The sequence below is a fragment of the Mesocricetus auratus genome, unplaced genomic scaffold (assembly GCF_017639785.1).
Source record: "Mesocricetus auratus isolate SY011 unplaced genomic scaffold, BCM_Maur_2.0 Super-Scaffold_100011, whole genome shotgun sequence".
NCBI classification, from domain to species: domain Eukaryota; kingdom Metazoa; phylum Chordata; class Mammalia; order Rodentia; family Cricetidae; genus Mesocricetus; species Mesocricetus auratus.
The window spans coordinates 77,941,321-78,085,499 of NW_024429195.1; the positions used below are offsets into that span (position 1 = coordinate 77,941,321).

Genomic DNA, 144,179 nt, shown 5'->3' on the forward strand with positions numbered 1-144,179 from the left:
GGAAAGATACTGACTTAACTCTTTGGAGAAGAAAGATGGGGATTTGAGTGTGTTCTTGAAGCTTATGTGTTGGAATGCAATCCCGGAACAAGTGCTCCTGGGAAGTGGGGTCTTCAGCAGATGATTAGGTTATGGGGAGGGTCTGCCCCCATGAAAGGATTAACGCTGTGTTTGCTGAGGACATTAATAATCATAAAAGTGGGTCTCAGACAAAAAATAAATAAATTTGGCCCCTTCCTCTGTGTACATGAAGCTTCTTTTGACTTTCTACCTTCTGCTAGAGATGGGCCTTTGAACCTATCTCTTGGCCTTCAGAACTCCAAGACATGAATGTGTATTTGCTGTAATCACCCAGCCATTCCGATGTAGCAGCACACAGCAGAGCAAGTGGATAGAATTGTTCTGGAGGAAAGAGGATTCTAAATCCTTTAAATTGCAGAAGACGAGCCCACAGTGGTCAGAAACACCTGAGACATGATGGAGGATGAGAATCTGGACCAAACGCCGAGAGGGGGCCTTCTTGCTAAACTGACCTAGCAGGATTATCTGCTACAATGGGATTTGATAAGGAAGTACAAAGATAGGCCTGGGAGGAAGTTTAGAAGTCTCAACTTTGACCAAGCAAAGAATCTTTGTCATACCCCAACCTGTGAATCACAGTTTAAACATCGCTCAAGCGTTACAAATCAGAATAAATCCTTGCGGAAATTTATTTAATATTCTACGACAAGGTAAACACTTATTTGTTGGGGAATATTATTTTAAGGTGTGTGACTTTTGTTTATGATACATTTGTTAAACTCTGTGAAGCTGTGTTGCTGTGCCTGTCTAAAACACCTGGTGATCCTAATAAAGAGCTCCCAATAACAAGGTAGGAGCAAGGATAGGCGGGGCTGGCAGGAAGAATGGATAAATAGAAGGAGAAACGAGGCAGAGGAGAGCAAGAGAACAAGGAGAGGAAGACATCAGGGGCCAGTCATCCACCCACCCAGACACCCAGACACCCAGCCAGCCACAAGTAAGAAAGACATACAGAAGAAAGATAAGCCGGGCGTTGGTGGCACACGCCTTTAATCCCAGCACTCAGGAGGCAGAGGCAGGTGGATGTCTGTGAGTTTGAGGCCAGCCTGGTCTACAGAATAAATTCCAGGACAGCTTCCAAAAACAATACAGAGAAACCCTGTCTCAAAAAAAAAAAAAAAGGGAAAAAAAAGATAGATAAAAGCCCAGAAGGAGTCTGATAAGTTTGTGTCTGTATGACTGTTCATGTGTATGTACCTGTGCACACACAGAGGCCAGGAGACACTGTTGGGAGTCTTATCTCTCTTCATTTATTCTTTGAGGCAGGGTCTCTCCTTGAGCTGGGATTCATGTTTTCTCAGCTAGGTTGGAAGCCCCATTGATCCATTTATCTCCATTCCGTTTGAAACTGGCGTTATAGTGTGTACAGGATACCTGTCTTATTATGTGGGTGCTGGGATTCAAATTTCCTTCGTCTTGATTGTGCAGACACCCCCAATCACTTCTCCAGTCCCATCGTGACTATTTTTTATTTTAATGAATGAATTAATTAATTAATTAAAATTCTGAGACAGGGTCTCTCTGTAGCCCTGACTGTCATAGAACTCATATGTAGAGCAGTCTGGCCTTAAACTCATAGAGATCCAACTGCCTTTACCTTACAAATGTTGGAACTAAAGGTGTGTGGCCATGTTTTTATTTTTTGTTAGTTTTACTCTTTACAAACTTTTTTTTCAGAAATGATAGATCAAATTTGGGATAACATTAATTTAGAAATTGAAAATACAAAACTGAGGCTCAAAGAGAAGATATTTGCCTAAAGCTTTTATATTCTAAGTAGTGGATCCAGTGACAGGTTGATACCATTAGGGTATTGGTCAAAGTGTCTGTCAGTCATAGTGATGTCTAGCAATTTTCTATCAGTTCATGTTGAAATTCCTGCTCCTTACTTAGGGGTAGGGTGGGGGCAGTGGCTGCATATTTACAATGTTCTCCCAGTTTCTCATGAACTAGCCTCTCAGTTGACGATTGGAAGTTTATTAATAGCCTTCCTAATTCTGAAAAGAACCACACACACATAGGGAGGGTTAATCTTTTACTGTCAAAGTATCATTATACTTTGTTCTCTGATTTTTCAAGTTGGAAGAAACACAGAAATTCTATAGCTTAATGTTCTTGTTGTTGTAATAGAACATCTGGTATTAGATTAATAATTTATCCATGAATTAAAAAGTTTGAAAATACACATTTGTCAATTCAGACCTTTGTTGTATTTCTGAAGCGACCACAATGTCGACTGTAGTCCAATCCCAGTTTCCACTACAATCCGGGTGATAGCATGAATCTTTCACTAGAAAAATGCATGTGCACAGATATGCATGGTATTTCACAAATACACCATGGGATGGTTTTCTGAGATCTCTTCCTTCAGAAACTCAGTTTTTGCCAGACCTTGTAACCAAGTTAAAAAGAAGCTTTGAAACCATTTAAAACTATGTATTCAGTCTCCCCACTGTGGATTTAACTTGTTTAACTGGCCTTTCAGAAAGAAACCTTGTTTGGACATACCAAGTTTTACAACTTAACAGCTTTTACCACCTAAGCCAAACACTTAGCTTAACTATGTATTTATTCTGACATGCCAGGACTCAGAATAGAGGGGTGTGTGTGTGTGTGTGTGTGTGTGTGTGTGTGTGTGTGTGTGTGTGTGCGCGTGTGGTGTATGTGTATGTCTTGAAAACAATCTGAAAGTAATTTTAAAGCATCTTTATAGCTGTGGATTGATAACATTTGTTTAAGTTTTGAGTGCTATTCTGGGTCAGTGGGAGTCAGTCTCTTGGAAAACTGTTAAAATTTTCCTGCAAGAAATTCCTCATTCTTTCCTCATACTGTTTTCTGGGTTGTTAAATAAATACAGAAAAAATTCTTTGTTAGAACCTGACAGCAAGGCAGGCAGACATCACACACACATCCACCTATACCCCCTCACACCACACACAGATAGACAGCAGACAACAAATAGACAGCTTCATATACAATAAATAGACAAGAAAGACACAGACAACAGAGACAGGAAGAATTGGAGAATTTGTGTTCACTCTTGTCCTAAACTACTCCAAGACAGAGTCTTTTTGTTCTCTAATGTGGCATCAATACAGTACACTATATTTTGGCTATTTGGAATCCCATCACAGCTATTCCTTTGAGACAGGGTCTCTCACTGAACCTGGAGCTGGGCTGGCAGCTAGCAGCCCCAGTGATCATCTGTTCTCTGCCCCTTATAGTGCTGGTATTACAGGTATATATAGCCATGTTTCGCTTTTTACATGGAAGCTGAGGATTCATGTCTGTGTAACAAGCATCCTTCTCTGCTGAACCTTCTCTCATCCCCATATTAACTTTAAAATTAGCATACAATGTAATGGGGTTTCATTATGGCATTTTCATAGATATTCTGTATACCTTTAATTAAGAGCTTGAATCTAAACACTCAACTCAAGACAAATGAAACAGCTTTTGTATAAAAAGATGAAACTGATACCAACCCAGTGTATTTTTAAGCATTTACATTTTAAACTCCATTTTCCTCATGACTAATGACAAAAAATGTGGTTACTAATGCTGTCTCTTTCTGTGTAGCCTTCAGAAGAAACGCAGTCTGTAACCTATGCCATAAGAGAATGATGCCAGAGAGTGAAGGAGCCAGTGTGATACAGAGCAAGAAAACAGGGAGAGTAAAAAGCAGTGAAAAGGAGAAAAGCTGAAATGCTGAGGAAGAGAAACAAAACCTGGGTACCAAAAAGGGGCCAGGGAGGATGGGCACACATGTGGCTTTTAGATACTTACGATTTTTAGATATTTACTTTTTAAAAACTACTTCAAAACTCTTAAAAACGTGTATTTAGTTTATTGAATAAGTGTGTTGCCTGCATGTGCGTATGTGCACCACATGCCTGCATGAGTGTACTGGCGGCTGGAATCCAAAGAGGCCATAGGAGGCATCAGATCTGTGGAATCTTCCTTTACACTGTGCGAATATATGTTGCTGTGGTTGGTTAAATAAAGAAGCTGACCGGCCAATAGCTGAACAGGACAAGGTTAGGGAGAGAGCCAAACTGAGAATTCTGGGAGAGAGAAGAGCAGAGTCGGAGTCTGGAGCAGACACAGAGAGAAGCAAGGCGGGCATGCCGCACTGAGAAAAGGTACCCAAGCTGTGTTGCAAAGCGCAGATAAGAAATAGGACTTAATTTAAATGTAAGAGAAAGCTAGTAGCAAGCCTGAGCTATTGGCGGAGCATTTATAATTAATACTAAGCCTCTGTGTGGTTACCTGGGAGCTGCTTATGTGACAGAGACTTCTTCCTACACAGATACTCTGAAGCTGGAGTACGGATGACTGTAAGCCATCATGTGGATGCTAACACTACACCTATTGTGGCATTTAGTTTTCCCACAGGAAAGTGTTGTTGAAAAATAGGATGGAAACTAGAGATCTGGGTCAGTGAGTGAGTATGAGCATGTACTAGTCTTACAGAGAGGACCGGAGCGAGCGCCGACAGTGACTCACAGCTGTTTGTAACTCCAGCCCCAGAGATTCTGATGCCTATGGATGCATTACACATACATACATACATGCATACATGCATACATGCATACATACATACATACATATATACCCACAAAACAAATAATAAAAATCACACAGGGAAAAGTATCTTAGAAACAACAATAAAAAAAACCCTTAACACTTCTAGCTTTATTAACGTGTTTTCTTATACCAGGTTTTACATGGGGGCTGAGGACGAAACTCAGGTCCTGACACTATGACTGAGCCACCTCCCTAGCTCCCATAATCATTTTTGACAACTAACATACTTGACTGCAGTAATCACTTAAAAATAAATGAAAAGGACATGGTAGCATACAAATGTCATCCTAGAACCTAAAAGGTAGACAGAGGCAGGAGGATCAGGGATTCAAGACTACCCTTGGCTGCACAACAAGCTCAAGGCATTCCTGGGCTACATGAAACTACGTCTCAAAAATGTTAATACTAACACCCCCACTACTAGTCATAATAATAAAGGAGGATGTTGGATTCAATACCTGACATCTGGATCTTCCCCATGTGAAACTTTTTTATTTTCATATTAACCAGATCCAATAAGGTAACCCGTCTCTTCAGAAAAACAGGGTTCTCAAATACTTAGTATGATTTTTTTCTTTTTTTTTTTTTTGAGACCCTTTCTCTGTGTAGCTTTGTAGACCAGGCTGGCCTGGAACTCACAGATATCTGCCTGCTTTTGCCTCCTGAGTGCTGGGATTAAAGGTATGCACAACCTGCCCTGCTTAATACGATTTTTTTTTGCCATGAATTCAACATAGGAAAAAAATAATCTATTTTTGGCTAAACGGTAGAGAAAGATTACAGATGAGGGGTTGGGTGGTAGAAGGCCTGGTAATATAAAGAATAGGAAATATTCTTAATATTCTTAAACTCAGCTTTCTGCCTTTGTCCATGTACTCCGTTTGAACTTAGGTTAATGACTTACTAGAGAAATACCTGTCTGGAATAATAATGTTTACTTATACTTTGATGATGCTATTTGCCTGGAGAGCTTTCATAGTCATCACAGGATCTACTTGTACATGGTGGCTCTAAAACACATTGAAACCTTCTCTTAAATTGGGTCAATACCCCTTTTCCAATTTTAGTTGTACCAAAGGTAATTCTAGACAGCAATGCTAGTCTGTGAGCCATACTTCCTCTGCTCAAATGGTCACAGAGGCAACCCTTTAGTCACCAGGGCCAAAGCTCATGTTTAGGCAGTGCCTTCACTCTGAATCTCGGGCTACCTTTCAATTGTACTTTATACTTTATTTTTCCCCTTTCTTTTAAAAATTTTGTTGCGGGGGGGGAGGTGGTCAGGTCCAGGGACTCATGTATGCTAAGCAACTGCTGTACCCTTTCCATGGCTACTTTTAGCTTTCCAGCTTTCCACTTTGATCAGTCATAAAAACTGCATGATTATTTCTTGCTAGGTTCTGTTCTGTTCTAGGTGATGAATACGCAGATTACTGAAATGACAGTCTCGGAGAACAGAAAAACAATGAAAAATACACCTGCAAATACATAATTTTAGGTACGGATTTATGTGTCAATAGAAAACGTAAAGCAGGATGGAGGTTAGAGTACAGAAAGCAGCCATCTTGCTGAAGGGTGACATTGGAGCAGAGGTCCAAACTGCCGTGGAGAAGTGGGTTCCAGGTATGTTTGGAAGAAAATAGCTCTGGACAGTAGAAAACATGGGTAAGATGTCCTGCAACAGAAGCATGTGTGTACCTATTATAAAGACTCCCGACTCAGGCTCCCTGAAATACCAGTCTAATCTCTAGGGACCCTGCTTCCTGGATCCTACACCCCAACTTCCTCCAGCTAGCGTCAAGCTCCCTTTCTCTCATTGTGGCGTACTGCAAAAAGTGAATTAATACGTGTCTTCACGATACTGCCACTTGGGATGGAAGCAACAGAAGGAGAAAGAAAACAAAAGGAGCCAAACCAATAACCACGCCCTTTTAAAGCACTCCCGTCATATATATGAAGAGGCAAATTCATCTACACCTCTTGCCTGTGTCATTTCAATGCCTCCTAAAATGTGTTCTTGCTGCTGTCCCCTCTCCTCTGCCATCTGCCCTCTACATAAATGCCAGAGCTGTCTTCATCGATGCCAGTCAAGACAGGCTCGGTGTGGCTCAGACTCCAGTGATTCTCATGTGACGGCCTCACGGGTCCTTGGGTACCCACTGGCATCTTTCTGATCTTATCTTACACCATTCGTTTTGCTTTTCACTACTTACTGTTTCCAGTACCCAGGCAAACATCACGCTGAGGACATCTGTTCTGGACACCAGCCTCTCATCCTAACTCCGCCCCCAGCCACCCCCGCCCCACCCCCAGCAGCTTGGTGGACTCTCTCCCCTTCCAGGAGCTGCTCAGACTTTGTCCCTTCTTGAGCTCAACCTTGGCCACACCAGTTAAACTGTAAGCGTCTGGCTACCCCTTCCCCAATACCAAGAAATCCTCGTAAATTGCTTTTTCTTTTTTCTATGGCATTCATCACTTTTTATCTACTATTGGCACTTGATTATCTGCCTTTCTCCTTTTAGGTATAAATTCCCTGAGTGCTTTTATCATTGCATTTATTCACTGATACATTATATTCTAAGCCAGTAGAACAATGCTTAGCTATGCATTATAAACTGATTGAATAGAGTAATCAATATACTTATAAATACCAAGATTGCTTTAAGTCTTCTTAAAGGAGACATTATTTATTTCTTAAAGCTTTGCACATTTTAAGTACTTGCTTCACATGAATAGTTTAGAAGTAAATGTACCCAGGTAAAATATTGAGATACACTAAAAAGCTCAAAGGGGTACTCCAGTAGAAGCCAGAGAGGTTGTTCAGCCTGCACTTTCAATAACCATTTGGTTTGCAAGACTGCTTTGGCAAGAGTTTTCAGGACCACTGTTCTGGTATCACACTGTAAGAAGAAAAAATAGTATTAGTTTGAGTAGTTTCTAAAGGAGAGGTCTAGTGCAAGATTGTAAAAATGCTCTTTCAAGCCGAGCATTGGTGGCGCATGTCTTTAATCCCAGCACTCCTGAGGCAGAGGCAGGCAGATCTCTGTGAGTTCGAGGCCAGCCTGGTCTATAAGAGCTAGTTCCAGGACAGGCTCCAAAACAATACAGAGAAACCCTGCCTTGAAAAACCAAAAAAAAAAAAAAAAAAAAAAAGCTCTTTGAATTTTTTTGAGCTGTGCTTGCAACTTGTGGGTGTCAGGTCCTGATGCAACAGTCATAAAATTAAGTCGCTGTCATAATTCTTCTCAGTTGTTGTAGCAGCAATCCTAGGTACAGTTTTGCTGCTTCAGGTACCTCTGTTGTCTCCCTATTTTCTGTTACATGAGTTATAAATATGAACAATAAGAATAAAAAATTTTAAAGAACAATAAAACGTGGGTCTGGGGAGATGGCTTAGTGGGTCAAGGTGCTTGCTGTGCCAGCCGGGGTGACCTGTGCTTGATCCCTGGAACTCGTGTAAATGTGGACAGATACCTGAAAGTTGTCCCATGATCTGCTCTCCACATGTGTGACATAGCACGTGCATCTCCTCAATAACAATAAAACAAAATTTCAAAAGTGATGAGTTTCTAATTTAAATTAAATTAAAAAAAAATAAGGTAAAAAAAAAACGATGATAGCATGTGCCATCTATCTACTTGGTCAGTTGCAATGTTGCTGTGGGGGTGGCATAGATTTGCATCCTCCCCCCTCCTCTTTTTTTTTTTAGATTTAACTGCTGGATGTGGTGGCACATGCCTTTGATCCCAGCAAAGGCAGAGGTAGGCAGTTCTCAATGAACTGGAGACCCAGCCTGATCTACATAGTGAGCTCCACAGTGAGACCCTGTCTCAAAAATAAAGTTTATTTTATGTGTATGAGTACTTTTTCTGCACGTATGTATGTGACTAGGGTCTGCATCCATGTGCGTGCCTAGTGCTCACAAAGGAATTGGATACCCTGGGACTGAAGTTAGAGATGGTTGTGAACTGCCATGTGGGTGCTGAGAATCAAACCCTGGAACTCTCTAAGAGCAACAAGTGGTCTTAACTGTGGAGCCAACTCTCTAACCTCAAAAAGTTTCATTATAGCCAGGCAGTGGTGGTGCACACCTTTAGTCTCAGGACTCGGGAGTCAGATGCAGGCAGATCTCTGTGAGTTCAAGATCAGCCTGGTCTACAAGAGTTAGTGCCAGGACAGCCTCCAAAGCCACAGAGAAACCCTGTCTCGAAAAACAAAAAAAAAAGTTTTATTATGAAACAGATAAAAATGTAGACAGCCTTGGGGCTAGAGAGATGACTTAGGAGTTAAGGAATGCCCATTGCTCTTTCAGAGGACCTGGGTTTGGTTCCCAGCATCCTCTCTGCTGTCTCACAGCTGCCTGTTAATTCCAGCTCCAGGGGGTCCCATTCCCTTTTCTGGCCTTACAGGGCATGTGCACTCAGGCACACACCCCCCCACATATACACAAAAATAAATCTCTAAAAACTATTTTTAAAAATTCCAATTACGCTGCCTTAAAAGTTCAATGATTCTTAAATGAATGTTTTGTTCTTACTGCTAAGGATAACTATGAAGTGGTCAGGAAGATATTCCATTCAATTTATATATTAAGCCAGTTATTGGTCCTGGAGGAAAAATGCACAACAAAATAAATCCATAGTTAGCATTTGATTTGCACTTAGGCACTGTTTGCTGAAACACAACAAAATCAAACCTATCCAAGGAAGAAACTATTTTCTGAGGGCATCTCGCTAGTACAATGGTTCTCAACCAGTGACTCACAACCTTGCAGGGGTCGGACCACCCTTTCATGGGAGTCTCCTCAGACCATTGGAAAACACAGATACTTACATTAAAATTAAAAAACAATAGCAAAATTACAGTTATGAGGTACCAATGAAAATAATTTCAAGGTCGGGGGTCATCACAACATGAGGAACTGTATTAAAGGGCTGCCCCATTGGGAAGGCTGAGAACCGCTTCTCTGGTACATTTTACTGAACAAATGACAGAGTGAATGAGAGAAAATGGCTATTTTCCTCACCAAATAAGCAATATACATCTGCACATCTGCTCTTTTAGAAGTGAAAGCACTCTTTGGTCACTCTTTATTATTTATTTCCAATTTTGTTAGATTGTGTTAATGTTTTTTCTTCCATTCCTTCCGTGCTCCTCCACCCCTCTCCTGGACATGAATGTAGTTCTGTTATTATCTGAAAATAAGAGACAGGTTCACTCCCTTTTATTTGTGATGCTTGGAACTGGAGATATTTCAGATTTTGGAGTTTTTCAAGTTTGGGAATATTTGCACAGATTGCAAGCATCGTGGCAGTCTCTAAGTTTTAATGCATTTCAGATTCCTAGATCATAGATGTCCAACATGCATCAAACTTTCCCATAAACCCAAACCTACTGCTTAGCCTAATATTCTCTCTTTGCCTACCTATCCCCAAAACATGAGAACTCAGGAGCCAGCCACTGCCCAGTTGCCTATCACTCAAGACTCTATTGGCCTTCCAGCCCAGAGATACCATATAGATCATAGGTTGAGATGGTTTGGTATTTATTGTTTGTCTTAAGAGTGGCTTCTTAGCTGAGCGTTGGTTCCACACACCTTTAATCTCAGGTAGGCGGATCTCTGTTTGAGGTCAGACTGGTTTACGAAGTGAGTTCCAGGACAGCCTCCAAAACAATACAGAGAAATCCTGTCTCGGAAAAAAAAGAGTGGCTACCTTTTTAAGCTTATTAGCATGTAGTTATTGTAAGCATTTTGACAGATTGGATGTGATGGACAGGGATGGATTATGGCACTCGGGAGCCAAAGAATACTGAGTGTTACAGCTCAGATGGAAAGGTATTCTGGTAATCAGGAGCCAAGGACTACCATAGCAGTTTACAGCCTTGCTTCAGGGAAAAGCTTCCCTAGTGTATCAGCTCTGCTCTGGCAGGTTTCCTAGGCAAAGTTGTTAAGAGTTCAGCTCTATTCTCCCAGAGAGTTTAACAACTTCAGTTTGACAGGGGAAGGTTTACCCCAGCGAAAAGTGTTACACCCCTGCTCTGCTCTGCTCTACCAAGGGTATGTTGTTCCGTAGAAAGGTCTCACCCAAACCTCATTCAAGAGATTTGTTGGGAGGGAAGAATCCAGGTAATCTGAACAACCACAAGCTGAACAGACACAAGGTTTATATAGGGATTCTTAGGGGACAGAGTTTTCCAGGGTGGGGATTGTTCAGATTTCAATCCCTGAGCTTAGGATGGCTAGATCTTCTGCTCAGGGATTGGTTGGTTTTCTGAACAGGTTTAGGGTCTGATTTGGCTTTAGTTTCAGGGCCAAAGTGTGTTTCTTTCTCTGGTCCTTTTTAGCCTTTTGGCTCTAGTTTTAGGGCCAGGGTGTATTTCTTTTACTGGCTCTGATTCCAGGGCCACAGTGTGTTTCTTTGGCACTGGTTTCAGGGTCAGGGTGAATTTCTTTGGTTCTGGCTGCAGGGCCAAAGTGTGTTTCTTTGGCTGGACCCTTTCCCCTACAGTTATTATATAACACCTGTATTATTCTTTAATTTTTTTACATTCCCATAGTCTTAACCATATGTACTTGGAATTTATGTGCAGATACACAGTGGGCAAGAAGGGAAAACAAATAGATCAAAGACCAAAGTACATCGCCTACTGGATTCCTTCTCGTCTTTCCCTATCTCAGGGTTCCAGTTTGTACTCTGATTAAAGTATTTTCCCAAACATTTTCTTTGGAGTCCTGAATGATATATAATTCTCTTTCCTGAGCTGGGATCAAACCCAGGGGCTCGTGCACACTACACACACACTCTTACCTCTGAACTATGCCCCCAACCCTCTATGAATTTGTATCCTTGAGTATTTATCCCTGGCTTCCTAGTCTCCTCACCGATGAAAACAGTGTATTCTCATGATCTGTGGGATTCACTATTCTGGGTTTTGGGATCATAGATGAGGATTGTAAGAGCAGTTTGATTGTCTTCTCTTTCTGATAACCTTCCCTTCCTAACTAGATGCCAGTGAAAACTGACTTCAGAGGCACCCGAACCCCTCTCTTTTAGGCACCCTATGCTGTCCCTGACTCAGGCATTGGAGACCCAGGGCTTTGTTTGGGGGCTTTCTTCTCCTGTTCTGAAATAGAGAAACCTGCCATATGTGAGCAGGATGGCTGATAACTGTGGATTTACGAGTCTTCAGCCACCACACCCTTTCCAAACCTGAAACTTACTGGTTCCTCAGCTTTGGAGGGTTATTTCTCATTTGGTTCATATGGGAAAATGTTGTTGTTAGCGTTCTGCTAGAATCCCAACCAAAGCCGAGGGTCTCCTATGTCCCAGCTACTGGTTTACTAGAAGCAACAAATTTCTTGGAAGTGGGAGCAAAATGGAAGATAGCCTCATTCAGATTACAGGGCCCCCAGGACTCTTGTCAATGAAGGAGGCCACTAGACTGCATTGTTCTCTCTGCCATGTCTACCTCTTCTACTAGAGTATGAATTATTGTGAGGAGAGAATAACCTGGTAGAAACCTCATCACATTATTTTCGCATTATAAAGGGAACACGATAAGTTTGGATGGTATGGGAAAGGATGGAACTACATACATGAGTTCACTCTGATTTCTAATGATCTCATAATTCATAACCAGTGTTGGCTTTGTTAGAATGAAAATTCAGATTTCCTCTTTTTGATTTTTGTCTATCCTTTTTCTTCTTCTCTTTTTTCTCTTCCTCCTCCTTTTTTGTTGATAAGGTCTTGCTTTGTAGGCTAGGCTGGCTTCAAACTCATAGAGATCTGCCTGCCTTTGCCTACTGAGCACTGGATTAAAGGTGTGTGCCCAGCTGAAAGTCAGTTATTAATTCATAAGCTGCAGATGAGATTAACTTTAAGATATGAGAACATATCTTAAAGTACCAAGAACAATACATGGAAGGTCATTTTAGTTATATATTATTTGACAATGTATAATTTTGGCTACTCAGTCAGGTAGACTTAAGTTTGGAGTCACCTCTCTCTCTGGAAGTGACAGAAATGACAAGATCTTCCTCTTGGCTTAGTTGGGAAGTTTGCACTTTACCTGGAGGCTGCAAAGTATTTTCAAAGAATGGAAAATGCATACATTGAACAAGATGCATCAATATTTGCTGTTTCCAGAACTCCTTTACAGCTGAGAAAGAATCAAGATTAACAAATAAAATAATCAAGATTAACAAGTCAAAACATGTGTCCAACAAGCATAGTAAAATTATTCCATTTTTAAACTACTGATTAGAAAAATGACTTTAGGAGTAATATAATGAATTAATCATAATAGAGGAAAATTTAAATTTATTGATAGATACATTGAAGAAAAAGGTCTAATCCATGTGTCTTACTTAGGGTTTCTATTGGTGTAAAGAGATACCATGACCATGGCAGCTCTTATAAAGGAAAACATTTAATTGGGGCTGGTTTACAGTTCAGAAGTTTAGTTCATTATTGCCATGATGGGAAGCATGGTGGTGTGCAGGCAGACATGATGCTATAGAAGAATCTGAGAGTTCTATACCTTCACATGCAGACAGCAGGAAGTGACTGAGACACATTTCCTCCATCAAGGCTACACCTACTCCAACAAGTCCACACCTCCTAATAGTGCCACTCTCCATGAGCCTATGGGGCCATTTCCTTTCAAACCATCACACCATGTTTTACATTGTCGAAGATATATTCCCCAAACTGAAAACTCATAGACAGCAATATAAACATGTTACTCACACTTGAGTGCAAAACGCTACCTCTGAGAAAAGAGGATGGGTGAGGGGAAAAGCATAGAGAATTGTTCTAAAAAAAAAAACCCAAAACTGTAGGGCTATTTGAATGCTTTAGATCATGTGCATGTATAGCAAAGATAAGACAAAATAATTTCATAAACCATACCAACACTGTAATTTTCCTTTCCTCTTCTGTCTTCTTTCCTTCTGTTCCCCCCTTTTCAATGCAATACTTTTGATCCCTACTTTCCCCAAATAAGAGTTTTGTCTTTCATCTTATGGGTCTATTGTAAAATTATAAATATAAAATATATAAGACATTGTTTAATACAGAGAATGGGTCAACAAGTAGAAATTATTAACATCTTTTCTAAGAAATAATACACAACTTTAGTTAGGCATTGCTAGAGGTACCCCATGCCCTCAAGAGGAAACCATGGGAAAAGTTATTTAATGTTTTGGTTGTGTTCAGGTCATGCTAGGTAACTGCTCTATCTTTAGTTAAAATAAACAAGAATTTACATTTCACTAGTAAGCAAATTTGCTTTCATCTTTAATAAATGGTAAAATCATGGTATAGCAAATAACTTTAAATATATCTCTTTAACAGTAAAAACTTGATTTGTATACTATATTTTGTGTTCTTGTGTGATACTTTGAATGTATTTGATCCCTATAAGCTCATAGGGAGTGACAATATTGGGAGGTGTGGTTTTGTTGGAGTAGGTGTGGCCTTGTTGGAGGAAATGTTTCACTGGGCTTTGAGATTTTCCATGCTCAGGATACCACCCACTGAGTCAGTGGACTTCCTGCTGATTTCTGGCCCAGATGTAGCAAGCAGTATGATTGCCCACCGGCTGCCATGCTCCCTGTCAGGATGATAATGGGTGAACCTCTGAAACTATAAGCTGCCACCTCAATTAAATGTTTCCTTTATAAGAGTTGCCATGGCCATGGCGTCTCTTCACAGAACAAAAACCCAAACCAAGACACCTTATATATCCAGGGTAGTGTAAAACTTTCTCTGATGAAGAGAGGTTGTGGATGCAAAACCTTTAAGAATCTATGCTCTAAACATTAGTCTTCTTTCGAGTCTCTTCCAGTCCCTCTTCCTTCCCTACATACCTTCTTTGGGCACCCGGCATGTTGTTGATTGTGTGACGATTTGGCAAAAATGCAATGAAGATTGTAACCATTAACAAAACATGGGTGGCTGTATCCTTCCTGACTGCTTGTGTTGGTCTGAATGAAAATGGCCCCCATAGGTTCACATGGAGTGGCACTGTTAGGAGGTGGCCTTGTTGGAATAGATGTGGCCTTGTTAGAGGAAGTGTGTCACCAGGGGGTGGAGCTTAGAGGTTTCAGAAGCTCAACTTTTCCCTCCTGGCCCACTCTTCGTTCTTGCTGCCTGAGGATTCAGATGGAGAACTCATAACCCCTCTCCAGAACCATGTTTGCATGCACTCCACCATGCTTCTGCCATGACCACAATGGACTAATCCTCTGAACTGTAAGCCCGGCCACAATGAAATGTTTTCTTTTATAAGAGCTGCGGTGGTCATGGTGTCTCTTCACAGCAACAGAATTGCTAACTACAACACTGCCCCAGTGATCGTGTGCTTCTTTTCATGATCAGCAGCGATACAGGGACTGACACATTAGTAGATAAAGAGAAAACATGAGTGAAACAACAGATAGCCTGGATACATTGCTCTGAGAAGGGGAAAGAGCAATGAATTTTTTTGTAGGCGTTTATATATGGACAATGGATATATACACAAGGATGGTCTTAGATCACAAGTATGAAGATATATGGTATTGAGTTTGTTTGTTTCTTTTGGAAGTACAGACAACTACACTTCCAGTTTAACCGGTTATATATTTTTTAAAGTAAACAGTGCACTGGAGCTATGTTGTTTCACCTGTGTTGCCTGATGTACAGAGGGCACAGAAGCAGAATCAACACATCACACACTACTTTTAGCAATCTAAAAAGTCAGTTTTGCTAAACAGTAAAATATTAGTGGTTGCTAGTGTTAAGCAAAGAGAGACATGAGTGTGTGGAGCACAGAGGACTGTGATAACGTAATAATGGCTACACATCGTCATTTTATATTGGTTCACATCTATACAACATAAAATACCAATCACGGACTCTTACGTGAACTATGGGCTCTGAGTGATGATGGTGTGCCGCGTAGTTCGTTATTGTTGACAAATGTGCCACTCTGCTACAGTATAGGGTATTGACAGCAGGTATTGTAGTTTGAATGAGACTCACGTTGACTGCTTGTTGCTCAGGTGAGGAGACTATATTGGGAGATGCCGGGAACTTCTGAACGTACAGCCTAGCTGGAAGCAGTGGGTCACTGAGGAATGCCTTTGAAGGTTATGCCCTGCCTTTGGTCACAGGTGCAGAATCAATGTAGCCGAGCACCAAGACTGGAATCTTTCAAGCCATGGTTGCGAACAAATATTCTCTGCTTTAAGTTATTCTTTTGGGTATTTTGTTCACAGCAATAACAAGGCTAACTAATACAGTGAGGAGAGGGGCTAGCAATAAATGTGAAAATTCCACTTGATTTGGCTGTGAACCTAAAGTGATTGTAAAACTCCATTTTAAAATTAATTGACATGTGAAACAAGATTGTTTCTAACCTAAATAAAAAATAACAATCATTTTAAATGTTTTTTGCTTTCCATGACAGGCTTTCTCTATGTAGTTATTTGATATAAAATTTAAAAAGTGTATGTAATATGTCCCCCATGATACCACTAGAAGGGATATGGGAGAAAGTATATTTGATATGTCCTCCATGGTAGTGTTAGAAAAAATACTGGGGAAAGTGTGTGTGATATGTCCCCCATGATAGTGTTAGAGGGAATACAGAAGTGTGTGTGTGTGTGTGTGTGTGTGTGTGTGTGAGATAGCATTAGAACAAATATAGAAGTCTATTAGTTCTTAACACTGAAGTTTAATTTTATCAACTTCTGAGAATATGTGCAAGTATACATTTATATTTAGCTCAATGAAGACAGTTTTGCTAGGGTCTCACCACAATGTTTTATAATACTCAGTTAACAACAACCTTAGAGGTTCTCTTGTTTGTATTTCATCAACAAATCCATTTTGAGCATCATTCAGTATTTTGCTAAAACTGTGAGATGATTCACTGTCTAGAAACCTGTGGGGACTACTGTTAGAATCTTCAAATTGCAAATGCTTTTCTCTTTTGAATACTTTCATTCCTACCAGTTTGAATGTTTTATGACTCATTAAAGTTTGCAAATATAAACTCCTTTGGATTGAGAGATGTAACTGCTCCCACACGTTTTTCATAAGATGACAACATTAACAGCATCAAAATCAGAGAAATGGTCTTCAGATATTTGTAAATGATGCCTCCTTTGTTTCATTTCCATAATGCCACCCCTTAGTTGTGTAGCATGAAAAGGACCTGAGCATTCTGAACGAAGAAAGAAAACACATTTATTGGTTTCTCTGTGAAATAGTCCTGGCTGTCCTGAAATTCACTCTGTAGACCAGGCTGGCCTTGAATTCACAGAGATCTGCCTGCCTCTGCCTCCTGAGTGCTGGGATTAAAAGTATGTGCCACCACTGCCTGGCTGAGGCATTTTTAACAAAATCACATCCTTATAAAGCATCACTCATGCTTCTCAGTTCTGAAAGTCTTTTTTAAGTTTTGATACATACTTCTGAAATGAAAACATAATTGAATCATTTTGCCTCTTTCCTCTTCTCCCCCAATGCCTCTATACACCCCTCTTGCTCTCTCTCAAATTCATGGCCTTTTTTATTTTTACATTTTAATTAAAATCAATTTTTGAAGTAAGATTTTGCAATTTAGCAGGCTAGTCTAAACCTTGAATTCCTCTTGCCCTAGCCTCGTGAGCACAGCAGAGCTGTGTTACATGATACCAAATCAAACAACTGTGTTTTTTTGTTTTGTTTTGTTTTGTTTTGGTTTTTCAAGACAGGGTTTCTCTGTGGCTTTGGAGGCTGTCCTGGAACTAGCTCTTATAGACCAGGCTGGTCTCGAACTCACAGATATCCGCCTGTCTCTGCCTCCCGAGTGCTGGGATTAAAGGCATGCGCCACCAACGCCCGGCTCAGACAACTGTGTTTTTGATGGCATAGGCAGTGCTAATTTCTTAAATTTCATCTCCCATTCTATATAAGCCATAATATAATCATTGAAATTGCATAACATCTTTTTCTGTCAATAAAAAGAATAAACCCAGAAACTTCCTCTACTGTGTGCCTATAGACCTTCAGACAAGACATTTACAAGCTATATTTAATCATTTTAAAAATTTAATCTCAAAGATTACTTCAGAACACATATGGAAAGAAAATAAATTTGAGTCCTTGCTATTACAGAGCTGTGGCTTCATCAGAATTTATTTTTTTCTCTTTATTTCCATTGCGATTTCCTTCCTTTCTTCCTCTTTCTCTTTCTTTCTTTCTTTCCTCTGTATCCTTCTTCCTTCCTTTGAGGCAAGTTCTTACTATGTGGCTTTGAGTGGACTGGAACTCACAGAGATCCAACTACCTTGGTTTTCTACCTCTGCTGGAAGTTAAGGGATGTGCCAGCATATCCAGGTGTTTTGTTTTGTGCTGTGTTTTTTTTTTTTTTTTTTTGGCTTCTTTCGCTCAGTGGCTAGAGAGGTGGCTCAGTAGTTTAAAGTACTTACTGCTCTTCCAGAGGACTCAGGTTCTTTTCCCACCCTGTAACTTCAGTTTCAGGGAACCTGACATTCTCTGGCCTTTGTAGGTACCTGCTTGCACACGGTACACATAAGCTCATGCAGACACATGCACATATACATAAACATAAATAAATAAATTCTTAAAATCTAGCAAACTCTATTTAAGAGATCTGAGCAAGTTAGTAAAGGCAATCAACACGGGCTGGAGAGATGGCCTGGCAGTTAAGAGCATCAACTGCTTTTCCAGCATTCACATCAGGCAGCTCACAACCGCCTGTAACTTCAGCTCCAGGGGATCTGTATTAGTGAGGATTCTCTAGAGTAACAAAACTTATACAACCCCCTCCCCCTCTCTCATTCTCTCTCCCTCCCTCCCTCCCTCTCTCCCTCTCCCTCCCTCCCTCCCTCCCTCCCTCTCTCTCTCTCATCTCTCTCTCTCTCATTCTCTCTCTCTCTCTCTCTCTCTCTCTCTCTCTCTCTCTCTCTCTCTCTCTCTCTCTCTCTCTCTCTCGGTCTCTCTGTGTGTGTGTAAAGGGGATTTATTAGAATAACTTACAGGCTGTGGTCCAGCTAATTCAACACTGACTGGCTATGAATGAAAAGTCCCAGAATCAAGCAGTTGCTCAGTTCATGAAGCTGGATGTCCCAGCTGGTCCTCAGTATACACTGGAATCCCGAAGAGTTAGGCTCTAATATGTATGAAGGGATGGACTTTCTATCAAGGAGAGAGCAAGCAGACAAAAAGCAAAAGCTTCCTTCTTCAATGTCCTTTATAAATGAAACTGCTTTTAACAGAAACTGTGTCTCAGATTAGATCTGGGTTAAAGGTCAGTCTTCCTACCTCAAAGACCCGCATTGGAAGTAGATCTTCCCACTTCAAATTATGCAGAAATCCGTCACAGTTGTGCCCTCCATTTTTGGGCTTTAGATACAGTCACGTTGACAACCAAGAATAGCCATCGCAGGGATCCAACACTTCTGGCCTCTGTAAGCACCTACACTCAGGTGCACATATCTACATTCAGCGCTCCCGGGCACACACACACACAGTAAAATACATTTTAAAAACTATAAGCATGTGTGTGTGCGTGTTGCTTGAAGGGGCTGAAGGGGCTGGAGAGATGGCTTTAATGGTTAAGAGAAGTAGCTGTTCTTCTAGAGTATCTGAGTTTGGTTTCCAGCATCAACATCAGACTACTCACAACTGCCTGTAACTCCAGCTCCAGGTGAACCGACACCCTCTTCTGGCTTCTGTGTGTAACCCCACACACATATGGCAGAGGCACAGACATGCTCTATCCCTGTGCAGAGAAGTACGACCAAAGCAATCCTTATAAAGGAAACCACTTAATTGGGGCTGGCTTACAGTTCAGAGATTTGGCCCATTATCATGGCAGGAAGCATGGTGGCATGTCTGCATGAGGGTGGCAGGCCTACGGAGGGGCTACCTGGAGCCTGAGAGGCTGTGAGCACTGGAGCCTAGGCATATTTCCTGGAACAGCGGCACTGGGGTGGTCCGAGAACTTCGTAGAAACGCACAATGTCCGATCCCACTTGTGCGTTTCAACACGGCGCCGTGTGAGAAGCACGGCTTTCCTAAAGTTCTGAGGGCACTCAACGAAAGTAAGGGAGAGGGCTGAGTCCCGAGTGCCCAGTCCCTCCGCCTGCAAGGACAGGTGACCTGGGAAACAGGAAAGGGGCGGGGCCCCAGAATCAGAGCTGCCGAGTCCAACCAACCAGCCGCTTCTGTCGCTCATCTCCTTTACACGTTTGGCTACCTGTTCTCGTTTTCTCGGCGAATCCCCTTCTATGGCCCCGGAAACTCGGCGTGCCCAGCCTGTGCCGGGGAAGCTCGTCCTGCCTGCGAAATCGTCCAACCATAGAGTCAAGACTAACGCGGTCGGCGGACGCCCGGGAGACCACCGCCGGCCCACGAGCCCCGCCCCCACCGCCTCGCCGGGGCGGGGAAAAGTCAGCCCCGCCCCTTCCGAATCACCCGGAAGTGACGTCATGTCGGACCGGGCAGGCTTTTAAGTGCTCTACCCTCTCCCGTGCTCTTCTTCCCCGGTCCCTTCCCTCCCTTCCCCCTTTACTCCTGGGTCTTGGGGTTCTGCGGCCTCGGGAGTGGCGGAGGAGATGAAGTAAGCGTTCGGGGGCGGTCAGGCGCGCGGCCCGAGCAGCCACAGCCCGGAGGCATTAAGGGAGCCGGCGGGGGACGGGCCCCAGCACCGCCCCTCCAGGTAGCCGGCTGCGAGGTGAGTGACGACCGGTCGCGGGCACCGGGCGACCTGGGTCTGGACCAGCAAGTGGGCTGCGGCCTCCCCGAGCCTCGCGGCTGGCGACTGTTGCCTAGTGACGGGCCGGGCCGAGCTGGCCGGCGGTGGGTGGCCCGGGAGGACGGACCCCAGGTAGCGACGAGCGGGAGGAAGCGGATCTCAGAGGTCGGAGACTCCCGGAGAGGCCTTGGGGCGACGGGTGGCTCGCTGCCGGGTCGTCTGCTGCTGGCAGAGCTCCCCGAGTCGGAGCAGGAGCTCGGGTTTCCGCGGTGGAGATCTCGGTATCCTTTTGGGAAATTGTACACGGCATCGGGACTGGTGAGACAGCCCCTCTTGTTTCTGAGGCTCGGTTCCGGTAACCTGGTAACCTGGGTCACCACCAGCTATGGCCCCCGCACTCCGGTCGCCCTTCTCTGACTGTAGTTGTCTTTCTGGACTGGACGGTTATTGTGTGTGAGGTGGGTGGGGCAGATAAGATAAAATCCCCATTGGGGGCTCCAGTGCTCTTGTTTAGGCTACGGAGAAAGGATAAAGGTTTTGACAGATAAAGCGTGCAGAAACTTGGGATTCAACTGCACACATTGCTTGTGTTCGGTAATTAAGGACACCACTGTTACCAAATCTACCTCTATAACAGGACTGGTGATACTCCGGTGCAGCGACTTAAAAACTGATTTGATTTATAAGTCCCAGCTGGAGTATTTGCACATCAAATCCAGGGATCGTGTCGTGACTCTTTAAAAAAGCTGTATTTAAGTTTTCTAGGTAGTATGCCTCTGTGTGGGAAAACTAATTTAGCAAAAATACTGCAAGTCAGTCAGTCATTTGGTGATTACTTCAAAGATTCCTTTTCGACTTTGGAGCTCCCCTCCCCTTTAGTAAAAGGTAGGGGAGGGTGTAAAGGAAAGGAACCTAATTGAAGATATGGTGCTTTATTCTGTTGAGATAAATCTACACATGGGAAAATTATTCATTTTGTCTGTAAGAGCCATAAACAACTAATACAGCTGTGTTGTAATTCCATACACCAGGACATTGCCATACAAGTTCATTCTTTACTTGGGAATTATATCATGTTGACATAGTTGAAATTTATGACCTATCTTCTCAAGAAAAAAAAAATAGGGTCCCTTACTGTGTTTCTGTCTCCTTCTGTAGGAGTTGAAATTTGTCAAGCTTCTGTCATGCCTCATTCTCCATTTCTTATGAAAGCCTATTGGTTTTGCCTTTTAAACATTTCTTGAGTTCTCATTTTCTTCATCTTCAGCATTACCTTCTAGTTCGGCCACCTTCATTTTCTCTGCCACTTCATTAAGTCTCTGACACCTAGAGTTGCCAGCTCCTGGAGTTTCTATGCTAGAATTGATGTTTTCAGAGTATAGGTCCAATCACAGTTGCTTCTTCTCATGGCTTAGGGGTAACTGAGGTTTGGACATGCTCTGTACTGCCCTGCGCAATTGTCCCCTCTGTGTGCTCCTCAACTTTGTCTCCACAGTGCCTTTGGCCTTCTTTTCCTCCCCTTGTCACTGTGCCCATGGTCTGTCTGTCTGTCCCTCCTCTCAGGTACACGGCTGTGGTTATAGTTCCTGGAAGTGTTCTTCATTCCCTGTGCTTCCAGCTGTTGCCTGTTTATCATACAGTTCACTTGAGGGAGGCTTCAGTATGAGTCCTCCTCAGGTGTTCTCAGGTCAGCACTGCAGGCTTCCTATAGTTGTGTCTCCCATCTCCTGATACTGCGTAAATGTTTGTTAAATGAGTGAATTACTGAATGCTTGCTAAGTGCACCAGAGATGTACCAAGTATCCTAGATGTATATCCTAGATCTTTAATTCCTACAGTGACTAGGAAGTATGGGTGACTTTCCCTTTTCATAGATTAGGAATTATGTTAAGTAGACTAATGTGTTAGTTGGGGTTCTCTAAAATCTATATATTAAAGAGGAATGAATATTAGGTTGGTTTCCACAATACGAGTGGCGCAGTCTAACATTGGCCATCTGCATGCTGGAGTGGCTAACCTGGTTGCTGTTCAGTCCCTGAGGCTGCATGCCTCTGTAAGCCCAGTCTGGCGTAGAAGGTTTGGACTATCTGGGGAGTCTACATTGGGAGCTGAAGACACTGGGTTCCGCTGTCAGTAAGGATGCAGCAGCAGCAGCAGTGCTGCACCAGGGAGCTGCAGTCACCTGTAAGGAGTGAGAGCAGGCAGGTGAAGGTCCGACTGCTCTAGGGGGCAGTCTTCATCCCCTCAGTCAGTTCTTCCAAGAGTCCCCCACACACCCACCAGAGGTATGTCCCTTAGTTCCTTAGTTGGTCCCAGGTCCAGTCACACTGAGAAGCAATAGTGACCAGCATAGAGCATTGGAATTGGTATTGGACTGCAGTGTCCTTGGTTTTGGATATAGTATACATAAAGCACTCAGTTCTCATACATTGCTGTGGGTCAGAGTCACCTAGGGAGTTTGATCAAGCCCCAGGTGCTCTAACTGCAGCTTACACATTGCTGTTGACAGATTCTTCTAGAGCCTGCACAATCCATAGGGCATGCCGTTACCCAGGTATTTAGATGTTTCCAGGTTGAAACCTTTGTCTTGTGGAATTCTTAAGTGCTTCACAGTTCATTTTCACACTACACTTAGGTTTTCCCTTTCCTTCCTTCTGTTTCCTTCCCTGCCACCCTTCCACCCTCCCTCCCTGCCAGCCTCCATTTATCCCTCCCTCTCTTCCTCCCTCTCTCTCTCCCTCTTTTCTATTTATTTCTCTCCTTCCCCTTCCTTTCCTCCTTTCCTTTCCCTCCCTTTGTCCCCTTTCTCTTAAGTTCATGCATACTTTTGTAAAAATTGCATGTATTTGGTGTGTGCGCTTGTGTGGGCACTTGTACTGTGGTGTACTTGTTGAGGTCAGAGGACAAATCACCACATTAGGTTCTTTTCTCCTACCATGTGGGTGAAGAGATGGAACTTGGCTCACCAAGTTTGGCAGTTAAGTACCTTTACTTGTTTTGCCATCATAGCAGCCTTAGGTTTTAGGTAAGGACTCATGGAGGCCAGGCTGGCCCCAAACTCAATAATTGTTTAGCTGAGACAGGCCCTGAATTCCCGATCTTTCTGCCACTGGACATGGGTTGCTTTATCTCTTCCTCCCTTCCCCTTTCCTTCCTTCTTTCATCTGTCCCGCCTCGCCTCTCCCTTTCTTTTATCTTCTGATACTGTGTAACTATAAGTATTTTAATTGTCAAATGTATTTTAAGTACCATTTTATCGTAATACAGTGAATAAAAATGCAAGCTAATGCTAGTTTTTAAAATTCTTGTGCTATAAAGGACTCCAGTTATTTGAAATTTAAGAGTTACTGTAGCCTAGATGTAATTTTACATATCACATTTTTTGGTTGTATCTAGTGTTTGTGATAATTAATTACAAGCTACCCACTTTTGCCAGGAGTATATGCAATCTAGTATCACAGCAGATTCACCTGTTGGCTCCATTCAAAGTCATATGAATGCTGAGCCAGATGGTAGAGTGAAAGAAGTTACTTTCATTCATATTCATTGAGGTATTTTTGTTTGTTTGTTTGGTTTTGGTTTTTCGAGACAGGGTTTCTCTGTATTGTTTTGGAGGCTGTCCTGGAACTTGCTCTGTAGACCAGGATGACCTTGAACTAACAGAAATCTGCCTGCCTCTGCCTCCCAAGTGCTGGGATTAAAGGCATGTGCCTCCAACGCCCGGCTTCATTCATATTCATTTAAGTTTTAAGCAGGGAAAGATGGTTGAGTCTCAGGTGAGTCTTAGTGGGTGAGAAGAAATAGCTTGTATACAAACAAACATTCCTGTCATTTATAATTTTGTCTTTTAGGAAAAAAACTCAGCTCATTTCTCTCTTCATTAGTCAAGTGAAGATTGAAAAGCTATCGTTTTTAGAAAAGATACAGCCTACCTGGGTTTTGTACATGTTGAGTTTCTACCAGGCTAGCATTGCACACTTTCAATCCCAGCATTCTGGAAGCAGAGACAGGTGGATCTGTGAGTTTGGGGCCAGCCTGGACCACAGAGTGAGTTCTTGGCCAGGACTAAACGGTGAGACTTCGTTTCAAGCAAACAAACCAAAATCCACCCACCCAAATCTCATTTAAGTTTAGATTGTATCCTACTGTGCTGTGTTTGTTTCAGGCTGCAGTTCATAGACTCACGGAAAACCGTCCTGTCCTTGGCCTCCTGTTGCACTTACAGTGTGCTTTTCCCTGAGTTTCTTTGGATGACCCTTCCCAAGGCCACAGTCTTCTGTACTTACTCATGGAGCCTAAAGTTTTCCTTTCAGTGCAGACCTCTATCAAAAACCTGAATTTCCTTATATTGTCATTTGCATGTACCCAGTATTGAGTTTTTCCTCTCCTGAAAACAACTACTATGCACATGTCCCGGCTTGGTCAATGGCTTCTTGTACACTTGGATTTTGAAACTGGGCATGAAGGTGAGGAGTGGGAGTCCTGGCTGTGTCTCATCCCTTTGTGAAGTCACTAAGCTCCTGCCGCTGTAAGGAGAGCTTGTTTCTCTTTTCTTTGTTCTCCTTCCTCGTTGCTGTTCCCTTAGTTCAAGGTTTGAAATGTGAAGTGCAGCAACATTGCATAATGTAGTTATTTCATAATTATGAGACACATTTCTATGTAGCCAGCCATCTGTGTCTATTTCCATGTGTACTTTGGTTTCCTTGTTATTTTGCTTTCTAAACTGTTTATCATGTCTTAATACATGCTTACGTTCTCTCCATGCTCCCAGCCTCCCCCCAAGTATCTCCTCCACTCTGTTTGATGAATTGATTAGTCATCTACTCAATGCCAGCTTTCTGTGACTTCTTATAGCCTGCTTTGTTCATACTCATTGCTCTGGGTAATCTAGATTTCCTGATATCTTTTATCATGTTTTCTTCCTGCTTTTGTCTGATGGTTTTGTTTTTACTCCTGCATCCTTCTCATTCTCTAGTCCTTGTCACATGCCTTAAAAACAAGTCTTGAACACTGTCCTGTGGGGAAACATTCTTCTGTCCCTATTGCTTTGCTGGTGGAGCACTGCATATCAAGTTTGTAACATTTTATCAATTGTCTGAAGAATAAATCCTTCATAGTTTGTTTTCCCTTATTTTCCTTCCCTCAGTTCCTTATAATGATGTTAGGCACATAGGGAGTTTTCAATAATAACTAATTGATTAGTTTCTATGCCTCCTTCCTGTGTAATTAGTGTTGATTCTGTTTGGATGCTTGATAGGTACCTTCGATTTGAACACCAATTCTGAAACTGTCTTTTGTTTTCTTCATAATTTTTTTAATCATTTTCAGTGTACATCATAATCTTCTGTTTCATGGCACATAGTAGTCCTTCCTACTATTCCGTCCCTTTTTTGTTCCCACTTGAAAACATTTTTGAGCTCATCTTTTTTATGTTTTAGTTTTAGATTTACTTTTATGTTTAGGAGTATTTTACCCTCATGTTTGTATATGTATCATGTGTCTGGTGTCCATGGAGGAGAGAAGAGGATCGATCTTTGAAATTATAGATGGTTGTGAGCTACCACGTGGGTGCTGAGAACCAAAGTGGGGTTCCCTATAAGAGCAACAAGTGTTCTTAACCGCTAAGCCATCTCTCTAGCCCTTTTGAGCTCATTTAATGTTTCTATAACATGGCACATTCAGTCTCTGATTCACTGCTGGGTCTGGGTCTGCTGCACCTAAAGAACAGAAATATTACCGTTTATCTCTGTCTGTATCCTTCCGTAGAATGATGGGCAGAATACGCAGTGTGGAGCTGGTCTTGCAGAGCTAGAAAAGTAGGTAGGTTGGTTTTAGATAAGATTTTGTATCTTTATACCTTCTCAAAGTCAGCAGCCAATGTTCAGAGAGCAGCTGGGCACAGCAAATGAGTGTTTTCATCATGCCGATAGCAACATTTTCTAACTGCTTACAAAGTGCAGCATTACATTAAAAAGGAAAGCAAATCTATTTCCACTTACATAGTTCAAATCTTTAATAGCAGAAAGGTTATATTTGCATAAATATAACTAACAGAGCAAGCAGAGCACAGGTTAATGCTGCTTTAGTTCACTAGTCTTCAAATATTTTGCTTATGTATCCAGTAAATACATTTCGTGTGTTTTTAGGTTGATGGCATCTGAAGGTTTTAAGAGCTGAAATAGTTGCAAAGATCTAATTTCTAGATTGCTGTATAGTGTGGTGTGCTTTATTTAATCCAAGCCATGGAGTTTAGGTAAATATCATCACAGACATGTCTAGGACATGCAGTTTTTGTTGTTTTGTGGAACTCAAGACCTTGAACATAAGTATGATTATTACATGTGTTAAACAGTTTAGTGTGTCGTTTCACTTTGTTTGGTCTGTTATCACTGTGTGTGTGTGTGTGTGTGTGTGTGTGTGTGTGTGTGTGTGTGTGTGTGTGTGTGTTTTGGCTTTTGGGCTGTATCTGTAACCCTCTTTTTTACTTTTTAATTTGAGATAGGGTCTCACTATGTTTCCAGGCTAGCTTTGAACTGTGGTCCCCTCTTTCAGCCTTCTAGGTAGCTGTGATTACAGGTCTATGCCTCAAGGCCAGGTTTAAGAACTCTTGATGTCTTCAACAAAATTGCTGGTTTTTTTTCCTTTTAATTCTATTTTTGCTGCATTTATTTCAAAGCTGTCTTGTTGGGTATATAGACACTCATAATTGATGATAAATTGATTGCTTTGTTACTATAAAATGTTCTATTTTATGGTCTGTTGTGCCTGTATTATTATATCCCTGCCATTTTGTTAGACTTTCACATACCATTGTATTTTTAAGCAGCTTATAGTTGAATCTTTCTTTTTAAGTAGTTTGATGTTGTACCTCTTTTTTTTTTTTTTTTTTTTTTCCTGAGACAGGGTTTCTCTGTTGTTTTGGAGGCTGTCCTGGAACTCACTCTGTAGACCAGGCTGGCCTCAAACTCACAGAGATCTGCCTACCTCTGCCGCCCAAGTCCTGGGATTAAAGGCGTGCGCCACCAACGCCCGGCTAGATGTTGTACCTTTTCATTGCAATTTAAAATTTATTTTTCCTGGATGTCTTTATTTTACTTTGAATTTTGAAAGTTTTTCTCCTAACTTTGTAGTTTTTGGTAAGCTGTTACTTTTTTTTGTAAATAAGATTTATTTTGTTTTACATTTGTGTTTTGCCTAAATATATGTATGTACATCATAAGTGTGCAGGTGGCCACAGAATGAGAAGAGGGCATTGGACTCCTGGAACTGGAGTTAAGGATAGACGTGAGCCACCAAGTGGGTGCTGGAGCCTGAACCAGGTCCTCTGCAAGAGCAGCAGCTGTCCGAGCGGTCTCTGGCCGCGGTAAACTGCTTACCAGGCCTCTTTCGGTTCTGTACATCCATGGTCTATGATGTGAAGTCTGTCTATAATTTACCTGTTTTCTGTGGTACTTCAATTACTGAATTTGAGTTACTCGGTGTGATAGCTGTAGGCATTGTGTGTGTCTTTCCTTTTCTGTGGTTCACTGAATTCCTTGTATGACACCTGCCTTACCCACTCACCCCTCTCCCTAGCTTTTGTACATTTTAGTTTTCATTTTAGTTTGTCCCCGTTGCTATCAGTGTTTGCTGTTCTGGCTCCTCATCAGTGTTGTCTTCTTTTTCTCCTCTTCCGAGACATGTATCACTCTGAGAGCCGGATTGACTTCAGCTTGCTACAGCTCTCCTACCTCAGCTTTCCAAGAGCTTGTTTTAGGAGCAGAAGGCACAGCTCCTGTTTTTTACGATTTCAGACTAATGCTGCCAAGTTGATTTTGAACTTGTGGAATACAGGGATCCTTCTGACTCAGTGTCATGAATAACTGGGACTGTGGGTACACATCACTGTACCAAGCACTACTTCTTTTTAGAAAATGTTCTCAGATTATCTCAGGGTTCAGTAACCGTTAACTTTAGTTGTATGTATGCATGCATGCATGCATGTATGTGTATAAAGTAAATGTATAGAAGTAAAAATTAGTGTTTATTGTTGAATAAGACACTGGGCCCTTTAAACTTTTTATTTTGTTCTTACTGGGAAGAGTGTTTTAGGGTAAAATTTCTACTTGTGGTTACATCTTTCCTTCTTTTTTTTTTTTTTTCCAAGAAAGGGTTTCTCTGTGGCTTTGGAGCTGTCCTAGAACTAGCTCTGTAGACCAGGCTGGTCTTGAACTTGCAGAGATCCGCCTGCCTCTGCCTCCCGAGTGCTGCAATTAAAGGTTTGCGCCACCACCGCCTGGCTGTGGTTACATTTTTCAGAAGACAAAAAAACCAACTTACAACTTTTTATGGTGTTGTATTGGTCTTTTGGGGGAAGGGTAGATTTTTAAAATGTGTGCCTAAGACAAGTAAAAACTATTCAGTTTTTCCATATCCTTTTGTGTTTCTAGGAAACTTGAACTACCAAGTACTGCAGCCATGGAGTCCATGCTTAATAAATTGAAGAGTACTGTTACAAAAGTAACAGCTGATGTCACTAGTGCTGTTATGGGAAATCCTGTCACTAGAGAATTTGATGTTGGTCGACATATTGCCAGTGGTGGCAATGGGCTGGCATGGAAGATTTTTAATGGCACAAAGAAGTCAACTAAACAGGTTAGTTATTAAAGTAATGTGACAGAGTGACTTCATTTTTCCATTAAGAAATGCCAAAAGTTCTCAGGTGGGTTTCCCCCTGAGACAGTTCAGGCTGTCCTCATACTCCACCTGACTGAAGTTGGGGCTGCCCTTGAACTTGAGTGTCCTGTCTGTACTCATCACACGTGGGGATTATAATAAGGAGTGCCAGTGTCTTTGAACACATTCTTTGTGTGTGGTTTTGGTGTGTCTAGGTTTGGGTGATTGTGTGGGTGGGAGCTGGAGGTCTCCATTGGGATGTTGTCCTCAGTCATTCTCCTTGTTCTCTTTTGAGACAGGATCTCTCACTGAGTCAGAGCTCACTGGTTGTCTAGCCTCACTGGCCAGTGATCTCTGGGCATCAGTCCACTTGTCTCCTCCTGGCAGGCACACGTTGCTGTGCCTGCTTTTATGTGGCTGCTGGGGAAGTAAACTTGAATCCTCACGTTTGCACAGCAAGCACTTTACCGGGCCCCCCCCATCCCCCCCCCATCATTCCAGCCTCTAATGGCATCTTAAATGGACTCTTTAGGTCTCATTTTGTTTTACGAAATCAAAGCAAATGCTTTTAAATATCTACTGTATCTCCTGGTTGCAGATTCATCATTTTTTTAAAAATTAATTTATTTTTTACATACCAATCCTAGTTGCCCCTCTTCTCCTGTTCCCCCCACTCTGCCCTGCCCCCCCCATCTGCTTCTCGGAGAGGGTAAGGCCTCCCCTAGGAAGTCTACTAAGTCTGTCCCATCTGTCCCATCATCTTGTTGAGGCAAGACCAAGGCACCTCCCCACCCATCGCCCCCCACAGCTCTGTGTCTAGGCTGGGCAAGGTATCTCTCCATATAGAATGGGCTCCACTAAGTCAGGGTGTTCATTAGTGTTAGATTTTGGACCCAGTGCCAGTGGCCTCATATATTGTCCCAGTCGCAGCATTGTCACCTATATTAAGGGAGTCTAGTTCAGTCTTATTCAGGTTCCCCATTTGAAAGACCTGAGTTAGTGATCTCTTACTAGCTGGGGTCAAGCTGATTCTGTGGGTTTCCCCATCATGGTCTTGACTCCTTTGTTCATATCGATCCTCCCTCACTTTGATTTTACTCCAGAAGCTTATGGTTAGTTGTGGATTTCTGCACCTGCATCCATCTGTTTCTGGAAGAAGTTTTTAGCTTCTCTGGGGTTGTAGACTGTAGGCTGGGTATCCTTTGCTTTATGTCTGTTATCCACTTATGAGTGAGTATATAGTATATTTGTCTTTCTGGGTCCGGGTTACCTTACTCAAGGATGTTTTTTTTCTAGTTCTGTCCATTTGCCTGCAAATTTTAGGATGTCATTGTTTCTTACTGCTGAGTAGTACTCCATTGTGTAAATGTACCACATTGTCTTTATCCATTCTTCAGTTGAGGGGCATCTAGGTTGTTTCCAAGATCTGGTTATTACAGATAATGTTGCTATGAACATTGCTGAGAAATGTCCTTGTGGTGTGAATGTGCCTTCTTTGGGTATATGCCCAACAGTGGTATTGCAGGGTCTTGAGGTAGGTTAATCCCTAATTTTATGAGAAATCACCGTACTGATTTTCATAGCGGCTGTACAAATGGAGGAGTGTTCCCCTTTCTCCACATCCTCTCCAGCATAAGCTGTGCATATTCATCATTTTACATATCATCTTGGCAATTTACTTCTGCTTTAGTAATTAAAAAAAAAGTCATGACTGGGCTGTGGTGGCACATGCCTTTAATCCCAGTACTCAGGAGGCAGAGGCATGTGGATCTCTGTAAGTTCCAGACCAGACTGGTCTACAAGAGGTAGTTCAGGACAGCCTCTACAGCCACAGAGAAACCCTGTCTGGAAAAACAAAAAACAAAATAACAACAACAATAAAAAGACTTGTTAGCATATTAGATGGTAATATTCAATGAGGTATATGTTTTAGGATAAAAATTCTCAGTTTGTAAATTTGTTTTAATATTTGTCAATTGTTACTGGCGAAATAGTGTGTTAAATTTTCGCCAGCATTAAGTATCCCTTATTTAGTATTTTGTTCTTGTATAATAGCACTAGAGAATTGGACGTGGGTTTCAAATGAGCTACGTAAGGACTTTACCAGTGAGTTGTACCTCAGTCCAATTCTGTGTTATTTGGTCTTTTAGTCTATAGAATGATAGAAAATAGGTTTCTCAATTTTTTATTTTGTTAATTAATTATTCATTTGGAGTAGTTTGAATGAGTTATATTGAAAAAAATGGCTTAAGACACCAGGGGTGGCGGGGCGTTGGTGGGTCATGTCTTTAATCCCAGCACTCAGGAGGCAGAGGCAGGTGGATCTCTGTGAGTTTGAGGCCAGCCTGGTCTACAGAGCGAGTTCCAGGACAACCTCCAAAGCAATACAGAGAGACCCTGTCTCAAAAAACAAAAACAAAAAGAAACAAAACAAGACACCAGGGGATGTTTTTAGAAATATAAAGGATGATTATTTAATTAACTGATTATGTGTATTTGTGGAGTGGGGACTATGCACATGAATGTATAGACCTTTAGAGGCCAGAGGCAACAGATCCCCTGGAGCTGGAGTTATAGGTGCTTGTTGTAAGCCACCTTGCATGGGTGCTGGAACCGAATTTGGGTCCTGTGAAAGAGCAAGCAGTGCTGCTAAACACTGCCATCTCTCCAGCTCCTGTTAAAATTTAAAAATATGGATAACTTTGTTTTTTACATATACAACCGAGTAGCTGTGGTAGAGACAACATGATGGCTTTTTCTTTTTACCTTGTGGGTCCTGGGGTTGGAAGTCAGGTTGTCAGGCTTGTTGGCAAGTGCCTTTACCCACATCTCACTAGCCTAATTAGTGTTGCAGTTTATTAGCAGTTTCTATTGGAATTGTAAGGTTAGAAATATCCAGGCTTAGCTGGACAGTGGTGGAGCATGCCTTTAATCCCAGCACTCTGAGAAGCAGAGGCAAGCAGATCTTTGAGTTCGAGGTCAGCCTGGTCTACAGAGCGAGTTCCAGGACAGCCTCCAAAGCCACAGAGAAACCCTGTCTTGAAAAATAACAACAACAACAACAGAAAAACAAACAAAAAGAAATTCAGGTTTCAGTTTCTGTAGAAATATGATTTTCTGTTTTTTATTGCCATTTGGTTGGAAATCTATTGAAATTCAAAGTTGATATTTCTCTTAAATGATAGTTGATTTAAATTGTCAGTTTTGAACATAATTTTTTTCTTTCAGCTCATTAACTCATTCTAAAAAGTGAGTGGTTACTAAGTGTGGACTAGCTGAGAAATCATTAATGTAGTTGTAAAGGATAGTCTTCTACAGCAATAATATAGGTTGCTTTTGTAGTATTTTCTGCTATATATTGCTGAATGTCTAAGATAAATCTGATTTCTTCATTATAGGAGTATCATAGTAAGTTGCTAATAAACTATGACAACTTTGATATTAGCAGGCAGTATTATTTTGGGGGCACTGTCATGTACTTTGATGACTAATACATTGTTACGCAGTGACTATGAATAATATGAAAACTCATGCCAGATATACAGAATGCATTCTTATTAAGGACCTGGAAATCAACTAGTGCCTTTATGCAGAGTTTTAGGGGCTGACACTCACTTGTTAAGTGTGGTTCACATCTTAAAATACCATGGTAAGTAAAGTGGGAGCTTGTATTGCTTCTCAGACAACAGGAGAGCCAGGCCAAATGCTTGAGCCACAGCTATTGTCAGCTGCTGCCTGAACGTGTGACCTGGCTTCTCCCAGGAGGCTTTGTTCTACTCCATCCTTCCTTAAATGTACTGATTTGGGGAATGGAAGTACCTGGATAAACCAGTGTGCTTGGTGGACATAGTTTTTGCTCTTTTAAATTTTTTATAAAATATATTCTGATCATGTTTACCCCCCTCAACTCTTTCCAGATCCTTTCTACCCACCTAGTGTATGTTCTCTGTCTTAACAACAACAATAACAAAACCCAACAAAAATCAGAACAAAGCAAGCAAAAGACCAGTAAAACCAACCAACCAAACAAACAAACCAGAAATACAGTTTTGAATTTTTTCTTTGGTGCCTGCAACCCATAGTACTTCTCCCTTGGCCTTCCTAGTGCTGGAATTATTGGAGTATGCTGTCATATGAGGCCTGACAGTTTTTCTTAAGAACTGCTAGAATAGCTCTTGGATGTTGTCTTAGTTGGGGTGTCACAACAACTCTTAGAAAGGAAAGCATTTAATTGGGATGGCTCACTTAACAAACAGTTCAGAGGTTTAGTCCATTATTGTCATGGCAGGAAGCATGCCAGCATGCATGCAGTCAGACTTGGTGCTGGAGAAGGAGCTGAGAGTTCTTACAAAGGCAACAGGAAGTGAACAGAGACACTGGGTGTGGCTTGAGCATATGTGAGACTTCAAAGCCTGCCTCCACAGTGACACACTTTCTCCAACAAGATCACACCTACTCCAACAAGTACACACCTCGTAATAGTGCCATTCCTTTGGGTGCCTTTTTCTTTCAAACCACTGTAGATGTGCTTGACATATTACTGTGGAATCCCACACTGCCCTGTGTTCTGCACCAGCTTTTCAGTGGTTGGATCCAGGCAGACTCTCACCAGCTGTTAGTTTGTCTACATCCTACCGGCCTTGCCACAGTTACTCTTTTTAGTTTCAGATGTTTGGGTGGAGTATCTGTCTATTAAGTTTTGAAATTTCAGTGAAATAATTGTTTCTCACCTCTTAAACTTTTAGGCATAGGGTTTATCTTATTGAGTCTCTGTATAGTTCTTCTGTAACTGAGTCTCTAGAGTTTCATGTTTAGGTTTAAAATGATTATCCGAACATATGTATTCTTTCCAGACATGTTATGCACTCTAAAAAAAATATTTGAGAGGTTTTCTGGAGCAATTATTCTTTTTTTTATTTCATTGGCTTTTTTGATCTTTGAATTGTACTTAAAAAAAAAAACAATTATGAATGAGAATTTTTGGGCCAAACTGTACAAATGAAAAAGTTTACCATACCTACATCCTTTAAAATTGGTATACTGCCTTTATGTGTTAGGGTTATTATAATTTTAAGACTCCCAATTTAAATAATTAAAACATGATAGTTTTTTCTTTATATACCTAGTCTCTACTTAACATTTTTTAAATTACATCCAGTGTGTATGTGGTGTGTGTCTGTTGTGTGTCTGTGGTGTGTGTGTGTAAGTCAGGGCATCTTGAGGGAATTGGTTTTCTCCTTTTACCACGTGGGACTTAGGTCATAAATAAGTCTTGGCAGCAAATGCCGTTACTCACCGAGGCATCTCTCTTACCCCACCTCTACATACTTTTTAGGAGGCACATACTGGCAGATCTCTGTGAGTTCGAGGCAATTTAGTCTATAGAGCAAGTTCCAGGACAACCAGGGCTACACAGAAAAAACTTGTCTCAAAAAAACAAAAAAAAGAACATTTGAGTTTGAACAGCTATCTCTGGTGACTCAGAAGGTTGCACACTTCATTGTATAATTTAGATTTACTTCTTGAACTATATTGTTTTTGGCAGACTTCAACTTTATACTAAGCAAGTAGCTTTAAAAATTGTAAATCAGGTCATCCTGCCTCAACTTCTATTGTGCTCGTATTATGGTATATTTGCACCCCTGCCATGTTTTTTTCAGTAATTTTATAGTCTTTTCTTTAAAGTTAGGTTAATAAGAAAGTAGTATTTTACAAAAGACTTTATTCTATGAGCATTTCGTACAATGTATCTTGAGCATATTCATTCCCTGGATTCCTCCCATAAGCATCCTCTCCCCCTTTACATCACTTCTTCCCAGTTTTGAGATTTCTAGTTTGTGTTCCCAGCTGGTCTGGGGTGGGGCCTGCTCTGTGGTGTGGCTGACCTACCAGGTGTTACACTGTTAAAGGAAACTGCTGTTGGTGAAGGTGTGTGAATCCATGAGAGGACATCAAAGACTTTTTAGGAAACACGAACAACAGCGACGACGTAGAGAGCCACCTCAGTCTCCCTTCCTTCTGTTCTGCCCTGGTGTCAGTGGAAGCCACCATACAAGAGAGCGACTGACCCTTCCTCTTTCCTTGTGAGAGGTCACATCTGTAGACAAGAAGCCACGCCCTAAGGCCGGTACCCCACAACACCCTGCAGCTATCCAGTGCCACTGGCTCCTCAGCTAGTGGTAGGATTTGATCCCCACTCTCCCTCTTATACTAGGATTTTGCCTGGCTGGAGCATCCATAGGTCTTGTGCACTGTCACGGTGGCTGTGCGTTCATGTGTGCAACTAGCTGCCCTGTTGTGTTTGGTGTTATCAACTTCTGGCTCTTACAGTCTTTCCACCTATAGTGGCTATTCTTGGTTGTCAACTTGATTCTAACTGGAATGAACTATAATCCAGAACTGGAGGGCACACTTGTGATCCAGACCTTGAGGCTGGAAGGCCACACCTTCTACTGGCATTCAATATAAGCACAGTGGAAGAAGGCAGGGTTTGCTCTTCGCTGCTTGCTTTCTCCTTGTCGGACTATCCTTTCCTTTTTGGGACCCAGCAGACCCATCCAACCTCAGGGAACTGAACACTGAATAGCTACTAGATTCTTGGACTTTCCATTCATAAGTAGCCATTGTTGGACTGCAGCCTGTAATTCATTCCAAAAAATTCACCCCCCACACACATTCTCTCTCTCTCCCTCTCTCTCCCTCTCTCTCCCTCTCTCTCCCTCTCTCTCCCTCTCTCTCCCTCTCTCTCCCTCTCTCTCTCTCTCCCTCTCTCTCCCTCTCTCTCCCTCTCTCTCCCTCTCTCTCCCTCTCCCCCCCCTCTCTTTCCTTAAGTTCTGTGACTTCTTGAGAACCCTAACTAGACCAGAGTGGTTCTAGAGAAACAGAAGTATAAGAATGAATCTTTTAAGCCGAGCAGTGGTGGCGCTGGGATTCTTTTAAGCCGGGCGTTGGTGGTGCATGCCTTTAATCCCAGCACTCGGGAGGCAGAGGCAGGCGGATCTCTGTGAGTTCAAGGCCGGGCTGGACTGACAGCCTCCAAAACAATACAGAGAAACCCTGTCTTGTAAAAACAAACAAACAAAACAAACAAACAAACAAAAAAAGAATGAATCTTTTAAGTATCGGGAATAGGCTCTTTAATGCCCCCGCCCCCCTCAAATTCACCAGCACCTTCAGATACTGAAACCTTTCCAGTCACTCTCTCGTGGAAGCTCGGAAAAAACTGGAAGTCCACAGTGTAAACTACATTTCAGACTTAGAGATAAATGCCTTTGATTATCTTGATTCATCACTAGTGAGTAGCAATGGATTCAGTGATGTTATGTTTGAAACTTTTGACAGTTTGGGGGAAATAAGGAAAATTAGGTTGCTGGTTGGTTGCTCTTAATATCGCTGGATAAATTACTAAAGGATAAAAACAAGTTCAGTAATAAAAGTTAACCAACTTCAGAATATGGTGAAGGACAATGAACTTAGTGACAAAATTGACCATCACCAGATGCGAATAAACAGTCTAAAGGTTTCTAAGTGTGTTCTGGAAGAGAATCTGCTCTCCAGCAGCCACAGAGCTTGAGTTGTGGAAAATCAAGCCGAAACCTTTTAAAAGTGCAAAGTTTTAATTTGCAGAGTCATCAAGAGGCCTGAAGTGGTTACCAGTACAATTTTGTTGAAATTGATGAGTTGTCATTAGCTGACTGAAGAAGGCAAGTTTGAAAGACGGTTAATAACCTCTTGTGATCTATGGGGGAAGAGTCTGTCATCTTCAACTTTGAGCAGTAAATTTAGGATCTCCTGGTAGAATTTCTTTTTCCTCATGAACTGGAGAGTTTCTCTTTAAGAGCAGTGAAATGGCAAGAGTACCAGAGCCATTGCATGTGATATATTTTAAAAAGGCACTGTGAAAAACACATTTAAATTAGATACATTTATAAAATGTGTTATAGAAGAGCACTTATTAAAATAAATTTTTTTCACATGAGTGTAAGTGAACAGTGAGGTAGAAACCTAGACTCCGGGGTCACTTGTTTTTAGATTTAATTAGTATGATAGGAGACTTTTTCCTTCTGGTTATAATTTTTTAATAGTCAAAAGAGGTACGATGTTGTGTATACACAGTGAGCATTCTTTGTCTAAAAACCTACACTGAATATGCTCCACTTCTAACAATTTGAGTGACAATATGTGTTAGAAAATTCTACACCTGATTCCATGTATCAGATGCATTCAAAATACAAGTGCCTAAATACTGTTCAAAAATTACCCTCAGGCTGTGTGTAAAGTGTATGTGAAACATAGTAGAATTCATGCCTAGACTTGAATCCCGTCTGCAAGAGAGCTCATGCATTTGTAAAATCCTGTGTCTGTGTCAGAAACAATCCTGATCCCAATCAGTTTTCTTTGTATAAGGGTTATGCAATCTGTGTATGAAATTTAAAGCTGTCACTCAACTTCATTGGCACCTACCCCAAAAGTATATAGCATGAACTCTCCTTATTTGTCCTGTGTTATTTCTGAGCTGACAGAATGGTGTATTTGGTCTAGGATTAAAGACTAGATGCTTTGAGTCTTGACTCTTCATCTTTCTTGTGGAGTCGTTTACAACATTCATTGTCCAGTCATTTTTAAAATGGGATAACTATAAAAATATGTCTGATGGGATACCCTTGAAGAATTGGATAATCCCTAAAAAGGACTCAGCCAAGTACTTGACACATAACTGCAAATATTACCTGTTTCTGTAATTAATTAGCTGACTTGAGAAAATAACAAGAACAAGGATTTGAGTTCAAGGTCAGTGTAAGAGTAAGTGGAGGAGTGGTATTGCAGTTTGGACTTGTATGCTTTTGGACTGGATTTTTTAAAAAATATTTTATTTATTTATTATGTATACAACATTCTGCCTGCATGTACACCTGTACATCAGAAGAGGGTACCAGATCTCATTACAGATGGTTGTGAGCCACCATGTGGTTGCCGGGAATTGAATTTAGGACCTCTGGAAGAGCAGCCAGGGCTCTTAACCTCTGAGCCATCTCTCCAGGCCAAGAAATTGGATTCTTTGAAACATTAAAAAGATACATATTTGCTTAGAGGGAGGGGTGACAGTGAATGTGGGCACACTTGCCATTGCACACGTGCAGGTCAGGACGTGTTGTGATAATTCTGTCCCTCCACCGTTGCTCCCAGGGATTGAACTCAGATTGACAGGTTTGGAGACAGGCGTCCTTAACCACAGAGCCATCTTACTGGCCCTGGAAATTGGACCTATAAGCGTTGTTAGTTACATTCTTGGGTGTTAACTGTCTCTGACATTGGTGTGGCATTAAATTTACATCACAACATTTTTCACAATCCTAATGCATTAATGTCTCCTACTAAATTGACAGTATGAGGCTTGTATTTTTCACAGATGCTATTGATCTTGAATGTGCAGACCATTGATCAGGTGTATAGCATTGATCAGATGGGTATTAGCAGAAAACTGATGCTTACAGTAGAAAAGAAACAAAGTATGGGTGTTGGCGTTAAGTCAATGGTATCCTAAGATGCCTAAAATTTAATGTTTATAGTGTATAAGGGATTGTAGTTTTTTTATAGTGTGTTATTTGATCTTCAGTTATCAAATCTTCCATTTTCCTGTTTGAAAACTTCTTTGGTGGCAGCTGGCTGTTTGGGGGAAAATTTTCTCAAAACTCTGGTCTGAACTTGTGTAAATATGTTGGTTGAATACTGTGTCCTATTATGGTACATGTCACGATTTCCAAGTCCTTGGAGTTTCTGGGTTGTCATTTCTCTCTGTGTCACCTCTCTTTAAGGCCTCCATGCTCTAAAATCCTTAACCTACTTCTTTATGTATTAAGAGCATCCAATTTATTATGTTTGAGGAAACTATTGATTTGAAAATTTTCAATAAAGTCTTGAGATAAATAAGTTCCCAGACTAACTGTAAAAACATCAATTCTGATATCTAAACAAAAACCAAAAACCCAGAACATAATTAGAAGAGACAAATGAGTGTAATGGGAGGCATGCTAACAGTTTCATTTGAGACTTTTGAGAGGGACTTTAAAGACTTAGTCTTTGTTCAGAGTGTCTTGGCAAGTACCTGCTGTTCTGTGCCAATTTGTTCTCAGGTTTCTGGAGTACCTGTCACCTGAAGATGGTGCTGTTACAGGACCACCTAGAAAGATAGAGTAAATATAGGACGATTTCCCTTGTGAAACTGAGAAAATAAAAAGAATATGGCAAAGAGGATTATGCTTTGGGGTGTGTGTGTGTGTGTAACCAAGATAGTCTTAGAGAAGTGAGGGGACAGACAGCTCCTGGACTGGTGACTCTCCAGTGACTGCTATAGAGAACAGGGAGAAGGAAGGAGGATAGGTCATTCGTGCATAAAAGCTCCTTACAAGCGGGGTGTTTGGGCAGATGATCACTCCTGTTTTTGGGAAGGTCTTTTCAAGATTTTGTTGCAGGGCTGGTGAACCTAAAGACCTGAAGAACCAGTGCTCTTTAGGCAGAGGCATCCTTAGCCTGCATAGCCTGGGTTATATGAGGCTTTAATAAATTTAATACTACAAAGTTATTATGAACAGCATTTTGAATCTTTAAGCACTTTAAAATGTTTTCTGTTTAGGAGTGCTACGTAGAGGAAATGAGTGGTACATAGTGTGTGTGTGTGTGTGTGTCTTATAACACAATTTCAAGATGGGTATTTTCCTATATCTCCTTGTATAAGGACCTGGGGTCTTATACTTCTAAATTTATTTAGATTTATTTGTATTTACTTAATTAGCTTTTTATTGGTTTATTATTGCAATATTGCTAAAATTTCCATGAAACTAGTTATTTGTTTATAGACGGTTAGGGCACTTAGATATGATTTTACCACTTTCAAATATTTCCTAATAAAATTAGCTACATATTTTGTTTTTAATTAGGAAGTGGCTGTTTTTGTCTTTGATAAAAAGCTGATTGACAAATATCAAAAATTTGAAAAGGATCAAATCATCGATTCTTTAAAACGAGGAGTCCAACAGCTCACCCGGCTACGCCACCCTCGACTTCTTACAGTCCAGCATCCTTTAGAAGAGTCAAGGTAAAACTTTGAAAATTCCTACGGGCAAGGTCCTGAGTAAATAGTTGAAAGTAACTATTTGATCTATTGCAAATATTATCAACAAAATTTCTTGAAAAGTAAGTGTTGCAATCTTATGGATCATTTATTTGTGTGTCTATTTTTATGTATTTGTGTTTGCTTGTGAGTTTGTGTTCACTGTGTGCGGGCACCCCACACAGGCCAGAAGAGGTGTCACTCTGAAGTGGACTTATGGTGGTTGTGTGCCACCATGTGATGCTGGGAACAGCGTCTGGTCTTCTGTGGCAGCAGCCAGTGAGCTCTCTAACTCGGAGGCACTTTTCACATTGTCGTGAGTCTATATTTAATTGCCTGTAGTAGTCACAACCAATCCAAGGGAACCGTGGAAACAGTCACTGCCTGAAAGTAGATGGTCTTACTGCTTGGTGAGAATTTACGGTCTCCTTTTCATTAGTTATTTGGCAATGACTTTTGCATGTGTGTCAAGTGCTGTAGACTTTAAGCCTTTTATGCCCAGTATGTCAGTCTGTAGTAGCTCTCAGTTATTTTACCAACACTGATTTTACTTAAAGATAAGCTTGGGAAATGTTTCTGAGATAATCAGAAAATAAGATTTATGCATCTTTACTGGACCAATCTTTTAGATACCCTAGCATTGCAATTTTTTTCTACATTATCCATAACTGGTTATTTAAACTTGTTTCTTCCTTCCTCTTTAGCCCATTGTTCACGTCTTAATTTAGAAAGACTTAAGTTGTTGGCCAGTTGTGTTCTGTGTCCTTTAGGATGTTCAGGATAAGGTAGGAGGAGGCAAATAGAGGATTCCAAGCTTCCCATCTCCCTTCAGCTGGGGCACCTTTGCTTTTGTCTGTTTTATATATTATGCTTCTGAAAGTTCCTTGTTTGAAATCCTCAGTAACTCTCTCTACTCACGACTCCCAAACAAAGGCACAGACATTTACCATGTGCAGAATTGTGCTAGATGCTTTTCATTCCTTAATTTCTGTAAGCTTCATAATTACACAGAGCAGGGTTGAGATACTGTTTAAACTCTGGCTTGGATGGCAAACCTGGGAGTTGACAGCTTGGTTTCTGAGCCTATGCTCTATGTCTATGTCTATATCTGTATATCTATAACTATATATCTGTGTTGTGCCTACCAAGAAGTATGCTCATATCTCTTATTATAAAAATGTCTTTGTTATATTAATTTGATCCATTTGTCTTATATCTTATAACACATTTGAAGCTTCTTGAGTGAGAAGGGCAATGTACTTTACTGTTCTCTATCCCCATAGCTTCTGATACAGTGACACATCTAGATTTAGGAACTTAAATATTTTTTATATTAACTTGGGTGTGTGTGTGAAGTGTATGTATGAACACGTGTCATGGTGTGTGTGTGTGTAGGTCAGAGGGCAGTTTTGTGGAATCAGTTCTCTCCATCCCCATATGTGGGTTCTGGGAACTGAACTCAGGTCAAAGTGAAATCAGGTTCCACCTGTTGAGTCATCTTGCTGGCCTTAAACTTAGGAATTTATTTGCCATTAGGAAGAGACACAATTCAGAGCTTACTTCATGACCTTTAGTTGTAATTGTAAGGCTTATTATTAAATTTGCAGTAAGCATTAAGTATTAATGATAGGAGGGAGGAACTCTTTAAGGACTAGAAAAATAACTTCATTTTAAATATATTATTAAGATTGAGATGATAAATTTAGATTCTGCATTTCTTAGGTTTAGGGCAGAAGAAGTTGAGCAGTATATTGCAGACACATGAAATAAGACTTCATAGCTGCTGTTAAGTAACTGGCATGTTGGAACTGAAGCTTGGTTTAGTCTTGGTACTTTGTAGGTTTTCATTGCTAAGCCCTAAAATGATGGGGCTTAGGCCCCGAAAGCTTGGTAATTATGATGGCAGTGCTAAATTTATTGAACGTGCACACCAGACAGTGGTGCTCTGCCTTGTGTTTTGCATGGTTATCTCATTTACTTCTTACCGTAACCCGCCAGGGTGCATCTCTTAGCACAATTTCACAAATGGACAAAGAGAGGCTTAGAGAGATGGCGTGCAGCATCACCAAGATAAGAAAGAGGAAAGCTAGGGCTTGGCCAGATCTTACCTGTCTTCCGAGCTTGAGGTGATCATTATGTCATGGGTGCTGACTGTCGGTATCCATGGTAACATTCTCTGACATGGCACAGACTGTTGGTATCCCTGGGAACATTCTCTGAACATTAAAATCTTATAAATCAAGAAAACAGTATTTGAAACTTAAAAACTGTTGAATCCTTTCAAAATGATTTGGAAAATAGATAAAATGAAGCTTTTGGGTTGAAGAAAGATCAGGGGAGCTGTCTCCCCTGACTTATTCCTGTGGCATATATGAGAAACATTCTGAAAATTACAGTCTTACACATAAGTGTATGATGGCTTTAATGAAACAGTTTTTGAGTCAGTTTTTTATTTCTTTTTGGTTTCAGGCAATCATTTAAAAAGCAAAATTGAAATAGTTTATCTCCTGACTTTTAAATTTTAAAATAAAATATATCATAGTTGTCACAGAACTTGTTTTAAAAGATTGAATAATTTATCCAGCAAGATTTGTGTGTAAGCATGACTTTGTTGGTTAAAGGGTGTCATAATCATTTTGACTTATAAACCACAAAGTTTCTTACTTATGTTTGATAGATTATCTGCTGTTTCATATGTATTTAATTTTTATAATGTGTAAAAATGATAGTAACTCTCTTTCTTTTTTGAAACAGGGATTGCTTGGCATTTTGTACAGAACCAGTTTTTGCAAGTTTAGCCAATGTTCTTGGTAACTGGGAAAATCTACCCTCTTCAATATCTCCAGACATTAAGGATTATAAACTTTATGATGTAGAAACTAAGTATGGTTTGCTTCAGGTATGTAGGTTTATTTAATGAGAAAAGTTTTTTTCCTTTAAAAACCATTTTTAGCTATTTCAGACTTATATACTATGTAACTATCTTATGTAGTTTTGGTCCTTGACAATAATTAGAAAATTATTTCCATGACTTAGAATTGTCGTTTTTATTGTTAGTCTTAAGTTATATTTTATGTACTCCTCCCACCCCCCACCCCCGCCCCAAACAAACAAACCAACCAACCAACCAGCGTCTCACTGTATTACCGGGATGGTCCTGGTACTTGGTGTATAAGCCAGAGTAGCCTTGAACCACAACGCCTTGCTAAGTTATTTTAAATACATGAAACTGGTAACATTGGTAACCTTTGAGGAGGGTTACTTAATGGCTGTTGGATAAGTTCTTTTTAATTCTTTTGAGTCATATAAATTCATTTCATAAACAAAACTTTAAAAATGAAAATAAAGGTATTTAGTAAGAATAAAATAGCTTTAAGGAAATTTAGAATATATTGAGAGGTATTATTAGTCTTTTCATATATGCCTCAATTTTACAATCTTTCTCGGGTAAATCTTGAGCACCATGACGTAGATTCACTAGGAAATTCTGAGTTCCTTTGAAAGAAAGATTATATTATTAAAAATTTAAAAACAACTTCTAATTTATCATTGTGAGTTGAGTGGGGAGGGCATGTGTGCGTAGATCAGAAGACACCTTGTGGGAGTGGGTTCTTCTACCTCATGTGTTCCCGGGGTGGAACTCAGGTCATCATGTTTGGCAGCAAATGCCTTTGCCTGATGAGCCATCCCATCCCATCAGCCTTCTGTACCTCTCTCTTTCTTGCTTGTGCTTTTGATGTTACATCCAGGATGTGAGAACTAATGTCATGAAAAGTCTCCATTGTCCTTCTAAGAGTTCTGTAGTCTTGGTCCTTAATACATTTTGAGATGGTTGATTTTGTTTTGTTTCCTTGTTTGTGTAGGGCCTTTCACATGTTCAATATGTACCACTGAGCTACATCCCTCGATTGGGTTAAGTTTTGTAAATGGAATAAAGGTCCAGCTTCATTTTCCCAGCATCACTTATTCAGAAGTCTGACCACTGACCCCCCCCCATGGTTTTGACGCCAACAAAAAAAATTATTTGACCATATACATAAGGCTATTTGTATGTTTTTCATTCTCATTGGTCTGTCTTTATGCCAGCGCCAACATCATTTTCATTGCTGTTTTGTGGCAAGCAGCTGGACTGTTCCCAAGCTATATTTAATATAGTCCCAAAGATTAATAGATAGTTAAAATAAAAATGAAAAAGTAGAAGCTGGGGAGAAGGCTTAGGATCAGAGCACTTGCTATGCAAAGCATGAGGACCTAAATTTGAATTCCTTACACTCATTTAAAACTGGATTTTGCATGCCTGGAATCCAAGCTCTGTGGGATGGAGTTAGGAGGCTTACGCCAGCCTAGCTCTGGGCTCGGTGAACGACCCTGCTCAAAAGGGTGGGACTGAGAAGGATACAACAGAGCAGTATACTGATGTCACCTCTGAACCTACGCACACATGCCTGCACACATCCCCCCATGCAGTACTCTCACATGCACAAAATAACCCGCATGTATATCTCTGTATGTAGCACTGATGTGTGTTTTAGAGTTAATGTGCTAAAATACTGGCATTTTAGCCAAAGCATATAATATAGGACACCATCCCTGTATATAAATATAAAAATACTGTCCGTTTTCTAAATATACAATAAGCATGCAGCTTGTTTTTTTTGTGAAGTTAAGGAAACTTCTAGGTTTGGAAAACTTTGTATTCTTTCAAGTTACTGAACTAGGTTTGAAAACTGTATTCTTTCAAGTTATATTTTGAAGTAACTGTTTATGAAAATGTAGAATTTTTACAGTTTATTAGCACATGTTAACTATATTACAATGAACTTCATTGTGACATTTTCACATACATGTGTAATGTGTTTTGATCCTGTTTTTCCAGAACTCTCTCGTGTTACCCTCTTGCTGCTGATCCTCCTCGTTTTAACATGTCTGTATAAATGTGTACACCACACATAGGCCAGAGGAGGGCATCAGAGTCCCTGTAACTTGGGTTACAGATGGTTGTGACCTACTATGTAAGGTGCTGAGAATTGAATCCAGGGGCAGCATTGCTCTTAACTGCAGTCATCTCTCCAGATCTTTCTTCATCTTTTTAACTAGTCTGTCTTCTGCTTTATCATCTTTTAAACCTAGTGAGTTTAAGTAGGGTTGCTTACAGCAGCCTGGGAACCTTACCAATGAAGGAAATGTCCCTCCTACTCTCAGGAATCATTAAACTGTCTGTAAATCCTCAGGGAGGATTGGGGACTCAGAAGTCGCCATCCACCCTATGATGAATGTTGACAGGTCCAGTCTTAAGCAGGTAATCATAGCTGCTGTAGGTCTCTGCAGTCAGCACAGCCGACTGTAAAAACCAACCTTCTGACCAAAGCTGACATCTGCATTCATCAGTGGACATAGACACAGTGGTTTAGAAGGCAGTTTGACAGGTCTATCCTGTCTGTTTAACAAAACAGCGGCATTGTCTTTCCCGCTAGGGACTACAACCTCTTCAGCCATAGACTTTTGACCAGATTTCTAGTATTGTAAGTGAATTTCTTCCAGTCAGAAAGTGGTTGGTTACCCCCCACAGCAGACTTGTTACTGTTGCACACCTTCCTGCAGGTTGGTAGTCCACAACTAAGACCATGGGTAAATTGTTTTCCTCTGGCAACTTCCATGGTGACTTTGGGAACTTCCGTGAGGTAGCCAGCAGGTAGAAAGTGTCCAGTTCAGTACCAGCTTCCTTTCTCTCTTACCTTCTACAGTAAGTAAGTTCTTAACCATCGAGTGCTGGTGGGCACTCACAGTAGCAATCACTTATATTTGGGGGCCTCCTTGACCAGTGGCTCATAGGAAGATAGTCTACTCCTGGCAGTGTGACTTTCATTTAATTACCCGTGGCTTCCAGGAATCGTTATAAATGCTAACCATCCATGACCTTTGAGTTCAGTTGTAAAGCGGGAAGGTCTTGGAAGCCAAAGCAGTGTTTCAGATTTTACTCTGCGAGAAAACAGGTTTGAACCCAGTGACTGATCTGGGTTGTGTTCTAACAGAGTGCTCAGGTGACTGCACAGACAAACTGTAGATGACAGGTAAGAGCAGGAAGCCACGAGACGTGATAGGTGGGGCTGCTACGGTTACCCTGGCCAGAGACAGCGGTGAGCCGGGATTGGGAAGGTGGTAAACCTGCGTCATAGCCTAAGTATATTTTGAAGTGAAAATAAGGTGATTTGCATATATATGTACAAATATATTTATTTTTGAGACAGGGTCTTAGTGTGTAATGCTGGTTGACCTGGAACTTGCTGTGCAGACCAAGCTGGCCTTTAACTCAACAGAGATCCACCTGCCTCTGCTTCCATAGTACTGGGGTTGTGGGGTTGAAGGCATGTACCACCATGGCTGGTTAATTGGCCAAATTAAAAAAACAAAACAAAAACGAAACAAAACAGAAAGACCAGGATAACTCAAAGATTTTTGTCTTTCGCAGATAGAAGCACAAAGTGATCATTAACTAGTATGGAAAGCATTATGGGAGAAATGAGCCAGATTCTGGGTAGAAACTTGGATTTGGATTGCTCTGAGACTCAGGTGCTTACAGGAGAGTGGAGGGGAGAGGAAATGTCAGGTGATGGAGTCTGGACTTGGAGCAGAGGCCCAGCTCCGCAGTGGAAGCAGACAGCCTCTGAGTGATGGAAATGGGGCAGCCTTAAGGCAGTGAGAGCAGAGACCCAGACCTAACTGGTTGTCAGGAAAACAAACAGACAAGTAAAGCGGTGACCAGTAGCATTTGAAGAAAGTTGGGGACAGGGGTTTCCTGGAAGCCAGAGAACACTCACTTGGCAGACCCACTTCTTCCTGTACAGACAGCCTCCTGTATAGGACTCCATAGTCACCTTCACACAGGCATGAATGCTACTCAGTGTGACAGTGAATGTGTATTAAACATTTAAAAACTAAGCACAGTACTTGCTACTTACTACTTAGTACTTACTTAGCAACCACACCTGTTTTGTTGCAAGATTTCCCTCACTAGTTTGATTGCTTGCTGACTTGTAAAAGCTTCCTAGCTGAACCAGCAGGTGTTGTATTCAGTATAAAAAGTCATTTATGTCAAAAGTAGTTTTTTTTTTCCACTTCCAGGTTTCTGAAGGATTGTCATTTTTGCATAGCAGTGTGAAAATGGTTCATGGAAATGTTACTCCTGAAAATATAATTTTGAATAAAAGTGGAGCTTGGAAAATAATGGGTTTTGATTTTTGTGTGTCATCAAGCAATCCTTCTGAACAAGAGGTAATAATAGTTTCATGTTTGGATTTTTTTAAATTATGAAATCTATGATCGCATCTGCAGTGGTAGTTTGGTAAAGTGTGAGACTTGGAGATGTGTACCGGGATGTCTACTGTAGAGAAAACTCCTGGTGTTGGTTGTGCCCAAGAGTTTTCTCCAGATGATTAATTCTGTAGATGTCTCGAGCAAAGGGCCGACTTAGTTAAACAGAAATTGCTTCCAAATATACAAACTGATGGTGTGATTCTTAACACCATGTGCCTGCTGTGCTGACATTAAGGGATTTTATTTTAAAAATTGGTTGATTTGTTCTTTGACGAACACACACACACACACACACACACACACACACACACACACACACACTGATCTATTTAGTCTCACTCTTATTTTCTAAGGTCTTCCATGCATTTGCTTAATTAATTCCTACAACAACTCAGTGTGGTGTGGGAACGGTGAGTTTAGGTGGGTGCTGAGTGTTCTTCTAGGATGTGAGCTCCATTTTTCTGCTCCTAAGCACTTGTTTCCCAGTGATTCAGTATACCTGCATTCATTCTTAGAAACACCACTTTAGGTCAGCCATGCTTTGTGTTGATTGGTACCTTATGACAGAATGGTCATAGGGTACCTATAACTACTCAGGCATTCGTTGCATACATTTTCTGGATCTGATGATTTGGGAATTTTAGAGTTAAAGGTGGGGATAGCGTTTTTTACTTGCTTGACTATATACAAATTGTTGTTCCTTATTTATTTATTTATCTATTTATTTATTTTTGAGGCGGGGTCTCTACATAATCCTAATGGTCTTTGAACTCTGTAGATCAGGCTGGTCTGAACTTAGAGATATCTACCTGCCTCTGCCTCCTGAGTGCTGACTGGATCACTGCAAATTTAAGATAGCTATACCCTGTAGTGGTTTGCTGTTACTTGACATTCTAACCTTGTCATCTTGTTTCTGTCTTCTTATAGCCTAAATTTCCTTGTAAAGAGTGGGACCCAAACTTACCATCATTGTGTCTTCCAAATCCTGAATACTTGGCTCCTGAATACATCCTCTCCGTGAGCTGTGAAACAGCCAGTGATATGTATTCTTTAGGAACTGTTATATATGCTGTCTTTAATAAAGGGAAACCTATATTTGAAGTCAACAAGCAAGATATTTACAAGAGTTTCAGTAGACAGTTGGATCAGGTATTTGCCTGTCAGTACTTGTTTAAATGTCTCTTTGGCTTTTTTCTAAAATATAGACAGAAAATTATTCTTAAAAATAAATAGCTTTATTAATTCTTTAAGCATTTCATATACACATGTATTTTTATCGCATTCATCCCTTTCCTTCCCCTGTATCTTCCTGGATCTATCCCATTTTCCCAACTGCTCTCCCAGCTCATGCTTCTGTTTAATAACCCATCAAGTTTAGTTTTGTGCTGTCAAGGGTGTGTGCTCATCCGGGGGCATGTTCTAAACACGTCACAGACCACATCCTTAGGACAGAACTCCCTTTCCCAGCAGCCATCAGCTATCAGTAGCTCCTCAACAAGGGGTGATGTCTTATGAGTCCTTTGCCCATGTCCTGGGCTGTTGACAGGCTTGAGCTTGTGGATTTTTTTTTTGTAGGCCATCACAACTGCAGACATTTACTAATAGAAATGAGTACTTCATTTCAAGTTTGTGTAAAACCAGTTTAGTAAAACTAACTTCTATAAAGATTTCTGAAAGGTAGTTATTACAACTTTCATCATGGCATTTACTAGAGTATCTAAAATACTGCCCATCTTACTTTAGAAATGGAAATACTTTCGAGTATTAAAGATGTTTTAGTTATGTTGGAAGAATAGTTGGTATATTTGTACCATCACCAGAGTCACTATGTAGAAAGGGTTTGTAACCTTTCTGAATGTTTTATACTCATATATTTTTGCTCTTTTGAATAGCTGAGTCGTTTAGGATCTAGTTCACTTACAAGTATACCTGAAGAAGTTCGTGAACATGTGAAACTGTTGTTGAATGTAACTCCAACTGTAAGGCCTGATGCAGACCAAATGACAAAAGTGAGTATATCTAGGCTTTTTTTTTATTGGATTGGAACAAAAACTGAAATAGAAAAAAGGCAAAATAGAAGAAACTTACAGTGTGTAATTTTGTTCTTAGATGCTGTCTGTGTTCTTGAATGTATTAAAACTTCAACTTTTAAGCTGGGTGTTGGTGGTGCACGCCTTTAATCCCAGTACTCGGAAGGCAGAGGCAGGAGTATCTCTGTGAGTTCGAGACCAGCCTGGTCTACAGAGAGGGTTCCAGGACAGGCTCCAAAACAACACAGAGAAACCCTGTTTCAAAAAAACAAAAAACAAAACAAAACAAAACTTCAACTTTTAAAATTAAATAGCTAAATAATTTATATGCATAGTTGTGAAGAAAATTAAGATTTCAGATTAACAGAGATCCTGATAGTCACAGTTAGGGAGGCAGGTACTTTGGATGCCCAGAAAAGTAAAGCATTACCTTTAAATTAGTAGGTAGCTGGTGTTCATCATGCTTCCAAAGTATTTTATCTTTAAACATTTTATTTATTTATTTTTAATGGTGTATTTGTGTGTGCGCATGTGAAGATACATGTCTATGAATGCAGAAGTTGCCTGATGTTTATGCTGGGAATTTAGCTCATGTCCTCGGGAAGGCAATACATGCTCTTAACCACTGAGCTGGCCTTCCAGCCCCAACTTTGAAGCTTTCAAGTTCCAGTATTTTATGCATAATGTCACTGCCCAGCTGGCTCACAGGCACTGCAGATTTGAATTTGAAAAGTTAATTTCTTATTTGGAGTTTTCTAATTAGATTTTTGTTTTTAGTGTAATGTTTTGAATATTATCGAATGTTTTTGAATATTTTAGATATGAGTAATTTTAACTGAATTTCTATCAAAATAATTGCTTCCCATACTGTTAGATTCCCTTCTTTGATGATGTTGGTGCAGTCACGCTTCAATATTTTGATACCTTATTCCAAAGAGATAATCTTCAGAAATCACAATTCTTCAAAGGATTGCCAAAGGTTCTACCAAAGCTGCCCAAGGTTTGTTATCAGTTTTTTTTAATATAGTCAAGAGATTTTTATTATAAACCGCTCTTCCAAAGACGTAAAACAACTTTACTTGAGGTACGTAGATGACAGTAACATATTGAAAAGTAAAGCTAAAGCTTAGTTATGGTGCAAAAATAAATAGGATTTAAAAAATAGGATGCTGCCTGTGTTAACACTACCTGTGGTAGACATTACGTGTCCAGAAAGATGTCTGAGAACAGCTGTGATGGAGCTCACTGCCTCATCAGCAGTTAAGGGACACGTTGGTGTTGGCACAAACCTTTGTAGTTCCTTTACTCTTTCACTGACTTGCTAAACAATGAATACAGACTATTAAAGATGGTAATGAGGCCAGGTCTGGAAGCACATGCCTTTATCTGTACTCCCAGCATTTGGGAGGCAGGGCAGTGGGCCTCTGAGTCCTAGCCTAGGCAGACTATGTAGTGAGAACCCCTTCTTAAGAACTAAAACAAGAATAGTCAGTGAATGCCAAAGAAGATATTATTTGTAAAACTGTTAATTCTTGACTCTACAGTCATTTCCAAAGCTTCAGCAATCACAGCCAATGTCTGTCTACCGCTTTCCTTAGGTGGTTTGGAGAATGAACAGAAAACAGAAATAGTGTCATTTCTCCCAAGGCCATTACACTAAACATAGACATGGTTGCTGTCTATGAATTACCAGTTAGAAAGTCAGAATGATGCTTTAGCTAGGTGATAGGAATCGTAAGTAATGACAGGCGTAAGAGGAGAAACACTGTCAGTGAACACTAGTTAGAGATTTGCTAGGTGGAATGATCGTGTATCCTGTAATGGAGTCTTTTATTTTTCTCTAAAAAACATTTCCGTTTCACCCATGAACTTGATTGTCACTTTAAAGTTCTGAAATACTCTTTATTTTTCATTTTCCCTTTCAGCGTGTCATCGTGCAGAGAATTCTGCCATGTTTGACTTCAGAGTTTGTCAACCCTGATATGGTACCTTTTGTTCTGCCTAATGTGTTACTGATCGCTGAGGAGTGCACCAAAGAAGAGTATGTCAGATTAATTCTGCCCGAACTTGGTCCTGTGTTTAAACAGCAGGAGCCAGTCCAGGTATGTTGTGATTACTCCTGAATGTTTATAAAGCTATAATGATAACTACTCCCACTGAAAACATTTGAGCTTTTAAAAATTGAGTAAGTTGCTGGGTATTGGTGGCACATACTTTTAATCCCAGCACTCAGGAGGTAGAGGCAGGTGGATCTCTATGAGTTTGAGGCCAGCCTGGTCTACAGAGTGAGTTCCAGGACAGCCAAAGCTACACAGAGAAACCCTGTCTCAACAAAACAAAACAGAAACTGAGTAAGTAGGGCTAGAGAAATGGGTTAGCATTTGAGCACTGGCCTTCTCTTGGAGGACCTGGGTTCAGTTTCCAGCACCCAATGTGGTGGTTGACACCATCTTGAACTACTGTCCTAGTGGATCGAAGTCTGGACTCCAGGAACTAGGCACAAAAATTTTAAATGTTTGAAAACAATTGAGGTAAGTATATTAGATTTTTTTCCCCATTAGACAGAAAGCTATTTTGCATACATTTGAAGCAATGCTAAAATTAGGATTAAATTTAGCAAATGAATGTCTGTGGCTTTCCATGAGCCAGTGACTTAGAAAATAAATTGCAATCAAATTTTGCTTGTGTTACATTGTTCCTAATTGAAAGATAGCAGTTTGAAAAAATACTCATATTTCTAGTTTCAGATATTTTTGTTTGGTTTGCTATTCCAGCAGTTAATTTGCAAATGATTTGTGTCAGTTGTTTCTCTTTATTTTTCTCTAATAAACTTTCATTAAAAGAGGGAATAATACATATATATACACAATCTGTATGTATATGAAAAATGCAAATTCTTTATGTAATGTCCATGTGTAAGTGAAATATTATGTAGTTTTGTTACAGTTTGTGTTTGTCAGAAACAAGGCTGTCTTGACTTTAAGAACAGTGGGTCCATACCTGAATTTGAGTCTGGGTCTGTCTCCTTTCCAGAACTATGTACTAGTCATTACCTTCTGAAAGCTTGCAAGCCTCACTTCTTCTTTTTTTCTTTATCTGAATCTTTTTGTTCTTCTATATATTTTAATTTAAATTAGAAACAAGCTTGTTTTACATGTCAATCCTAGTTTCCTCTCTCTCCCCTCCTCCCCTGCCCCCCACTGATCCTCTATTCCATCCTCTTTCTGCTCCCCAGGGAGGGTAGGGCCTTCCAAGGGGGATCTTCAAAGTCTGTCTCATCATTTGGAGCAGGGCCTAGGCCCTCCCTTATGTGTCTAGGCTGAGAGAGTTCCCTCTATGTGGAATGGGCTCCCAAAGTCCATTCTTGCACTAGGGATAAATACTGTTCTACTACCAGAGGCCGCATAGATTGCCCAGACCTCATAACTGACACCCACGTTCAGTGGATCTGGGTTGGTCCTATGCTGGTTTCCCAGCTATCAGTCTGGTGTCCATGAGTTCCCACTTGCTCAGGTCAGCTGTTTTTGTAGGTTTCTCCAGCCTGGTCTTGACTCATTTGCTCATCCCCCTTCCCTCTCTGCAACTGGATTCCAGGAGTTTGACTCAGTGCTTAGCTGTGGGTTTCTGCTTCTGCTTCCGTCAGCTACTGGATGAAGGCTCTAGGATGGCATATAAGGTAGTCATCAATCTCATTATAGGGGAAGGGCATTTAAGGTAGCTTTTCCACTATTACTTAGATTGTTAGTTGGGGTCATCCTTGTAGATCTCTGGACATTTACCTAGTGCCAGATTTCTCTTTAAACCTATAAAGACTCCCTCTATTAAGGTATCTCTTTTCTTGCTCTCCTCTATTCTTCCCCTGACTCAATCTTTCTGTTCCCTCAGGTCCTCCTCTCCCCTCCTCTTCCCTTCCTCTCCCCTCCCCCATGCTCCCAATTTGCTCAGGAGATCTTGTCCGTTCCCCTTCTCCGGAGGACTGTGTATGTCTCTCTTAGGGTCTTCCTTGTTTCTAGCTTCTCTGGAGGTGTGGATTATAGGCTGGTAATCCTTTGCTCTATGTCTCATATCCTTATATGAGTGAGTAACATACCATGTTTCTCTTTTTGTGACTGGGTTACCTCACTCAAGATGGTTTCTTCTAGTTCCATCTATTTACCTGCAAATTTTAAGATTCCTTTTATTTTTTTTCCTTTGGCTGAGTAGTACTCCATTGTGTAAATGTACCACATTTTCTTTATCCATTCTTCAGTTGAGGGGCATCTAGGTTGCTTCCAGGTTCTGGCTATTACAAATAATGCTGTTATGAACATAGTTGAACAGATGTCCTTATTGTGTAAATGTGCATCTTTTGGGTATATGCCTAAGAGTGGAATTGCTGGATCTTGAGATAGACTCATTCCCATTTTCCTGAGAAACTGCCATATTGATTTCCAAAGTGGATGTATGAGTTGGCACTCCCACCAGCAGTGCCAACATCCTCTCTAGCATAGTCATTGGTGTTTTTGATTTTAGCCATTCTGAAAGAAGCAAGATGGTATCTGAGAGTTGTTTTGATTTCATTTCCCTGATGGCTAAGGATGTTGAGCACTTTCTTACATGTCTATTAGCCATTTTACCTTCCCCTATTGAGAATTCTCTGTTTAGTTCTATACCCCACTTTTTAATTGGATTGTTTGGTGTTTTGGTTACTAGCTTCTTTAGTTCTTTGTATATTTTGGAAATTAGCCCTCTGTCAGATATGGGGTTGGTGAGTATCTTTTCCCATTCTGTGGACTGCTGTTTTGTCTTGTTGACTGTGTCCTTTGCCTTACAGAAGTTTCTCAGTTTCACATTTATTGTCGCTCTCTGTGTCTGTGTTACCGGTGTTATGTTCAGGAAGCAGTCTCCTGTACCAGTTTGTTCAAGGGTACCTCCTACTTTCTCTTCTAAGAGGTTCAGTGTGGCTGGATTTATGTTGAGGTCTTTGATCCATTTGGACTTAATTTTTGTGCGTGGTGATAGATATGGATCTATCTACATGCCAGTATCCGGTTATGCCAACACCATTTGTTGAAGATACTTTGTTTTTTCCATTGTATAATTTTAGCTTCTTTGTAAAAAATCAGCTGTTCATAGGTGTGTGGGTTAAAAATCAGGGTTTTCAATTAGATTCCATTGGTCTACCTGTCTATTTTTGTACCAATACCAAGCTGTTTTCAGGAATATAGCTCTATAATATGAAGTCAGGGATGGTGATGCCTCCTGAAGTTCCTTTATTGTATAGGGTTGTTTTGGCTATCCTGGGCCTTTTGTTTTTCCATATAAAGTTGAGTATTGTTCTTTCAAGGTCTGTGAAGAATTGTGTTGGGATTTTAATGGGGATTGCATTCAATCTGTAGATTGCCATTTTTACTGTGTTGATCCTACCTATCCAAGAGCATGGGAGATCTTTCCATTTCCTGATGTCTTCTTTAATTTCTTTCTTTAAAGATTCAAAGTTAAGACCATTAATAATTGAGGGATATTAATGACCACTGATTGTTAATTCTTGTTTGTTTTGTATTTGTTGTTGGTGGGCCCTCTCACTCCTTTTTTTTCTTTTGGCCGTTGGTAAAGTGGGATGGATTATCTATTGCCTATGTTTTTGTGAGTATAGGTATCTTCCTTGGATTGGAATCTTCTTCCAGAACTTTCTGTAGGGATGCATTAGTAGATATGTTTTGTTTAAATCTGGTTTTATCATAAAATATCTTGTTTTCTCCTGTTATAGTGATTGAAAGCTTTGGTGGGTATAGTAGTCTGGGCTGGCATCTGTGGTCTCTTAGTGTTTGTAGAATATCTATCCAAAACCTTCTGGCTTTCAGAGTTTCCATGGAGAAGTCAGGTGTGATTCTGATAGGTTTGCCTTTATATGTTACCTGACCATTTTCCATTGGTGCTCTTAACATTATTTATTTTGTATGTTTGGTGTTTTAATTATGTGGTGAGGGGCATATTTTTTGTGGTCTTCTTTATTTGGTGTTCTGTAAGTTTCTTGTACTTTCATTGGCATGTCTTTAAGTTGGGAAAGTTTTCTTCTATGATTTTGTTGAATACGTTTTCTGTCCCTTTGAGTTGGGTTTCTCACCTTCTATACCTATTATTCTTGAGTTGGGCCTTTTCATGGTGTCTCATATTTCCTGGATGTTTTGTGTTAAGGATTTGTTGGACTTAAGATTTTCTTTGGTCGATGAATCTATTTCTCCTAGTCTATCTTCAGTGCTTGATTTTCTCTCTTCCATCTCTTGTATTCTGTTGGTTATGCTTCTTGCATCTGTAGTTCCTTTGCCAAGGTTTTCTTTTGCCACCATTCCCTCAGACTGTGTGTGTGTGTGTGTGTGTGTGTGTGTGTGTGTGTGTGTGTGTGTGTGTGTGTTGTGTTTATTGTCTCTATTTCAGCTTTCACGAGTTGCACTGTTTGAATTGTTTTCTTCATTTGTTTGCCTGTTTTTTCTTGGCTTTCCCTGTTTTCTTTAAGAGATTTGTTTCTTGAATTTTTTGTGTTTTCATTTCTCTTATTTCCTCTTTGAGGGTCATTATCATCTTCAAAAGTTGTTTTAAGGGTCTTTCTCTTCTGCTTCAACTGTGTTGGGATGTTCAGGTCTTGCTAGTGTGGAGTCCCTAGACTCTGGTGGCGTCATATTAATCTTCCTATTGTTGAATGTGTTCTTATACTGTAGTCTTCTCATCCCTTTTTCTAGTGGGTGCCGTTGTGGTCTCTCCTCTGCTGGTGGGTATGGGTCCAAAGTTCTCTTCTAGTGGGTGCAAGCAGATGGCTCTCCTCTTCTGGAGGGTGGAGGTGGGACTAGCACTGCGAAGCTGTCAGACTCTGTATGAACTGGGCTGCTGGCAAGGGTCCCCTGCCTCTCTGAAGTACACAGTTCCAGACCTCAAGAGGCTCTGAGCAGGACTCTGGAAGGTAGACTGGAAACAGTCCCATGTTTACCTTCTCCTGGGGGCGGGGGCGGGTCTAGCACCAGGAAGCTGGCAGGGCACCTGAAGGCGGGCCGGAAGCAGCACAAAACCCCACTTCTAAAATGCAGTGTTGTTGGCATAGATTAAATATCACTAGGTGTTTCTGATACTGGGTGACAGTAGCTTAGTAGTCAGCTACCAACAGTCTGATGTAGTAATAGGTTTGTGATTCTTAGTAGTTCTTCCCTTGACAAGGCAACACTTATTTTTTAATTTTTAAAAATGAGTATATAAGACGCTAAATGACATGATGACTTCTTCGAACACCATGCATTTGAGTGATTCTCTTCCTGGCCCATCCCCCTGCTATCCCTAGTTCCTATTCCCCTCTTTTTCAGATAGTGTCGCACCATGTAGCTCTGACTCACTTGGCACTCACTATGTAGCCCAGGCTAACCTCAAAATCACAAAGATTCACCTGCTTCCGCTTGTGTCTCCTGAGTGCTGGGATTAAGGGCATGTGCCAGCAGCCTTCTGCTAATTCTTATGGCTCAATCCCCAGTTTCTTTTCCTTAAAGAGGGGACGTTCTAAAGGCAGTCTGTGGGGATGTTCCTACTAACCAGGAAAGTGTCACAGGAGAGAACCAGAAGGTTTAAAGCGGGGCTTCCTGGTGGTTGTCACAGTGTCCATAGGAAAAGTTGGTGACATCACACTACCTAGATTGTTCGTGAGTCATGATAAAATCTCAAGACACCTGATTTCAGTTCCCCTTTGACCCCATTCTTTTTATGATGGTAAAGTTTGAAAAGATACTCTCACTGTGTCATTGTCCAGATGAGGTTGTCCTGTGACCACACTTGTGAGGGCCGGGCGTTGGCGCACGCCTTTAATCCCAGCACTCGGGAGGCAGAGACAGGCAGATCTTTGTGAGTTCGAGACCAGCCTGGTCTATAAGAGCTAGTTCCAGGACAGCCTCCAAAGCCACAGAGAAACCCTGTCTCGAAAAACCAAAAAAGGAAAAAAAAAAAAAAGAAAAAAAGAAAATGAATTGAGCGGGGGCGTTGGTGGCGCACGCCTTTAATCCCAGCACTTGGGAGGCAGAGGCAGTCGGATCTCTGTGAGTTTGAGGTCAGCCTGGTCTACAGAGTGAGTTCCAGGACAGCCTCCAAAGCCACAGAGAAACCCTGTTCAAAAAACAAAAACAAAAACAAAAAAACTTGAGGTGGGAAGACCTGTCCTGAGCACTGTCAATTCGTACATATTCGTGTGTGCGTGCATGCGTGCGTGCGTGCGTGCGTCAGTGTAACTACGAGCTCCTTGACTTCCCTGCATATTGGGCCGGGCCGGGGATTGGGATCCAACTGAACCCTTTATCTTCTCAGTTGCTTTTGTCACAGTACTTATCAGCATCAGGAAACAAAACTAGGGTAGCTCTGTACTCTTTTTCCTCTGTTTTCAGTTAATAAGCCCGCCTGAAGAGTTTTAATTGAGCATTTACAAAACTAGGGTAGCTCTGCACTCTTTTTCCTCTGTTTTCAGTTAATAAGCCCTCCTGAAGAGTTTTAATTGAGCATTTACAAAACTAAGTAGTCTGAGGCTTGGGAAGGTGGCTCAGCAGCTGAGAATGAATGGCTGCTCTTCAGAGGACTTGGGTTTGATTCCCAGCACCCATATGACAACTCAGAGTGACTTTGTTACCTCTTTGTGGCCTCCATGTAGGCACAGACATATTTGCAGGCAAAAATGGTCACACACATACAAATAAATAATTTAAAAAGAATCTCACCTAAGTATTTTGGTTTATTACAATTTAGGTATGTAGAGACAGCTAGGAAAAAATATTAGGAATAAATGTTTATTTCTAGAATTTTTCTTTATGAATCTCTTATTTCTATATTTTCATAGAAACTGAGTGATAAAATTTCTCCTTTTGAGACATCTAACTTTGCTTCTCTTTGGCTTTTAATTTTTAAACACAGTAGCTTTCTGAATAGTTGGGACTTGTAGTGGAGTCAGTCATGTGTTACTGTAGATGTGTTGGAGGTCTTTATTTAAATGAGTAAGCTGGAAACAGTTGTTAAGTGCTGCACTTAGAGAAATGTCAGAGACTTGATTCATATGTTTTTGTCTTCCATGCCTTCAGGCTAGCAACATGGTGAGTGTCAAAATACACAACTTATTCTTCTGAAAACACTATATTTTGGCATATATTGAATTTCTTAAAGATTGTAGATTTTAATACATCTTTCCTTTCCTTACACAGATTTTGTTAATTTTCCTACAAAAAATGGATTTGCTCCTAACCAAAACCCCTCCTGATGAGATAAAGAATAGTGTGCTACCCATGGTCTACAGAGCCCTGGAGGCTCCTTCCATTCAGATTCAGGTACAGTGTCTGGCTTGTGGTCTTATGGTAGGAGAAAGAAATAATTGGGCATATTACAGAATTAACTCTCAACATTGTATGTACATTCAATAGTTAATATATTTATCTCATTACCCTGTTGGTTCACTGTTATCAGTATATATATTGACTTCTAACTAAACTGGAGGGGCCTAGTGAGATGGCTCAGAGGATAGGAGTAGGTGCTCTTTTTTTTGTTTGGAAATGGTCTTATTGTGTAGCTCAGGCTGAACTTGTTCACAGAGCTCCAAATGCTCCTGCCTCCTAAGTGCTAGGATTAACTATATATGCCATGCTACTGCAGCTGGTAGGTATTGCTCTTAAGAGCACACAAGTTAGATTCCCAGCTCCCATTTCCGGCTGCTCACAATTGCCTATAACTCCAGCTCAAGGGAATCCAATGCCTTGCTCTGGACTCCCCTGGCACCTGCATTCACAAAGGCATAAGCCCACATTCAGGCACACATACATGGAATTTAAAAAAGGGGGGAAAGTTGGAATCCAGTGTGGTAGCATATACTTGTAATCCCAGCCCTTGGGTTGTAGAGGCAGGAAGACCAGGAATTCAAGACTTACATGGGGTACATGATACCCTGTCTCAAAAACACTATGACTAGGATTGTAGATTTGTACTGCCATGCACACACCTGCTTCTATCATGTATCATGTCACGTTTTTTTTATGCATTTCTCTTTCTCTAAGCTTATTTAAGAGAGTGAGGTTGAATTTTTTCCCCTTGTAGTTAACCATGGTACAAGTGGAAGGTGTACTCACTTCCACTTTTCAGCTTAGTCTTGAGTTACAGCCCTGTACAATTCAGGATGTGGGCCTGTAATCCCAGTACTTATGTTAAAGCAGGAGAGCTGCGGACTCAAGCCAGCCTGGGCTACATAAAGACCATGTGTCAGGGGAAAATGTACAGAACTAGTTGTAGTTAGAGCTTCTTGGAACACTAACACAGACCCTGTGAAGCCATGCCAGTTTTCAAATAGTGATGACTGTTATTTTTATTTTCAAAACAATTGTTGTAAGGACCAAATAATGTAAAGCATATGGGCGTTTATTTTGTACTGTAACAAATTAGATAAGTGTGTGAGAGGAAGGTGGACTGCTTTTCCTTGAGACTGACCAGGTTTATTTTTCAATAGGAGCTCTGTCTAAACATCATCCCAACATTTGCAAATCTTATAGACTACCCATCCATGAAAAATGCTTTGATTCCAAGAATTAAAAATGCCTGTTTACAAACATCTTCCCTTGCTGTAAGTAGTTACATATTCATGTTCTCCTTTCACTGCTCACTGGCTGACATCATTTTCCCATTGAGTAGGTGTAGGTGACCTATAGAGTATTATAAATTATTTCATGTAACTTGTTTTTACATGTATCTGCTGTGTGTGTGTGTGTGTGTGTGTGTGTGTGTGTGTGTGTGTGTGTGTGTGTGTGCGCGCGTGCTGTAGCGAGCATGTGGAAGTCAGGGCTGTTTGTGGGAGTTGGTTCTCTCCTTCCACTGTGTGACTCCAGGGATCAAACTCACGTGGTCAGTTTGGCAGTTCCTTTACCTACTAAACTGTCTTTGGCCTTTCATGAAATTTATATTTCCCAGAGCTTAATAAATTTGCCTTTTATAAAGATTGATCATTTTATCCATATCTGTATCTTGTGTGTGAATTAGGAAAATACACATTTGTAGCCTAATAGACTCACAGGCAAAAGCAGTGTGACACAATTACACTCTGTAGACATCAAATGCATTTCAGCCGATGTCCTTGGTAGGAAAGTTCTGAGGTGTAAGTAGAAAAAGTCCTCACTGAAGGGCAAGCGTGGAGTGAAAGGTACTCTGGTTCTGTCACTAACCGCCTGTGGCCTTGAGCATGTCCTAATACTTCTAGGAATCCCTGAGTTTATGATCGACTTTTGAAAATAGATAGCAAAATGCCATTCCAGAAACCTCATGTTTTTTATATGCCATTACAAATGTATCTTAACATAAACCTTCTCAAAATATTCCTCAGTTCTATATAAATGTAGGGGCTGCAGACACTACACTAGTGCCATTGGTGTCTGTCTTCTGGAAACAGTAACTGCCCTGGTCTTTCAAGACAGGATGCTTACGAGGATGTAGAGCGAATATGATTTAGAAGAGTAATCTGGGATGGATTTGCATTTTATGTCTCACTTTTAAAAATGCATTCTAGATGGAACTTTCCATGCTTCTGGCTTACCTTTGTATGACAGATAGGAAATCTCTAGGGTCTGACAGCTTTAACTAGGAAATGCCTAAACCATAAATCATTGGTTAAAATTGTCTGAAAATGAAGAAAAGCAGCACATGGCTAGGTACAGTGTTTAAAGAGGTATAGTTGAGCTTTATCTAATACTTTGTACATCATAAAGGAAAACAAAATTGAATCAGCACTTTTGATTTATGTCCAGTAGATGCATTAGTTCTTTACTATAATAAACTGACTCTGAGAACATATTAAGCCTTAAAATGGTATTTACATTATTTTGTGCTTAAATTTTAGAAATAGTTGAGCAAATTGAAAATTTATTTTCCTGTACAATTATTAATGGAATTATTTTCTGCCTGCTTAGTTTTTTAAGACTAGAATTTTGTTGATATGGAGCCGGGCATTGGTGGCGCACGCCTTTAATGCCAGCACTTGGGAGACAGAGTCAGGCGGATCTCTGTGAGTTCAAGGCCAGCCTGGTCTACAGAGCAAGTTCCAGGACAGTCTCCAAAACAATACACAGAAACCCTGTCTCAAAATTTATCGATATGGTTTAATTAGTGCTATGGACATGACTTAAAGATACCCTTGTTTTTTAGGGAGATTGGGAGAGGGAGGACTTGGTACTAAAACCTGAATCCATGGTCTCAAATATGCTAGAAAAGTACTCCCACTGAACTGTATTCCCAGCCCTTCCCCCTCTCTTTTTCTTGTATGGTTTTGTTTTTTAAGTAGCCCAGGTCAAAGGTAGCCTTGACCTTGCCATACTGGCTGGCCTTTGAATTCTGATCTTCTGCTTTTACCCACTGAGTGCTGGGGTGATAGGTGTCCATCAGGGTGCCAAGTTCCAGCCCACTTCTTTTTACCTTAGGACATGTCCTTCTGAATTGCCTCGTTTGGCCTTGAGCTTGGGATCTTCCTTCTCCCATGTCCTGAATAACAGGATTACAGTCCTGTGCCAACAGCCCTGTCTAAGGAAATCCCAGTTAAAGGGGCCAGGAAGATGGCTTGGTGGGTAAAAGTGCATGCTGCAAACCTCAGTACCTGAGTTTGATCCCCATAACCTACCTACTGGAAGAAGAGAACCAACTCTGGCAAGTTATCTTTGACTTGTCATGCATGTTGTGGCATGCGCACAACCACCCACGTAAATCATTCAATAATTGGAACCAATTGTAGCTAACCTAGGGTATGATGTGCATCACAAGTTGAATGAATTTAAAGAGCTTGCAAATGTTGGAACTTTAATGAGTATATTATAAAGATGTATTTAGAAATATAAAATTTTATGTAAGGCAAATGTGGATAATCTCATAGGAGATTGGGAGCATCCAGGGTAGTATGGCCATAGATTAATATGGAAAATTTCAGTTAAAATACTTAGTTTTAAGAATGAGTTGGACCTCTCTTAAAGTAACTAAATCACTGTGAGATTGGTTACTTGGTGGAATATATCCCCTTTATAGTTACATTTTGCTAATAGACATATAACAGCCTTTAAAGTCCTGGAGGACGGGACTGTCACTCACTGACAGCTTGGGTGGCAGGTGCAAGGCTGTGGCTCTTGTTCCCTGGCGCCATAGAAATGAATGAGTGGGCGAGTGACCATTGCAGGGCTGAAGCTCTCCCTTGTCTTGATCTATAGTATCTCAGCTGAAGCCTCTGCAGTTCTTTCTGTAACATGCCGGGAAATTAGCAAATAAGGGAATTTCTCTTTTCCTTTTTTTTTTTTTTTGTCTATTTGTTTTTGTTTTGTTTTTCAAGGCAAGGTTTTTCTGTGTAGCCTTGGCTGTCCTCACTCTGTAGACCAGCCTGACCCCGATCTTGGAGATCTGTCTGCCTCTGCCTCCCAAGTGCTTGGATTAAAGGGGTATGCTACACCACCTGTCAAATTTCTTATGTTAATGAATCCATGTTTATAGTCTAATAAACCTATTTTTATAGCATATGCCTATTTAAAGACTAAATTTATACACTGAAGTATTTTGTTTTATATCATAAAACTTTACATGACAAATTTACATGCAATTCATCTCTCTTAATAGGTTCGTGTGAATTCATTAGTCTGTTTAGGAAAGATTTTGGAGTACTTGGATAAGTGGTTTGTACTTGATGATATCCTACCCTTCTTACAACAGATTCCCTCCAAGGAGCCGGCAGTCCTCATGGGAATTTTAGGTAGCTGAAAACTTAATGTCGTTTGGTATCTTATATGATCGTTTTGTTATAAAATGTTCATTCTATAAAGCTATTTGATATATATACATATATATGACATTCTGGAGTTGTAGAATGATTAGATAAATACTACAATATTGCTCTATTTTAACAAAAGAAGTAGATTCTTGACATTTGTAGACTAGGTGACTCAGCCCACAGCAGAGCACTTGACTCATGGGCACACTCTGGATTTGCGTCCCATGACTGGGGTGTGGGGAGAAGGTCATTTTGGTTGATGTGAGGATGTGTAATTTTCTCAGAGCTGCTGCGCTGAGTTTTACTATCAGAAGAAATGAAAGTGCAGACTCTATTCTTCACTGTACCTGTATTTAAACATCTTGACATCAAGTCTGAGATAGATGATTTCAGGGCACGGGACTATTCTGTAGCCTGATTGCTGCATTATCATAACCAAGCCTTTAGTTTTTTTGTGTTGTCATTAAATGTGCTCTTAAACCAAAAAGGCACAGGATAAATACGCCATGGTGTTTATACATCTTGACTAAGTGCAGCTGAGCCACTGTGGTCCAAGAAAGGGAGCATCCTTATTGTAAGAGGAGGAAATCTGTGCCACACCCGTTACCAAAGGCTTTCTATAGATAATGTTTATGGTTTCTGTGAACTCCGGCTGCCAATTTCTAAAGTTTATTACACTGTTTTCTCTCAGGTATTTATAAATGTACTTTTACTCATAAGAAACTGGGTATCACCAAAGAGCAGCTGGCTGGAAAAGTACTGCCTCATCTCATTCCCCTGAGTATTGAAAACAATCTTAATCTCAATCAGGTAGGAATATCTTATATGTATCCAATTTCCTTTTCTTTTTTGCTACTTGCACTTGTGTGCTTTTATTATATTACAAGTATTGGTAGCCAAAACAAGTACAGCATGCCACAGAGTTACTAAAGGCTGCAGAGCAGGAAGGTAGACATTTAAGAGTTACTAAAGGCTGCAGAGCAGGAAGGTAGACATTTAAGAGTTACCAAAGGCTGCAGAGCAGGAAGGTAGACATTTAAGAGTTACTAAAGGCTCCAGAGCAGGAAGGTAGACATTTAAGAGTTACTAAAGGCTGCAGAGCAGGAAGGTAGACATTTAAGAGTTACTAAAGGCTGCAGAGCAGGAAGGTAGACCTTTAAGAGTTACTAAAGGCTGCAGAGCAGGAAGGTAGACCTTTAAGGCTTTCCTAGAGGAGGTAAATGGGCAGGGTGCTAGAAGATGTTGATGTTGTCTGTACTTGAGATTTGGGGCCATGTGTTGATAGGACTAGAATTTCACACTCTGTTTGGGTATTATTGCTACATAACAATATCACCATAAACAAATGCTTTAGTGTTTTTAAGCAGTGTGTACTTACTAATCCTACATTTTCTATGGGTCAGCCACACCAGGGCTTGGCTTAGTTGAATTTGTTACTCAATTACCCTGCTGTAATCGAGAACTTGGGTCTCATTTGAAAGTCCATTTGCTTAGTTTTCTTAAATAGTTGTTGGAGGATTTGGCCCCTTTTGGGCTGTTAGGCTGAGGGTCATAGTCTTAGCTGAATGTTAGCTAGATGCTGCTATCAATTCTATACACGTGGCTCTCTCCCAAATAGCAGCCTGAAGTCACAGTGTCTTGTTATGTACTGAAGGAAGTGATAGCCCGTTACCTTTGTCATATTGCTGTTTAGAAGCAAGCCTGGCTCTTTCCCATGCTCATCAATAGGAGAGTACACAGAGACATAAGTAGCAGGAGAAGGGGATAATTAGGAATCATTTAAGAGCCTGTCTGCTCCAGAGAAGAAATAATTCAGTGATGGGACTGATGAAGTACAGTGATAATGGATAGACTTGAATATCTATCTGCTTTAGGTATTGAACTGAGAGGATGTGGTAAATGTTTGAGCAAAGGGGAAATGTGTGTAGAAAAATTATTACAGAATTATGTCTCTGCATGTGCCTTTTGCTGTAGTTTTCATAGCTATGCTTGCCCTGAGATCTTGCCAAATGTAGTCTTCTTGAGACTGGGCATTGTGCTTATTCTTCTTTATAGCCCAGTCGTAATGTGGTTCAAGAAAGAGAAACTGAATCAAAAGAAAGCAGTAGAAACCTGGTGTCTAATGAAGCATGTAAACAGTTGAGCAAAGTTACTGTTCAATTGAGGGTCAGTGGTAGATAGGCAGGGAAGACTTAGAATTAGTATGGAAAAGTGAGTAACGACCACGAAGAATGAAGAGCTGGGAAGAGGAAGGTTTGGGCATTGGGGGAGAGTTCTTAGCAGGCAGACTTGTGAAGGTGAAGAAATGTGTAGTTGATTAGACCCAACATTGCATGGAAGTAATAAGGAAAGCCTTTGACCTTTGCTCCTAGATGTAATGCTTTCTGTTTACCTTGGGGATCAAGTCAGGGTTGGCAAATGGGAGACACTGAATATGAAGAGGAATAGTATACTATGCCCAGAACAGTTCTCAAGTTTTTGCCATTTTCTTTGATTGAGGATGTTGTAAAACATTTCCAGGGGCTGGATAGACAGCACGTGTTGCTTTTGCAGAGGACCGGAGTTTGGTTCTGTGTACCCACATGGTGGTTCACAACCATCAGATTCAGGGGATCTGATGCCCTCTTTTGACTTCTGTGGACACCACACATGCACATAGTATACATACACATGTGCGTGTAAAACATTCATACACATAAAATCAAATAGAATAAAATTTAAAATCGAGAAATTAAAAGCTTTGCCAGCCATAATGTCCCCTGTATGAAGACTACACTTGCTTTGGCATTGTAAGTTTAAATGGACTGCCCTTGTGACTTCGGTGCTGTGAGTCCTGTTGCACTAGGAGAGTGGAGGCTGTTAGGATCACCTTCCTGATTTGTCCTGCTTGGTCCCATCCTTACCATATCCATCTCTTACCATGCCAGTTCAGTTCTTTCATTGCCGTCATAAAGGAGATGCTGAGCAGACTGGAGTCAGAGCACAGGACGAAGCTGGAGCAGCTTCACATGATGCAGGAGCAGCAGAGGTGAGTAACATCTGCACCCATGCACACACCATCCAGGGAGACCCAGGGCAGCTCATTAGTGGTTCTCCAGGAGATTGACCAGGAAGATTGATGTATTTTTCATTTGCTTATACATGAAGCATTTTAAAAATTTCCAGCAGATTAGGAATTTGAAATTCATTAAAATAGAATGTTGTTGAAAATACAGTGCAGATATCGAATATGATATGATCTTAGCACTTTATCTACACGAGGAAAACTTTGTTTCTGAGAATATCTGTTGTTGACATCAGCCAGTGGCACTGTCAGCTCTGGCTGCCGAACATCAAGAACAAAGACATAGGTATTTTTGGGATCTGGGGACCCCTAATGTTAGAATTTCTTCCTGTCTCCTCAAGCCCCAGGAATATGTAAGCATGTAGTACCTGCAGCATTTGCCTCTTTATTTTAGAGGAGTTTTCAGAATTACTACAGGAAACACTGGCATTCAAAAAGCAGAGATGGAAGTTGTTCATTGGAACTGCTATTTTATTCATGCTCCAGTGTAAACACATGAGTTCAGGATACCCCAAGAAGCATCTGAAAACCAGAAAAATTGTATAAATCATGAGCAAGGCCCCCAAATCAAAACTCTCTAGCTTCTGTCCTGGTGTAAGGTAAAGACTTGAGGAGTGAGTACTCATGATGTAATAGATAAAACAGCCCTGTGTCTTTGCTTTCTGTGTTGTAGATGTATCTGAAGTTTGATGCATTAAGGCTGTAAAATAAAATGTGTGTTAGGTGGAAACAATTTATTTTTGTTACTGAGCATTGAATATAGAACTTTGCACCTAATAAATATGAACTTTGCAATTAAGTTATACCTTCAGCCTAAAACAAAATTTTAATATTTAGTGTTTATATTGGATGGGCAAAGCAGTCCTTTCCTTTTTGTTTTTCCTGTCTAAATCCTTCCCTTTTTTTCAAGCCATACACCTGGTCATATCACAGTGACTGCAGAATTCCTTATTATGTTCTAAACTTAATCATTAGCCTGTATCATGTCCTGTCTCTCAGTGACATAATAACTGGCATCCCTTGATTCATGGAATACTGGTATACTTACTAATAAGTCTCCTAAAGTTTTTAATTCTTATATATATTTGTTAGTAAATATTAACTTTTTAAAGTAAAAGGTGTTTTGGTTTCTATGAATCGTCCATGCATGGGTGTGGCAGTCAGAGAACAACTTGTAGGACTTAGTTTTCCCTTCTACTAGGTGGGTCCCCGGGAATTGAGCTCCACTTGTCAGGCTTGGCACATAGAAGTACTTTTACCTGCTGAGCCATCTTGCTGGTCTAAATATTTTCCCCAAGGGTTATTTATATATCCTTTATATGTATGTATTGTACCAGTGTGTGTGTGTAAGTGCATGTGTGCGGATGCCCTTATAGTCTAGAATAAGACGTTGAATTCCTCTGAAACTGGAGTTACCAGTGTGTGGGAGTATCTGATGTGGGCACTGGGAGGTGAACAGCAGGCCATCTGGAAGAGCAGCAAATGCTCCTAACTGCTGAGCTATCTCTCCAGCCTGCTGGCCCAATTCCTACATGTTGAATTAAACAAACAAACAAACAAAAAACAACAAAAACCCATGCACAGGTATTTTCAGATCATCAACTTATTTATTCATTTATTTATTTTGAGAGAGAGAGTATGTGTTGTGAGTACATGAGTGCAGAGGACTGCTATTGAGTCTCTGTGCTACCTGATCCCACAGCCGTTTAGTCCCAAATAAACACACAGAGGCTTATATTAATTATAAACAGTGGCCGATGGCTCAGGATTCTCATTGGCTAGCTCTCTCTTAATTATTAACCCATTTCTATTAATCTGTGTATCTCCATGTGGTTTTGGCTTACTGGAGAATGCCCAGAATCCTGTCTTCCAGGTAGTTGCATGGCGTCTGCCTGGTGACTCACTCACTGCCTCTTTCTTCCCAGAATTCTCCTAGTCTGGTAGCCCTGACTATACTGCCTGCCTGGCTACTGGACAATCACTGTTTTATTAAGCCAACAAGAGACACGTGTATTCACAGCATACAGAAGGACATCCCCCATCATCTCCTCTTTTCTGTCTAAATAAAAAAAGATTTTAACTTTAACATAGTAAAATTGTATATAATAAAACAATTATCAAGCAAGAACTGTAGTTAATATTTAGTCCATTTTCATTTGGCAAAATTTAAAGAAAATATTCTATCATCCTATCTTTGTGAGTCTAAAGTTTTATATGTAACTTGTCTTTTATCATAACTAAGGAAAACTATAACCATGACTATCTGTCTTCAACTTCATCAAAGACCACAGAAGGATAATATATAAATTCTAGAATTGACATCTTGCTGCCTGAACAGTCACCCAAATTCTTTTGTAATGTTGGGGCATCCCTCTTCAGTCTATGGGCCTAGTGTCTGGCAGCTTTTCTGTGAAGCAGGAACCTTGAAGGACCACCCTGTCCTTTGGCAAGTTCAGCAGTCACTTTTCTTTGAAACCTGGTCGTCCAGTTTGGATAGCATGCTGTCAAGCAGTTCAGGCAAGAACAGTTTCTTGTCCAAATGGATATTCCTGCCATGTTGAAGACAAACTCAATAAGGAGTTTCTTCAGTGTCCATCTTCCTCTCTGAAGTAATTGGTGGTGTCAGGAGCAATTGTGTCTCTTTGTCATGAAAAACCCTAATAAACCATTTTAAATGCCATATTTTGTAGGTGTTTTGAAAGGTTTTGAAGACTATTCATTTGAAATATATCTCTGTTATATCTAAAAAACCTAACATAAGTTTTGACTATTATAGGTGACTGTATAATCTGTATTTAATTATACATTACAATTTTAAAAGAGCTATATAAACACAATACCCAAACAAGAGTAGAAATATACATATAACAAAATTGATCTTAAACTTGTAACAATAAACCAAAATCCATACCACTGCAAAGTACTCATTTCTATATCATATTCCTTTTAGAAAGAGATTGACTGCGATCATTAACCAACTCTGTTTAAATGAAAACATTTATAAACAATATTTGGGAATTCGGGCATTGTTTTCTCCAAACTGCTTCCTATTGTTTGGGGGTGCTGTCAATCCCCAGGGGATCTTGAGAAAACCCAGACTCATAGCCAAATCCTGGTTGTAGTAAGTCGTCTGTGGGACTGTATCACCTCAGCTGTTTTGGAAGTTATATCACCTGGCCCACTGCTTCAGAAGGTCTTGTAGATCAAGCCATATTAGTTTGGAAGGAATCTACAGCTTTTCATCTTCTGTGGAAACAAAAGTAGAACCTCTTTTCCAAAGTAACATGTCCTTAGACTTAAAGTTTGAAGTCGAGGCATTTTCAAAATATATAGGTTGGATTAATCCAGCAGCATTTATAATTGAATGTCTTTTAGTAGCTGTTGCTCCTTCCTCAGCAACCAAACAATTCAAAGAAAACACAATAACACACAGTATCCAGACTCTCTGTGTATTCTCTATCTTCACGTGCCTTTTTTTTTTTCTTTTTTTACACTACTCTATTTCTTTTACTTTGGTTTTTTTGAGACAGGGTTTCTATGTGTATCTTTGACTGTCCTGGAACTTGCTCTGTAAACCAGGCTGGCCTTGAAATCATAGAGATCTGCTGGCCTCTGCCTCTGAAGTGCTGGGATTAAAGGTGTGTGCCCCCATACCCAGCTACTCTTTTTTGTTTCTCTCCCAAGCCTACCTGTATTTTTAAACACACTGTAAACAGTTTAAAGATTTTGTTCCTCTGAATTTGTCTTTACTGTATTGTCTCTATCTTTTTCTAACCATATGAATTTTTAATCTGCTAAACATCATGGCTAAAATTAAAGCAGCGGCTGGCCCTGCCCTATTCCTTGGCTTTCTGATAGTCTAGCTTCATGGCAGTGAGAGCCATGCTTTTTGCCACAACTCTGCAGAGTTTGTAGGTACATGTCACCACCAAGAAGCATGCCACCAGCTGCTCACAAACACCCTTTAAATGTTTGGTAGCAGGGCCTCTTAAAAGAGCCTTGTGGGGGCTGTAGAGATGACTCTGGTTAAGAGCATTGACTGTTCTTCCAGAGGGCCTGAGTTAGTTCCCAGCAACCACACAGTGGCTCACAACCATCCATAATGGAATCTGATGCCCTCTTTTGGCATGCAGGTGCACATGCAGATAGAGCACCATATATATAAAAAATCCTAAAAAACAAACAAAAAACCAAAAAAGCCTGACTAACACTGAGTCAGGAAGCTACTCTTAAAGTTTGCCTCTAGCAAACAGAGCCCACTAGAGAAAATGCTGCTATCAAGAAGCCATGCTTGATTCTGTTCTTTTCTCAGAATCCTTTTTTAAGCTTTTGTCAAGTTTCACGTGGAAATTCTTGCTCCACCTTGGGGGCACCATTTGTAGACTGAGTTTAGCCTGGTCCCAATAAACACACTAAAGCTTCTATTAAGTATAAAATGTTTGGTCAATGGCTCAGACCCATTTCTATTAAACTATGTATTGCCATGAGGCTGTGGTTTACCTGTAATGCTTCACTGCACTGGCATGTTACTCCTTTGGCTGCTATGTGGTATCTTCCTCGAGACTGCTTCCCCCCCCTCTCCCCCCCCATCCCTCCTACCAGAATTCTCCTCATCTGGTAGCCCTGCCTATACTTTCTTCCTAGCTACTGGTTAATCAGGGTTCTATTAAAACAATAAGAGAAACATATATTCACATCACGCAGAAGGACATCCCCCACCAGACAGCTTTTGGGAGGTGGCTTTCTGTTTACACAGTGTTGAATCCACATCTCTCTCTGCTGTGTGTCTGTGTGTACTACAAGCTAGCTTCGATTCTTCAATCACTGCCCTATGTCTAGAAGGACTGCTAGATTTACAGATGCGTGCTACCACATCTGGCTTTTTTACATGGATTTGGAGTTGTCACCGGGCTTTCATGGCCCCCAGATGTTATCATTTATTATTATTTGGGCAAAATAATGTGGGAAAATTGTGGGGGAATCAGAGCTAAGGAATGAAGTTAAAGTTTGTTTCTTTTAACTACATTTCCATAATTCTGTCCATCTTGTAGGTCTTTGGACATAGGAAATCAAATGAGCACTCCTGAGGAGACAAACGTTGCACATACTGGAAGTCAGGTAAGATGACATTCATTTTTACAGAAAATGTTTGAAAGTGTGCCTCATTTAAGAGTCCTTAATCTTTAAGGAACAAAATGACATTGTTATTGGGGTATCTTCAAGTGTTGGACTTTTATTTCAGCAGATTGATAAGGTCTTTAACCACATTGGAGCAGACCTTCTAACTGGTGGCGAATCAGAAAATAAAGAAGATGGGCTGCAGAATAAACAGAAAAGAGTAAGTTTCTCTACGAAACAAAGCATCTCTATTGTGAACCTTCCTGTAAACCACATATATTTACTGGGAAATACTGTGTGGCCTCTTAACAAGGAATAGTCTCTAACTCTTTGTGAACTGTGTTGGGAAGGAGTGTGTATATGCTGTTTTGGGTTCCTTTGATACCACACCCCACACCCCACGGTGTCTTGTCTCAATTGCTTGTCTCTGCTTGGATGGTGCCATCACTTAGTTATGCTGCCTGTCTAATTCTCCTGAATGACTGCTTATCAATAACTAATTTTGTTTTACTTTTTTTTTATTGAGTGTATTTGTGGTGGCTGGAGGGTTGTACACATGAATGCAGGTGTGCACAGATGCCAGGAGAGGGTATTGAATCCTCCAGTGTTGGAGTTCTATGGAGCTGTGAGCTGCCTGTTAGAGATGTGCTGAGCTGAACTCAGATTCCCTGAAGAGCAGGTGCACCTTCTAGCCATCCCTAGCTTTTCAGTATTTAAATCTCCTCTTACTACATTCCTGTCAGAGTGAAAGCAAGGGATGGTCCATTCTCTATTAGCCTAACAGCCTTGCCTTTCTTTGGTCTTTATTGCATGATGATACCTTAACTTTTATGGCCTTCAGATATTCATTCAGGTTTTTTTGTTTGGGGGTGTTTTCGAGACAGGGTTTCTCTGTGACTTTGGAACCTGTCCTGGAACTAGCTCTTGTAGACCAGGCTGGTCTCGAACTCACAGAGATCTGCGCCCCCCCCCTGCCTCCTGAGTGCTGGGACTAAAGGTGTGTGCCACCACTGCCCGACCAGGTTTTTTGTTTTTGGTTTTTGTTTGTTTTTATTATTATTATTTTCTTTTTATACTGTGCAGACTAGTCTTGAACTTGCTATGTAGTCAGGGGCTAGCCTTAACCTCTTGGTCTCCTGCCTTTACCTTTACAGTTGTTACAGGCTTATGCCACTGCACCTATCTTACCCAGATATATTCAAAGAATACCTCGACAGTTATTGAGTAGCATGATACTCAATTTGGAATTGCCTGATAGTTATTTTTCTTTTACTTTGTGTAAATGTGCATATGTAGACATATACATGCCATGATATGCACATGGAGATCGGAGGACAACTTGTAGAAGTCAGTTTTCTCCTTCTGTGAGTCCTGGAAATCAAGCTGAGGTTTTCAGACTCAATGGCAAGCACCCTTACCTGCTAAAGCATTTCCCCAGCCCAGGTTACACACTTTTGGCAAGAATGCTATGAAAGTGATGTGGGACCCTTCTTTATTTTACTAAGGGTATATAATGTTGACAGGCCTTATAAATGGGGAATGGTATTTTAAAGAAAAATTTCAATTTGATACAATTTTACTTTGTAAGCATTTAAAATCTTGAGTACTGGCTTTGTTGTGTTTCCTTTTTAAAGATTTGCTCTCATGATTTTGAATAGTAAACCATAAGGTAATACTTTCCTATTTGAAGTTTTGCTGTGTGTCCAATAATTTCTTACTACTGTTGAGTTCATTCTTGTATTTATTTTCAAAATATGGCTATCTGTTTATAGAGCTAATAGATAGCCCAGAGGCTTACAATACTGTAGAAGAAAGCCTTATGAGCTTGCTGTTGAGCAACATAGATGAGTACAAAGACAGACACAACTCAGTGCAGACATTCACAGCAAAGGAACATGTTTGTTTAATTCTTCCATAGTCATTTATTTAGTTAGTTTTTGTGGTATTAAGATGGAACTGAGGGCATTGGAAATTCTCGGCAGGTTTTCCAGCACTAGTTCCATCCCCAGTCCATGTTTTACTTAAATTCATTATTTATTAGCTTATTTTATATGTGGGTGTATGTATGCATGCATGCATTCCAGGGCATTCATGAGATGCTCAGAGAACAACTGTGAGAGTCATTTATTGTCTTTCCACCATGTAAGACCTGGGGATTGAACCCAGGTCATCAGAGTTGGTGGTAAGCTCCTCTACCTGCTGAGTGCTGAGCCATGTCCCTTGCTTCTGTGTGTGTGTGTGAGAGAGAGAGAGAGAGAGAGAGAGAGAGAGAGAGAGAGAGAGAGAGAGAGAGAGAGAGAGAGGGAGGGAGGGAGGGAGGGAGGGAGGGAGGGAGAGAGAGGGAGAGAGGGAGAGAGAGGGAGAGAGAGAGAGAGGGAGAGAGAGAGACAGAGAGAGACAGAGAGAGAGAGAGAGAGACAGAGAGAGAGAGAGAGAGAGAGAGAGAGAGAGAGAGAGAGAGACAGAGAGAGAGGCAGAGAGAGAGGGAGAGAGACAGAGACAGACCTGTTGTGTGTGTGTCAGTCAGAGGGTAGTTCAGGTCAGTGCTTGCTTTCTACCTTGTGTGAAACGAGATTTCTTGTTCATGCTGTGTATCTAGGCTGGGATCACAGATACTTGGTTCTGGAGTCCAAACTTAGGTCTTCCAACTGTTTTACCCACTAGCCATCCCTTTAGCTCCTCTTTCTCTCCTTTGCTTGTTTGTTTGAGACAGGGTTTCTCTGTGAGGCCTTGGCTGTCCTGGAATTCGCTTTGTAGACTAGACTGGCCTTGAACTCACAGAGATCCTCTGCCTCCCAAGGGCTGGGATTAAAAGCATATGTTACCACACTCAGCTCTAGCTTTTCCTTTTTAGTTGTGTTTTGAGACACAGTCTCTGTAAGTTGTCCTGACTGTCCTTGAACTCACTGTAACCCAGACAGTCACTGAATTTATGGTCCTGTCTCAGGCTTTCATATATGTGGGTTACCCGTCTGTGCCAGTAGGCCTGGCTCATGAGCTTTTTCCACTAAGATTTAAAGTTGAACAAGATGAAATCAGTTATTCTTAAAGGAACAGGTAACTGATAACTTTGTTTTACACTGGAAACATTGTAGCAGATCCTAAGAGTCTCCAGCTGAGGTCACATGTGGCCTTGGGCCAGCCATTGGGTTGCTTTCCACTAAGTGGCAAGCATTGTTCGGTGTGCTGTGACACACACCTACAGATGGAATATAAAGTTGTGGTTGATCTTTGCTTTGCTTTGCTTTGCTTGAAGGCGTCACTTACACTTGAAGAAAAACAGAAACTAGCAAAAGAGCAGGAGCAGGCTCAGAAGCTGAAAAGCCAGCAGCCTCTCAAGCCCCAGGTCCACACTCCCATTGCGCCCATCAAACAGGTGCGTTTCTTTCGCATACTTTCAAGCATGCTTAGGAGTAAGGAACGGAGGGTAAACAACTAATGTTTGTAGAGGTGTGTTTAAAGGGTAATATAAGTAACGAGTAACTAAAATGTGTGACTTAGGCTTTCTGGCAACTCCTGAGTAATCTGCCCCATATGCAGTGTTTAGTCTCAGTGTTGTCACCAGAGAGGAAAGGGGTGAACAAGTAGTTTGTAAGCAAAGATGTAGATTAATAGTCCATTATCAGGAATATTCTGTTCATGTCCTTACGTGTTCCTCAGCTAGAAGAAGCTGCTATTTCTGGGTTTTCCATTCTAACTGACTTTGTAGCTTGAATTGACCACATGGATCCCTGCTGTGTTCTGGGCATCGTTCCAGACGCTGGCACTGCTGCCCTGGGGAACAGGTGCTGCTTGCAGAGTTTACACTCGCCGGTGTAGCTCAGAAGTCGTCTAACCTAATACTTCCGCTCCCACTAGTTCTAGTCACCACAGTTCTTCTCAAAGGAAGAAACGTTCATGAACTAAGGGACAAAATTGAGAGTAACCGTTAGCTATTTGTAAAATAGAAAAATTAAAATTTTGATGAAACTCAAAATAAAAAATATATAATTATCCTGTTTATGATAACGAAAAGAGTACAGTTCTGTCTTGGGAGCATTTCACTTAATTGTGGTTTAAATTTGCCATTATTATCATCAAGTTGATTGCTAGTATTTGCCTACAAAAACTACAAAAATAAGTAGTAGTCATTATTTAGTGTATATAGCTGTAGTTTACTGACTTAGTGTAGATCATCACCTTAACTGTAATTTGTCCTTTATCATGTGGCCTGTCCCGTGCTCACACTGGTTATCATGTGGCCTGTCCCTTGTTCACACTGGTTATCATGTGGCCTGTCCCTTGTTCACACTGGTTATCATGTGGCCTGTCCCTTGTTCACACTGGTTATCATGTGGCCTGTCCCGTGCTCACACTGGTTATCATGTGGCCTGTCCAGTGCTCACACTGGTTATCATGTGGCCTGTCCAGTGCTCACACTGGTTATCATGTGGCCTGTCCAGTGCTCACACTGGTTATCATGTGGCCTGTCCCTTGTTCACACTGGTTATCATGTGGCCTGTCCCGTGCTCACACTGGTTATCATGTGCCCTGTCCCTTGTTCACACTGGTTATCATGTGGCCTGTCCCTTGTTCACACTGGTTATCATGTGGCCTGTCCCGTGCTCACACTGGTTATCATGTGGCCTGTCCAGTGCTCACACTGGTTATCATGTGGCCTGTCCAGTGCTCACACTGGTTATCATGTGGCCTGTCCAGTGCTCACACTGGTTATCATGTGGCCTGTCCAGTGCTCACACTGGTTATCATGTGGCCTGTCCCTTGTTCACACTGGTTATCATGTGGCCTGTCCCGTGCTCACACTGGTTATCATGTGGCCTGTCCAGTGCTCACTATGCTCCTGTTTTTCAGACGAAGGACTTGACAGACACGTTGATGGACAACATGACCTCGTTGAGCAGCCTTTCTCTTAGCACTCCCAAGCTTTCTGCTTCAAGTACCTTCACATCCGTTCCTTCCACGGGCCTCAGCATGATGTTCTCTACACCAATTGATAATACAAAGAGAAATTTGACAAATGGTCTAAATGCCAACATGGGCTTTCAGACTTCGGGGTTCAACATGCCGGTCAATCCAAACCACAACTTCTTCAGTGGTACGAACACAGCTGGAGTGACCACCATGACTCTGGGAGCAGCCCCCACTCTGTCAAACTACAGTTCTTTGAGTGTTCCTCCTGCTGGTGCGAAGCAGGCTCAACAGAGACCACCTGATATGTCTGCCCTTAATAATCTCTTTGGCCCTCAGAAACCCAAAGTTAGCATGAACCAGCTATCCCAACAGAAACCGAATCAGTGGCTGAATCAGTTTGTACCTCCTCAAGTGTCCCCAGGTCTGGGCAGCACAGCCATGGGCACACAGGTGAATGTAATGGGACAGGCTGCCTTTGGTATGCAGGGTAATCCTTTCTTTAACCCGCCGAACTTTGCACAGCCACCGACCACTATGACCAGTGGCAGCTCAGCTAGCAATGACTTGAAAGATCTTTTCGGGTGAGGTGTCCGTGCTGCCTTTGGAGGGTCGCTGCACTTTCAGTCCCTGGTAAGCAGATTTACATCGCTGTGCAGCTGGCTTGAAGAAACTGCTTCTGGGAAAGACAGAGAGCACCTGCTTCCATGCCAGCCAGCGCAGGAGTTGTGTGGATCCTAGCCAGTCAAATTTTTTAAAGCATTGAGGATTTTCTCCTCTTACAAACTCCTCTTCAGGTTTTTAAAGATCCAGTCCTTGCTAGTCTCAAAGTGCAAAAGGACAACCAAGTTATCTTGAATAGCAGTTTTCAAATCAGATGTTTATTTTAGCTTGCAAATGTTCATGTTATTCAAAAGCTTGAGTTGATGGTAACGGGAAGCTCACTGATATCTACTACCTTAGTAATCATTTGTCTCCATTTAATGTGAAGGGTCTTGATGCTGTGTTGACTGGTTTGCAATTGCATCCACAACAGTGGATGGTAATGTGAAGAGGAAGGATTGAGTCATTTGCTTTTTCTAATCTTATTTTTCAAAGAAATGTATGCTTTGTACAAAAGACAGTAAAAATGCTGCAAATCTTAACTTAATTTTGTTGATTGACCATCTTATGCAAACTAATCATTGCGAGTTACATTTTAGCATGATCTGCCTCAAATAGCAATGTGTTTTCTGCCTTTACTTGAATATATTTAGGATCACCTTTTCCCTGTTGTATCACAGGAGAGCCATGTCCTGACTTGTACAGACAGCAGACGAAGCACCCGGATACGACTTTCTCGACCACTGCCTTCATACTCGAGTTTGAATTCAAACTTCTGAAGTTGCAGCGTATATGAATTACATTTTCAAAAGGAGATTTGTAAAAAAAGATAATTAAACTATATTTAATGAGTAAACTTTTGAGATTTCTGCCATATTGTTTCAAGTGTAATAAACTCTAAAAATGAGTGAGCCATTGGATACCAACAGATTGAATGTTAGCTTGCCACGATAGTCCAGCCTTGTTAGTTACGTCTACTGAAATTTAATTTTAATTCTTTTCTAGGAGTTCCAGAAACATTTTGTTTTGTTTGGATATTGTAGTGTCTGTAAATCAGTCACTGTTAGAAAAGAAGAAATCAATTCTAATAGGACACGCCTCACTTTCTAGAACCTTTCTCTGATGTTTGTCTTTAATTTGCTGATTCTACCACAGAGCCTTATGCTACAACTGTCCTTTGTACTTTTAAAAATTATATTCCACTGTTATGTGATAACTAAAGAACTCTTAAACTGTGTATGTATTATACTTGCTGCCATACAGTTTGTGGTTTTTAATTATTTGGAACCAGCAATCATTTAAAATAAATCATATAAAGTTTAGTGTGCTGATGCTAAGTTTATTAAATGGCTGGCTGTTCATTGAAAAAATACACACATGTGCACATGACTTACGTACTGTGCAGTACTTGATGACAGAGTAGTTTCATGCCATTACCAGGGCTTTAGCATCCACTTAGCAAAAGCACACTTAGAGAAATGCGAGCCAGCGCTCCCACCTGGCTAAAAAACTGGGTGGATACAAAGGATTCATTCAAGAAACGAAAAGGCATTTGTCGAATAATCACAACTTCACCTGACTTGTTTTAAACACTTTCTTTTGGGAAATGTTTTATATGGAATAAAATTTTTATTGAAGAACATTTCTTTGCAGCAATTAAGTAGCTACTGTTTATTCACTAATTCTTTTTGATTTTTTATATGTTTGGGTGTTTTGCCTTGGTGGGTATGGGTACACCATGTGCATGCAATGCTGTAAAGGCCAGAAGAAAGTATTGGATCCAGTTTGTTATTTCATGACAAAACACCATGACCAAGGCAACTTATGAAAGGAAGCATTTGGAGGCTCGCGGTCCTCCGTCATGATGGGTGGGACAATGGTGCTTACTTCCTGATCCACGAGCTTGAGGCAGAGAGAGGCTGGGGAAGGGAGGGAGGGAGGGAACGGAGGGAGGGTGAGCACCCATGTAGAGGATGGTGTGGGCTTCTGAACTCTCAAAACTCAACCCCCAGGGACACACCCCCAACAGGACCACACCTCACCCACTGGGGACCACGCATCCAATCTAGGAGCTATGGCTGCCATTCCCATTCAAGCCACCACAGATGCACTGGGCTTGGAGTTAGGGTGTTTGTAAGCCACCATGTGGCTGGAACTCAAACTCGGGTTCTCTGGAAAAGCAACCACTTAATCACTCTTAACCACAAGTCATCTCTCCAGTATTTTTCTTTTATAAAGTAGCTTGATAATAGTGTTGAATTCCTTATTAGAAGGAAATAAACGTCTATTTGTGACTTAAACTTTAAACATGCCAATAGATTACTTGAAAAAACCCAATATATAGTTCTTAAGTAACTTAAAAGTGTTAAAAGATGTTTGTTGACCACTCTTCTGAGGACTTAGCATAGCAATGAGGGAGGGAGAGAGATTTGCATAGTCGATAGGAGAGGAACTCTATAATAGTGTAGCTCTTACAAAGTCCCATGTTCCTGTAAATAACGCTAATGAAACACAGGGGGTGGGGTTTTAGAAAGGGGGTATTTGGGCATTAGGAGTTGGGGGTGGGCAAGAGGAGGTAATGAGGGAGTTAATATGACAAATGCATTATGTACTGTGAATGGAAATGTCACAGTGAAACCTGTTATGTGTAATTAATATATACTAGTTTACTGATTATTGGGGTGGGGATATAGTGCTTTCAGTAAAGTGCTTGCCTTACTGTGTGAGGCTCAGGGGTAGAGCCCCAGAATGCATGGGCATCCTGGGTATGGTAGTCCATGCTTGTAGCCCCAGTAGTGAGGAGGTGCCACAGGAGGACCCCTGGGGCTTGCTGACCTATCAGCCCAGCTTAATTGGAGCACTCTAGGCCAGTGAGAAGTCCTGTCTCGAAGGAGGTGGGTGGTGTCCTGAAGATGACCCGTGTTCCTAACCCCCTAAAGTTGAAAATGAGATATGCACAGGATTTATAAACAGAAATAGATTTTTTATCTTTTGTTTTCTTTTTTTTTTTTGGAATGCTAATAACCCTCCTCTCCATATGTTTACTGTCAAATCTTTTTTGTTTTTTTTCTTGTTGTTTGTTTTTTGAGACAAGGTTTCTCTGTGGCTTTGGAGACTGTCCTGGAACTAACTCTTGTAGACCAGGCCAGTCTCAAACTCACAGAGATCCACCTGCCTCTGCCTGCCTCCTGAGTGCTGGGACTAAAGGCGTGCGCTACCACCGCCCAACTGTTTACTGTCAAATCTTTTTTTTCTCAATATATGTTTTTATTTAAATTAGAAACATGCATGCTTCACATGTCAATCCCAGCTCCCTCTCCCACTCCTCCTCCCTTGTCCCTCTACCAGCCCCTCCCCCCCCCCCAGGCCCCAGCCCAATCCCTGCATCATTCCCCAGGGAGGGTGAGGCCCTTCTTGGGGGGATCTCCAGAGTCTGTCATTTCATCCAGGGCAGGACCTAGGCCCTTCCCCATGTGTCCAGGCTGAGAGAGCATCCTTCCATGTGGAATGTGCTCCCAAAGTTCATTCCACTTCTCTGGGGTACCATGCATATCTCTTGGGGACCTGCCTGTTTCCCAGACTCACTGACCCTGGGATTGTATGCTGGCACTCCCCTGATCCATGTCTAAAATCCATGTATGAGTGAGTACATACCATGCTTCTCTTTTTGTGACTGGTTTATCTCACTCAGAATGGTTTCTTCTAGTGCCATCCATTTGCCTGCAAATTTCAAGATTCCATTGTTTTTTTTTTTCTGCTGAGTAGTACTCCACTGTGTAAATGTACCACATTTTCTCTATCCACTCTTCAGTTGTGGGGCATCCAGGTTGCTTCCAGGATCTAGATATTATGCATAATGCTACTATGAACATAGTGGAACAGACATGTTGTATGAATGTGCATCTTTTGGCCATATGCCTGAGAGTGGAATTGCTGGGTCTTGTGGTAGACTGAGTCCCATTTTCCTGAGGAATCTCCATACTGATTTCCACAGTGGCTGTAAAAGTTTGCTCTCCCACCAGCAATGGCCGAGTGTTCCCCTTTCTCCACATTCTCTCCAGCATAAGCTGTTATTGGTGTTTTGGATTTTAGCCATTCTGACAGGAGTAAGATGATACCTCAAGGTTGTTTTGATTTGCATTTCCCTAATGGCTAAGGATGTTGAGCACTTTCTTAAGTGTCTCTCAGCCATTTTAGACTCCTCTATTGAGAATTCTCTATTTAGTTCAGACCCCCACTTTTTAATGGGATCCTTTGGTGTTTTGGAGACTTGCTTATTGAGTTCTTTGTAAATTTTGGATATCAGCCTTCTGTCAGACGTGGGGTTAGTGAATATTTTTTCCCAATCTGTGGGCTGCTTTTTTGTCTTGCTGACTGTGTCCTTTGCCTTACAGAAGCTACTCAGTTTCAGGAGGTCCCATTTATTAATTGTCGATCCCAGTGTTTGTGCTACTGGTGTTATGTTCAGGATTCTGTCTCCTGTACCAATTCGTTCAAGGGTGCCACCCAACTTCTCTTCTAACAGGTTTAGTGTGGCTGAATTTATGTTGATGTCTTTAATCTATTTGGACTTAAGTTTTGTGCATGGTGATAGACATAGATCTATCTGCAGTCTTTTACATGCCAATATCCAGTTAAGCCAGCACCATTTGTTGAAGATGCTTGTTTCCATTGTATAATTTTAGCTTCTTTGTCAAAAGTCAGTTGTTCATAGGTTTGTGGGTTAATATCAGGGTTTTCTATTCGATTCCATTGGTCTGCCTGCCTATTTTTGTGCCAGTACCAAGCTGTTTTCAGGAGTATAGCTCTATAATGGAGCTTGAAGTCAGGAATCATGATGCCTCCAGACATTGCTTTGTTGAGCAGGGTTGTCTTGGCTATCCTGGGTTTTTTGTTCTTTCAAGGTCTGTGAAGAATTGTGCTGGGATTTTGATGGGGATTGCACTGAGTCTGTAAATTGCTTTTGGCAGGATTGCCATTTTTACTATATTGATCCTACCTATCCAACAGCATGGGAGATCTTTCCATTTTCTGCTGTCTTCTATAATTTCTTTCTTTAAAGACTCAAAGTTCTTGCGATACAGGTCTTTCACTTGTTTGGTTAGCGTTACCCCTAAGGTATTTTATGTTGTTTGTGGCAATTGTAAAGGGTGATGTTTCTCAGCCCTCTTATCGTCTGTGTGTAGTAGGGCTACTGATTTTCTTAAGTTGATCTTGTATCCTGCTCCTTTGCTGAAGGTGTTTATCAACTGAAAGGGCTCCCAGGTGGAGTTTCTTGGGTCACTTATGTAAACTATCATATCATCTGCAAATAGTGAAAGTTTGACCTCTTCCTTTCCAATTTGATCTCCTTTTATTGTCTTATTGCTCTAGCTAAAACTTCCAGTACAATATTGAAGAGGTATGGGGAGAGGAGGCAGCCTTGTCTTGTTCTTGATTTTAGAGGAATTGCCTTGAGGTTTTCTCCATTCAGTTTGATGTTGGCTGTTAGTTTGCTGTATATAGCTTTTATTATGTTTAGGTATGTTTCTGTTATCCCAGATCTCTCCAAGACCTTTATCATGAATGGGTGTTGGATTTTGTCAGAGGCTTTTTCAGCATCTAGTGAGATGATCATGTGATTTTTGTTTCTCAGCTTGTTTATATGGTGGATTACGTTGATGGATTTTCATATGTTGAACCATCCCTGTATCCCTGGAATGAAGCTTACTTGATCATGGTGGATGAGTTTTCTGATGTGTTCTTGGATCCCATTTGTCAGTATTTTATTGAGTATTTTTGCATCAATGTTCATGAGGGATATTGGTCTGAAGTTCTCTTTCTTAATTGTGTCTTTGTGTGGCTTGGGTGTCAATGTTATTGAAAACTCGTAAAAAGAATTTGGCAAAGACCCTTCTGCTTCTATTGCATGGAATACTTTGTGGAGAATTGGTATAAGCTGTTGTTTGAATTTCTGGTAAAATTCTTCACTGAAACCGTCTGGCACTGGCCTTTTTTTTTGTTGGAAGACTTTGATGACTGCTTCTGTTTCCTTAGGTGTTATAGGTCTATTTAAATTGCTTATCTGTTCTTGATTTAATTTTGGCAGGTGATATCTATCCAGAAAATTGTCCATTTCCTTTCAGTTTTTGAATTTTGTGGGGTACAGGTTTTCAAAGTATGACCTGATGATTCTTTGAATTTCCTCATTATCCATTGTTAAGTCCCCCTTTTGATTTCTGATTTTATTAATTTGCATGTTCACATTCTGCGGTTTGGTGAGTTTGGATAAAGGTTTATCTATCTTGTTGATTTTCTCAAAGAACCAAGTCTTGGTTACATTGATTCTTTGTATCATTTTCCTAGTTTCTACTTTATTGAGTTCAGCTCTCAATTTGATTATTTCCTGGCGTCTACTCCTCCAGAGTGAGTTAACTTATTTTTGTTCTAGAGCTTTCAGTTGTGCTGTTAATTCTCCAGTGTGACTATTCTTCAGCTTCTTCATGTGAGCACTTAATGTTATGAAGTTTCCTCTTAGCACTGCTTTCAAAGTGTCCCCTAAGTTTGGGTATGCTGTGTCTTCATTCTCATTGAATTCTAGGAAGTCTTTAATTTCTTTTTTATTTCTTCTTTGACCCAGGAGTGGTGCAATTGTGCATTATTCAATTTCCATGAGTTTGTCGGGTTTCTGCAATTTGTATTGTTGTTGAACTCTAACTTTAAAGCATGGTGGTCTGGTAAGATACATCGAGTTATTCCAATTTTTTTTGTACCTGTTGAGGTTTGCTATGTTGCCAAGTATGTGGTCTATTTTTGAGAAGGTTCTATGTGGAGCTGAGAAGGAGGTATATTCTTTTGTGTTTGGATGGAATGTTCTAAGATGTCTGTCAAACCCAATTGGGTCATAACTTCTATTAGTTCCTTTGTTTCTTTGTTAAGTTTCTGTCTGGTGGTCCTGTCTAGTGGTGAGAGTGGGGTGTTGAAGTCTCCCACTGTAAGTGTGAGGTTTTATATGTGATTTGAGTTTTAGTAATGTCTCTTATGAACGTGGATGCCTTTGTGTTTGGGGCATAGATGTTCAGAATCAAGACTTCATCTTGGTGGATTTTTCCTGTGATGAATATGAAATGACCTACTTCATCTCTTTTGATTGATTTCAGTTTAAAGTCTAGTTTGTTAGATATTAGGATTCCTACCCCTCCTTGTTTCTTGGAGCCATTTGATTGGAAAATCTTTTCCCAGCCCTTAACTCTGAGGTAACATCTGTCTTTGAAGTTGAGGTGTGTTTCTTGTATGCAGCAGAAGGATGGATTCTGTCTTCACATCCATTCTGTTAGCCTGTGCCCTTTTATGGGGGAGTTAAGACCACTAATACTGAGGGATATTAATGACCTTTGATTGCTCATTCTTGTTTGTTTTGGAATGGTTGTTGATGGTGGAATTTTATGAGGATTTCCACCCCTTTTCTCTTTTGACTGTTGGTAAAGTGGGATTATCTATTGCCTATGTTTTTCTGGTTGTAGTTAATTAACTTCCTTGGATTGGAGTTTTCCTTCCAGAACTTTCTGTAGGGCTGGGTTAGTGGATATGTATTGTTTAAATCTGGTTTTGTCATGGAATATTTTGTTTTCTCCATCTATATTGATTGAAAGCTTTGGTGGGTATAGTAGTCTGGGCTGGCATCCGTGGTCTCCTAGTGTTGACAGAATATCTATCCAGGGCCTTCTGGCTTTCATAGTTTCCATGGAGAAGTCAGGTGTAATTCTGTTAGGTTTGCCTTTATATGTTATTTGGCCTTTTTCCTTAGCTGTTCTAAGTATTCTTTCTTTATTCTGTATGCTTGGGGTCATGATTATTATGTGGCAAGGGGACTTTTTTTGTGGTCCACTCTATTTGGTGTTCTGTAAGCTTCTTGTACCTCCATTGGCATGTCTTTCTTTAGGTTGGGAAAGTTTTCTTCTATGATTTTGTTGAATATGTTTTCTGCCCCTTTGAGTTGGGTTTCTTCACCTTCTTCTATACCTATTATTCTTAGGTGTGGTCTTTTCACAGTGTCCCATAATTCCTGGATATTTTGTGGTAGGGATTTGTTGTACTTAAGATTTTCCTTGCTCAATGAATCTATTTCTCCTAGTGTGTCTTCAACACCTGAGATTCTCTCTTCCATCTCTTGTATTCTGTTGTTTATGCTTGCATCTGTAGTATCTGACCGTTTCCCCAGTTTTCCTATTTCCAGCATTCCTTCAGCCTGTGTTTTTTTTATTGTCTCCATGTCAGCTTTCAACCTTTGCTCTGTTTGAATTGTTTCTTGTAACTTTTGCTTCGTGTTTTTCTCACTTTCTTGCATTTGTTGGATTTTTGGTTTGTTTTTTTCTTCTATTTCTTTAAGGATTTTCTCATATCCTCTTTGAGGGCCTCTATCATTTTCTTGAAGGTGTTTTAAAGGTCATTCCCTTCTGCTTCATCTGCATGGGGGTGTTCAGGTCTTGCTGGTATAGAATCTCTAGACTCTGGTGGTGTCGTATTTGTTTTTCAGTTGCTGAGTGTGTTCTTATATTGCCTCGTTCTCATCACTTCTTCCAGTGGGCGAAGAAAGAACCTCTTCCTCTCCTGGTGGGTAGGCGACCATGGTTCCCTTTCAGTGAGTGGAAGCAAATCCAATACTCTCTGGCCTCTGCTCTCTCTCCTCTGCCCTCTGCCCTGAGTGTGGGCGGAAGTGGACCAGCTCTCTTTAGGCTCCTGGTCGCTTGGTCGTCGCTACTCTCAAATCTTAACGGATTCATGTATGTGAAAGATTTGGTAGCAAGCAGAGTGTGCATCAAGTTAACTTGGATAGGCCTCACCATGTTAAATTCTGATTTCATATATTTTTCTTCTATTTGAGAAGTGTATGTTTAGTTAATATGCCCACTCATTGTTTGGATTATTTGGTTTAAAATTTTGAGGTCTCACTTTTCCTGGCTGGCCTTGAATTCATAGAGATCCACTTACCTCTGCTTCCTGAGTATTGGGATTGAATGCCATACAATTGCTTGTTTTTAAAAGTATCCTCTATTCTCTGATAAGTTCGTACATATATATGATGTATCTTGCCCCAACCACCTCTGATTCTTCCTTCCCATTCCTCCCCATATTTTGTAATTTACTGCTCTTGAAATATTTTAAGACAAATGAACCTGTAACTATCCAATTTACCTAAGACTGTCATGTCTTTCAAGGTAAAACATGCAGTAAGGCATACATTTGTTTTGATGTATGGTCTCAAGTGTAGCTCAGGCTCCTCCTGCCACAGCTTCCTGAATGACATAACTACAAGTTTATACTGCCACACTGGCCAGAACACATTTTATATTGCAACCACTATGTAAAATACATAGCTGGAACAGAAACCTGGGAAAATGTCTTTAGTAAGCATAGTATGCCTTATTTTATGGTTAGTTATTAAAACCCTTGAAGGTGGGGCTGGAGAGATGGATCAGTGCTTAAGAGTCCTGGCTGCTCTTCCAGAGGACCTAAGTTCAGTTCCCAGCACCCACGTGGTGGCTCACAACCATTTATAGTGGCATCTGACTCCCTCTTCTGGTATAAAGTTGTACATGTAGATAGAACACTCATGCACATACAATAAATAAATCTTTAAAACTCTAGAAGGGTTTCACAAATTGGTTGAAAACAAATAGAGTTCGATTCCATCCCTCTCTCTGATCCAATGTAGAAGCAGAGGGCCTAAAACTTTCATGGCTTATCTGACAGAGGTCCGACTAGGAGTGGACACTGTGTTTTCTGACTACCCGGAGTTCGGCACTCTCTAGCTCAGTGTCCTTTTCTCTGGTAAATTCTTCTGAACATGCTTTAGTTGAGACTGACTTACATAGCAAGTGTGTATTTCCTATTGCTTTGGTCTTGCAAATATGTATGTTGGAAAACTGCTGCTGAAGATGGAGAAAAGGGCCGGGCGTTGGTGGCACACGCCTTTAGTCCCAGCACCAGGGAGGCAGAGGCAGGCGGATCTCTGAGTTCAAGGCCGGTCTGGTCTACAGAGTGAGTTCCAGGACAACCTCCAAAGCTACACAGAGAAACCCTGTCTTGAAAAAAAATGGAGAAAAGGTAAATGACTGAACTTTATAGTCAAATTCAAGTGTCAGGGCTGCCAAGTTGGATGGCAGGAGGACTGGGGGACCCCATCAGTGGTGCTGGCAGCACTCAAATGTCATAGAACTAAAGTTGGTGAACCCCGGGGAGGATTGAGGACTGTGGGGACAGCCCTTTCACTAAAGGGTGCTTTCTGGATATTAGAAATGTTTGCTATTCCATGTTCCAGGTGTTCTGCAGCCTGGAGTTTAAGTGTTCCCATTTAAAAATGTAAAATTCACTCTGCTGCATCTTGTGTAACTTTTGTCCAAATACTGTTTGCATATGGATGGATATAACAAATCAGTGAGATATTTTCCTTACTTTTTGGCTCTTTAAGAATTTACACATGTTTTACACTTTGCACATTTCAATTAGACTTCTCAGTCTCCACACATAGCTGGTAGCTACTGTGTTAGATTGTGTGGTTATTCATATTAAATAGTGCGGTTACACAGGGGAGCTGTTCTCAGTAGTAAACTGTGACGTGTTTCAGCTTAGCTCCAAGCTGCCGACTCCACCAGAGGTCTACACTTGCTCTTTGCTGGTGAACACTAGGCTTTATCACGACAGGGCACGGGAGCTCCAGCCTGGGAGCGTTGCTGTAAGCAGGCAGGCTTCTTCATCACAAGAGGGCACTATCTCTTAAGGGAACCGAGCTGTCTGAGCAGGAAAGCCGAGATACTGTGGAACAGATCCAACCCTGCCACTCTGAGCCATGCCCTCCAGCAAGGTCTTCCTTATGGTGGGAACAAACGGGGGTGGGTGTGGCGGTGGGGTCAAGCCTCTCCATCTTTGGTACCCTGTCTTAAAACAAAGCCCTTTCTTTGGTGCCTAGCACTTTTGAAGCACCCTCTACTTGGGTATTTTTTTGCTTACTGTTCTTTAGTTGACCAGCTTCTAGCTAACAATAATTAAAAATGTCCTATTGATGTTGCTCTCACGGCCCTGCTCCTCATCAGGAAACAACTGATGGATGCTGGTGAAGGGGGAATTGTCTTCAGTTAATGTAGTCATTGGCTAACTCCCACCCATCTTATGTGAATGGCCCTGGTTAAACTCAGTGGGTCACAAAACAAACAAACAAAAAACCCATGGCTTTGGGAATGGGACTTGTGGGAGGTTCAATAGAGTGAGAGTCATTGACACATTATGCATGAAATTGTCAAAGAATAAGTGTAATTAAAACTTTTCCTGTTTAAATAGTGTGATTTCTGTCTCCTGTGTGACACTGAATCTGTGACAAAACTATTTTAAAGTGGGTCCATGGAATACATACACTCTTGCAAAAGGCATGGAATAGTATCTGCATGGTCTATATTGAAACTTCCCCTTTGAAGAGTTCTGAGTTGGGTATGTATGTATGTGATCCCAGCATTTGGGAGGCTGAGACAGGTAGATTACTGTGCATTGGAGGCCAGTCTGGGCTACATGGGTTCGGGGTAGCAGACTGACCCAGTACCTCAAATGAAGATCAATTTTTTAAAAAGATTTATTTATTATGTATACAGCATTGTCTGCATATATGCCAGCAGGTCAGAAGAGGGCGCCAGATCTCACTATGGTGGTTGCTGGGTATTGAACTCAGGACCCCTGGAAGAGCAGCCAGTGTTTTTAACCTCTGAGCCATCTCTCTAGCCCAGGAAGATCAATTTTGAAATGGTTTTGTTGGGGTACCCCGAATTGAGGAGGGGTCCCCAAGCTGGATTCGTCACCCCAAGAATCAAGAGTCCACGCGCCAATTGAGGCTTTACTTAGGCATCTGCAGATGGGCCTCTCGGTCAGCTTTCAGACCGATTGGCCCCGAGGTTCAGTTACAATCAGCTTTTAAAGACAAAAACCACAAGCCTTTGGGAGGGGTCCCTATCTTGTGACGGGGGGGGGGGGCGTGTACGTGACTCTGACCAGGGGAAGTAGATGTCTTCCTGACCTACACATTGTAAATTCCTCAAACCTTGGTATGAGTTAATCATCTCTCCCTAAGTAAATGGTGGTTATCATCTCCTTGTTTCCCACGAATCTTGTTTGCCCATCTCTGACGCCCTGGTCAGTTCTTCACAGGTGGTCAGCAGCCCGGAATTGGCCTTTTGTGGGTTTACAGCCCTTCTGCAATTAAGGTTGCTAAACCATACATTCCATTCTGTGGTTTGGCCAGTTCCTGGGATGGGGTCCTTTGCTCACTTCCCAAGTTCTCTAGTGGGGTGCCCTCCCTGTTTAAGCTTATATTTTATTTCTATAAATTCGGGGTCTTTCAGTTTGAAATGTGCTGATGATTTAGGAATGTTTGATAGCTTCAACAGCACCCCTGCACGCCTCCCTCTCTCTCTGTGCAGTAGTCTAGGGTACATAAGCTCAGCGTTTGACTTTTCTGCAAAGGTACAGTGTAGGGACGTGCCTGGGGTTTGGACAATGGTGCGAGTTTAAATCTTACGTCTCTAGGCCTGCTTGCTCCCTTTTTACCTGCAGTGATGAACGGCCACCGAAGTGAGGAATGCTGAAGGCGTGTTGGAAGCATGCAAGGCCTGGACTTTGGAGCCAGATAAAGGTGCGCTTGTGTGCGGCTGTATTTTCTTTTTTTAAAGGAGGCCGAAGTTACTTGTTTGTTCATGAGTTGAAGCAGCCAAAATTGTTCAAAACAAAACTACAACCAAAAAGCCTTCTCTGTGTGTTCACTCAATTATTTGGAGACAAAGTCTTGCTGCCTTGAACTGGTGACCTTCCATGGCAGCCTCTTGGGTTCTGGGATTATGGGCATCTGCCTCCAAGTCCAGTTACTCAAGGTCAATTTTGTAAACAGAGGGAAAGGTTTCCACTGAGGCAGGCGCCCTCAGGAGACTGCTTACACCTAAGGAGTTATTTTCTGTTTTGGTTTCAGTGATTACAATTCTGTGACTGACATTCTGTCAGCATCAACCCCCTCCACCCGCCCCCACACACCAGAGAGCAATCTTCAAAAAAAAAATCTCACTTTTATAAACGTTTATGAATAGGTTCAAAATTAAGAATCCACTTCTCCAGAAATTCTGAATTAAACCCACTTGAGCCGTCTGTCCCTGGGTGACTGGGTTTGGACCATGGGCTGTTACCTTTGTCACATTTAGCTTTGAACCGTGTTGTGAAAGTGGTATTGGTGCCAGGAATGGCTCGCTTGCTCTAACATGGAATAGTTGCTTTGAGTTCATGAAGGAAAGATGTTTGGCTTCAGGTCACGGGTAGTGATGGTCGGTTTAATTGTCGACTTGATACAACCTAGAATCGTCCCAGGTGATGAGTCTCAGGGAAGGACTGTGTACATTTAATTGGCCTATGGACATGTCGGGGGGGGCATCTTAAGTAAATGGCCTGGGAGGACTCAACCCACTGTGGGGAGCGCAGTTTGATAGGCGGGGAGTTCTGAGTGGTGCAGGAGAGAGAACTTGAGTAGGAGCAAGCAAGGAAGCATTTGTTTCTTCTGCCCCTGGCTGTGGCTATGATGTGACGAGCTGTCTTCAAGTTCCCGCGATAGCTTCCCCACAACGCTAAACTGTGACTTGGAACTGTAAGCCGCACAGACCCCTCTCTCCCCTGCTTTTGGTCACCACATTTTATCACAGGAACAGAAAAGAAACTGGCGCTTGAGTAAATGTGCGTCTAAACAACTGGTTGCCCCATTCTTTTTAGAATCTCAAAGTAGCAAATCAGGAATGTATAGCAAAAAGGGACAGCCAAATTGTCAGGGTACTACACCAAACATGCAGGGTGTCACGAACGGACAGGAACAGCCAAATTGTCAGGGTACTACACCAAACATACAGGGTGTCACTAACGGACAGGGTTCAGCTGTGTGTGCATGTGTGTGTGTGTGTGTGTGTGTGTGTGTGTGTGTGTGTGCGCGCGCGCGTGCCTGGGTGTGTTTGTACACAAGAGTGTCAGTGCTCTTGGAGGCCAGAGGAGTGTGTCAGATCCCCTGCAAATGGAGTTCCAGGTGGTTGTGAGCCAGAACTGTGTGTTTTGGAAGCCAAACTTAGGTTCCCATGATCAGTATGCTCTTTCTCAACCACTGAGCTGTGTCTCCAACCCATGATTTACTCTTATAAATAGAATCACGTGATGCCCATGGACACTTCTGCTTTGGAATTAGAGCAAATATTTGCACAGAATGAGGTTAAATATGTGTCTTTCACAAAGCAGGACAAGTTTTCTCAGGCAAATTGAGGGTCACACATTCCAAGCGCAGGCCGGGTGAGGTCCCTGGTGTGTGCCCTAGACATTCACAGCTTCTCACAAAGGACCTACACCTTCAGACTGCTGCAATGAAGAATAATGTCCCATTGAGCACACTTTGAATACACTCATTCTTCAAAAACTAAGCCTCCAAGGTCTTACAGACTTGGAATTGTGAAAATCTGGGGACACAAATATGAACAGGTTGTGTCCTTGCTCTCAGATTTGCACTGTTGAGTAAGCAGTCAGTCCGAGAACTGCCACATAGCCTGTGGCTGGGAGCCAGGGAGCAGGCACTTGGGTTAGCCAGGGAAGCTCTTCAAGAGGAAACAGGGCCTGAGCCCAGGTATGTGGAGTCGTCTTAGAAGGGTATTTGTGCTAACAAATGGTTACTGAGGAATCACGCCTTATCAGATTAAATTGGAGATTCGGGGTGGGGGATGGGATTTATCTAGATAACTCCCAAAGTCCTTCTGAAATGGGAGGTCATGTTGAGCTGACCAAATTTGCTTAATAGTACTATTTTTTTTTTTTTTTTTGGTTTTTTGAGACAGGGTTTCTCTGTATTGTTTTGGAGGCTGTCGGTCCAGCCCGGCCTTGAACTCACAGAGATCTGCCTGCCTCTGCCTCCCGAGTGCTGGGATTAAAGGCATGCGCCACCACCGCCCGGCAATAGTACTATTTTTTTAAAACTCAGTCTTGCTACATATTCTAGTCCAGACTGAAACTTGAGATGCTCCTGCCTCAGTCTCCCCAAGTGCTGAGATCACAGGAGTGCACCACTGTATTGGTTGGCCAAATAACACTTGTTTCATATTATAGCCCAGGTTGGCCTCCAAACCCTGACAGTCCACTGGTTTCCTTCTCTCAAATGCTGGGATAACAAGTATGAACCGTGGCAGCTGGCTTCAAATATTTTTTTTTTCTGTGCGTATATTGTGTGTGGTGTGTGCTTGTGTATATGTGTGTGTGGGTACACATGTGTATGAGTACAGATGCCAGAGGTTGACTTTGGGTGTCTTTCTCGATCACTCCATCTTATACATTGAGGCAGCATCTCTCACTTTAGCTCACTTGCTCTGGGGTGACCCTGTCTCCAGCATGCTGGGCTTACAGGGGGCCACCATGCCTTCTGGGTGTCAGAACTCTGGTCCTTAGGCTTGTGTGGCAAGCACTTGTACCAGGTGACCCATCGCCCCAGCTCGCTTCCAATAACTTTTGATGATAAAGGAAAAGTGGAATTAATATTAGCTTAAAATATTTTGTGTTAAGGCAGCAACAAATCAAATTGTAGAATAAATATAACTGACAGTGTTATTTGTAACTAACCATCTGTATTCTGAAAGTTTTGGAAGTTTAAGAATTCACAGGGGTTAGATGTGTATGTAGAATAAATAACATTATTTGAAGACAGTGGCTGATTTCTGGGGTGAGGGGTGGGGGTAATGTATGCTGTGAATGAATCTATTTCATCTACAAACTACCAGAAGATGTCACTGTTTCCTAAGTTCTCCAGGTGCATTCTTGGGCTATAAAATCGGTTGGAAAAAGCCTTGTCAGGGATATTTGACTTGTGGTTAGAAGAACAGGACTTCAAGAGAAAGGCAACATGATGAGATTGTCTGAACACTCGGGGTTCCGCGTGCACCCCAGTCACAGCAAAGGCAGATCAGTGAGCTGGCTTAGTGGGTGAAGGTGACTGATAGTCTGATCCCCATCATCTGAGTGATAGGAGAGAATCAGCTCAGGCGAGTTCCCTGTGACCTCCACACTCGTGATGCCTGTCTGTGTGTCAGTCAGTCTGTCTGTCTCTCTCTCTGTCTCTGTCTCTCTGTCTTTGTCTCTCTCTCTGTCTCTGTCTCTCTGTCTTTGTCTCTGTCTCTCTCTCTCTCTCTGTCTCTGTCTCTCTGTCTCTGTCTCTCTCTGTCTCTGTCTCCCTCTGTCTCTCTCTGTCTCTGTCTCTCTCTGTCTCTGTCTCTGTCTCTCTCTCTCTCTCTCAGACACACACACTAAATTGAAAAGTGAAGGTGGTAGAATTTTTGATATGCCTTGTGATCTTGACTTTTTCTAACATTTCAGTTTGGATTATGATGATACAACCAAATTTACTAAATTTACCAGTTCTTATAATGCATTTTGGTTTTGGATGCCACCTGAGTATCTTTGGTATTCTTAAAGTCATTATGCATGGAGTATAAAGCAAAGTCAAGTTTTTTTTCTATAGTGAAAGGAACCCAAATCTTCCCATTTCCTCAAGGGGGCGGGAGGGGCTCATCGTACTTCCCAACCAATATTTGTTCACAGTACCCAGGCGGCAGATGATGCAGCAGAGAGAAAGACGATCTCTGGGAAATATTATAAGACATCACTGTATTTTGTTGGGGAGAGTGATGCCTTCTAAATGGGAATGAGGACTATGTTAGAGGCAACCAAGGACAGGCAGTAAGTGAGCCATGGGTGTGATTTATTTGTTTTTGCTTTTGAGACAGGCTCTGACTGTGCATCCCTGACTAGCCCCTCCTCCTGCCACTACTTCCCAGGTGCTAGAATTAAAGGCACATGCCACTACCCTTGGCTCACAAGTGTTTTTTTTTTTTTTTTTAAATAAAAACTGTGAGCCGGGCGGTGGTGGCGCACGCCTTTAATCCCAGCACTTGGGAGGCAGAGGCAGGCGTTTCTCTGTGAGTTCGAGGCCAGGCTGGACGGACAGCCTCCAAAACAATACAGAGAAACCCTGTCTCATTAAAAACAAAAAACTGTGTGTGGAATGGGGGCGGTGGCAGCAGGGGACATGTGTCCACACGCCATGGCACTCATGCGGAAGTCACAGGACCTCTTTTGAGAGTCAGGTTCCTTCTTCCGCCTTGCTGAGGCAGGGTTTGTCTCGTTTCTGCCATCCTGCCTGGGCCCCTGGTAACGCTCCTGTCTCCATCTCCCCAGAGGAATGCTGCATGGCAGATGCTAACCCATCAGACTGCTGTTTTTAAAGCGTGGGTTCTGGGCTTGAACTTGATGGATCCAGCTTGTACACCAAGTGCTTTTCCTGAGTCACCTTGCCAGCCTGTCAGGATGATTCTTGTCCCATCTCTGCCTGATGCCTCAAAACGTCAGCAGGGGCCATCTCCACTCCTTTGTTTCAACATGAGGAGCAATAGTGTGACTGTGGGAAGTTAGTTCTGTGGGAAGTTAGTTCTGTGGGAAGTTAGTCCTGTGGGAAGTTAGTCCTGTGGGAAGTTAGTCCTGTGGGAAGTTAGTCCTGTGGGAAGTTAGTTCTGTGGGAAGTTAGTCCTGTGGGAAGTTAGTTCTGTGGGAAGTTAGTTCTGTGGGAAGTTAGTCCTGTGGGAAGTTAGTCCTGTGGGAAGTTAGTTCTGTGGGAAGTTAGTCCTGTGAGAAGTTAGTTCTGTGGGAAGTTAGTTCTGTGAGAAGTTAGTTCTGTGGGAAGTTAGTCCTGTGGGAAGTTAGTTCTGTGGGAAGTCCTGTTGGAAGTTAGTTCTATGGGAAATTCTGTGGGAAGCTACAAAGCTTAAAGGAGTGGAGAGGATGAAGTTAAAGGTGTTTTAAAATTGAATACAATAAATCCTTTTTAAAATATTCATTTCACATACCAACCACGGTTCTCTCTCCCTTCCTTCCTCCCCCTTCCCCGCCTCCCTTCAACCCATCCTCGTAAAGGGCAAGGCCTCCCATGGCGAGTTGACAAAGCCTGGCACATTCAGTTGAGACAGGGCCAAGCTTCCCCCTCCACAAACATCTAGGCTGAGCAAGGCATCCCACTATATGGAAAGGGCTTCAAAAAGCCAGCTCATGCACTAGGGATAGATCCTGGTCCCACTGCCAGAAATCCCACAGACAGACCAGGCTACAAAACTGTAGCCCACGTGCAGAGAGCCTGGTTCAGTTCCATGCAGGCTCCAATATTCTCTCTCTCTCTCTCTCTCTCTCTCTCTCTCTCTCTCTCTCTCTCTCTCTCTCTCTCTCTCTCTACCTCTCTCTCTCTCTCCTCTCCTCTCCTCTCCTGTGTGTGTGTGTGTGTGTCCGCACGTGCAGGTGCTGTGAGACCAAAAGAGGGTATTAGAGCTGGAGTGACAGGTGACTGTGATCTTGTAAATACTGGGAACTGAACTTGGGTCCTCTGGAAGAGCAGTAAGTGCTGTTAACCACTAAGATATCTCTCTATCCCATTTCCTCTTTATTATAAAAGGGGTGCTTTTGTGAGAATTTCATACGTGACTACTGCATTCATACCATCTCCACCCCTCCCAAAAAGTCCTTTTCTAAGTAAACTTTTGAGGACCATGTTAATCGAACTCCATCACTGTCAGGACTCAGAAGAAACTGGTGAGAGAAGTTTTGCAGAGTTAACTGAGAGTTGTCACCAGGTTCACATACTGTGTGTCACAATGAGTGGAGAGGGGAGGAACAAAGGTACAACTCCTTAAGTATTTGAGTTACAGCAAGAAGAAAGACAGTCCATGGCTCACTGAGTTCCAACACAACTTTTAAAATTCCATACATCGCCAGGCGGTGGTGGCACACACCTTTAGTCCCAGCACTGGGGAGGCAGAAGCAGCTTGACTGCTCTGAGTTTGGGATCATCCTGATCTACATAGCGAGACCCTGCTTCAAAAACTAAAACCAAAAAAATTCATATGAATTGCATTTTCCTTCAAGTTGAACTTTTTAACATACATAGTCATAGCCATACACAGTCTAGGGTTTTCTACATTTTTTTCTAGTAATAAGTGAGTGATGCAGATGTTTGTAAGAGAAATATTTTCCCGTAGTACTTATAAAGTTATGAAGCCTGATAAAGTTTTTCAAATTATCGTTTAGTGCTTCATATTAATTAGGTCTACTTTAAGTGCCTCTATTTTTGAGGTCATAATTTAACTACAATTTTTTTGTGGGCACTCCAGATCCAAACTAGAACCCTGGCTTCATATCTAACAACAACTCTAGCACAGAGTTAAGAGACAAGTCCTAAAGTCAGGGTTCTAATGCCATCAGGTAAGCTTCTTAGCTGTGTGAGGTTCAGCAAGTGTATTTACCCCTCTGTGCCTCAATTTTCTTATTGTGTGTCACACATTGATAGTAATTGTGTTTCAATGAACCAGTCAACAGTAAAAGTCTGGCACCTGGAAAATGTCCCCAAATTATAGTGATTATTATCATCAGCCATCGCAGTACCAACAGACTCATGCCCAGTGATTTCTGCAGGAATGGTTGGTGCTCCTAGCTGATTCTGACTCTTAGAGAGTCATGTGGCCTTTGGTGAGTTCTGCTACCAGGACACAATGTAATATATAAGTAGCCTAAAACTATTTGGGAGTTGGAGACTATTAGAAGTTCTGCTAGGGAATGCTTTCTGTGAGGCTGCTTATCATATTTTATTGGCTTGCATTTGCTTTGAACAAATGAGTGATCTTTGAGGGGATAGATGGAAGAAGGAATAGACACGTGGTTTTCTGGGGCCTTAGGGTTCTGTATGGTGCAGGGTCGTACTGGCAATGTTGGTGACAAGAAAATATCCCTTCAATAGCACAGGGCTGGGCAGGGGTGTGTGTGTTTGTGTGTGTGTGTGTTGAAAAGTTGTTCCTAAAGCTCATATGTGAAGTATCTAGAATAAAGCAAAGGAAATTTTTAAAAGAGTAAAGTCGAAGGGCTTTCATTTTTCTCATCCACAGCTTATAAGGCTACAGTCAAGACAGTGTGATACTGACATATTAAGTATACCGATTGGTGGAACAAAATTCAGAGTCCAGAGATCTTCATGGTTTTGTTCAATTGATATTTAAAATAAAAGAGCCAATGCAATTCACTTGGGGAAAGAAAGCATTTCTGGGTTGAGGGGATGGCTTGGCCATTAAACATTTGTTTTTAAGTATGAAGACCTGAATTCAGGCTTCAGAAACCATGTGTAAATACCCAGTCTGGTGGTACGCATTTGTAATTCCAGTGAGGAGATAAGGCAGGGGGACTTGCTGGTTGACTAGCCAGTCTAGCCTACTAGGTGAGCTTCTGATCAGTGCGAATCCCTACCTCAGAGGAAGTGGAGGTTGTCCCAATGACACGAAGCTGTCATCTAGTTTACACACACACACACACACACACACACACACACACACACACACACACATTCACATGCATGCACACACACACATTTGAAAAAGAAAGAATAGCACTTCTAACAAATGATGCTAAAACAGTTGGATCTTCACAAGATGAATTTGAATATTTGTCTTATAGCATGTGTAAAGATCAACTCAACAGACTTAAACTGTAAGTGAAGAAACAATAAAGCTCTTAGAATAACACACAGAAGAAAACCTGTGAGGCCTCAGAATAGCTTAAGTAGTTCCTAAAAGAAAAACACTGGACCGATTTTTACCTCATCAAAATACACAAAGTCTGCATTTCAACATATAGAAGGAAGAAAATGAAAGGACAGAGAGACCCGGGAACATTTTCAAAACTCATATTTAAAAAGATCCTGTGCCCAGGTTCTTTGAAAGAACACATACCCATGGCATCCTTAACCAGAAGACAAAAACCATTTAAGATAGTAAAGTGTCTGAACAGAAATTTCACGCCCCACTACCACCACACGAAACCATGTTGATGGCTCCTAAACATTTGAAGAGATGGCCGTGTCACCAGCCATGAGGGAAAGGTAGATTAAAACCATAGTGGGATGCTGTTATACCCACTACAATGGTTATACTGAAAAAAAGTTAGCAAATCTTGGCATGGAGATGGAGGAATGGGAACCACTATATGTGCTGGAGGGATTGTCAAGTACTGCATTCACTTTAAAAATAATTTGACAATTCCTTAAAAAGTGAAACATACATTTTATATTATCTAGGAATTTTAAGCATTTACCCAAAAGAAATAAAAACAGAATCATATACAAATGTTCATAGTACTTTTATTCACAACAATCAAAATAAGAATAGCAAAATGCCCAGCAATAAATTGACATGGCCAGCTAGTAACAGCAGAAAGGAGCTGATACGTGCTGTGAGCTGAATGTCTGCCTTTCTGAAAGAGGCTAGCCACAAGAGACCAAATCACACATGATTCTATTGAGAGAAAATAGCCAGAAAATGCCCATCTAAAGAGGCAGTACATGTGTGGATGCCGTGTGTGTGTGTGTGTGTGTGTGTGTGTGTGTGTGTGTGTGTGTGTAGAATAACAGTAAGTATGAGGGACCTATGTAGGTTTCATGGAGATGATTGTACAAGTTGGTAAATTTTACAAAAAATCATTGTATTGTCCACTTTGGAAGAAAGCAACAAGGCTGTTTGGATATGCTAATAACTAACTGTGTGATGTCAGACACAGCTAACTTCTTGACTCCAGTTTCCAGTCACTAAAATTGGGAAAAATAAGAAGTCACTAAATATAAAGCCACAGCAGTGCAATCGCTATGGTGTATGGACCGAGTTCATAGCACAGCTTTGGCTATAGGAAGACCTTGGTAGGCGCTAATTCTACTGAACCTATTAAGACCCAATGCTAGTTTAACTCAGTTCAGATCTGGAAAAGGATTTGAACTGCAGTGTATAGGGAACATGTCTAGACTTGTGGAAACTAATTCTGGGATCCTGAGGGTCTACATATGCACATGGCCTTTCACAGCCGTCTTTGGCTTGGAGCATCAGAGCGTCCAAGACAAGGCTGTTGCCTCATGGCAGCATTAGTAATGGAGGCGTCGCCTTGAAGCCTGTAACACGGAAGCAACTGGCTATTTCCACAAAGGTCCAGCAGGTGTTTCGGTCACAACTACTATCATCCGGGGCCAGGCAATTTGGTGGCACGGAAGACTGGGCTCTTCCCATCTATGAGGCATTGAAATGTTGCCTTCATGAGACAGGAAAATCCTAAAGCTGTGTAGATGAACGGGCAAGGAAGGTTACCCAGGCAAGGGCTATCACTTGAGGAAAACCCCAGAAGCAGCAGGGAGCTTGCTGACTTGATGCTAGTGTTGCTATGGAGAGCAGAAGGAAAGGAACCAAGGGGCAGGGTCCCTGGAGAAGTTTCACATGCCTCAATGAAGCTTTTTCTTGAGACAAGCTATGGAGAACTCAGAACAGGCAGTAGGACAAGCTCAGGGTCCTTGTTTAGCCCTAAAGGCGCCTATACGCCCCATTAATCCTAGATGTTGTGGCCTGGGGTACGCATTCAGCCGAAAGGGCAGCTGTTCCTTGAACCACATAACCAAGCTTGTGCCCAGTTGAGAAACTGCCTCCCTGCTACTCCGAAGGGAATAAAAGGCATGAAGTGGTGGCTGAGAGCCTGTGTGTGGGGCTGGACCTCAGAAAAGGAGAGGGCTGGTAAATGTTTCATAAACTTCACTCTGGGCTCCTGTCCTGGCTGAGAGCCCATTAATAAGCCCAGGCTGCAGAGGGGCAGGTGCTGTGCTGGTTTCTATAGCATCGCCCCCGGGAAGGAGCCACGGCAAGCTGAGAGAGGCAGGAGGGGCTGGAGCTGGTCTCCGATGATGCTGCAGCTGCTGCTGGTCTCAGGTCCCCTTGAGCACTGGAGCACACTTTAGCCTCTCCAGCAGCAGCCTGGGAGACAGGCTGTGCTCAGTCTGAGCGCGCCTGCCTGAGACAGCAGGCTGCTTGCTGTTCAGCCTGTAGCTGTTGCAAGGGGCTGGGTTCCTAGCCAGCACCCCCCCCCCCCCGACTCTCAGCCTTGTTTATTGTGGAGCAAGAAGAGAGGGTTTTCTCTTGTTGGAACACCTGGGCTGGTTTACCTTCTTCTTGATTTTAAGTAGTTCCCCCCCATGAGAACTGAATTTCGAGTGTTTCTCAAGGACAAACAGTGCCCCTGAGCTGGAGATGAGCCAGGAGGCCAGCTCCTGAGGCTGTCTGCTAAGGGCTCCGAGTCCCCCACCCCATTCAAAATGCCATTTAAAGCATTCGATACCTTCAAAGAGAAAATTCTGAAACCTGGGAAGGAAGGAGTGAAGAACGCCGTAGGAGATTCGCTGGGAATCTTACAAAGGTAAACTCTGAACTCAAACTTCAGGTTCATTTCTGAGTATCCTCATACTGCCAATGTCTGGGGCATTTTGAATCATGTTTATAGAAGCGCATTTTAAGGGGGGGTGGTCAGGTTAGATGGTTTTTGGAGTATCTTCTAGAACCAAGTTTATACCTGGAGACAAAATCATCAAAAAGTCCTGGGTCTTGCCTAGCATGCACAAGTCCTGGGTTCAATCCTCAACACCAGGATAAGGGTGGGAGTGTTAGCTCACATTAGGAAAATACCAAGACAAGCACTCTGTTTATTTGTCAAGACTAGAACTCACGCTTTGTGGTACTGTTATACATGCTATGCTTGTCATCGAATCAGAAAGCATTTTCGGGGGCAGGATTTCATGTCAGTTCAGTAGTAATGATATAGTTGGGCTTTGAGCTGAAATAACTTGAGATATTCACTATGATAGTCAAATATTTTCAGTAGTTTTTTTCTTCTAGCTTTAAAGACAAAATACACAATACAAAGTATATGACGTGGTTCTTTATGAGGTCATTCTCAAAAAGGAGAGTGGTTGCAAGGTAGCTTGAAGATGGAAACTTAAAACATTAGACAGAAAATCATGTGTAGGGGCAGCAGGAAAATCCAGACTGTCAGTGAATTCAAAGAGATTTCGGTCCATGCACAAAATAAATAATTTAGTGTGAAATATATTCCTAATAGCAGGAGAGTTTGCCACGTATGAGTGACCTGGTATCACATTTTAATTTGTTCATGTTTTAGACAATAGTAAATGTCTTCTCGGGTGTTGTGGATGAATTCATCAGTAGCCCATATGTGCATAGTGACATGGTTATTTTATTACTCGATTATGGGAAATGTGAATAATAGCCTTGATGTGCTTTTTGTGTGTTTGAATGATCATTTCTAATCCTAGTGTGAAAAATGTGATTTGGCTTTTCCTTTTAACGTAAATGTGGAAGCATTAGTGCCTATGAAGGCCAGTTCTTGGTAGTCTGGATGATGCCTGAGATTCTTCCCCTCTCTCATATTTTATGCCCCTATATTCCTCTTGGTGCTGAGTTTTTAATTGTGTCTCTCCACACAGTGTTCATCCTAGAAGGGGATGGGGTCAGCGACCTTCTTACTTCAGTAATTAAAACAGAAAGGCTTCCCTCTGAGATGCCGGATCATCATGTGCTGCTGATAACACACGAACCAGCCAAATACAGGCAATGATTATAATATTTTTAAAATGAGTGTTTCGTCCCTCTGCATGGTCTCTCTCCAGGTAGCATCTTATTGTGGTGGCACTCACTTGATTGCAAATGTGAAAAGAAAGCACACGGTGTAATGGGCTTATCTGAGGGGTACCGAAGAGGTCTGGCCGTGTGAGGAATGAAAACCCTGGCTTTGGGCCGGGCTCACCACGGTTGGCACACCCTCTACTGAGTTTGTGAAGACTTGACAAAGGGCACTTAGTCACCAGAAATGATAACTCTGAACCTCAGTTAAGCGGTTACTAACCCATTCCTCCCATTATTCCTTTCTTTCCATGAGTGACGTGTGGTCAGATTTTGTCCTCAATTATTATACATTGGATTTCATCAAAACAAAGGAAGGTGTTTGTTTCCCATCTTATTATAAACATATGTAATCTTAAGCAATTTTCCACTGATTGTTTTTTATTTGAAAATTTATCATTTTTAAAAAATAGGAAATGTCTATCCTAAGAGATGTTTCTACACTTTGGCTGGATGATGTGTACAAAGAGAACTTGGTGTACCAAGTCAGCTGGCTCAGGTTCATAACTGTATTAGTAACTTACAAGTCATACAGCCTTAATGGGAAATGGAACTGTGTATCTGAGGCTCTTTTTTTCCCCATTTTTTAAAATTTAAATTAGAAACAAGCTTGTTTCACATGTCAATCCCAGCTCCCTTTCGCTCCCCTCCTCCCCTGACCTCCACCAGGTCACCCATTCCCCCTCCCAATCCCCACTCCAATCCCCAGAGAGGGTGAGGCCCTCCATGGAGGATCTCCAGAGTCTGTCATTTCATCCAGGGCAGGGCCTAGGCCCTCCCCCAAGAGTCCAGGCTGAGAGAGCATCCCTCATTGTGGCATAGGCACCCAAAGTCCATTTGTACGCCAGGGATAAATACTACCCAAGGCCCCATAGATTACCTAGGCCTCCTCACTGACACCCACATTCAGAGGGTCTGGATCAGTCCCATGATGACCTCCCAGTCATCAGTCTGGGGTCCAAGAGCTCCCCCTTGTTCAGGTCAGCTGTTTCTGTGGGTTGACCCCTTTGCTCATTAGTCTTCCCTCTCTGTCACTGGATTCCAGGAGTTCAGTTTAGTGTTTAGCTGCCTCTGCTTCCATCAGTCGCTGGATGAAGGTTCTGTTTCCCAGACTGTCTGGCAGTTGGGTTGTATGCTGGCACTCTCCTGATTCATGTCTAAAATCCATAAATGAGTGAGTACATACCATGTTTCTCTTTTTGTGACTGGTTACCTCACTTAGGATGGTTTCTTACAGTGCCATCCATTTGCCTGCAAATTTCAAGATTCCATTGTTTTTTTTTCTGATGAATAGTACTCCATTGTGTAAATATACCACATTTTCTCTATCCACTCTTCAGTTGAGGGACATCTAGGTTGCTTCCAGGGTCTAGCTATTACATATAATGCTGCTATGAACATAGTGGAACAGACATCCTTGTTGTATGAATGTGCATCTTTTGGGTATATGCCTAAGAGTGGAATTGCTGGGTCTTGTGGTAGACTGATTCCAGTTTTTCCTGAGGAATCGCTATACTGATCTACAAAGTGGCTGTATGAGTTGGCACTCCCACCAGCAGTGGAGGAGTGTTCCCCTTTCTCCACATCCTCTCCAGCATCTGAGGCTCTTAGATCAGCACCTGGAACAGCGGTTCTCAGCATTCCTCCTGCAACCTTTTAAAACAGTTTCTCATATGGTAGCGAACCCAGCCATAAAATTATTTCATTGCTGCTTCATAAGTGTAATTTGTTACTGTTATAAGTCATAATGTAAATATTTGCTATGCTACCCCCAAAGGGGTTGCAGTTCATAGGTTGAGAACTACTGGCCTGGAGACTTGTACCACAGGACAGCTAGCTTAATGTTAGGACACTGCCACTGCTGACATAATATGGGACGCTTAATGTTAGGACACTGCCACTGCTGACATAATATGGGACACTTAATGTTAGGACACTGCCACTGCTGACATCATAATATTGGACACTTAATGTTAGGACACTGCCACTGCTGACATCATAATATGGGACACTTAATGTTAGGACACTGCCACTGCTGACATCATAATATGGGACACTTAATGTTAGGACACTGCCACTGCTGACATCATAATATGGGACGCTTAATGTTAGGACACTGCCACTGCTGACATCATAATATGGGACACTTAATGTTAGGACACTGCCACTGCTGACATCATAATATGGGACGCTTAATGTTAGGACACTGCCACTGCTGACATCATAATATGGGACGCTTAATGTTAGGACACTGCCACTGCTGACATCATAATATGGGACGCTTAATGTTAGGACACTGCCACTGCTGACATCATAATATGGGACGCTTAATGTTAGGACACTGCCACTGCTGACATCATAATATGGGACGCTTAATGTTAGGACACTGCCACTGCTGACATCATAATATGGGACGCTTAATGTTAGGACACTGCCATTGCTAACATAATATGGGATGAGTTTAGAATAAACAAACCAAATCCAAGATTCAATGCGTTCATAGGTGAACCTTAGGTGGAAATGGCTGGCAGGGAAAAGAAGGAAAGACAATACCTGAACAGCAGACCCTCAGCGTTCGTGGTCTTTGTGTAAGAATTACCCAGACCAGCTCTACCACAAGTCTATAAGATGATTGTATGCAAAGTGTCCCGCCAAGAGTCTGGCATACAAAGGTTTTTTTCCTCCTTTTCTTGTTGCTTTTCACATAAAACCAGGCAATAGCATCCAAGCTTAATAGCATCCAAGCTTAATAATAAAACAAAGGGTGAACTGTTTTCTGTTTGCAAGGAAGGGCATTGGGAAGGTAGAAGCCCGGCTGTTAACGCCACAGGGGAAGGGAGTTATAGGCACAGTTTTGTTATAATATTTAAGATGGAGAGTGCCATCTCAATGGAATTATTGAGATGTTTTTAAATCATGGACTGCTCCTTCTGGTTAGGGGAGTGGCCGCCAGGCAGGGAAGCCTTTGAGAGTTCACGTATGGGGTTGATTACAGGCAGGAATCATTAGCGCTTCCTGGAGAAGAAGCAGCGGAATTGCTCAGCTGAAGGCGCAATAATAGTTTAGAAGTGAGGAGTGGACGAAGATGCCTGCTCTTATAGTGGAGCCTTGGAGTGTGTAGTTGACACAGAAGGCACTGAACTTGGAATGCATGCCCCAAAATTAGCATGCAAATTTGTTCAGCTTCAGTGACAATGAAGACGTCCCATGGTTGCTCATCTATAAAAATATAATTATGGCAAGTGCATACCATATTCCAGACACTGTAATTTATTTAATACTATTAAAAACACCATGAAGAGGAGACTACTATCGTTGCAATTTTCAAAACACAGAGAGGTTGAGTGAGTTGTCTGAGGTCACACAGCTTACAGGTGCAGCTTGGGCTTCAAACCATAAGTTAGAACCAAATTATTTTTGCTACCTTATTTTTGGTTTTTCGAGACAGGGTTTCTCTGTGTAGACCTAGCTGTCCTGGAACTAGATCTTGTAGACTAGGCTGGCCTTGAACTCACAGAGATCCAACTGCATCTGCCTCCTGAGTGCTGGGAGTAAAGGTGTGCGCCACCACCGACACCTTATTTTTAACTAACACATGATAATTTTGCATATCCACAGACTATAGTATGATGATTCAATGCATTTACAATGTAGTTTTCACATCAAGATAAATAGCATTCTCATCTCAATCATCCAGCATCCTTTGCATTAGGAGAACTTCTTTTGTATTTTGTGAGGTAGATAATAAGTTACTGTCGACCGTGGTCACCTCCTTTGCTGTCCTTCCATGCCGCCTTCTTTGTCCTCCCTTCCTAGCCTCTGATGACTGTCATTCTACACTCTGCTTCTGTGACATCACGTGCGTGCGTGCGTGCGTGTGTGTGTGTCAATGTGTGTGAGTGAATGTATGACCAAGTGTATGTGTGTGTGTGACTCTGTGAGTGTATAGATGAGTGTGTGTGTGTGTGTGTGTGTGTGTGTGTGTATAAGGGGGGATACTGGGAAACAAACCCAGGGCCTCACCCATGCCAGTGTTGCCTTTGTATAATAAATGGATGTGCTACACATGCACTTACTGTCCCACCAACAAAGAGCTCTGTGTTAAGGGTGCTCTGAGATTGAGTGAGCCTAGGTTCCGAGTGTTGTGACATCCTTTATCTGCAGGACCTTAGGCTGCACCAGGTGATTCTATTAAGGCATGCCAGATCACACCTCACCAATGCTCACAATGTCTCGGCAAACTCTACTCATCCTCCATTGTCTTCTCAGCCCACCCTGTACTATACAGGCCCCTAGCGCTTCTGCCCCGCCTCTTATACACACTGTTCCCAGGGAGAGCTATCCTGCCTGGTGTAGTAATTCATGGAAAGAGAGCTTGTCCGTAAAAACTGTGGTGGAGGAAGTAAGTCAGGGTAGGGAAGGAGAAAGGAGCAAGCTAAGTTGTAGTCTCAGGCAACGGGCAGAGGGTGGAGGGGCTGGGGGTCAAGGCTGGGAAGTGAGAGGCTTGGGAATATAAGCAGTGCCTTGTGCTTTGTTGTGTGAGTCCATGATTGTCAGGGAGGGATGTAGACAGGGATGGTGCTGGAGCAGTGACTGAGAGCTTTACATCCTGATCCACAGGCAGCACGGGGCAGGGGGAGAGAGAGAGAGAGAGAGAGAGAGAGAGAGAGAGAGAGAGAGAGAGAGAGAGAGAGAGAGAGAGAGAGAGAGAGAGAGAGAAGAGGAGAGAGACTGGGCCTGGTGTGAACTTTTGAAACCTTAAACCCAGTGACGAGACCACACATTCTCCAACAGGGCCACACCAACTTCAACAAGGCCACACCTCCCAGTCCTTCCCAAACAGTTCACTAAATGCAAATATCTGAACTTTTCTCATCGAACTATCACAACATCTCCCCAGCCCCTCACATTACATTTTCATAGTTTTGTTGTATCAGCTCATGAGTAGTAGTTTTGTCTACATGGTCTCTGGGTCCTCTGTGTTGAGGTGTTCCATCTCTCCTCAGCTCAGCTGCATGCCGGGAGCTGGGCCTAACCTACTAGAGAGGCATGGCTTCATTCTAGAATGCACGCCATCTTCCTCTGAGAGCCTGTGGAGAACATTTTACATCCAAACAATAACTCTGTGTGTGTGTGTGTGTGTGTGTGTGTGTGTGTGTGTGTGTGTGTGTACACTCCTTTAGTCCACAACACAATCTTAAGAGGATTTGAGGATTTACCCTCATTTTACTTGGGATCTCACCTTAGCTACTTTCCCAAAGCCAGCACTCACTGAGTGATCCGTGTGTTCTACTCAGTGTGTGTTTGATATTGTGCTATTTCCCCCCAAGCAAAAAAAAAAAAAAAAACCAAAAACCTTCCCTATCGCCCCTGGGACCTTTAGATTCACTGACAAGTTAACTGTTGTGAAAATGTCCGGAGGCTGGTCAGAGTATCTTGAGCAATTGGACCCCAGGGCTTAAATGCTTACTAGACAATCGTATGTGAGAACAATGGAAAGAACCTCCCTAGTGAGGAAAGAGTCCCAGCCCAGTCTGCAGTTTTCTATATTTGGAGAAACAACAATGCTGGCTGTCGTCCTGGGAAGAATAAAGATTCTCTAATCTAAAGGAAGGACCATAGGCAAACACGGAGAGAAAACCGAGAGGCATAAATAGCTATTATGGACAATTAACGCCCTCTATTTCTTAAGAAAGGAATTCTTTTTTTCCCTTTTTTTTCTCAAGTGTACCCCTCATCCTTTCTTTAGAGATTATTTCGGGGCAGGGATGAATAGATTCTTCTCACCCCGTCTCTAAGGACTGCAAGTCTGGAATGATGTGATCTAACCCCCAGTTCCACTCGGTTGAATGAAGATGCATTGTCAACTGGGGTGAGCACTGGTGATAAAGACAGGGACACGGCTCCTGCCCTCCGCATGCCCACAGCCACCAGGTGGGCAGGTCTTCATTCATTCGTGCACACGTACACGATGCGGAGTACTTACTCTCCACACCCTACGCGAAAGAACACAAAACTTCTCTAGCTGGATGTGATAAGCATTCAGACAGAGGCATGTAAAATAGTACAGTGGTAGAGGATACAGAGAATGTACTTAGCACAAAACACAGGAAACAGAAGCCAAGCGACACATGAAATATCAAGGACGGCATAGATAGAGCCTATCACTCCTTCACTGGCTGTAATGTTTTATTCTCTGTAGCGTAAAATCTTAACCTCTCTGTATCATACTGTGTTTATTATACAGATGAAGAAATGGGAGATTCACAATAGCCAAGGTGCCTGCCAAAAGTCGCACAGCTAGTCATCACATATAGGCTGTCTGATTATCTAAATGGTGACTTGTCTGTCACACTTCCTCTTTGAGCTTGCCTATATAAAACCACCAAGCCAAACCAACAACAAAACACAGCAATTTATTTTATTTCTGAGACACAAGGTTACACTATGTAGCTCTTGCTGTGATTTACTATGTAGACCCAGGCTGGCCCCGAACTCCCTGGGATCTACTAGACATGGGAGACATGTGTTAAGAAAAACTGAGGAGGTAGTAGGGGTATGGACAGCATGTGGGCAGAGGGGGAGGGGAGCCAGGGTAGGGAGAAGACTTTTGGGTCACACTACAAGCAGTGTGTCATCCAGTGACTATGGTTGTGTAGTGCGTGTCTTCCCTCCCTGCCCGTGTAATTGTGGGAGGAGCATCACTGTTCTGCACCAGAAGCAGGTGCCTGGCATGTAGTAGGCGATTAGTAAATGTCCACTGTGCTGATGTGGGTCTAAGGATTGTTCGTGTTTCTTCTGGATGTGCACTTACCAAAAGCAGCTGTGAAGATCATCTGTATGTATTAGTGGGGAAAGGAAACTTGTTTTAGAAATCAACTATTTTGTTAATAATTGCATTAGCTACTTATATTAATTTAATATTTATGAAAACTGAGAATCATACTCAAAGGCTATAGTATCACAGGTTATAAATAGCTCTTTTGTGTTGTATGTGTGCATACACAATGTGTGCACATGTGTACATGTCTGTGTGTGAGTGTGTGCGTGTGTACATGAGAGTGGAGGTCAGGTTGATTTTGAATGTCTTCATCAACCACCGTTTTATTCTTTATTTTGTTTGTTTATAAATATCACAGAGAGAGATAGAGAGACAGAGAGCACGCATGTGCACGCGCTTGCCACTGTGTGTGTGTGTGAAAGTGAAACCTTTAGGACTTGGTTCTCTCCTTTCCCCATGGGACTTGGGGATTGAACTCAGGTCTTCAGGCTTGCCTGGCAAGCACTTTCCCTTCCACCTTATGTGTGAGGCAGTCTTCAGTGAACCTGGAGCTCATCACTTTGTCTAGGTTGCCTTTGTCTAGGTTACCTCAGCATTGGGTCCCAGATGTGCTCTCCAGGTCCTAGATTGTTATGTGGATGCTGGGGACCCACACTAGTCTCCTCATGCTTGCATGGCAAAGACTTCACTGACTGAACCATCTCCTCAGTTCCCAAACACTTCTCTTTTCATAATTGATAGTGTTGTCTGCTCAATTACCTTTATTGCTTTAGAACAATGGCTCTCAATCTTCCTAATGCTGTGACCCTTTAATACAGTTCCTCATGTTGTGGTGACTCCAACCATAAAATTATTTTTGCTGCTTAACTATAATTTTGCTACTGTTATGGATCATAATATAGATATCAGATATTCAGGATATCTAATATGTGACTCCTGTGAAAGGGTCGTTACCCACAGGTTGAGAACCACTGCTTTAGAAGCTGGTAATAGTAAGGACATATCATCCCTTGAACCTAGAGAAGTCAGTGAAAATTATCTACAAGTGGCTTTTTTTCCTGCATATAATCGTAACAAGCTTCACCTGACATTTCGTGACCCAAATGGCTGGGTCATGCCATGTGGTTGTCTCATTTTTTTTTTAGCAGAAATTCAGTCTGGAATATTGTTATGGACATAGAATCTGGACCTGGTCTTGCAAACATCCTCAAAAGAGGTTTCCTCGTCTATAGATGGCACGGGGGTACTTCACCTCATAGTGTTTGTATGACATTTAAAAGTCTTGTTTTGTTTTCCATAAGGCCTCACTCTGCATTCCAGGCTGCAATCAGGTTTTCTGGGCTCCTCAGGCTTGCACTTGAGATCTCCCTGTCCCCGATGCCCCTTGATGGGATCACAGGTGTACACCGCCAACCCCAGCAGTTCTGAATGATTGGTGCCATGCATGCCCAACACAATATCCAGAACATTAGTTATTTTAGCCACCATCCTCTCCTTTAATAATAATGATGATGATGATAAATTCTTTTTTGTTTTTTGAGACAGGGTTTCTCTGTGGCTTTGGAGGCTGTCCTGGAACTAGCTTTTGTAGACCAGGCTGGTCTCAACTCACGGAGATCTGCCTGCCCCTGCCTCCCGAGTGCTGGGATTAAAGGCATGCGCCACCAACACCCGGCTGATGACAACTTCTAGAACACAAACTGCACCCTTCTGTGGGTTGTCTTCCCTTTGTTCCTCGCACCGTTTTTATTTTTACCCTCACCTTGAATACTGGCTTTTGTTCTCTGCCTATTCCTTTTGTGATGCAGGAAAATTGACGGGACCAATGAAGAGGAAGACAGCATTGAGCTGAGTGAAGAAGGAAGGCCCGTGCAAGCATCCAGGCCACACCTCCCAGTCTGTGACTGCAGTTGCTGCGGCCTCCCCAAGCGCTACATCATCGCTATCATGAGTGGGCTGGGATTCTGCATTTCCTTCGGGATTCGGTGCAACCTTGGAGTGGCCATTGTGGAAATGGTCAACAATAGCACTGTGTATGTGGATGGGAAACCAGAAATCCAGGTCAGTGTGGAGCTAAAGCAGACATGTGTGTGTGTGTGTGTGTGTGTGTGTGTGTGTGTGTGATAGCTGTGTAAAAGCAAATAGAGAAATTCATTAATTGATGTAACAAACGTATAGAGTGACAGCTTCATACTGAGTCCTGGACATGGTGATAGGAACATAAGGCTAAATAAAACTGACAGGGACCTTGAGCTCCAGGAGACATATAGTGTAAGTGACAATTTGGTGTGCCAGTTGCCATGTCAGTATGGCCGCACTAGATTCTTGGGCTCCTATAGGATTGAGCGTATCAACACTGTGGTATTGTGACTTTCCAGACACAGAGGTTTGGTGGGGTAGGAAGATGAATGTTGGAGGAAAAAGGAACACTGTGTGTAAAGGTCTGCAGATGACAAATCATGGTGTGTTAGGAACTGAGACTTGAGACCCTTGCTTTTCTGTGCTACAAACCCCTTTGATCCCTGGGAACAACCCACTAACCTTTGATCAGAGATGATGGTTGAAATTCTTAGCATAATAGACAAAGGATTATAATGGGAGGCAATTATATTAAGATATAGAACATATTTAAAAATCAAATTTATGATGTAGAAAAATGGACTTCCTTATTAGTACATCAGATGACAAAATCTAGCAAAGTTCCTGAAATTGCTATAATTTTAATGGAAGTATAAGAAACACTTTGTGATCAGGGCAACAGTTGTAATATAATCTGTACATGCTTCAGGCTGTCACTCATGACACCGTAGTGGAACTGATTTTACCATGTTTTTTGTTTTTGGTTTTTCAAACAGGGGTTCTCCGTGTCTTTGGAGGCTGTCCTGGAACTAGCTTTTGTAGCTCAGTCTGGTCTTGAACTTATAGAGATCCATCTGCCTCTGCCTCGCTAGTGCTGGCATTAAAGGTGTGCGCCACCAATGTCTGGCAGATTTTATCATGTTTTTAACTGTGTTTATGTTTGAAGAAATTCTAAATTTTAGTCAACAGGTAGTGAAGATAAAGGTAATGACTTTTCTGTGGTTTATTAGAACACTTGACTGCAACTTTGCTGAATTACCCACTGACATGCAGAGAAAAGATGTGTTCTAGAAACTTGAACCAAAGCAACTTACCCAAGAGCCTTCTATCCCAAAGTTTTGCTCCAGATATTATACAAGTGAAGAAGTTGTTTTGCAAAATAGTTTCATGAAAGCAAACTCTTAACAAAAATATTATATATTCTAAGTTCACAGACACACCCGAATTCTTCCACAAATCTATGATTCCTGCACAATGGTAAGAGTTCTCAGACTGGTGTTGTCATGGGGAAGCTCTGGTGTTGTTTAATAAACTGTTTTATGAGCATTGGAAACGTAAATCTAGTCTTATTTTAACCTAGGCAGTGATGGGATGGGTAAATGAAATGTGTCCCTGTAGACAGTCCCATAACTGTGCTTCCCATGGGCGTGAGTGGCTGTGGTAGAGACTGGTCCTTCTCAGTGAGGCACCTGGAGGGTCTCTGGATGTCTGCTCACATGTGGGCTTAGATCCAACTTTCCCATGTTGGTGTTTGGGAAGCCACGGTGCTACTGGCAAGGTTTCGGAGTAAGAAGACGTCGTGTGACACGAAGCCTGGACTGATTCCCAGGGCTGTGTGACTCTGAGACAGGGACATGGGAAGTAGTATTTCCTCAGCTTACAACATGGCAGTCTTCTCTTTGACGTCACATCTGTTAGCATCACCAGGACAGTCTCCTGCCAAGGACTGGCTTTGGGAAATTTGATGGCAGTTCATGACAAAGAGGTCTTTAGCCGGCACGCAGTCTTTCCCCTTTCTTTCGGAGAGATCGTTCTGCCAGAGCAGAGCAGCACCATGGAGATGCTTTAGTCTGCTTTTGAAGCCTCAGCTGAGCCTGTCTGGAAAAGATATCCTGTTTATGTGGGGAGGAGTGAGGAAGTGAGACGGGGACAGAAACGTTAAATGCATTGGTAAAGGGAACATTGCTGGGGTTTCCGATGAGTAGCATGCATTCTTCCAGCCTTTTTGTGAGCAAGACTGGCTGATTAGAACTCGCCTGCTGAGGCACAAATCAAAATGAGATGCTGTTTGCTTTTGCTACCTGAAAAGCGAGTAGGTCCACAGAATCTGAGAAATTAGGGCAGAGAAGAGACGTTTTGATAAAATGAAGGAGCAATGTTCCTGTGGGCTCCCCAGTTTCTATGATGCTGCTTAAGATCTAAAACATACTTTATATCGTTCTGTTTGGCATCAAGAGTAGGAGTTAGGAACTAGGCGTGGTGGGTTATGCCTATAAACCTAGTACTCAGGAGAGTGATGCAGGGGACAGGGTTGAGTTCAAGTTCAGCTTCAGCTAAATATTGAGTTCAAAGACAAACTAAGTTATATAACAAGACATGTCTAAAAAAAAACCTAGAGAGAAGGTCAAATAAGGGAAAAATCTAATCCCCAAATAGGACTCCAAACAATAACAATTCCCTTGATAACAGGAATTAAAACCTCACTCAAAACAGACAACAACAACAAATAAACATGCTCTAGCAAGCAAAAGTAACCCATGGCAGGCTGTTCTCTTCTCCACACAGAACAAGTTAGATATCAGCTGAGTGTGAGCAGCAGAGTGACAGTGCCCAGAATGGCCTTTCTGTTTCTGTGTTTTGTTTCATGGGAAATGTAGTTATTTTACACAGATATTTCTGGAAGCCCTGTTTGTGGGGGAGGGTAAGTCCCTTGGACAGGTTAAATTGAAATGGTACAAAGGACGATTTAGCTGACCTGTGGATAGTTACGTTTTAGTTTCAGGTTATGAGTTGCTGTTATGGAGCAGCTCAGTGAGAGACCATGTACTTAGCATAGGTGAAGCCCTAGATTCAACTCTTGGCACTCCTCCCCCACAAATTTATAATTTAAAGCATTTGTAGCCCTTAGTATCTGATATATGGTGAGCAAAAAACCAAAAGACCACAACCAAAACAAACAAACACACAAACAACAACCCCCCAACCAACCAAACAACAGCAACAAAATCAACTGAAGGCTGAGAAACTTGGCACCATTCTCCTTACTCACGAGTCTTGCAGGGTTTCAGGGATGGATTTCAGGATGCCACAGAGCAGCTTTCAGACTCCACTGCTCCCTAGCTCCCGGGCCCTGGGAAAGATGACCTCGTGTCCTGGTCAGGGATTGCTGGTTGAAAAGAGTAGAAGCTCAGTGAGAGCCACTCAGATTAACAAGGGGGTTACAGATGACTGGAGTGGAACCCTGTACAGGTGGTTTGGAAAGCGGAAGTTGGTCTGGGGGCCGGGAACTGAGGTCCAGAATGCCCTCTCCCAAGGGAAATAAGGTATCTTTACATAATTCTTGTGACAAGAACATAGCCCCTGTGGGAGATGCAGACTCTATTTTACCAGGGGGACTGGGAAGTTCTTGGCTAAGGTCTCCAGCTTGTGGGCCTCACAGGTTCTCGCCCTCTCCCAGTCTGCTCCAGTTTCCCCTGTCTTGTGAGGACTATCATGGCTTTACCTTGGCTTCTCCCTGTCCCCACAACTAAATCCTGTGATACTGTGATACGGCTCTCTATTCTGGTTTCCATCAGCCATAGCAAGCCCAGGGGGAGTATCCTATGGTTAGGGAAACAGGATGATCTTGGAAGGAGGTGAACGCAGTGACACAAAATAGCCCTTCTTGCAATCTTTTGTCCTTATTGTACTGGAACAAAAAGGATTGCTTATGAATCAAATAGATTCTTTCTCTTAAGCACCTGTGGGAGCTTTCTAGGACAGCCATTACCAGCAACTTGATATCTTAAAACAACACACGTTTATTCTCTTAGTTATGGGGAGACAAGAAGTCTGAAGTCAAAGGGTTGACAGGACCTCACGGCTCTCATATCCCTTGAAGGGACTATCTCCTTGACTTGGCCATCTCTGGTGGTGGCAGGAGCTCCTGGACTTGTGACTGAATCACCCAGTCACTGCCTTCATCTTCAGAGCTCCTCCCCCCACATTCCCCTCTCCTCCCCCCTTTACGGACACTTCCCTTTGGATAAAGGGTTCCGCTGGATAATTCTGGATGTCTTGACCTTTTCACATTTGCAAAGACCTGTTTTCAACTAAAGGGGCATTTTCAGATAGCAAAGCTTTGGTTTGGGTGGCTTTTGGGGGTAGAGGAAGTGTTCTATCCCTAAGCTGTATCTATCGCCATTATTTTGCTCTTTTCCAGAGACAGGTCCTCACTAAGTTGCCCAGGCTAACCTTGAATTCACTCTTTAGTCCAAGTAGGTCCTGGGCTTGATCCTTCTGCTTCAGCCTCCTTCGTAGCTGTGACTATAGGCCTGTGCCAACTGGTCCAACTGAGAGCAACCCACCTGATAAAAATTTAAGTGTACGATGCATTATCTTTGACTGTAGGTGTAGTGTTGATCTCCAAAGCTTAGTCACTGGCTTGAGGGACATATTTTATTCACTGATTGCTAACTCTCCACTTCCCTCCCCCCAGTCTCTGAAAAATCTCTTTCCCCTCTTTACTTCTATTAATTTGCCTATTTCAGATCCTTCATGTAGGTAGAATCATACAGCATTTCTCTTTGTATGGCTGGCTTATTTCCTGTGACATCTCTCTTCTAGCTTCATCGGGACTGTTGAATGTAATGCTTCTTTCCATTGAAAGTACAAGCTGCACTGTTTAAATTCATTTGCCAGTGGCAACCAGGTTGTTTCTGTATCTCAGACATAGTGAACATGAGAGTACAGATGACTTTGAGATTCTGATATCTTTTGGAGAAATACTCCAAAGCATAGATATTGAGTCACATTTTTAGTATTTGTTTTTAAGTTTGTGGGGAAATTCTATACTTTTTCATGAGTAATGGCTCCATCCCTCATTCCCATCAGCAACACAACTCATTCCAATTTCTTCACATCTTCACCAATTCTCCTTTGCCTCCTCTTTTTATATGTGTACACACACACACACAGAGAGACAGAGAGAGAGAGAGAGAGAAACACACACCATCCTGACAAAAATGATGAGATAATCGTATTTCCCTGATATTTAAAATTTGCCAGTGGTTAAGTGTATGACTATTGGCCATTTACTTGTCTTAGGTGGTAACGTTTCTGTTCAAGTTGTTTCACCCTTATTATTCAGAAGGGCTCAGGCGATGTGGAAAGTCACTTCCCAGCAGGTCTCAGTGCTCTTTGACAGGATCAGTCCTTTCACAGACCAGAAACAGTATCTTCTCCGAGAGAAAAGTGTGAGAAGGAGATGGTGTCTCCAGACGTCAACAGCTGGATGAAGTCGGTAGAAGTGAGACTCAGACAGGCATGGTGGTGCACACCTATAACCCCAGAAATCAGGAGGCTGAGGCTGGGGGAATCACAAGTTTGAGGCCAACCTGGGTTACATAATGAGACCCCATTTCAAAACAACAACAAAAAGAGGTATATTTTACTGTTTATCCTGGGGATTAAATGTAGGACCTCACAACACCACCAAAATACATTTGATAATACAATGCTAACTTTTTTTCCATTTTGGAATATTGAGTGCTTTAACCACTAAGCTACATCTGCAGCTCTTAAAAATACTAAAAAGAATGAAAACAATAAAAGGACTTGAGAGACCTAAGAGTATAGTTATCGTTAGGCTGTCACCACACTGGCATCTGAGCAAAGTGCAGAACGTTCTTCATGTTTACTTCACAGACTGTTTTATTTTCTCCTCAGCACACATGGCTATTTGATATGTCACATTTTACACACATGTGGGTATCTACTTAAATTCATGCAGCTCTTCCCTCTCGCCAGAAGGTAAATTTGTAGAATCAGGGACGCTTCGTTTCATGTTTCCACTGATATAACAATCAAGGCATCTTCTAGAAATATCTGCTGAAAAAGGAAACCTCGTGACATTGTCACATGGTGACAAATGCCATCAGTTGTCCCTTACAAATGCGGCTGCGTCTGATTCTTATTTTCAGATGGCTCAGTTTAACTGGGATCCAGAGACGGTGGGCCTTATCCATGGATCTTTCTTCTGGGGCTATATTGTGACACAAATTCCCGGTGGCTTCATCTCAAACAAGTTTGCTGCCAACAGGTAAGAGTAATAGACACAATGAGTGCTGCTGAGGCTGTAATGGGGCCTCGTGCCTCTGTTGAGTCTGAGTACTTGTTCTCAGCACAGAGGTGCAGAGTGGAAAACAGGAGCCACCAAGGCAGATCCAATTCAGAGACGTTGATCCCAAATGGCACTGTTTTTTATTTCCTTTGTCCCTCTACAGTGTCATTTACCTTGTAGTTCATCAAGTGATTATATGATAGGAAGAATAGTTAACTGTGAGTCGGGGAAGTGATTCTTGACCCCCTCTGGCTCCTGAGTTACCTCTACTGGACCACTTCCTACTTTTTGTGGGAAGTTTCCTCATCTGAGAAATAAAACATTGGATTGAGCTGTGTTCTGGAACAGTGACATTCTGCACTTCAGGGTGTCTTGTGAGCACTGAGGCCTTGCCTTTACATCACAAGATGCGTGTAACATTCTTAAATGATTTTTTAATGGTGCAGCAGTTGTACGAGGAGCTAACTCAAGAACAGAGTGAATCGTCTGAAAAGAAAGTGAGTTTTCCATCCCTGCACGTGCTCAATGAGAAGAGTGTGTCCATCTTGGGGAGATGCTGTAGACTTGATCATGTTCCAGAAAAAGAGTGAACCAAGTATCTAGGTCCTTGCCGTATATTTGTCATGAGATATTGCTTAAGTCAACTTCATGAAGTACACCAAATTTTGCAAGGCATTTTTTTTCAACCTCTGAAATTACAACTTTCATGGTTGTGAAATCAGTATAGTGATTCACCAATGGGGATTTTATTTGAAAGAGAGAGGAACAAAAGAGAATGTGGCTAAAGAGAATAGACAATGAAACTATATATACTGTCTATTAGAGTAAGTATTGTTTCCAAAAGTGGTCTCCTTCACATGTTTCAAGTATATCCTGGGTTGTAATATGAATACACATATACCACATATGTGTGTGTGTGTGTGTGTGTGTGCTCACACATGAGTGCAGGAACATGTATGTAGGAGCCAGAGGTTAATGTCAGGTGCCTTTCTCAATCTTGAGACATGATCTCTCACTGAACCTAGAACTAACTGATTCAACTAGAGTATCTGGCCTGTAAGTTCCAGAAATTGTCCTGGCCTTACTTCTCTGGTGCTGGAGCTACAGACTCACACTAAGATTGGCCTTTTTTGTGGGTTCTGGGGGATTGAACTTGGGCCCTCAGGCTTACAGGTAAGCATGTTACTGATCAAGGCATCATATGAAATGTGTTTTTAAGGGTCAAAGTCAAACTCCCAGCATGCAGGAAGTAGAGGTAGGAAGATATGAAATTCAGGGTCATCCTGAGCTAAATGTGAGTTCAAAGCTAGCCTGGGATGGAGATGTATATATATCTGCTTTTTTCTTCTTTCCTTCCCAGAGACTCTGGGGCTGGCAAGGAGGAAGAAATAAGTGGCTCTGTGAGGAAATAGGGAGTGAGACAGTTCACTGCTTGGTTGCAGGTCACAAGCTGTTTCTTGGATTGTCAGTATCATCTTCAGGTCTATTGAGAGCAGAGTGGGAATCAGGAGGTACAGTCCCAAACACACAGAGGTCACAAGTGGGAAGGGTTGCCTGCCTGGATGAACTCAGGTTGGATGTGGATCTTGGTGAAATTCACCTTGGCACAGTCATCCTGCGGCCTTCTCTAGGGCATCATGCAAGTTAGACACCCCTGTGCTTCCTTGAATGTGATCCCATATGGTCCATGGACTGGGAGTTGAGAATCACAGCAGCCCAGGAGACTAGCTAGGGACATAGCAGATTCTAGTCCACTGTTCATTTCTCTGAATTAATTTCTCTTCATTCTCATCATGATTTTGCATGGACCTTTAAGCTGTTTCCTGAAGTTTAGCTGCAGTATTTTACCCATCGTCATCCTGTCCAATAATACAGTGTTCTGGTCCCCTAGGGTCTTTGGAGCCGCCATCTTCTTGACATCAACTCTGAACATATTCATCCCTTCTGCAGCCAGGGTACATTACGGCTGTGTTATGTGTGTGAGGATTTTGCAGGGCCTGGTGGAGGTAGGAGAGACATTTTCTTTACACTTTTCCACATTGCCAGAGAAAGCGTGGTGTTCTAGAACATTCAGCTCTTGAAGAAGATCCCCTTTGCTCAGATTTTAGGGTTCTCTATAGGACCCCATTTTTGCATCTTTAAACCACGGGTTGGGTGTGCTAGTTACATTTTGACCTAAAACATATAAGATGTATGGGTATCAACAGTAATTTAGAATGTAATGGGGCTCAGTGGTGCAGGCCTGTAATCTCAGCTACTGAAGGGGCTGAGGCAGGAGGATATCAACTTTCAAGCTTTCCTGGGGAACTTAGAGAGGCCCTGCTGCAGAATAACACTTAAAGGGACTAAGGTTATAGCAGTGATAAAATATTTGTCTAGCGTTTGCAAGCCCTAGGCTCAGTCTCCAGTTACCCTCTGTAAGAAGAAAAGAAAAATTTAGACTGTTGTTGAGTCCCCAATCTAACTTTAGTCCTGTCGAAGGACATATGCTCGACTCCAGTAACCAAAGACAGCAGACATTCATTTCTCACGGTTCTGGAGGCTAGCAAGTCTCAGGCCTGTGTTGCCAACATGGTCAGGGATGATGAGGGCCTGCTTCCCGGGTAGACTGACAGTCATCTCTGTTTTCTCACATCAACTGTACTGCAGGGTCTCTCCTGTAAGGGCACTAATTCTATCCATGAGGCCCCCACCTTTGTGCCCTTGGTTTTCCCAATGCCCACATTCAAATACCACCACACTGGGGACTAGATTTCCACATTAAAAATTGAGAGGAAGATAGGCTTTGTATTTGACAATGTTCACAAATTGTATTTTTATACTGTAGCTTGTGTGTAGCAGTGGCATTTGCACTTTAAACACAGAGAGGAACTGGAATAAAATTTAGTCATCCGTGTTTAATCTTTCTGCCAGGGTGTTACCTACCCAGCCTGCCATGGGATGTGGAGTAAGTGGGCGCCTCCCCTGGAGAGAAGCCGATTGGCCACGACGTCCTTTTGTGGTAAGCATGCTAGAATCCTAAGTTGGTTTAGGAATGCTTTTCGGCTTCAAGTAACTTAAAAGTCTACATGGAATCTTCAAAAGAACATATTCTCCCACATGACAGAATTCCTAAGGTAAATAGTCGCTGGGGTTGGGTCTAAAGCTCACTGAGCTGCCCCAGGTCGTAGGTATGCTCAATTCCCAAGACCCACATGGCGGAAGGAGAGGACCTGCTTCCACAGGTTGTCCTCTGACCCTTGTGCCATGCTTGTGTGTGCCCTCGTATGTGTTGTATTAAAAAAAAAAGTAGTGAGAGAAAGACGCCACTCCACAGAGCTCATGTGGAGTTTTTTGTTTGCTTGTTTAATTAGGGGAAAGGGGATAGGAAAAAGGGAGGGAAAGGGGGAGACCAGCCTCTGGGGATAGGACCAGCAGAGAGAGAGAGAGAGAGAGAGAGAGAGAGAGAGAGAGAGAGAGAGAGAGAGAGAGAGAGAGAGAGAGAGAGAGAGAGAGAGAATGGGAGCCAAGGTCAGGCCAGTACAGATGCCTGAATGCTAACAATATACACATAAAATAAAAATAAGAATGCACTGAAATGTTTTTAACATAGAAGAGATGGGATCACCAGGTTCTGTCCTGCCCCCTCCATTTTCACAACGAAGCAAAAAAAAAAATCCAATACCTTGTGGGAGGTTGCAAAGATCCCCAGCCACAGAGCCGAGCTGAGCTGATGCCACTTGGCTCCTGATGCGGAACTTTCCTTACTACACGTAACCACCGTGCTGTTATTGTCACCGAGGGACTTAACTGTGGGCATTATATTCCAGACAAAAAATCCCGAGAGTGACATGACTTCAGCTCTTGGGTCTCTGAGCCTTGTATCACCAAGGTTCTGTTCTAAGCGTGGCTGAGAGGAGTCAGTGCCCTGACAGGTTTATCTCAGTACGAACCAGCGAGAGAAATGAGAGCCACCAGCACAGTTACAAAATGCATGTAAAACGTCTTTTTATAGAGGAAGGGGCCCAGGAAGGCAAAAGTACCTTAGTCCACAGAAGTTACAGTGTGGTCAGGCAGTTAGGATTAGAACAAAGGTGTGTGTGATTTATTTTCTGTGGACAGAACATTATTGTTGCATTACAGGGCAGTTATGAAAATAAGTAAGTTTTCCCAAAACCAGTTTCAGCCTTAAAAAGAGTCATTTACTAGGAAAAAAGATACAGTTATAATTATCATGTTTAAAATACATTTTATTCAGCTGGGTGTGGTGGTACATGCCTTTAATCCCAGTACTTGGGAGGCAGGAGATCTGCCTGATCTCTGTGAGTTCAAGGCCAACCTGGTCTACACAGCAAGTTACAGGACAGGCTCCAAAGCTACGTAGAGAAACCCTGTCTGGAAAAACCAAACCAAACCAAACCAACCCCCCCAAAAACCCAAATGACAACAACAACAACAAAAACCCTCCAAAAACCAAACCAAAACAAGACAAAAAGCCATTTTACTCAAATGTTCTTAGGAAGTGTTTGTTAACAATTTTTATTTGCTTTTACTTAAAATTGATTGTTGACTATTCTAAGAAAAGAATTAACAATATTTTGTTGTATAAGACTTTTGCCTGAACATGTTTGTGTACCACATGTGTTCCCAGTGCCTGAGGGAGTCAGAGGAGAGCACTGGATCCCCTGGAACCGGAGTTACAGAAGGCTGTTAGCAGCTGTGTGTGCTGTGGGAATAGAACGAACCTGGGTCCTCTGCAAGAGGGGAGCCTTTAACTGCTGAGCCGTCCAGCTCTCTAGTCCCAGGATTTTGATTCTTAATTGCTGGTTTTTATTTTTTGTATACATGTATGCATGTGGATGATGGTGGGGTGGTGGTGGTTTTGTGTGTGTGTGTGTGTGTGTGTGTGTGTGTGTGTGTGTGTGTGTGTGTGTGTACGTACGTACGTATGTACGTACATGCCATGGTGCACAAAAAAAAATCTGGTGTCTGTTCTCACCTCCCGCCTTGTGTGCAGGAAGGTCTTTTGTTGCTTTGTGAATGCATACGCCAGGCCAGCTGGACTTCAGGCTTCCAGCCTCTCCTGCCTTTGCCCCCATCTTGGTGTGGGAACCCTGGGATTACAGATGCTCACCGCCATGCCAGTTCTACAAAGGTCTGGGGGGGATTTGAACTCCCATCCTCATGCTTGTGCAACTATTTTGTCCAGCGGACATCTGTCTCCCCAGTCCTGCTCCACTTTTTGAGGCAGAGTTTCACCTAACCCTTCTGACCTTGAATTCTTGATCCTTCTGCATCTATCTGCAGAGTGCTGGGATCATACAGTGCATCACCAATCCCTGCTCCCTGGTTTTATTCTAGGATGTAAAACATGCCACCCTCCCCTTGACTTGGGGTTCATTTTCAATAACTGAGTAAAGACTGGGTCCCTGAATACCAGTTACTGTTACAGTCCAGGTAACTGTTGTTAAGTACTATTGATAACTACTGACTGCAGTATGTAACCACTGGATTCTTGGTTCTTCACCAGAGGAACAAAAGCCATTTTCTCTGTAGAGCTGGCTTGTGAAATCTCTGAATCCCCACCTCACTGTCTCTGTGGGCCACTATTTTATCACCATGACCTCATATACCAGATTTTGTTTTTATTCATAATTAAAGAATTCCTGGAGCCGTTAAACTTTTTTTTCTCTTTAAGCCTCTTAGTATTTCCTTGTATAGTTCAGCTGACTTCTCTTGTTATGAAGATGGTTTGGTACATAAACAGGTGTTAAATTGTCTGTGAGAACTGTATCTTTGAAGGATTTTTTTTGAGACAGGATTTGGCTATGTAGCCCAGGACAGCCTTCCTGCATCCAACTACTAATCCTACTTTCCAACTTCTGTGATTACAAGGTAGGGACCACCACATTCAGCAGTCTGGTTTGTTTTTAAAATTATACTTTATGTATTTGTGTGTGTGTGTGTGTGTGTGTGTGTACCAGGGCATATGTTTAAGTTCTCTCCTTCTAGTATGTGGGTCCAGGAGGTTGAACTCAGGCTTGGTGGCAGTTGCCTTAACCTGTCATGTCTACCTAGTTCTTTCAAGCTGTCTTCTGTAGTATAAGCTGAGTTGAACTTCTTTACCAAGGGGAGCAATCAGCCTTCCTCTTTATTAATATGAGGGTCCTTATTTTCTTTTAAAAATTATTTATTTTATGTGTATGGATGCTTTGTTTGCATGTATGTTTATATACCATGTACATGCCTGACACCTATGGAGGCCAGAAGGTGGCAATGGATGGCGTGAACTGCCATAGGTACTAGAAATTGAACCAGGGTTCTCTGGAAGAGCAGACGATACACTTTAACCTCTGATCAAGCTCTCTAGCCCCATTAACTCTCTTTCTTATTGTCTCCATATCTCCTTTAAATCATCATTAGTGCCATAAACTATTCCCTGGGAGTTTGATTGGAGATAGTGTCTGTGTCCCTGTTTTATGTCTAGTTCAAAAGAGTACATAGCTAAGATGTCTTTAGCTTCATGTCCATCCTCTTGATTTCTGGAGTGGGTCTCTACTGCACAAAAGTTACAACCAGCCCCAGAAGATGTAAGACTGCCCACTCACTGCTGGTGGTGTGACCCTTGGCCTTACTTTCTATGACAGGCAAGACCTTTCATTTTGACTTGCCAGCAAAACGAGAGTGACTAGTAGCCGCTCCCCATTCTCAGATTGGTTTTATAGCCTTAAAGGGGCTGATTTAAAAATGGTTCCACTCAAGGAAAGATACCTGGTCAAGGTCTCAGGCCTTACCATATTTCCCAGCTAAGGCGTGGCTTAGTCTCAAAGAACAGTCGAGGAAAAATGTCACTACAAAGAAACTTAAGCTTGAGGTTAATCCACTCTTAGTCTTAAAATACACTGGGCTTGGAAAAGACCGGAAAACATGGGGTCACAGCTCATTGTTTCAGAGTTGAGGAAACTTGGGGAAAGAAGTGAGATTAGCATGTTTAGTGAGAACAGAACTCAAGAGTCTCTTCCACTCCTGCCTGGCTTCATCCCCTCTCCATGGCACAGCACTCCCTGAGGGCTCCATGCGCCCTCAGTGGTGATTACTTGGGCACTAGCATCCACTCTACTCTCTAGGGTAGCCTGAGGGCTGGGTATCTCATTTGGAACAAGCTCAAGGGGGGCTGTGAGTGAGGGATGGGAGATGGTCTTATACCTGTGATTGGAGGTCAGAGCCTTTGATAGACAGGGGAGGCAGTTAGGGTCGGTTATGGTTTCCCCAATGAAAGAATGCTTCTTATAGTGGGGGATTGTTGGCATTTGATGGTGAAAGAGGCAGGGTGGAAAAACCATAGAGGCTGGGCAGTGGTTGGGCAGAGATTTAATCTCAGAACTTGGGAGGCAGAAGCAGGTGGATCTCTGTGAGTTTGAGGCCAGTCCGGTTTATAGAGTTACTTCCTGGACAGCCAGAGCCACACAGAGGAACCCTGTCTCAAAAAAAAAAAAAAAAAAAAAAAAAAAAGGAAAGAAAGGAAAAGAGAAACCCTAGAGTAAGGTCATCTCTGGGTTCTTACACTCCTATAACCATAGGCAACTCACATTTCCCCAGCCTTGTTTTCTTCCTAAAATGGGGGATAGTATTTGTGTCTCCCTCATTGGGTCAAAAGAAGCACAATAAAAATTATGGGTTCAGGATGTTTGGCTCACCACTTTTAGAATACGGCAGGCATGGTAGCTGATCATTCTTTCTGACTTTCTCTGTCTCAAGGACACCTTTGTATTATGCAAACTTCACCCTGCTGCTCCCTAGGGCAGAAGACCACTCTACACACACACACACACACACACACACACACACACACACACACACAGAGAGTGAGTGAAAGAAACAGAAAGACAGAGATAGAAAGAAAGGAAGAAAGAGAGATTTCTTTGCTAATGTATGTATGCTTTGGAGTGCTTGCTTTATTGCTGTGAAGAATTCAGAAGTTTAAAATCAATGTGCCTTAGGGTTGGGGTTGTAGCTCACTTGAGAGAGTGCTTGCCTAGTTTTCAGGAAGACGTAGATTATGATGCCAATATCACCTAGGGACAGATGTGGTGACACAGCCTACAAAACCAGCACCTGGTAGGTGGAGGCAGGAAGATCAATAGTTCAAGGTCATACACAATGAGTTCAAGGCCAACCTAGACTACCTAATAGCCTGTCTCAAAAGATGTGCTTTGCTATTCTGTAGATAATAAAAGCAGCGGCAGCTGGCATTTATGTGTCCATTTCCAGCTTACAGAGCATTCTGACACCACAGCGTAGGCAACGCCCCCATGACACGGAGATGGCGTTCCTATCTTATCTCTGAGCCAGGCTTTCTCCTTCCTCAGCTCTCACAGCCACATTCCAGGCCCCAGGCTGCACCTGTCTTAGAGATCAGGCTCAGCCTAGGCAGCTGTGATTCCCTATTTCCTGGAGCATAGCCCACTTCCTGAAGATCCTGCTTGGTGTTGGACTTGGGAGATGAACTTTCCTTTCATGCTGCTCATTGTTCTTAAGGAAAAGCTTCTCATTTACGGCCCAAGGGGATTCAGTTAGCATTAACTGGGAGTTTCCAGGGCTCTAGTTTACCTAGTAGATGTCCTGGGAGACCAGGTGACTGCTTCTAATCCTGTCACCAAGACAGACGTCCTCACACAAGCACACAAAGTTCAGAATTCAAAAAGCAAGAAATGACAAAGGACAAAATCACTACAGTTCAAGTTTAAAGATCTAGGTTGGTTTTATTTTGTTTTCTAGAATCATCAACAGTTCAACCCATAAAACAGAATGATTTTCGCAAGAGGGACAAGAAGGAGAGGTTGGTTCATGGGCAGAGAAGGGCTACGAAGGGAAGAACTTGGGGTCCACAATGGTTCCATTCCATTTTGACTTAAGGTCAGAGAGTTCAAGCTTGTGCTTGCTCCTCAAGGCCAAATAACAGGATGTTTGGCCAAAGGTATGGTTACTAGATGCTTTGAGAATTAAGGAGGTGACTACACTTGTCTGTTCCTCCAATCATGGTAAGGAAGCCTTTTGCCCTCTTTTGCATTGGATAAAAAAGAGCTATGAGAAATAAATTTAAGGCTGCTGCAGTATTCACTGAGAGTTCTTCTGATTCTATCTTCTGTCTTTCATCTCTTTCTCAATCTTCACTCCCCTTTTTAGGCATGTTCGGATAGGTCATCTGGCCCCGACAGAAACTAAGAGTAAATTTCAGTGGTTTCTCATGCATGGTCACAGGGCAAACACCCAGGACAAGAGAGAAGTAACCAGTTAGTATCAGGTGACCCTTTTAATGTGAGAATCAAGGGAGAAATACTCAGAAGTCTGTTGTCACATCCGTGGAAACTAGCCTGTTAACTTTTCCTGGTTTCTTAAAGATAATTTAGCTTTACCTTGGTGATGTAGAACCCTGGAACTTGCGACTCCATTTTGATTTTTAGTCTGTTCTATTGGGGCCAGTGTAAGAATCCACATCAGCTAAACATTGGTCTCCTGTAGTTTTTATCCAATAGAAACGATTTCTAAAATGTACCCATTTAGGAAGTGGATGGAGAGAAAAGCCCTCCTGCCAGCTTGGGATTTTCCTGAGTGTGATGTGTGTGTGTGTGTGTGTGTGTGTGTGTGTGCACGCACGCGCACTTGCACACATGTTCTTTTGTTTTTGAAAAGGCCATGAAAGTATCTAGGGAGCTCTGAAAGCAGGTTACACATTCCTGTTCTTGCTGCCTTTGCACCCAGCACTGTGCTTGGCTGCATTCAATTTTTTCTCTTACACTTTTCTCACCTCTGGATTCTGTTTGCTTGTGGAATTCTAAACTGTGGTGCCCAAGCAGACTTTGTCCAATCCCTGGATACATCTCTCAGTGAAGTTAAAGAGCATCCTGAAGACTTCCCTCTCCTAGACACTGGCTTAAGGCACACTTGGAGGCTGGGATGTAACTCAGTTGCAGAGGTGTGGCTTTAGTCTACGGCACACTAACAACAGACATAATGTTCACCGGGAGCCCCTGACTGTTGTCATGGAGACATCTGACTTGGAGTTCATCACACACACTCTGCCTGGGCTAACAAAGCTTTCACAATGATTGGTCAGTGTCTCTCAATCTTCTGTTTCCAGGTTCCTATGCTGGAGCAGTCGTTGCTATGCCACTGGCAGGAGTGTTGGTGCAGTACATTGGCTGGGCCTCTGTCTTTTACATTTATGGTGAGTGATTTGGTTTCAAGAGTTCATGTGTTGACACACAGAGATACCGTTTACTGTATAAGGGTATGCTAAGGGTTTGCTATGTGAAAATAGAAATACAAAGATAAATTCATCATACAATTGGAAAGCCTGCGGGTCACCAATTTAACACTTACATTAAACTTGGCATTTTAAAAAAGCAGAAGAGTGCCATCCTTTAAGTCTCAGTCAACAAGATGGAAACCAACAAGATACTTCTCAATGAACATATGCTATCATAAAAATTAACAACTATAGAGATGGAAACAGATGAGACCATGCCCCTGAACCTTTTGTTTTTTCATCTCCAGGTATGTTTGGGATTATCTGGTACATATTTTGGCTGTTGCAGGCCTATGAGTGCCCAGCAGCTCACCCAACAATATCCAGTGCAGAAAAGACCTACATAGAGACAAGTATCGGAGAAGGGGCCAACTTGGCCAGTCCGAGTGTAAGTACAGATAGAAGGTAAAGGCTGGTCTCTTTGTCACATGTGTTTCTCTCCATGATTGTGTTACCTACCTTCTTGTGGAGGTCCCTGCAAACACTACTGACAGCGCAATGGTTCACAAAAGGCAAGAAGGAAATTCAGTTCAGCATAGTCTAGTTAGACACTGCTGGTTCAAACTTCGAGCATCTGACACTGTGCAGTTTATTTGAGACATATTTAAGTACAGTATAATTTTGGAAAAATAGTTCCTGGGAACAATTATCTTAGTACTATGTGCACAATAAAGCTTAAGGTATGGCTACATGGGAACTCTTTTTGCAAAGTACATGCGATCTCTACTATGAAGATGAGCTCTATGACTTAAGGGACTAGGATCTGGTGTGGTCTCAGCCATACAGGCAGTGTAGAGGTCACTGGGCTAAAAAGTACAAGTGACATTTCCCATAGGGATGGGTTCTATTGGCTGAGAAACAATGCTCAAGATAAAAGTGTAGGGAGGGAGAGTCTGGGATAAACATAATAGTGTGGGAGATTTGAGTGATGCCTGGTGCTTCAGATAGCAAAGGTCACCAGGTCATTAACCACATCCACCTCCAGCCTTCTGGGTGGAAAGCAGGTACAAACATCCCTTCTGTTGAAGAGACAAACCTGTGTGTCTAACATTCCTGCTTTTCCTTGTGTTTAAATGTGAGAACAAAGACCTTGTGCTCTGTACACCTTTTTACAGAAATAAGATGTCAGTGTCTTCATTCAAAAGCTTATGGTCTTTTATTACTTCCTAGAAATTCAACACACCCTGGAAAAGGTTCTTCACATCCTTGCCTGTCTATGCTATCATTGTAGCAAACTTCTGTAGGAGCTGGACCTTTTATTTACTCTTAATAAGTCAGCCTGCCTACTTTGAAGAGGTCTTTGGGTTTGCAATAAGTAAGGTAAGCATGCAGATGCTTTCAATGTTCTTGAACCTTAACTGTCTTGATCTGACCGAGAATAACTTTACATGATAAAGTAATTAAAATGGCTAACATTCATATAGTTCTATCACAGCATCCCAGAGACCAGACAATAGTCTGACTATTTACTTTCTTTTTAGTAAGGATTAAAGATGTAGTTATCCGCATTTAAAGATGGTGGCTCTATCTAGTCTCAGTGTGCTTCTAAAGCGAATGCAAACACGATATTAGTTTGAAGGTAAAAGTATTTGATGGAGTGGGTTTTCCTCCTTCTAACCTACTCATTGTATGGGCTGGGAGGTTGCTCAGCAGGTAAAGGTGCTTATGGTCAAGTCTGATTACTTGGGTTTGGTCCCCTGTACTCAGATGATACAAGGAATGACTAAGTTCCTGTAAGTTGTCCTCTGACCTCAGTATGTGTTCTATGACCAGACCCCTTCTCCCAAATAAATAAATGCAGTAAACTTCTCACTGGGTGCCAGAAAGAACATTGAGACTAATGACCAGTCCTATGTTTCATAAGGGTGAATGTAGTCATAACAATGGTTGCTTGGGATAGCTTAGGAAGACCCTCCTTCAGTGTCTCCAGCCATTGCCATGAGATGTTTCAAGGAGGTTTTGTTAGTGAAACAAAATAAACATCATGAAACAATGATGTTTCCATTCTTCAAGAAAAAGAACTGCAGCCAGGCATAGTTAGATGTCTGACTAGCTGCAGGTGCTGTCAAGCAGAGACTGGAGGAACGAGCATAGTCGTGTGATGGCGGATACACATGGTTTTCCTTTGCTGAGCCTTATTCTGGACCTTGTGATGAGTAAGAGTTGTCTCCGGCCCAATGGAAAATTCAACGTTCAGTCAGTTGGTGAAGACAGTTGGTCCATACACAAAATCATCCCCCCATTCATAGCTTGATGATTATGAAGTTCAGACCTCCTAGGATCCCACATTAGATAACTAAACTTGGCAATGACTGTGGGACTGTGTAATGAGGATGAGCAGGGACTTGTAAAGATCTCTCAGAAGAATTTAAATTGGCTTATTGTTTCTTTTCCTTCTAGGTGGGTCTCTTGTCTGCTGTCCCACACATGGTGATGACTATCGTGGTACCCATTGGAGGGCAACTAGCTGATTGTTTAAGAAGCAGAAAGATCTTAACCACAACTGCTGTCCGAAAGATCATGAATTGTGGAGGTACTTTGCCAAGAGGCTCAAATGGTTTCTGTAGAGTTAGAGCAAATGAATTGCAGAGCCTACTTTAGAGCCATCCAGGTATTGTCTCCCATCCATGTATTGATTCAATCCTGCTTAGCTTGAGACTGGGCTCCATCAGACTCAGTCAAGCTGAGTCTAGATATTGTAACCCATCTTGAAGACCTCTGAGTCCATCTCTTTATAGATGAGTGTTGCCTGCTGTATCCTTGCAAAGTGATTATGTAGCCAGTACTATCTGGGGCGAGACAACTTAGTTGATGTCTGATGGACCAGGACACACTTAAAACTCAAGAAACACCTTTTCCTTCTATTCTGAAGCCAAAGTAATAAAACTTTTGGATGTGTATCTGATTGCTATTTGTGATTTCCACACATCCTTCCACTTATTATTTGCTTACATAGTTTATTTCCTTTTCTTCTTCAATTTAGGTGAACATATATTTTTGTGTAAAACACAAAGGACACCACATAAGAAGTCAATGAAACTAGTCACGAACCCCTACAATGTTTATAACTGTTCACCTTTTTGACCTCTCCATTTTTTCTTAGCTCATGTATGTTTCTTTTGAAGTGTGTGCTTTTGAGTGGCTTTCAGGGCTATGCACTAATCTAGGTCTTCACATGTAGCATCATACTTAATCTTTATTATAACCTTGTGGAGTGGGTACCTCTGTGGTATGAAGTTTACGGGCAGAAACAAAAAACTGAGGTAAAATAAAATGACTTCTTCAAGTGGAAGATCCTGTGCAAGGCAAAAGGTTTGTCTGAGCCCATTGTCCTCTCAGCTGTTATCTTTCCAAGGGACTGGTTGAGGGTGACTGAGTGGGCAGTAGAGGAAGAAACTCCAATAGTTACAAGGTCACGAGTAGGATTTTAAACTGAAGGAAGGTATGGGCATGCTCTGACTGCAGATTAGAGGGGCCAGACCGATTTACAAATAAAGAATCTATGTAGAGATACAAGAGCTGGGGTGATCTGACTCACAGCAAGGTAGGAGTAAAGAGTGAGTAATGAATAAGATGGGAACCTGGCATCCCACAAGTCTATCTGCTGCTCTTCAGGGATTCTTGGATCTGTCCTTTATTTGAACTGTTATATAAGAGCTTGAAGGATGGCAGAGGCAGATCTATCCTCTGGTTGGCAGGAGATGAAAATTTGAGGCATTGCATGCAGGATCCTCTCTGTTTTCTCATGTGGCTTTGCAAGTGTGATTAACTTAAAGAGTTTTTGTCGAGATAGAGTCCCATTTATCACAGACTGGCCTTAAACTCTCTGCATTGCAGAGGACTGCCTTGAACCCCTGATCCTTCCGTCTCCACCTCCTGAGTGCTGAGATTATCAACATGCACCACCACACCCAGCTTATGTGGTGCTGGAGATCCAACCCAGGACTTTGTGCATACTAGGCAAGCAGTCTACCAACTGAACTTTATCTTCATGCCCCAAATTAAACCATCTTGAGATGGAGAAATCATCCTACATTAGTGAGGTGGGCCCAGTGTAACTACAAGTTTTCTTAATAGAGGAAGCAATAGGTCAAGGGTCATGACAGTAGGACTGAGTCAGAGTGATGCAGCTACAAGCTAAGAATCATAAGCAGACTCTAGGAGACAGCAGAGGTGAAAACAGATTCACAGTGAACACAATCTTGTCGACAGCTTGCTTTTCTCTCAGAATGGCCCACTTCTGACTTCTGAATTACAGAACTGTATGATAATAAATGTGTGTCGTTTTGAACTGTTAGGCTTATGGTAATTTGTTACATCAGCAATTGGACACTAATAGAATAGATACCTCACTGTCTGTCTCATTCTGCAGCAGCCCGTCCTTGTCTTGGACAGATGTGCACATATCTTGAGTCTGTTGTTCTCTCAAATCCTCTTCACTGAGTGTTTTGCTCACATTCTCTTTTCACTACACTAGTTTCTACAAGTCATTAAGAGTTTAGATATGAATGAATGACCTCAAAGGACTATGTGTTTAAGGTTTGGTTCCCAGCTAGTAGCACCATTGAGAAGTGGTTGGATTATGAAGCTACTAATATCATGAGTAGGCTAGAATTTCTTCTATTTCTGAGTATAGTATTCCTTTGAGTAATCTGCAATGTTAGCAGAAATGTTGTCTTTCTTTCTTTTTTTTTTTTTTTTGGTTTTTCGAGACAGGGTTTCTCGAACTCACAGAGATCCGCCTGCCTCTGCCTCCCGAGTGCTGGGATTAAAGGCGTGCGCCACCACCGCCCGGCCAGAAATGTTGTCATACCACCATGTTTGTGTTTACCTTGGTAGCTTCATATTTTTCCGTAAATTAAAAAGAATACTTTGCTGGATATAGCAGGCTTGGTTAGAAGTTACTTTCAGGGCTTGGAACATCATCTCAATATTTCCTGGGTTTTAGGTTTGATGGCAAGAAATCTAATGCTATCCTGATGCTTCCATTGGTAGGGAAGTTGACATTTCCTTTACAATTTTTAATATCATTTCTTTGATTTGTAGCTTTGACATCCTTCCTATGACATGATGCAGAGAGGTTCTTCTCTGGCCATGTCTGTTTCAGAGTCTAGATAATTCATGTGTTTAGATGCCCACTTCCACCATAAATTAATCAAATACTCTCTCTCTCTCTCTCTCTCTCTCTCCTTCTCCTTTTACCATGTGGCTCCTTAGGTTCAGTCTCTTGAATGTATCTTAGAGTTCTTGGGAATTTTGCTCTTGCTTATTTGTTTCCTTCATGGTCTGATGTATTATTGTCTTAACTCTGTCCTCTGTCCCTGGCATTGTTTTCTTATGCTTGGTCTTGTCTGTTGATGATGTTTTCCACTGTGTATTTCATTTGGCCAATTAATTCATTTCCAACACTTCTGTCTGGTTTTTCTTCAGGATCTCAATCTTATTTCTGAAAATTCCATGTTTTAAAATGTGCCTTCTAAATTGCCAATAATCCACCTTGGTAACTTTTAAATCTAGGTCCTGAATGCATTTTCTCGCTTCATAATTTGCTTGTTTGAGTATTCTTTGTGGTCACTGCTCCGTCTTCACAGTAGGGTGAACACACAGGATTTTATGTGAAAACAGGGTTAAAGGAAGTCAGCGGTGGCTCCGAAGTTTCTGCTTGGTAGTCTGGCATGTGCACCCATGCTCTACTTCAGCATCTTGCTCTCCTGACTGCCTTTTCCCTCTCAGTGTTCCTTTAGGCTGCTGGTTAGCTCTGCCTTTAATATGTGGAGTTGGAGAGCTAGCATAACTAGTCCAAGGTGACACAGGTCATGGTTTTGAGGTGGAATCTAAAGTCAGGATTTCTGACAATATAAATATAGTCTAAGTTCTAAAGGTGGCTAGGCTGAGGACCAATCAGAGACAGGGAGAAAGAAGTGGGAGGGGTGGTGTGTTTTGGGTTCTTAGGCATGAAAACAAGAGGGACAGACACTCGGTTGGTCATGTTGCCCTGGACGTAACTGTAGAAGCATCGTGTGGAGATGTGTGGACTCAGCATCTAGTCTCCAGAATGAAGCCTCCACTCTAATTATCCCCTACCCTTTGTGTACTGCAAGTGATATTTATGTCATCTCTGCCTGCTGCTAGATGAATTCTCTGTCTCTCTTGGGAATACATGTCTTTATAATTATCCCATCTTTTTTTGAAGATGCTGGAATCATTTATTCTGGATGAAAAGGACAGAAAGTATGCTTCCCCTATTATACTTTCTGTGCAAGCATCTCATGCTCTTTCAGAGGCCTGAAGACTTGGTGAACTAGTGAAAGGAAAAAGTTTTGACTTATGCGTCATTAGCCCTAGGCATTACTTTATTTCATTTATTTATTTAGTCCTTCCTTTTCCCCACTAGAGATGGAGTCCAGAGTCTTGTGCATGTCAGATGAGCATTCTGCCACTGAGATATCATCAGCCTCTCCCCTCCCCTCCTCTCTCCTCTCCTCCCATTTCTTCTCTTTCCCTCTTCTCCTCTTCCCTTTCTCTCCTTCCTTTCCTTCCTTCCTTCCCTTCCATTCCTTCCTTCCTTCTCCCCTCTCTTTCTTTTGATACAGGTAGTTTTTGCTGACCTGGCATTCACTGTGTAGACCAGGCTGCTCTTGAACTCACAGAGATCTACCTGCCTCTGCCTTCCAAATACTGAAATCTGCTTGGTCTCATTATTTGATAGACTGACTTTAAATTCACTGTATAGCAAGGCTTCCCTTAAATCTATGATCTTTGTAAATTGGCCTCAGTCTCCATGCCTGAGCCACCACATCTAACTGAGAATTTTGATTTCAAATGATTATTATAGTTTTTTAGAAGAAAATAGTACAGGGGTGTTGTTGTGTTAGTTTTATGGAGAAGGCTACAACTTATGTAGACAAAAGGGGTCATTGACTGTATATACAGGTTGGCAGGAGCAACTACACAAGGGCCATCATTGAACCTCCTGGGATTATTTATTATCCAAGGTGCACCAGGATAAGGCAGAAAGGAATACCCAGGCAATAGTCTAGCCATGCAGTCATGAACCCTGGGGAATACTGTAGATACTCTTAGGATATATGTACTAAACATTCAGGTTCATGAAATACTGGTTAGGTTCATGCTGACAGAAATATGACAATTCTTCTTGTGTTTCTATTTTCAGGCTTTGGCATGGAAGCAACCTTGCTTTTGGTGGTTGGCTTTTCCCACACCAAAGGAGTGGCTATCTCCTTCCTGGTGCTCGCTGTAGGATTCAGTGGCTTCGCTATTTCAGGTAAAACATCCTGGGTTTTCTGAATTGAGTATGTAGATTCACTGAGTCTTAGGAGGAAGGAAGGACAAGGAAATCGTAATACTTTCATTTAGTAGCCCAGGGATTCCCAAGGAACAGGGCCACTGCACAGTTTCATTAAGTGGGGTGACATAGGATCCACCAGGCATGGACTTAGAGCCCATTCTAGCTGGTATTGTCCCTACTAACTCTATCAGGGGAAAATACGTAAGTTTAGCTGATTTCCCTGAGGCATAAGCAGAGCCCAGGCATGTATCCCAGGCTAGCTCCCAGTTCACCCTACCTGACAGACCCACTTACCCCTAGAGGACTGCTAATTTTGGCTCAAATGGCCATGCCATTTGACATTTGGTCACAAACATTGGGAGCGTTTAGAGTGACTTCTATAGTTTCAATGAGTTTTCTTTTTGGCTGCTTCATTGCTTTCATTTTCTGAACAAGAAGATCTGGGAAGGGGTGGGCATCCTTCAGTCTGATGATAATGATGTGAGCTTACTGTGATCAAGATCTCGGGAGGTGTGGACATCCTTCAGAACAAGTGGGTCTGATGATAATGATATGGGCTTACTGCCATCAAGCATGGATTCAATGCTGAGGATGCTTAAACTCTCTGTGACAACTTCCCCAGTTCTGACAACTACCCCAGGAGGTTTTGATGTTATTGGTATCTCCATTGGACAGGAGCAGACACCAACTTATTGTTTGGAGAGGATCATATGCAAATCACCATGCTTACAGCCTCCACCATGCTTACAGACTCCAGAAAACCCCTTGCCAAGCCCAGTGAGAATGTACATGAGCTATCTGTCTCTGAAACTGCATCTGCCTGGCAACAGCAGAGCAAATGGTGACAGCAACATTTAACTGAGTCTTTCACTATTTTACTGAATACTACTACTACTAGTAGTAATAGTGGTAATAATAATAAAACAGTTCTTCCCTTTGTCACACAGTTAGTGACGGACACAGACCTGCCTGCCTCCAAGTCCTTCTTTATCCCTGGGTCACCTTAAGTATCAAACAGCATGAAAATATACCAGAAAAGAAAAATGTTAAATCTTTTTCCCAAGCTACCCTAAGATGGAGGCTTGGAGTATCTATCAAAATAAACAGAGAGTATTAGTAGGTATATTATGGGAAAAGAAAAATCTAGAAGTCAAGAGTTTGGGTTTGGAAGTACACAGAGCTGGGTCTCAGATCTTTCTTAACTGTTATTTATTTATTTATTGTGTGTGTATAAATAATTTACCAAATTTTTTTCAGTTCTGATCTGGAGACTGAAGGCCTGGGACAGCATCGGCTGGGTTGTTGGGAGGGTGCCCTGTGGTCTTTGATTCGTTCTCACACTACTTACCTCATGCATGGGGATATGCAGTGAACAACTACAACTTTGCCCTCATAGAATTGCTGTTCCAGGGAAAATAGGATACTCAAGGGTCTCATCAGGTGTTGGATCAGGAGCAAAGTTTTGGGTGCTGACTGTTACCATTGTTCAATCCTCACAATGGGAGCCCGCTGCTTCCCAAACATTCACATATCGAGAAGTTCCCCTGGGCCTAACAGAATACAGTTTCTGATTAGTAAAGATCCAGAGTAGGTCCCAGCAGGCTCTGCAGAGTGACCCTGATCTACGTCTGCAGTTTTTTCTTTCAGTTTTTGGGAGGAATGCAGAACTTTGTATGCACTAGGCAAGTCCATCATCACTGAGCGACACCCCACAGTTTTCCTCTATACACCAGTTCGATGCTGGCCCTCTTTTATAGCTCGGGCTAGCCCTGACCTCTGGATCCTCCTTCCTCTGCCTCCCAGTACCAGGGTTTCAAGTGGGTGCTGTCATTCCTGGTGGCCGTCTCCACTCGGAATAGCAAGAATACAGCTATCCTGGTGTGCTTCTGGCAGGATGCGGAGGAGAAGCTTCTCTTGATGAGTCTGTCATACAAGAGAGATTCATAGCCTGTCCCGAGAGATACAGAAGCCTTCAAGCTTGCATAGCTTTCTTCTTTCAGCATTGCCAGTTAACTCTCAAGCAGAAGTTAAAATAAAGCGAGTCACAACTCCATTCTCCCAACTATGGCAGCTGCCTTTACCCCATGTGGGCCACTTTTTTTTAACCCCATTAAGATTTTTTTTTGAGATTATAATTTAATCATAACATTTCCCCCTTTCCTTTTCCTTTCTCTAGAGAAATGGTTCTAAACCTTACTAATGCTGTGACCTTTTAATACAGTTCACAGTTTGTGGTGACCCCCAAACATAAAACTTACTTTGCTACTTCATAACTGTAATTTTCGCTATTGTTATTGGTTATAATGGAAATATTGTTGGAGATTGGAGTTTGCCAGAGGGGTTGAGACTCAAGGGTTGAGAACCAGTGCTCTAAACTGTTCCATATACAACTTTCCACTCTCCTTAAAATTCATGGTCTATTTCAAAAACTGTTATTGAATTCATATATGAACATGTGTAAATAGATGTATGTATATATATACATACATACGTATATATTCCTATATATCTTCAGTCCATATAATGCTACCTGTATGTAAGTTTTCATGACTGATTGTTTGGTGTTGGACAACCAATTCGCATGCTCTTCCCTAGGGAAGGCCATGTCTCCTATTTCCAGTCTTCCTCAGTTGCCTGTCTCCCAGACTGCATGTAATGTTTTCATGTGCTACAAAAATTTATCAATGTCCTAGTTTCTCAGTGATTTTCCCATCTGAACACCAGCAGCATGTTGATAGAAGCCTATGTAGTTTTCCTCAAATTCTCTTTAGCTGAATGCAAATGCCCAGGCTGGCTTTGTATCAGAGCAGAATGTCCAACAATCAGATTAATTGCCTCTTATCTCTAGTTTCTTTTCTAGAAAGTATTTATTACATTCAAATCACAGCAAGATTAACTGATCTTGCAGCTGTTTTATGTTCCAATTGTTTGGTACTTTGATCTGAAGGAGAAGGTGTTGTTATTTCATTTTTAAAAACTTCTCCTTGAATGTAGGCAGAGAAAAAAATTACCCAGATTGGATGAAGATTTTTCAGTGTTTTTTTCTCCCACAGAACAGAGAATTAAAAACCAAACCAAAGATCAGACGTGAATGAGTGAAGGGCTAGTGGGACCCTACCTACCCTTTGCTCCTCAACTATTAACTATACTGATAAGACTCTGGGGGGAGGGGTCATTGGCCTCTGTTGCTCATTTGCCTCTGAGCCCACCAGGCTTCAGTGGGTAGTTCCAAACCCGTGTTCAGATAAACACCAGCCTGTTTAAACTCAGCAGGTCACAAAAAACAAGACAAACAAGAATGTGAGAAAGCACTTTGCAGAGAAGTGGAGAGGTCGATGGGGGTTCAGGTGAGAATAATCAGTACATGTTATATACATGTATGAAACTGTCAAAGACCAGGGCAGGGTTTGGAGAGATGGCTCAGCAGTTAAGAGTGCTTGCCGCCCCTCCAGAGGACCTGAGCTCTGTTCCCAGCACCCATGTCAGGTGCCTCATAACCATCGGTAACTCCGGCTCCAGGGGATCCGATGCCCTCTTCTGACCTCTGAAGGTATGTGTGTGTGCACACACATGCACACATACACATAACTAGAAATAAAACAACTGAATTCTGTTTTTTTAAAAAGAAATTGTCAAAGGACAAATTTGATATATAAAAAAGTACGCCGCAAAGCAAAACAGAAGCACAACTGAACAAAGCCCATAATCCTTTGCTGTGCGTTCAGTAGCTTGAACTGGTAAATAAACACAGGCATTTGAGTGATTCCTATAGGCCACACACTTTGCTACTGCAGGGAAGACAGTGGTCAGCAGAACAGATGGCTGCCTAGACTTCATGCCCATGCATGTTGCTAGGCATGGTGTCTACCTGTGATTCCAGGTTCTCGGGGGCTGAGGAAAGAAGATAGCTTAAGTCTGTGAGTTTAAGACACTGTCTCTAAATAAATAAAACGTGAAATGAAAAATTAGAAATAGAAATGCATGGACTTGGCTTTCCCTTCTAGTTACCATTTACTTAATATCCACTATTATTTAGTTTAGTTCCTGAAATGGTTTTATAAAAATGATCACTCCATTTTATAGAAGAAACTCAAGTCCAAGAAAGTTTAATCTTTAGTCCAGATAGCTTCTCAGTTAAGCTACCAGAGTTGAGGTCTAATTCTAAAATGTACCCTGGGCTATGTGGGTAGAGCTGGTTTATGGGGATTTGGGCTATGTGGGTAGAGCTGGTTTATGGGGACTTGGGCTTCTTTCAATGCTTAGCCATGTTCCTCCTCCTTGGCTTGATTTACTCCTTCCTTTGATAAGGGGAATAGCAGTGGCACTTTGTCATTTTGCCGCGTCCAGTAACATTTTCTCTGGTAGAAGACCTTAATGACTACAGACAGGGAGATGCTTTCCTGTAACAGTAGTAATAGCAGAAGTCCAATAGCTGTTGTGTGGTTAGAATAGCGTAGCTTCTCACCTTGGAACTGTGTGGCTAGGACAGCGTAGCTGCTCACCGCAGGTCTTCATGCCTGCAGTTCTGTGTCATGTCACAGCACCTGTTACAGATAAATAGTAATGTTATTCCCATACTCAATTACATGATGGAAATAAGCTTTGAACCCAAACCTACAGATTTGAAACATGAAAACCCTTTGTAAATTATTAAGAGTCCTGTCATGTCTATGCAAAAAGCTAGAAACATCATTTTTAATGGATCACACGGCCATCAAGGCAGACTCATCGATGGAGGACTTCTAGTGGTTGGCTGGGAGAAGCCATATTGGAAGTTAAGGTTCTGTTCTGTAGGGTTTGATTGTTTGCTTTGAATAGATACAGTCAAGGTTTTAAGACTTTGGGTTTTGGAGTTCCAGATCTGCTGGACATATTGTCTATAATTCTTACCACCATAGGAGCATTGCTAACCAGAATGGACAGTCCTGCTTTTGCAGGGACAGGCTGGCAATGTCCAGCCAGACCTTCTTGGTAGAATATCCATTAAACATATACTAGAGAAGATTAAATTGATTGGTGAGCCTTGGAGCAAGCCACACATTTCCCAAAGGGTTTTTAGGAATCCTGTTCTTAACTCTTGATACTGAGGTTTTGGCTTTACCATAGGTTTTAATGTCAACCACCTGGACATTGCTCCACGCTATGCCAGCATTCTCATGGGGATTTCTAATGGAGTGGGAACACTATCTGGAATGGTCTGCCCCCTCATTGTCGGAGCAATGACCAAGCACAAGGTAATGATCTCCTTTGTGGCTGTGGGCTACGATGTCAGGGTAGAAGCACTGTACAAACCTGAGATCTCAGTGACTTACTCCAGTGTGTAAGTGTGTGTCCCTGTCCTTGGAAACTGAGATCTCAATGACTTACCCCAGTGTGTAAGTGTGTGTCCTTGTCCTTGATTGAGTTTTGAACAGCTGCCTCCTCCTCCGCCCCCCTTCATTCCCCCTTCTGCTTTCTTGTTTATTGATGGCACCAGGACTAATTGCTATCTAGTTCCACACCTTCTCAGCTGAGAAATAAATGTTTGGAGGATAAAAGTAAAGGCCATAGATATTCTTTAGAGACATCAAGAAGAAACTCAGGCAGCCAACCCAGAATGAGTGTTCTATTTAAGGTTGTTTTATGATTCTACATGCTAAAACAGGGGATAGCTCATTTCCACCGGTTGCTTAGAATGTCACCCATAAAATAGTGAGTGGTGTAGATTCCCTGCTTGTTTAGGAGAAAATAAACAACACATTAATGAATTTTCTCAAGAACCACCTTGCCCAGACTTGATGCAAGGGGAAAAGCTTGGTCCTGCCTCAACTCAATGTGCATGCTTTGTTCAAGCCCATGGGAGGCCTGCCCCTTTCCGAATGGAGATGGAGGATGAGTGGGGGGAATGGGAAGAGAGGAGGTAGGGGAACTGTGATCAGTATGTAAAATAAATGGGAAAAATGTTACTTAAATAAATAAATAAATAAATAAATAAAAACCATCATGGGGGCAGGGGAGATAGTTCCAAGGCTGTCTTTGGGAGGACCAGGGTTCTGTTCCCAGTACCCACATAGTTCACAACCATTAGTAACTCCACCATTAGATCCTCTGGAGCTGGCATTACAGATGGTTGTGAGCCACCTGTGGGTGATGGGAATTGAAACTGTGTCTATTTTACAAGAACATCCTCGACACCTAACCACCATTACCTGGTCCATGGATGCCAGGCACACATGTGTTGCACAGACAAAACACCCAGAACATAGTATACAAACCCCTGAACCTTCAAGGCTGTAGTACTTAGCTTTTATTGAACATTTGTGGGTTTTAAACTTATTTTTATCTCTAAAAATATATTTATATTTTTTCTACATGAGTGTTTTGTCTGCTTGTATATATGTATACCACATATGTATCATGAAAGCCAGAGGAGGGCATCAGATCCCCTGGGGCTGGAGTTACAGATAGTTGTGAGCTACAACATGATGCTAGTATTGAACCTGGATCCTCTGTAAGAACATCCAGGGCACTTAACTTCCCTAAGGCATCTCTTCAACTACATGTGACCTGTACTTTTTATGATACATATTATATTAAAATGGAATTCATTGTAGTCTTTCATTTTCATTTTCAAGCACTCAACTTAAGTATATATTCTATCATGTCTACCTCGAAGCACAATGTAGCCTTCGAGGAACAGATGTTTTTACCCCAGTGGAAGACTTTAGGGCTCACTGTTGGCCTCTGTTTTTGCTCAAAACAGTAACTGGATATTTCCTTTGTTAGACCCGTGAGGAATGGCAGAACGTGTTCCTCATAGCAGCTCTGGTCCACTACAGTGGTGTCATCTTCTATGGGGTCTTTGCTTCAGGGGAAAAACAGGACTGGGCTGATCCAGAGAGTCTCTCTGAGGAGAAATGTGGGATCATTGACCAAGATGAATTAGCTGAGGAAACAGAGCTCAACCACGAGGCTATGGTAAGTCCCAGAAAGAAGATGTCTTATGGTGCCACCACTCAGAATTTCGAAGTCCAGAAGAGTGGGTGGAGACAACAGAGAGAAGCTGCCTTCCAGGAGGAAGAGGCATTGTCCTACCAGAATGAAGGAGACTACTCAGAAGCATCCTAATGCCCATCTTCTCCTCAACATACAAGCAGAAGTATCCATTCCCATTGCCTTTCCATACCTCGGCTTGCCAGGGGACAAATCATGGGACACTGGAGGTAGTGGGAGGAGATTAAGTCAACAGCAGAGAAAAGAGAGAAACACCTTCTTCCATAGATAAGAGTATGGTTCTTGCTGGGCGTTGGTGGCTCATGCCTTTAATCCCAGCACTCGGGAGGCAGAGGCAGGCAATCTCTGTGAGTTCGAGGCCAGCCTGGTCTACAAAAGCTAGTTCCAGGATAGCCTCCAAAGCCACAGAGAAACCCTGTTTCGAACCCCCCCCCAAAAGAGTATGGTTCTTGCAGTCAGTTGATAAAGTAGTTGATCATATCTTTTCAGGGTGGGGCAGGGTTGGTGTTTGCTGTTGAGCCTTCTCTCAAAGAACTAGCTACTCAGAAATAAATGGCTAGAAGAATAAGAAGTAGCTTGTTGCTCAAATAAACATAGAAAGAAATCCCTCTTTGGCCTGGAGAAGAGTACATGATGGCTGTCACCACACCTCCTAAGATACCCATGCAGAGAAAATTTCCTAACCCTGATGAAGGGAAGCACTCATAGAGGCCCTCTGTTGTGCCAGGTGCTTTATGAACATTCTTATCTAACCTCCACACCCTATTACATATAGTTATTGTACCCATTTTACAGCTAGGGACACTAAAGGAACAGGATAACCCACCCAATGTTGCCCTCTTGGGGTCAAGACCGAGACCGGCAGATGAGTGGGAGTTTTAGGAGAGAAGGGTCCACCCAGCTCAGTGTAGGTACATTTTCAATGATAAAAAACTGGAAATGGAATCAGCTGTTCTATGGGTGATTCCATGTTTGGTCAAGGACGCGTGCACGCACGTGTGTGTGTGCGCGCGTGTGTGTGTGTGTGTGTGTGTGTGAATATTTAGACTATGTGGCAGAGGGGATTCAAATATATAAAATTCTGAACTCAAAACCCTTAAGGTCCTATATTACTCAATGAACCAAACCATTTGGTGAATCAATGACTTTTTTTCTTTAAGAGTCACAGACTGACAAAAAGAAATAATAAATAAAATGAAGCTAAGGATGATAGCTCCATTTCCAGGAATGTTTTAAAAGAAGTCTACGAAGAGTTGACTATTAAATTATAACCCTCTACATCATTGGGAATGTGGTTAAATAATGTCCCAAGTTAACTAGTAGCCCCTAAAACATTTAATAATCAAAGAATCAGACTCAGGTGACTTTTTGCCACTAGTTTCTTCAAAGAGTTTTGTTTAAACAAACGTGTGTCACTAGTTTTCTCTGCCAGTGAGTATAATAATAAGTGGTCAGATGACATGAAATTGTTTTCAAAATATTCATAATAACTGTACCTGGAATGTTCATTGAAAATAAAAAGATAGCAATAGTTTTGTAGAGAAATACTGCAGTCAAAATGTTCAAGACAATCAGGCCTGTACTTGGTGTTGAAAACTTCATCTGTGATTGTGTTAAGCAATAACATGGATACTCTCAAATATAATTAAAAATGTAATGTTGGCATGTGAGAGGTTATTAGAAAATAAAATTAATTTCCTGACCCTTAGTTTTGAAAAGTTTGTTTATATTTTCAGAAGGAAATTTAATATGATGATAAAATACAGATATACTTGTAGTATGTTATAGTATATTATTTGTTGCCTAGTTTTTTCCATTTCGTTTCTGGTCCCTTGCTATGCTTAAGGAGTTATAATGTACTTTATAAAAAAGACTAATGTTAGATTTTAAAAGAGAATGGCTAACTTCCCACTAAATAACATTCTTTCTTTTACTTGTATATAATTTGTGTTATCAGACGTTGTAAAACCTCCCTATTGCGTGAATCCATGTAAGCCCCCCCAGAGCAGTTCCTGGCATACAGAAGTACTTAAGAAATAGCTGTCCTGTCATCACTATCTTTGACTCTTGTGTGACCATGTCATTTGTAAAGAAAGAACTGCTGTGTCATTTCATCCATTGGCCGCAGAGTTTATTATGAAAATTGCACTGTTTTCTAAGTAAAAAAAATAGATAATAATAACCAGTGTTTATTTCTTTGTGTGTTAACAAAGTATAATAATTACATGTATGAAAAAGCCTCATGATGGTCATGAAGGCAGTGTTGTAGGTTGTGACCCAATCTGCTGTGCGTGTCGATGTTACGCAGAAACACCACATTTTGCTTATACCTTGCACGTATAGTATATTTTTTAGTGGTGGGATGGATCGTGGCATTAAACGTTTTGAAACATGTTCTCTTGTGGCGATGCTCTTTCCTTGCAGGTCACACTTGGACAGCATTGACAAGTGACACTCACCGGTTTTGTACATTTTGCTCTTGTCCATTTGTAGAGCTACCCTTTGGAGGCTGAATGTGGATTCCAGCAGGAGGGGTCCTGAGGATGCTGGATTACTAAATGAAGTCTTGATTGTACTTTTTCAAACAATGACAGTTTTAGCTATTCCTGAAAGTAAGGAGAATAATTAATAGTGTTTTAAACATAATGAGCTATTATGTTTTCCTGGTTATTAAATCCAATATGGAACCCAACATTTCTATTTCACACCTAGCCTTTCAAAATCAACAAAATTGTTTTTTCTTTTTGTTTTTCTTTTTTTGGGGGGGATGTTAAAATTTGAGTTAAAATTTCCAGAGTTTTCTCTTTTTTTTCTGCCAAGTTTCCTTATTTTTCTATCCGTAGATCCACGTCTGACACAGCTTTTGAAAACTCCATTACCATCTCTCAAGATGCTTCTTTATTTATCGTATATTAATTGTTCATAACAGTGGGTTTCATTGTGACAGTTTCTGGAGCATACCTACACAATGTATTTTGATCATATTCACCCCATAACTTTGTGCCCCCTTTCTTGTCCTCTTTCTTTCTTCCTATC

At 41.8% G+C, this 144,179-nt stretch overlaps 2 protein-coding genes and 1 long non-coding RNA gene across 9 annotated transcripts; 2 read left to right on the forward strand and 1 right to left on the reverse strand.

Moving 5' to 3' along the window:
* Positions 1 to 7,325: 7,325 nt before the first annotated feature.
* LOC121143318 lies at positions 7,326 to 18,502 on the reverse strand. The gene is made up of 2 exons (XR_005880534.1): positions 9,692 to 18,502; positions 7,326 to 7,565 (listed from the first exon to the last, which is right to left on the reverse strand). It is a non-coding gene; the product is annotated as an uncharacterized LOC121143318 (long non-coding RNA).
* A 1,759-nt stretch (positions 18,503 to 20,261) lies between these two features.
* Positions 20,262 to 78,310, forward strand: Scyl2 (SCY1 like pseudokinase 2). 7 transcript variants are annotated; one of them, XM_040755095.1, is made up of 20 exons: positions 20,262 to 20,397; positions 28,848 to 29,052; positions 40,011 to 40,168; positions 42,938 to 43,082; positions 47,306 to 47,455; positions 48,425 to 48,646; positions 49,390 to 49,506; positions 50,402 to 50,527; positions 51,453 to 51,629; positions 58,605 to 58,616; positions 58,725 to 58,847; positions 60,014 to 60,127; positions 63,145 to 63,277; positions 63,987 to 64,105; positions 66,223 to 66,323; positions 71,411 to 71,477; positions 71,602 to 71,697; positions 74,734 to 74,853; positions 76,329 to 77,018; positions 77,669 to 78,310. In XM_040755095.1, exons 2-19 carry the CDS (start codon positions 28,876 to 28,878, stop codon positions 76,971 to 76,973), a joined length of 2,802 nt encoding a protein of 933 aa, XP_040611029.1. In that variant the 5' UTR covers positions 20,262 to 20,397; positions 28,848 to 28,875; the 3' UTR covers positions 76,974 to 77,018; positions 77,669 to 78,310. The 7 variants fall into 7 exon arrangements, with proteins under 7 accessions (XP_040611029.1, XP_040611033.1, XP_040611027.1 ...); XM_040755099.1 differs by having other exon boundaries at positions 76,329 to 76,838; XM_040755094.1 differs by adding an exon at positions 26,185 to 26,238 and having other exon boundaries at positions 20,274 to 20,397; positions 76,329 to 78,310.
* Positions 78,311 to 99,839: 21,529 nt separating this feature from the next.
* Slc17a8 (solute carrier family 17 member 8) lies at positions 99,840 to 143,537 on the forward strand. Its single transcript, XM_040755100.1, has 12 exons — positions 99,840 to 100,313; positions 110,183 to 110,435; positions 116,414 to 116,532; positions 118,445 to 118,559; positions 119,467 to 119,554; positions 126,674 to 126,760; positions 127,090 to 127,229; positions 128,012 to 128,161; positions 129,242 to 129,374; positions 134,016 to 134,126; positions 139,257 to 139,384; positions 140,916 to 143,537. Exons 1-12 carry the CDS (start codon positions 100,213 to 100,215, stop codon positions 141,255 to 141,257), a joined length of 1,767 nt encoding a protein of 588 aa, XP_040611034.1. The 5' UTR covers positions 99,840 to 100,212; the 3' UTR covers positions 141,258 to 143,537.
* The last annotated feature ends 642 nt before the right edge of the window (positions 143,538 to 144,179 follow it).

Bases quoted from the DNA above. Each gene is read 5' to 3' on its own strand.
- Scyl2 (XM_040755093.1), top strand. From the start codon at position 28,876: ATGGAGTCCATGCTTAATAAATTGAAGAGTACTGTTACAAAAGTAACA. The intron at 60,128-63,144 runs GTAAGTAGTTAC...CTCTCTTAATAG, and splicing joins TACAAACATCTTCCCTTGCT to GTTCGTGTGAATTCATTAGT. The intron at 66,324-71,410 runs GTGAGTAACATC...TCCATCTTGTAG, and splicing joins ATGATGCAGGAGCAGCAGAG to GTCTTTGGACATAGGAAATC.
- Slc17a8 (XM_040755100.1), top strand. From the start codon at position 100,213: ATGCCATTTAAAGCATTCGATACCTTCAAAGAGAAAATTCTGAAACCT. The intron at 110,436-116,413 runs GTCAGTGTGGAG...TCTTATTTTCAG, and splicing joins ATGGGAAACCAGAAATCCAG to ATGGCTCAGTTTAACTGGGA. The intron at 126,761-127,089 runs GTGAGTGATTTG...TTTCATCTCCAG, and splicing joins CTCTGTCTTTTACATTTATG to GTATGTTTGGGATTATCTGG.